The sequence below is a fragment of the Triturus cristatus genome, chromosome 7, assembly GCF_964204655.1.
Source record: "Triturus cristatus chromosome 7, aTriCri1.1, whole genome shotgun sequence".
NCBI lineage: Eukaryota > Metazoa > Chordata > Amphibia > Caudata > Salamandridae > Triturus > Triturus cristatus.
Genome location: NC_140590.1, coordinates 358,965,192 through 359,109,370, shown reverse-complemented (window position 1 = coordinate 359,109,370; position 144,179 = coordinate 358,965,192). Strand labels below are relative to the sequence as shown.

The 144,179-nt window shown below is 43.6% G+C and overlaps 1 protein-coding gene and 1 pseudogene across 1 annotated transcript; one reads left to right on the top strand and one right to left on the bottom strand.

Annotated features, from left to right (window-relative positions):
- Positions 1-32,320: 32,320 nt before the first annotated feature.
- LOC146809669 (large ribosomal subunit protein eL32 pseudogene) lies at positions 32,321-32,746 on the bottom strand (annotated as a pseudogene).
- Positions 32,747-79,535: 46,789 nt separating this feature from the next.
- RPL18 (ribosomal protein L18) lies at positions 79,536-130,658 on the top strand. The gene is made up of 7 exons (XM_085616524.1): positions 79,536-79,613; positions 103,902-103,988; positions 104,127-104,234; positions 121,533-121,631; positions 122,549-122,672; positions 129,619-129,688; positions 130,537-130,658. The coding sequence occupies exons 1-7, from the start codon at positions 79,611-79,613 to the stop codon at positions 130,610-130,612; spliced, it is 567 nt and encodes a 188-aa protein (XP_085472650.1). The 5' UTR covers positions 79,536-79,610; the 3' UTR covers positions 130,613-130,658.
- The last annotated feature ends 13,521 nt before the right edge of the window (positions 130,659-144,179 follow it).

Below are 144,179 nucleotides of genomic sequence, written 5' to 3'. Positions count from 1 at the left end.
ATTCTGGAGATCAATAAATACAATTAAAAAATGTTTTTAAAAAATCCTCCCAGTGGCACCTGGTGGCCATCCGAAAAAGGGCTCTCCTATTCTGACCGATCATGCCCGTACCTTGGCATCATCCTGGACTGCAAGCTCACAATGAAAAGCCAGGTCAGCGAGGTCTCCTCCCCATGCTTCCGCATTCTCTGCAAGATCTTCAAATGGCTCCCAATCAACCAAAGACAAACTGTCACTCAAGCCCTAGTCACCAGCCAGGTGGATTATGGCAACGCACTCTATGTAGGAGTCACCTCGCACAACCTGAAGAGACTGAAGACCATACAGAATTCAGTGGCCAGACTCATCCTCGACCTCCCAAATTACACCCACATCACCCCTCACCTCAAAAAGCTCCATTGGCTCCCTGATCAGAAGAGATGTCAATTTAAGATGCTGATCGACACCTACAAAGCCCTACACAACCATGGACCAGCATACATCAACCACCACCTAAACTTCCACCTACCCTCCAGACACCTGTTGTCACTGCCAGGGGTGTTCTGCCACGGAAAATCCTCAGGAGCGAAGATAAAATCCCACCTTCCCCTAGGATACTATAAGCCTCCCAACTTAGAGTAACAGCAAGCCTAAAGGTACCCCCAGGGAGTGGTGAGACGTCTCTGGATTTCCAGGACGAGGATGCAGGGATGGAGTGGATAATGGACGGAAACCCACAGGTATCTACTGGAAGAAAAAAGGACAGAATTAAGAAAAATACAATAAGGCATTTAGGGAACACTATCGGAAGTATTATTGTCTCTCAGGATACAGGGCTAGATTGTGTATGGTCTCACACTCACCTGTGTTATATAACAAGTTGACTGAATACGAATATCTCAGTTCAAACTGAAGAGGAGGATAATGTTCCTAAACGAGAAGTCCCTCGCTGTCAATCAAAGCGAATTGTGTTTTTCTTTTCAATGGTAGTTCACGCGTACAGTTTCCATCTGTTCAAGGCAACAATGTTTCTATTCAATGACATGAAGAAGTTTTGGTGAAGCCGTCGCTATGAATGCGCTTTTCTTTGATTACTGAAGAATGGACGCCAAGAGAATAAATGTTCTCTTTCAGAATCTCTCGTGCAAGCAGATTGTTATCGTCTGTTATTTGATTCCGTTTTGCTGCTGTACAAAAAATATCGTTCGGGCAGAAAGCGTGAAAGAACCCCAACTGAAAAACAAATATGTCCGCTGCACCCGTACCTGTTGGAAAGATTTATGAAGCAAGTAAATACATTGGAATCACCAAGGCGGGAGCTGATTTTATCTTTCCCAGGTGGGGTTTGGTCAGGGTGAGTTAACGAGTGATATCGCTTGAAATAGTCTTTTCAATGACTCACGTCGGTACTCGATGTGACCTCCAGAGCACTCGGTTCATGAAACAAAATGTCGGGGATATAGGAACTCGAGAATGAATCGTGGTGATGCAATCTTCCGAACAGGACACACGTTGCGGATTTAGTAGAGATCCGTGATGCAACACTAGAAATGATTCTCATGAAGACGCTGAAAATCCAACACGTATCGCCAAGGACAAGGAACACGATGAGTCGGCGTAGCAAATCCCAACGGAATGGAGAAGCCAAGCAATGCGGGTGATAGGCGGTTCTCTGTTTGAATGAAGGGTCAGCTGGTTCGACTTCAGGTCTCGCGAGACCACACACAATCACAACATCTGCCCCAATGCATTTTGGTATTGGTAGTGTTACAAAGGGATTTACGGCTAAACTATGAGCCGGCAACTGGACAAGTAACACCTGTTCTCCACCTCCTTCCCCCTCACTCACACCCCCAGCATCCACTGAATCAACAGTGGAGGGTGATTCTTCTCCTACCTCGCTGCAAAGTCCTGAAATGACCTCCCCTTCACTTCTGCACCTCATCCAATCTACTAGAATTTAAAAAAAGACTTGGCTTTTCAACTAAACCCTACCTAGCAGCAGGGCTCTCAGCACCTGAATAAACTCATTGGTGATTAGCCGCGCTATAATAGTCCTGAAGTGATTGATTTACCTCTTTGGTGTTATATGCACTTCTGGGGTTCCCCAGCGCTACATTAGGACCTTTTCTGGAGGCCATATTTATAGGGTTGTGGCCAGCTCTAGAGGCTACCTCAGGTGCATTGTTTAAGTTTTTAGAGACCACACCACCTCATCACATCCGGTTCCAAGGGTGTGCTCTCTATTATGGCCAGTTCTCAAGTCACATTTGAAGTGTTATGTCCTGTTTCCGAAGCTACTTCTGGTGTATTGCTTCAAATTCAAGAGACTAACTGCCATATTGTGTCAAGTTCTGTGATCTATCTTTTGCTCTGTTGTCAACTTTAAAGGACATATCATAGAGTGGTGTGGCCATTTCTACAGGCCACCTTCTGGAGTCTTGTGTTAATTTCTGGAGGACACTTCTGGAATGTTGTGTTCAGTTCTGAGGCGTCATCTGGAGAACTGTGTCAGAAGCTTAAAGTTCCATGTGACATACCATGTCCAGTTTATAACACCTCACCTGGAGTATTGCAACTGTCATTGCATGCCACGTCCAGCATATTTTGTTGAGGAGTCCACATCTGGAGCTTGTCCAGTTGTGGCTGTCTCATCTCAGGTATCTTATCCATTTTTTCGGGTCAGGCATGGGGCATTAGTTTCAGGTACAGAAGGCACATTGGCGTATTGTGTCCACTGCTCGGGTGCTGATGCTTTCATTTCGTCTCAGGCTCTCACTGGCTCATATCGTGTATAGCATGCGGCTCTGAAAGTTACATTGTTTGAAAGCATTTGTTTATTGATGGTGTGTTTATGTGTATGGATATATGTGCAAGTGTAAGAGTGAGCAGTGGTACATAATGTGCCATCCACAAGGCTGGCAAGAAAAACATAACTTTCTACCTCCATGTGTGTCATGATTCGGGGGCCGACGGCGCTGCTCCGAGGATAAGGACTCCAAATCCCAGCAGCCCCCGCGGCCACCCGCCGGAAGAAACGTCATCGCACCCCGGTCAAGTATAAGAGGCGCGGCAACCTGGTAGGCGGGGCCAATGATTCCCGTTCGAACTAGCGAATCCTAACGGCTACGACCAAACCCCCGCATCGTCCCGCAACTCCCTGTCTTCCATCCAGCCGGTGACCCGACGTGGATATCTCGACAATTGATCTCTCGACGACCCTGAGGAGGTAAGCAGGCTGCGGTTTTCCCGGCGCGCCTCTGCAGATCCTGAGGCACTATCTGCTCCTCCAGACTTCCTGGCGCTCCTCCGCCCCTGGATTTCCCGGGCGTGAGTGGCAGCGCCACCTACTTCTGCGGACCTCCCGGCGCTCCTCCGCCCCAGGACCTCGGGGCGTGAGTGGCAGCGCCACCCGCTCCCACTGACCTCCAGGCGCTCCTCCGCCTCCCGGATTCCCAGGCATGAGTGGCAGCGCCCCCGACACTTTCGACGCTAACCTAACAGCAGCGGCTCCTGCGCTCCTCCGCCCCCGGATTTCCTGGGCGTGAGTGGCAGCGCCTGAGTCCGCAGGTTGTCTCAAGCATTTCCTTGCGCCTCCCCGTGAAGGAACGAGGAGCGCGAGCGAGACCTTCTCTCTCCCTTAGTCCCATCCGTGAAGTAACGGAGAGGGACTCACAGAGAGCTGCCAAAGGGAAGGCAGAAACCCCAGGTAGGGGGAAGAACGAGTTGGGGGTGTGGGGGAGGTAGAGAGGAGCCTGTGGCTTAACCCGTCTTCTTGTTTCTTCCAGGTCTCTCCCCTGCTGTCCCTTCCCGACCTTCCCTCGCCCACCTGTCTCCTCGTCCGAGGGTATTTCACGTGCACCGGACAGGGGTCGGATGGGCGGGGGGCCCACACATAGCATCAACGCGATCCTGAGGAGAAGAAGCACTGGGACCACGACAATGTGTAACCTGACCGCTGCAGCTTTTAAATCTGAATGCAAACCTGCCAAAATAACCCTTTTTGAGGGGAAGGAACTCCACTTTTAATATTGTAGCCCACAAGGGAGAGTAACGAGTATTTGAAAGGGCACCATTCTACAGTGACTAGCCCCTAAAAGTTAATATTCGAACACTGCTTTTAATATTTATCGAATTCCAGTTCAATGGTAAGTTTGGATTTTTACTAAATATATAGGAAAAAGAAAAGTTAAATTTTGTCTGCTGAAGATCTGGTAGGTAGACGAATTAGCATTAGCCTGCCAGCAGCTGCTTCCCTGTCAGCGCTTTCTCCTTAACCCCTTGGGCTCTATTGATGTGACCTCCCCACCAAGAGTACCCACAGCCAGGCAGTATTGAATGGGCAGTAACTTCAAAGTACCGAAGGAAGAAAATCTCTCTGGTGTAGGCACAAAAGGGATTCCCTTTTGTGTTTTTCAGGACAGTCTTCCAAGTAAGAGCTGCACTAGCAACCTGAGGTGCGCTGGTTTTAAAATGGACCTGTTTTTATTGGAACACATTTGGGAATTCTGGGTGGTAGTAAATTTATGGATCCCAACAGACTCTGAAACTTTCTCTCACAGACATGGGAAAATGTGTTTTAGCCAAAATGTGTGGTTTGCAAGGGTCTTGGTATGAAAATGTTATCTGATGCATGCAAGTCACAACACCCAGGATTCCACTGGGTGTCTAATGTTCATAAATGGGTAGGTTTGGTAGGTTTAGCTGGATGATGGTGGAGCCCAGGCCCAAAACCCACAGCTACCCACCCTGCACAAAAATGGTCATTTTTGAGTGAAATAATCTGATATTTGTGGCGATTAGGGGCCTTTCTGTCATGGGTCAAGGCTGCCAAGAGGACCTCCTTCAAAGACCGCCTCGACAACAACGCACACGACAGCAAGGAGCTCCCTCAACATCGTGAAGGAACTCTCCAACCCCAGCATCAACACCAACGACATCCCGCCGTCGCAAGCCCTGTGTGACTCCCTCGCCACTTTCTTCCACCGCAAGATAGCAGACATCCACGACAGCTTCAACACCCAGACAGTAACACAACAGACTCTCCTAACATCATCGACCACGACCCCCTGCTAACCTGGGCTAGCGTGAGTATCGATGACACCATCAAGACCATGAGCACAATCCACTCCGGCTCTCCATCAGACCCATTCCCGCACCACGTCTTCAACAAAGCAAGCAGCTCCATTGCACCCCACCTGCGCAACGTCATCAACCTCTCCCTCGAGAACGCGACCCTCCCAGAGAGCTGGAAACACGCCGAGATCAACGCCCTACTCAAAAAACCAAAGGCAGACCCAAGAGACCTCAAGAACTTACGGCCCATTTCTCTGCTCCCGTTCCCGGCCAAGGTCATCAAGAAGATCATCAACAGACAGCTAACCCGATACCTCGAAGAAAACAGAATCCTGGACCCTTCCCAGTCAGGGTTCTACAGCAACCACAGCACCGAGACCGCCCTCATCGCCGCCACCGACGACATTAGGACCCTGCTGGACAACGGTGAGACTGCAGCACTCATCCTCCTAGACCTCTCCGCCGCCTTCGAAACCGTCTGCCACTGCACACTACGCGCACGCCTCCACACCGCAGGGATCCGCGACAAGGCTCTGGAATGGACCACATCCTTCCTCTCAGGCAGAACCCAGAGCGTCCGCCTCCCCCCATTTCGATCCGAAGCCTCAGAGATCATCTGCGGCGTACCCCAGGGATCCTCCCTCAGCCCGACACTGTTCAACATCTACATGACCCCGCTTGCACACGTCGCCCGACAGCACGACCTCAACATAATCTCCTATGCCGACGACACTCAACTCATCCTCTCCCTCACCAAGGACCCCATCACTGCCAAAGCCAACCTCCATGAAGGAATGAAGGCCGTCGCCAACTGGATGAAGATCAGCCGCCTGAAGCTGAACTCGGACAAGACGGAGGTCCTCATCCTCAGCTCCAACCCTTCAGCCTGGGACGACTCCTGGTGGGCGATGGCAATGGGGACAGCCCCGACACCCACAGACCACGCACGCAACCTGGGAATCATCCTAGACTCAACGCTCTCAATGACCAAGCAAGTCAACGCCGTCTCCTCCTCCTGCTTCAACACCCTCCGCATGCTCCGCAAGATCTACAAATGGATCCCAACAGATACAAGAAAGACAGTCACCCAGGCCCTCGTCAGCAGCAGACTCGACTACGGAAACACCCTCTACGCGGGAGCCCCGACCAAGCTCATCAAACGACTACCACGCATCCAAAACGCCTCGGCATGACTGATCCTCGACATACCACGCCACAGCCACATCACCCCCCACCTGATAAACCTGCACTGACTCCCCGTCAACAAGAGGATATCCTTCAAGCTCCTCATCCACGCACACAAGGCACTCCACAAGACGGGCAATGCCTACCTCAACAGACGTCTCTCCTTCTACATCCTCAACCGCCAGCTACTCTCCGCCAACCTCTCACTAGCCACCGTCCCGTGCATCCGAAGAACTACCATTGGCGGGAGATCCTTCTCCCACCTCTCTGCCAAAACATTGAACACCCTCCCACTGAGCATACGAAAGACCCAAGACCTGCTGACCTTCAGGAGAACACTCAAGACCTGGCTGTTCGATCAGTAGCAGCGCCTTGAGACCCTCGCGGGTATGTAGTGTGCTTTACAAATGACTGATTGATTGATTGATTGATAGATAGGTGCTGGGATCCCTCACACAAGTGGGGTAGCGTTTTTATCGGGGCAAGTGTAAGAACGCTAGTTGATAGTCAATTTTTCTATCCCCATATCTTCATAACCGTGAAGATATGGGCCTTTTGAAGATAAAATTAAGATTTTCAAAGCTTCTGTCTAAGAAAAACATTAAACCACCCTGTACTCCTTAAGTGTCTAGTTTTGAGAAATAGTTGGGTTGGTAGATGACCCTGGGTGGTGGCTGGGCTAGGGACATAATCCATTACTACCTTTATTGTAAAAAACAAGGCTCATAGAATGTAATGTTTTATCTTACGAAGGCCTAACTAATGCTGGGGGACCTGGACCAGGATTTATAGAGCAAATATTTTTCTTTTTGTAAAATTATATTAACTGTGTTCCACAGTTGTGCCTCGTTCTATATGACGTTGTCTTTACAGCCTTCAGCCCCCAGTTTGCTCTGTTTTTACATGTCATTCTTTGGTGTTAAAGGACAATGACCACAGTCCTTCTGGACAGAGTCTGCCCGGATGGTGGCCTCACCTCTGTAGGAGATGGGTGTAGAAGAACGGATATACCTAGGTGGGGATAAAATGAGATTTCGCTGCTTCGTTGTGACTCATTAGGGGATTTTACCCAGGAAGCTCTTCCTTAGTACACAAGCAACTCAATCCTTAGAGTGGACCTTTCATTAGAACCCCAAGGCTAGCATGATTTGTGATCTATGGTCAATGAAACGGCCTGTGTTAGGCCGGAACCATGGAATGAGTGGATACACGGGGGTGTACTTTACAGCAGGATATTGCATGTCCACTTAACTGTAGTACTGATGAACTCTCTGATGCAGGCAGTCCAGAACCAAACCATTCTGACCTTCCCCCGGAGCAGATTTCTGACCACGTATCTGTAGTTCATCTGCAACTTGGCGAGCCAAAAATTGGAAATGTTATGCCTTTGCAAAGCTGACCATGGCCTACGGACCGCTTATCACCCAGTGCTGTGTATCTGTCATCCACCTAGGTCTCCCTCCTTAGCATCAGACCCAATCACCAATTCCCAAACAGTGGGAAATTCGGCTTGGTGAGAGTTGGAGGTTCATGAATATGGAATTGTGTCCAAAAGGACATGTGAGCAAGTCTCAGATTACATTTTTTTAAATGAAAATGGAAAGCCACCGTCATGATGCATGCTTTGCAAATCTGTATATAGGATTGACTTTAAAGAGATTTGCCAGTTTTACTTCCGTATTTTCCTGCTATGTATGTGTATTCTCGGTATTTAGTGCACAATTAAGTTACACTCAATTTTATTTTTGTTTTCTACACGTTTTTGGAAACATTTGGCTAAACATTTTAGAAATATGTTTCAGACACGTAAAGTTTTACTCTGATATGGCATTAACAGTGTTTTGCAAACTATTAACCGTGCTGAGAAAAACAGCAGGTGACACAAATTGAGCAACAAAACTTTCCACCAAGTTCACAAATCAGTAGCTGTCTTTGGCACCGGATAATTAGAACTGAAATCTTTCTGCAGTTTCAGGAAAACACTAGAAGAAACTTTACAGAGGCGCATTCCAAAAGATTACCTTCACGAAGGTGGCGAGGAGCGCTCTCCACTCAAGCAAGCACTGCTCAAGTAAACAGAAATCCGAAGTACCGATGGCAGCTTCCGGGTTTGCTGCTTGTCTCAACGTTTCTTTCCCGCATGCAACCTGGTTTGTGCCAAAAATGCTCTGCCTCTGGTGCTGTACGGCTATGTAGCTCTGACGGCTTTAATGCTCCGTGTCCCAAGCAGCGGTCAAAGTGCATTAAAAACAGTATGGGGACGCGGAGGACCCAAATTTCGCAGGCACTTTAGTAACAAGCATTAGCATTGGAGAAGTGTGGCTCAATGGTTAGAGCGGCAGACCCTGATGCAGAGGTCTGGCCCTGGACCAGAGTTCAATTCCCCGCCCCGGCGGGTCTTGGGCTCAAAATTCCACGGACCTGATAATTCTCACCTCGGTGCCTATTCCAATCATGGAGTCCCACTCTGCAACTCTGGGCAATAGCTTCCATAATCTCCACAATGGCCCCCACAACGCTAAAGGATGCCTGGCCTCCACCTTGGGGGTGCCCAGGAGTGGATGCCTCACAGGGAAAGCCAGGATGGATTCCGCAGCGGTATTCGTACAAGCGCCTTGAGACCCTTGCGGGTGAGTCCGCTATACAAGTATCAATTTACATTTACCCAATTTACATTTACCCAATAGGTCTCGCCTTTGGGACCTTATAAGTGTTCAGCCATAGCTATTGGCTGTGCCAAAGTGTTTAAGCTATGTTGTAGAGCAGTGCGGCTGCTGTGCAGCATGTTGAAAAGTTATTAAAAAAAAGTGTAAGAGGCAATTTTGTTACCTTATATATAATCAAGAAGACATTTTGTATAACTGAATGACCCTATTAAAAAAAAAATTAACACAAAAATAGCTTGTCATTTTTTGTCCTTGGAACGCTGGCAACTTCTTCCTGCCTGTTCTTATGCTGGTTTGTTATAGTTTGTTTTTGATATGGGAAAGGGACATAAACAATGGGAGGGTGGAGGTTGGGAAATAGTACCTGAATGACAACACTAGCAGCAGATGGACACTAGGGGAGAATCAACAGATGCCAGATTCTGAAGGCCGACTGAGGTGATGCTGAGTGATGCTGCGGTAGTGGCGTGGTGGTGCGGAGGTGATGCTCAGGTGGTGCTGAATGATACTCAGGTGGTTCTGTGTGATTCTGAGGTGGTCGTGGTGTGCTGGTGTGGAGGAGATCCTGAATGATACCGAGGTGGTGCAGAACTGGTGCTCAGGAGGTCTGAGCAATGCTGAGATGATGTTGCGCTGATGCAGAAGTGGTGCTGCATTGATGCTGAACTGCTGCTGAAGTGGAGCTGCGCTGGTGATGGTGCACTAATGCAGAGGTGGTGCTGTGCTGATGCCGAGATGGTGCTGTGCTGATGCTGAGATGGTGATGTGCTCATGTTGAGGTGGTGCTGCAATAGAGCTAAGGGTGTCCTGCAATACTGCTGAGGGGGTGCTACACTGGTGGGGGTGCACTGATGAGGAGGTGGTGTTGTGTTGAATCTAAGATGGTGCTGTGCTGGGGTGGTGCTGTGCTGATGGTGAGGTGTGTTGAGTGATGCTGTTTTGGTGCTGAGTCAGGCTGATGGTGTGGTGCTGTGCTGGTGCTCAGGTGGTACCAAGTGATGCTGAGGTGGTGCCGAGTGATGTTGTGGTGGTGCGGGGTGATGCTGAAGTGGTGCTGGTGAGGTGGTGCTCAGGTTGTGCTGTGGCGAGGTGATGCTGTGCTGATGCAGAAGTGGTGCTGCATTGTGCTGAGTTGCTGATGAGGTGGAGCTGCGTTGGTGCTGAGGTGGGCTGCGCTGGTGGTGATGCAGTGATGTGGAGGTGGTGCTGTGCTGATGCTGAGATGGTGCTGTGCTGATGCTGTGATGGTGCAGTGCTGGTGTTGAGGTGGTGTAGCATTGGTGCTGAGGAGGTGCTGTGCACTAGTGTGCTGGTGCAGCAATGGTGTCAAGGTGGTACACTGATGAGGAGGTGGTGCTGTGTTGATGATGAGATGGTGATGAGCTGATGCTAGGATGGCGCTCTGGTGGTGGTGTCTGATGCTGAGGTGCTGCTGAGTGATGCTGAGGTGGTGGTGCTGCGCTGGTGGTCAAGTGGTGCTGAGTGATGATGAGTTGATGCTGTGCTGAGGTGATGTGCTGATGCAGAGGTTGTGCTGCACTGGTGGTGTTGCACTGATATGGAGGTGGTGCTTTGTTGATGCTGAGATGGTGCTGTGCTGATGCTGAGGTGGTGCTGTTCAGCTGATGCTGAGTGATACTGAGGTGTTGCTGAGTAATACTGAGGTGGTGCTGAGTGATCCTGAGGTGGTGCTGAGTGATGTTAAGTTGTGCTGAGTGATGCTGAGGTAGTGCTGAGGGAAGCTACGGTAGTGCTGAGGGATGCTGAGGTAGTGCTGGTAGTCAGGTGGTGCTGAGCTGGTGCTGCGCTGAGATGGTGCTGTGCTGATGCTGAAGTGGTGCTGTGTTAGGGATAAATTGCTGCTGAGGTGAAGTTGCGCTGGTGGAGGTGGTGCACTGATGCAGAGAAGGTGCTATGCTGAGGTGGTGCTGTGCTGATGTGGAGATGGTGCGGTGGTGGTGCTGCGCTGGCGCTGATTTGGTGCTGTACTTATGCTGAGATGGTGCTGAGTAATACTGAGGTGGTGGTGTGCTTGGGCAGAAGTAGTGCTCAGGTGGTGCTCAGTGATACTGAGGTTTTTCTGAGTGATACTAAGGTGGTGTTGAGTGATGCTTTGGTGGTGTTGAGTGATGCTTTGGTGGTGTTGAGTGATATTTTAATTGTGCTCAGGTGGCTCTGTCCTGGTGCTCAGGTGGTGCTGAGTGATGCAGAGTTGGTGCTGCGCTGGTGCTGAGGTGATGCTGCACTGGTGCAACAGTCCAAGGCGAAGCCTGAATAGGTAGAAAGTTGGAACCATTGGGACAGGGAGTGCAAACTGAGCAAGAAATGATAGAAAGAAAAATAGGAGGACAGAGGAAGCGTTAAAAAATAGAATGAAGGTCATAAAAGGAGAGAAGCAAGTTAGAACAAGAAATGAGTGAGGAAGAGTGACGGCAGAGACTGAAAGAGAAAGAATACAAATATATAGGAAGCAGAATGATGAGGAGAGAAAGGGAAAAGAAGAGAGAAAAAGCAACTCCCAATGTATTGCTACAACTGGCCTCTGTGTGACAGGATGATATAAGGTGTAAGAAATAAAGCAAAAAGGGATAGCTCACAGGGTTCCCTTTTTACTCAGAATTTAGAGTTCAGGCTAAAGATAGCAGCTGATATGTAACAAGCAACTCAGAGCTCATACATCAGAGCCAATGTGAGCCGTGCCATCACATAACTTCGGCAGACCTCACACCCAGAGACATTGCCTGTAGGGCAAGATCTGAGGCTACACAGACAAACAGGATCTGGCTTTAGGCAACAGTGTTTTCCCCAGGAGACACAGAAGTCACAAGATTAGGAAACACACATGAGAAGTACACATTGTGTTATACAGTACAAACATGCTTAAGCTTCAGACAGGACAGGGTAATTACCTGAGTTTAAGATTAATTCAAGCATTCCATTCATCACGTTTTGTAATTCTCGTGCTTTGGTTTTGGCTTTAGCTAACAATGCCAGTTCTCAAGCTAACAAGACTTACAGATGTTTTCTTTAGACTGCTGACCCATGAGGTTACACTGAACATGCAGGTTAAGGGATGAGATAGCAAAGCTATCCCTCAAGTCACCACCTAATGCAACAGTTTGGGGACTTAGACAGGAAGCTAATCCTTAACATTACACTTCTCCATTACATGACTGATCAATCATACCAGGATCACACCAAGCATCAGCAAGATGGGACCTCGTCTTTTTTAATGCATGCTCCTGCATTGCCTGCCCAATCTCCACTCCTGAGAGCTAAACTCAGGCGAGTCGGAATTCACAGACTTGTGAATCATACATAAGAGCTCTCCTACAGGCTACACAGATCCTATAAGCATACGGTTTGGAAAGCAGGACTATACCTCATAGGTGGCAGCTTTTAGACAGCAAAAGTATATATAGTTTCACAAACCCTACAGGCTCTAGCTTCAGCAGCAGTGCAATCCACCATTACCACATAACATATTTACTTTGGACAACAGAGCTATCACTCTAGTTACACAGACCTTACAAGGCTCAAGTCTCAGACAGTAAAGCTAAATCTCTGTCACGCAGATTTGACAATCATCCACACTATCTCATATTATTTTTAGTACATAACTAATCTGAAATATAGATCAACCATGTAAGGTATGATCACATTAACACGCTGATTAAGAGTTGACCGTATTCAGGCTGGTAAATCAGGTTCCATGCAGTTATTCCTCATTCTATTTGGTTTCATTTGTAATTACATGGTACTGGCGAGATTTTAAAGCAAGGTGCCAGAGTTTACAGGTGCAAAGTTTCCACTGCATCAGCACCATATGACTAGTAATTGGGCCCAAGGGTTAGCAAGGAGCTGGGCCGTAGTAACTTGGACCTCAGAACCTGTTTTGTTTTTCCAACATTGTGCCTGCCCATTCCCGGATTGACGCTACATCATGGAAGTTTTGCATTTGGTTTTGATTTCTTGCATTAGTTTCAGTTGCCCAGCAGGTCTGGCTACTGCATGGTATCTTAACAGGTTCATTTATGCCGTGTGGGGCATTAATGGGTTCAAAAGAAATACCCTCTCAAGGTATACTTCGTGAGGGATATGGGGGTATTTGTGCACACAAATAGAGGTTTTGTACAAAATAATGGGAGAGAGTATGTGCAAACTAGCTTTGCTCCCATTATGTGTGATTTGTGGTTTCTAGCCTATAGAAAGATAACCCTAAACATAAGAACCAAAAACTTCCTGCAGAACTTTTACATCCAGATTTATACAATGAAAGTTTAAATCTAGGGAGCAAAGAAATAGGTAAATTCAAGTAGGCATGCATGGGTTCGATCCTTGCTGTATAAAGACCGTCATAAGCCGATTGCCATACTAAAAATCAAATGTCCCACAAGACCCAAAGAGGGATAGGCGGAAAAAAAAGTTTGGGAGTAATGAGTAATGTTTTAGCATGGCCTAGCCAACATGGATGTTTGCCACTAGATTAAAAGGCAAGAAAGTAGATTTCCAAAGCACAGGAGTTGGCTAGACACTTCGTGGCCTACGCCCTGTGTACATGGTCGAAATTGTGTGTAGTTTACCACGTTGTGTGTTGGGTGCCTTATCCGGCTGCAGACAATGTCCTAAAGCTAATACCTGTTGCGCACAGCCAAAGAAACACAAACCTATTGCTGACTACACTGGAGGTTGGGAAGAGTGGAATGAGAAACTTGGGACTGGATGTAGTACAACCAACTACAAAAAACACACACACACACACTGAAAACAACTTTAAGAATATATTATTGTTTCCTTTGCTCATAAGACATTACATGTGTTGTTAATTAAAAAAAATACTCACATTCCCAGTAAAAACAGTTAAATGGTGTTGTGGTTACTAAACGAAACCTGAAAACCACTGAAACTGGATAGTTATGTTTAGCTTCACACACCGCACCCTGTTTTGCACAAAGTTCAATTATATAGGAGACTGAATAGGTCAATGTTCAAAAGTCTTCGGAATCAAATGTGCTTGGGTTTATATCTTAGATTCAGAAAGAGAATGCGAGTGAGATATATACGTACTTAATATTTATGTAGTGAAATCACTTGTCTGTTGCCACTCGCGGGAATTCCTACTTTTTAATCTATGATTGTAGAAAAAAGAAGCCATTTGGAATTTTAAACACCTCATTAAATGCCCTTATTTGAATATTCTACTTGACAAATATTTCGATGCTGTAGCTGATGCTTTAGCTCTTAGTTTTGGGCCTTATATTTTGTTCGGCTCTGTCTCAGCTCTCACTATGAATTTGGTTACGTTCCCACCTCTCTATCTCGCAATTTGTGACCTAAAACCCCTGAACAAATGTGCTGTGTGGGCCGTGTAGATGAGCATAAATTGTTGATAGCCTACACTCCCCCAGCTGGCACTGTTATGTCTCGTGCACAGACCGGACAGCCCCTGGATGAAACTGTAACACTCGTTTTGGATGGAGTACAAAGCATTGGCAGGCAAAGGATGTGATAATAATAATAATAATAAAGAAGTTTATATAGCGCTTGGTTATACTAACTAGTATGTCCCCGCGCTGCGGTGTAAATGGACAAATCCTCTCGAACAAATTAGTGATTCAGGCCAGAGAGAGAGAGACAGTCTACTCTATCCTAAACAGCCAATACAAGTGCGGTGCAGGTGCATGCTCAGAATTATAACCTATGTTGTTTGCAGGCGCTCTCATCTTTTAATTTAATCAGTCTTGGAAGGAAAATTGTGAACAGGAAATTGTGAAAGAAGAGGGCTGCAGGCAAGGGTTCGATGTCCAGGCAAATGCTCCGCAGACAGTACAGTGTCAGCCTCTTCACACACAGTACTTGCGAAGCTTACACCTTTTCCTGCTTCTTCAGTTCGAATATCACAGCTGTGTGTTCAGGCCTCACTTCTGATTCTCCTACATCTCGACCGAAACTAGCAGTGGTCAGGCGGTCTCATGTAGGACCACAGAAAGAGGACTATGGTGCCTCTTGCGCAATCAAGTAGCCAAGCGTCTACATTAAAACCTTGTTTAAGTTGCTTCCGCAAACAGCACAGATGTAGTTAATAAAGAAAACAATTGTAAAAAAAAGACCCAAAAGGGAAAACAGAATCTGTCGTTATTATAAGGCAACTAGGTCTGGTTAATACTGATGTCTGAATTACATCACTCAATGAACAAACATGTCCAGCAAATGAGAGTGTTGTGTCCGAACTCCAATAAAGGTGGCCATAAAAAGCATCAAGCTAGTGAGTTTGGGGAGGGGGGGGGGGAGTACCATCAAAAGAGAACACCCCTAAAACCCTGCAGATAAGAAGTGAGATTGGGAATCCGGTCACAACAGCTGGCGACCTTGTGTGGTTTAGGCAGTCCCATCTCGGGCACAAGCGTGCAGCGATATCAAGACAAGAGCCGGGGAGGTGGCAGTGTCCAGCGATCGGCATGGTACGCCCACTGTTAGAAACAAGATTACTTGGTCTTGCAAAAAGACCACTTTTTGCAGCCCCTTGCACAGGAAGGAATGCACTTTCACAGACCCTATAATTGGCTCCGGGGAGGGATATCTTCGCAGGGATAGAAGGCTCAATGGCCACGGGAAGAGGGGAAACAGTTACGGATCGAGATCTCCCTTGAGGGTGACCTTTACTCTCACAATTGCAACACTCACCTGACACTGCTCTTAAAGGGCGTTTTGCTCGTGCCCCGTCTGTCTCATTCTATGACTGCCACCGGGTACCAGCGCGCTCAGCACTCCTCCCCCACGGCCCACCCTCCAATGCCAACAAAGATAAAGAAAAAAGTACACGTACTGTGTAACACTCAAAGTAAAGGGGCCTGTAGCCATGGGAGGTTACAAAAGAAGACAAGGCCGTACTAAGGAGAGACTAACAAGCCTCATAATCAATCAGACGGCAGCATTTACGAAGGACAATGACACAATCCAATTAAAAACATGGGCAGAGAGTGGGCGGAGCTTCCACGGATCTTCCACTCCATACTTGATTACTGCATGCCTCGCAAAGCAAGCAGCGCATGAGCGCAGCCGCTATAGGCTCGACCTAAAAAGCGCTGACTTTTTACAAAAGTGCTGATTTCACGATTTTTGGGCAACTCACGAAATAGCGAAATACTGGAGGGTCTGATTAAAAAAAGGTATGGGGACGCGGTAAGCCCGGATTTCTCAGGCACATTTGTAAAAAGCACTGCCTTTTTTTACAAAAGTGCAGATTTCTTGAGTTTTTTTCAAATCACGAAATTTCGAAATCCTGGATGTCTGTTTACTCATTATACTCCAACATCCAGTAGATTTCAAGTTTTTAGGAAATTCAGAAAGATTCCTGTGAGTAGGCATCGTCATCTATGTGAGTCATAATTTATGCATACTCCTGCTTCCCTGCACTTATTCCTGCTGATTGCCAACCTAGAATACAATCAACCGGAGCAGGTTGAGAGAAATATAGCATAAAAATGCATCTACATCTTCTACTTTCTCATAAAGATTTTTTTTCCTTGGGTTATAATTTACAATTTGAAGTTAGAACAGTCTCAAATTATGACTTGATTCGGAGAAATAGTCTGACTTGCTTTGATAATAAACATATAATATACGCATTAGTTTAGGAGTCGGATGTTTCCGGTGTACCAATTAAAAACAAAAGTATGCCCTCTTTTGGTGAAAATTAACCCTGGGCGTAGTTCGCGAAGTAGCACTACGCAAAGCTACGCAAAGTGCACTTCACACTACGCGAGCTACGCGTAGCACTTCGCGAACTGCGTAGTACCCTGTTCGCATTGTGCAAGATGCCGTTTTCAATGATTGCACAGTGCCGGATGCTTGTCCGCACTGTGCAATCATTGAAAACGGCATCTTGCTCAGTGCGAGCTGTAGATTTTTACTCGAGCGTCCGTTTTCTCAACGCGGACTGGTAGTTTCTCATCACGAGCGGTCGCGAGCATACGCGACCACTCGCAATGAAAAACCTGACCTCCTCGCGTTGAGAATCTCGCCGGGATGTTTATTTTCCACGCTCGCGATCGGCAACTTGATGTTGCTGATCGCGAACAAGGAAAAAGTCTCGCCGGGATGTCATTTTGCTTGCTCGCGGTCGCCAAATTGATGTTGAGGACCGTGAGCAAGCAAAAAATGACCGCTGCACTACGCAATGCTACGCTACGCATGTTTGCACTGTGCTACGTGCAATTCGCGTAGTGCGAAGTAGCGCAAACTTCGCAAACTACGCGAGCGTAGCGTAGTGCTTTGCCCAGGCTTAGTGAAAATATGCCAACTACGCAAGGCCTAATGCTGGTCCCCTGACAAATATCACATGTAGTTATTTGTAGTTTACTTGTGGGTGACTGGGTTCGGTCATGCTTTTTATTATTTCTTGGCATGAACGAAAGCAAATTCTAACTACAGCCGGGTCTGGTGGCTCAGTGGACTAATACATCCACTGCAGGGCCCTGTGTGTGACCTCACGGTCACAGGTTCAAATCCCGGCGGTCCATTGAGTTGGGTAACAATATACATCTGTTATTCAGCGCCAAAATGCCCCGTTGCTGGGCTGAACGTGCGCTTTACAAATACACAAGTTATGTTATATGGTTCAGGTGTAGAGTGCTGTGATGATGCACGCTGTTTCTGTGGGCTGGGGATCGCATTGTGAGTACTGGGCTTCTAAATGTAAGAGTGATTCCTGCCGCACACAACTGGAGACTCTTTTTAAATTTAAAAGTGTAGGTATGTAAAGTAAATATTTGAATACTGGCGTCCAGTTTCTGTTCCAAGGTTTACTGTCTTGCAAACCCGCGAGAGGAATACCAATGAGCTGCAATAGTGCCACCAAGTGGCAGATTCAACATTGTAGAGCTGTCTCTGCCTCTTCCTTTTGAGCGAAGTACAAACATCATTGGGACTCCGCCGGCAGTCCCAGATTTTGCCAGCACTTTGTAAAAATGTGCTGATTTCGCAATTTGTTTTGCAAATCGCGAAATCAGTGGAGTCCAGCAGTCCAGCTTTGGTCATACAACAGATACAATTATAAAGACAAGGTAGAGCAGTTCATAGGCTAAACACATTTACAATTTGCAAAACACTCCACTGATTTCATCCCTATTATAGCTGCTCAGGAGGCGGCTACCACATCTTATCGTCTCTTGGAGTGCCTTATCCAGGTTGCCATGAGAAATTTTGCCACACCGAAGACATGGATTTACTGGTACTCAAAATTCTAAAAGCAAACTGTTATCTCTTAGTACAAATATTCTTGCACAGTGGGACGATCTACTTTGCTTGCAAACTACTGCACTGGGGGCAAAAGAACAATAAGTGTTCCAGTGATTTCCCCACCACATGCCAGACATTGGTTACCACCACCCTCATTCGCTGTCGACCGGTTAGAAATGAAGGGGCCGATTTACAAGCCCATTGTGCCACTTTTGCGTCACTTTTAGCATGGGAAAAGTGACGCAAAAGTGGCGCAAGCAGTCACAGCTGGCAAACCGGTCGGGTGGGTTGGCAGGGGGTGGGGTACTTAGGGGAGGATGTGGGACGGTAATAATATATATAAAATAAAAAAACGTACCTTACCTGCTTCCTCCGAGACCGCATCACACGGCGCCGCTGCTCAGCTCCTGCTCTGGAGTCCTGCCGCGTTTTAGGCAGCCTTCCTCCTCCTGCTCCCCTAAGCCAATCACAACTGGCAGCGTTGTGATTGGTAGGCGCAGCAGGAGACCGACTGTTTGGTCGGCTCCAGGGCCGACCAAACAGTCAGTACCCACAACAGTGGGCAAAGCTACTCCCCCCCTGCCCTCGAGCAGGACCGCCCGCCCACAACCAGGCTCTCCAGCTTTCTCGCAGAGCGAGAAACAGAAACATAAAATGGTAGTTTTACCATTTTATGTTTCTGCCTTCTGGTACTGCGAGAAAGTAGTGGGGCAATGCCCCCACGCCCCAATGGAGGAGCCACCACTGGGCGCAAGGGGCTTGTAAATCTGCCCCGAAGGATTTAACTGGAATGATACCATATCTAAACTGCAGATATAGTTTGTGTGCAAAAAGAAGGTTTGATTCAATAGATTGATACCTCAAAACTCATAAATGGTTTAAAATCAATAAAAGACAATGTGAGGCTGCCTGTGCTATTGGTCACTATATCCATAGCTGCTGCTTCCCAATAAAGATTTTTAATGTTTTCTCTAGATAGCTGGCACAATTGCTCCGGGAAAAGCCAGTAGACATCTAGAATCAACCTCTGTAATAGAGTTTTAATAGCATGAAACCATGGGATTTTAACTACACCCGGATGGGTCATCAGATCTCCGACACCTTCACGATAGGATTCAAAATATGCTATAGACCACAACCAATACCAAAACAATTGTATTCGACATTTAATTTAATGCAATAGGTTCCTCTGGGCACGGTCTAGTACAGGGGGACAAGAGACATACTCATTGGAAGTGAGAGGATAGACCTCATAAAACTATGCTCAGCCATAGCAAGGCTATTATGGTTTGATGAGCCCCATAATTCTGCACCGTACAACACAGACTCAATAACTTTGACATTATAGATCTTCAGGACAGGGGCCATCCCCCTGGAAGAAGTTCTGCGGTAAATCTTCACCAGATTTACAGACTGTTGGGTAAGCGTTGATTGGGCCTTTTTAATCTGAGGGGCCCAGCTCAGGTTGGGTGTCAACCGCACTCCTAAATAATCGAAGGAGTACACACGATCTGACCCTAGAGAAAAACATGCATTTTGTTTTGGTACCATTTAGCCCCTCTCAGCACAAAAGTAGTACAAATGGCCCAAGAACAGTTGTAGGCCCCGCACTGTCTTAGAGATTAATAAAGTATCATTTGAGAAAAGGAGACTTGGTGCATCACACCCCTCTTACCAAGATGGTCAATCACCCCATGAATATTCAAGGGTAGGGGCTAAAACACAGCCCTGTCTGACTCCTTGGACTAAAGAGATCAGTATGCTGTCCATCCGTACCCTATCAAACCTGAGCCTTATTTCCCACATGGAGTCTCACTAAAATGTTCAGCAGGGAAGGTTTTCCAGTACTCATCACTTGCTTTCCAGTGGAACCAGGTCGAATGCTGTGCGCGGCTCTACAAAAGTCACATACAGCTTTCCCCCGTGGAGTGACACCTCATGCCAATATAGACACAAGAACCTAAGGACCTGCTCCAGAGTACTGATACTTGTGTGAAAACGCGGATGAAAGATGTATAGAATACTCTCCTCAGCGATCCTGTTCTGCAGGTGAAACAGTACTTATTTTTAAAACATTTTTTGCAACGAGTCAATCACACTAATGGGGTGATAATTTGCCGGGTTTGCCCGAGCCCCCAGCGTGTAGGTGAGCAGGATCCCAGCAATCTTCCAAGAGGGTGGAATCACTTGACGAGACAGTTTAGCATTCGACAAAATATTTATATATTGTCCCCACACATCCGTGCTGGCTTTAAATAAATCATTTGGAATCCTGTCCAGAGCGAATGTATGACGTTACAATGCATATATTTACAATGCACGGCTTTACAGCGCAGTTTTTAAATCGCAACATCCTTTACAATGCATTCTTTTACATCGCATGCCATTACATCGCATTTTCAGAAACTACCTTTACAACGCATTCCATTACATCGCATTATACCTTTACAACGCATACCATTACAATGCATACCATTACATTGCATTTAAGGTAAGTGTTGGATAGTATAGGGGTAATAATTACTATTCTAACTCCAGTGAGTGCAACAGTAGGGTAAGTGTTGGATAGTGTCGGGGAAAATATTACTATTCTAACTCCAGTGAGTGCAACAGTAGGGTAAGTGTTGGATAGTGTAAGGGTACTATGCGTTGTAATGGTATGCATTGTAATGACTTGTGATGTAATGCCTGTGTTGTAGTGACATGCGTTGTAATGACATGCGTTGTAGTGACATGCGATGTAATGGCTGCATTGTAATGACATGCGATGTAAAGGATGTTGCGATGTAATGACTACTATGTAAAGGTAGTGCGATGTAATAACTGCGTTGTAAAGGTTGTTTCCCGTACAGAGCAGGGGCACGGCCGGGAAGACATGAATTGATGGCATTTAGTGTCTCTGATAAGGTTTCCCTCACACCCATTTTCATTCATTATATTTAACCATATTCATTGCTGTATGACCCGTACACAATAAAAATAAACATTAGCTCCAGCTCAGTTGTTGACTATGAGTAACTTGTGTTTTTGTAGAACCTAAAAACCCTATACATCTCAGCTACCAGAAAGATCTACTAGACATAACGATATATTGCTTTTGTATATCGGCCATGGCAATAAAAAAATTGTTGATGAAAACATTGTCACCAATGGCTATTTTTCCTACTCATTTTCAGTTTTTTTATTTCAACAATTATTTTCTTCGAAAAGCCTTGAGGGGTCATCTAATATATGACTCCTTACTAAATTCAGAATAGTGTCTACTTTTCAGAAATGTATAACTTTCCATGGGCACCCATACATTTCACATTGGTTTGTAGCACAAACTGCGAGTCGGTTGAAAACACAAAAATACAAAATTACCTCTTAAAAAAATAAAACAAATGTTGTAAAAAATGGTTCGTTTTTTAACTTCTTCAGTGCCCATGACGAGCTGGACTCGTCATGGGCCGCGGTAGCGCTGTGCCCATGACGAGTCCAGCTCGTCATAGACCCCGCCCGCTAATGCAACGGCCGGCACAGGGCGGGGAAAGGGGCGGGCACTGAAGGGGTTAAAGGTGGGAAGATAGTGAACTAAACACAGCAAACCTTTCATCAATCCAATTTTTAGACAAGAATACTCTTCCTTGCACAACATATTTTTCTATCTCTCCCCCACAAACTAAATTTACCTATACTTTGACAAATTTATGGGTTCCCTTCAGGGAACTTTGCAAAACCTGGGTATTTTTAGAATGCCTATTATATTGGGAAAAAAGGTTTGCCGATGTGGCATGGATACCTTTTGTAGAAAGACATTTTGGAGGTTTAAATACCAAGGGGGAGATTTACTAAGATTTTGCACCATGTTTGCATCACAAAGTGATGCAAATCGGTGCAAAATCTTTGTTTCCAATATACTTTCCAGTGCTAAATTTGGGCTGGAAATAACGGAAAAGTAAAGTGAAGCAGAGCATAGCGCTGCTTTGCATTACTTTGCAGCATGGGGGCGTACCAAGGATGGAGAATGGACATTCCCATGCAAACCACCCGAAGTTTCTCATGCTAAACCCAATATACTAATTAAAGTAGATTGGGTTTAGCGTGAGAAAACTGCGCCCTTTTCAAGGAGGCGCAAGGAAGGAGAAATGCTGTCATTTCTCCTTCCTTTTCTGACTTTGCATGGGTGCTGCACTGTGGTTTGAAGTGACACTCAGCATAGTATTTTGTACTGTAAGGGGACCCGTCCAGTACAAAACCTATGCTAGACTCATGGAGAGACTCTTGCACCATGGCGCAAAGGTGTCTCCGTGGCGCACGGCAGCTGATTTCAGTGCCGGCACTAGTGAGAGGGGAGGAGAGTGTCTTATTTTACTAAAAAAAGGTGCTCTCCTCCTTGCGCCTTTTCACATAGCACAGCATTTGTGGCTGCTGCAGTGCGCTACGTGAAAAGGAGGTAAATCTCCCCCCTTAGTACCACAAAGATTTAAAAAGAGGTTTGCACTGGGTTGTGGGGGCGAGATTTGGTTTGAAAAGCTTACCAGCTAATAGGTTAATGAGGCATGAAAACTGTCACCATAGTAGAAAGAACTGCTTAAGCCTTTTGGTATGTTGACCTGGGTGTGAAGTATGTGGCTCATCTCAGCTCAGGAAGGGCAGTTGTGGAGGGTTTAAGAACTTAATTAACTTGAAAACAACCAGGAAGAAGCCCGCCCATTCACAGTTAAGTGTAAAGGGAAGAGATGCCTTTGTTTCCAAGGCCGACTAAAGGAAGCCGGGCACCAGTCCAGGGGGAGGGGAAGCTAGTCCCATGACCAGTTTGGTGCGGTTGAGAAGGGGACTCCAAGCATTTCTGGTCTGCATTTCCCTTAGGATTGAAACGTCACACAGCAGAGATGTGAACACACTCTCAAATTGTGGAGGTGGACATTTTCAAATTGACTTTTTGATTCACTGTCACAGCAGACCAGATTGCTCATGTGTAGGAGTGACCAAGCGTATGGCGGGAAAGAGGGGGGATTGTGGAGTGTTCATTTATTTCCATTTCTAAGACACATCTCTGGCTGGGACACCAGCCACCTCTAAGGACAGAATGGTACTATGTAGAATTTTACTCAGAACAGTGCTCTATTGGATATTTTGCAATAATGCCACCTGGATGTGCTACAAGTGTTTTGAAGGTTTGACATTCTAAGCCTTTTTTCATTAGTGAGGGAGTGTCACCCCCACCCACTGGCTCACTAGCTTGTGAACCCTATGTTGTGAGGTTCAAAGGGCCAGTGCACAAACACTCCTATTTTCTATACTGTTCATGTTTTAAGTTGACATCTTTTCACACAGTGACTTTTAGCACATTTTGCTTGTGTGCTTGCATGCATAGTGTACTTAGAAAGGGTTTTGCTTGCAGATACATTTCATCGAGCATTGTGTCCAAGGACCAAGTACACTGCGTAAACTACCCTTGCATATTGTTGTCCAATCGGAGACAGCTCAGAATTAGTAGAATCAACAATGACAGCAGGATCTGAACTTAGACACACTGCAAATGGGTCTAGTTTTCATTATATAAACTGCTTCAAGACTTTGATTAGCAGAGGAGTATTTCTATGAATTGTCGTGGTCCCACCGTGACTGATTTCCAGCCTTGCTGAATCTCAACACTATCCTGAGAGGGACGGCGACCTCCTCTACATCAAACTGGCTCCCGGAGGAAACACGCACACAGGTAAATGTGGAGTTAGACCACTCTAAGGTATCTGGCAGAACCTCATTCACCATATGCTCTCTAAGTATGGGTAGAACTAGGTAGGAGTACAATTATATATATTCATATAATCAATGCACCAATTCCAATTGTTGAATTATTTATCTTTTTCACCATTGTTGTAATGCTGGATACAATGTTCAATTTGCTTCTACTAATCATTGGAGGACACATATTTTACACAAGAATTCAATTGCTTCAATAAATGTTTGAAATGGCAATTTGTGTATTTCTTGTATCTCCCTTTGAGCATGACTGAGATAATGAAAGGGTATGTAGGAAAGTAGGATCTGCTTTCATGTTTACCCCTACTTTTTGCCTGGTGCTATGCTGTTTCTGACTAGTCTGACTGCTAATCAGGACCCCAGTCTATTTGCTTTCTCTCCTAAATTGTTATGGTACGTACTTAGGTACATCCCAGATTGGATACTGGGGTACCCTTATATGTCCCCAGTATATGATACCAGGTTACCCAGGGCATAGGTATCCCAGGGGTCCCCCATTGGCCGAATCATGTATTATGCCACCCATGGGAGACCATTCAAACTGCCACTACAGGCCTGCCATTGCAGCTTGTGTAAGCTGGTGCTAAAACCACTTATGAAAGATATGGGTTTCCTATATCTAGGGTCACTGCACTTAAAACCTATAAGTCATCCCTACAGCAGGCTTTTCAATCCTGAAGGCAGGGTGCTCGATTCTAAGTGTGAGGGTGCCCCTGCATGAGCAGGACACGCCTACAGCCTTCGAAGCCCATTCTCCCGGGTTGTAAGTGAGACAGCCATATAACATATAGAGGGGCACCGCGTCATTACGCGATGACCATCTCGAAACTGGCTGTAACGACCCTGTCATGTTTAATATCAAACATGGTGGAATCATACCTCCACACCATAAACGGTGTGGAGGTATGATTCCAAGCACTATAAAGGCCCTCCGTTAGGCCCTCAGTGCTCTCGGTACTAGTCTTTAAGACCCGCAAAGCACAACATGGCTGCTGCCGACCGGAGACACGATTCTGCCCCCCTGCTGCTGAGCCAGGGTTGAGCGGGGGAAGGCAGAACAATAGGTATCCTGTCAGAGGTAGGTGTGACCACTGCCCAGACAGGGTTTAGGGTATTGGGGCCGGTTGGAGCGGTTGCCAGTGCCGCTCAGTCTACTTGAAGGGCACATTTGGTGTCCTCCTTGCATAGTCCAGTTCTAACCAGCTCAGCGAACCTTTGGCTCATGCTCTGGCGTGAAACTGGACAAAGGACATGGGAGTATCCTCCTCACTGTCCAACCCCTCTCCTGGAAAGGAACCCTGAATAGTCCCAACCCTTTCCTTAAGGTGCTTAAGGGCTTACCTTAGTGTGGGTCTGTAGATTTGTTGTGGGACACGATTAATTTCAGACACCACTTCGACCGTCTGGGCACTCTGGACTTCGCTGGACTTCACTCTGGGCATCAAGGCTGCAACCGGGAAGATGCCTGCTGCTCCTGATTTCTATGCCTTGCTCGTCTGCTTTAACGTCCGTGCCTGTGCTCCAGATAGGAAACGTTCCAAGTACCTGTGGGCATCCAAGGCACCTGAAGGAATCTCCCTTGAAGTGAAGGAGTCACTTCCCAGCATCTGCAGGCACCCCAACTAAGCTGACTGGTCTGCTGATCCTGGGCTCCCACGGACTCCGAAAGGCTCAGCAACACAGGTGGTGGTTCTTCACATCCCTCGAGGCCTGCCCTGTCCCCTCACCAAGTTTGAGGCCAGTAGCCACAGGAACCGAACCCTTGTGCACTGCATCAACTTGCCATTGCAAAGGCTTTTTGGATTCTTTCTACCAAGATCTTCAGGCTCCAAGTAGCCCCAACCTCAAACATCTCCAGTGACCAGAATCTTTGACCACACAGCATCGTTTGCACCGTGGGCCTGCTTCTTTGGTGAGCTGCTCGAGGTCCTCTTGTGACTCCAGTGCCTCCGGCCTGTGGGTCCTGTTGAGGGTCACCTTTGAATTCTTTTGGCTTCCCTGATTGCTCGGGCCTACCCTGACTCCCCTGCTTGTGTGGACTCACTTGGACCTTGCTGGTCCCGACACTGCACCTTCTTCGCTTTCCACGCTGTTTGCAGTTGCCAAGGCTTGATGGTGATCCCGACAGACTCCTACCCCTCAACTCTCGACTTCAGACGTGGGACAGCTCGTGAATGGCTCCTGGTCTTCCACAGCCTCGCCTGGTCCTCACAGCTACAGCTCCAAGGTCACCATGATCTTTTCTGCAACACCTGACATCGGTGGGCACTCGTCCTCCATACCACCTGGCCACCCCTGAGTGACCTAGACTCTGTCCCCTCTTTTTGCAGGTACTCTTCACCTCGAATCCACCTTTAGGTTCCACCGGACACTTTCAACTTCTCCAGCAGCCGCACCTTCCTGAAGTCGCCCAATGAGTTCGACAACGGTTTCCGTCGCCACATCACACCTATGCACCTGGCTTCCCTGTGCAGGTAACCTGGTTCCAAGGGTATTCACGGGTAGTGTGACTCTCCGACCTCTTGTCTTCCAGGGGGTTTCTTCAGGGTCTACTGGGAAGGATCATCTTTTTTTTAAATTGCAACAATGACTTACACGTTGATTTGTACGGAGAACACAATCGTGTTCCCACACTACACACGATCTCCGTGGGGCTCCTAGATACTCACCTTAGGTGTTTCCTTGGGTCCCCGACACTTCTACATCCTCTGGGTATAGTCTTGACTCGAGTTGCGATTCGCATACCACTATTTTAGTATATGGTTTAGTCTCCCCCGGGGACCACTGTATATTCTGTGGTACTTACCTGTTTCTATTGCAAAATATAGTGTGCATTGTGTATATCTCCGAGTAGGAGATAGCTGTATGTGTTAGTGAGTGTCTTGTAATAAATACATATTTTTAAGAATACACTGTTTGGTTCTTTTTCATTTAATCTATACCCATAAGATTGTATTCTGATAAAACAAGCTGTTTTACACTCCTTCTGGACTAAGCTTGAAAGCTGCTCTCCACAGCTACCATTAGAGAGATTTCCAAGGTTGTCTAAGACCACTTAAATCACCATAGGGTTGTCTGGGTTGGTTCAGGGTGCCCACTTGCATAAGTGTGCATCATATACCAAGCCAGCCTCTCACAGGGTAGATCTGTTTCCACGATTTCTTAGAGGGAATTAGGTTTGTCATGTTCTGAGGTTGCAGATACCATCCGGTACTCTGTTAGGTTTATAGGTCCAGATGGCACACAGTTAGAAAGCCAGGAATTAGACCAACATAAACTGATAGTATGAGTGGACTCAGTCCCCATAGTTTTGACCTTTCTGGTGTCCAAACACACAGCCTTACTGACATACAAAAGTGTCTCCTCAAGAGAATACTTTCCAGACCTGTCTTAGAACAGAAAAGAACTGGACCTGCAGTCTGTGTTCTATGTAGAGACCTGAGTAGTTGGACCTTATCCCTCTTGTATCCAGGATTGAAAGTGGACTGAAAGGTTCCGTTGGCTGATCTCCTGTGTAGCTACAAGAACACAACAAACTGCAAGTAGCCTTTTTCCTAGAGTGACTGGGTGTAACGGGGTCTGGACTGGCTGGTGGCCTCTGCTAAAGTGATTCTTGGCCCTTTGTGCTGGCCAAAAGATCCTAGGAGCTTTAGCATAGACCAAGAGGAACTGCTCCAGAAAATAAGAAAAGATGGGACTTGTAAAGTTGTTTTTAAAGGCCCGGGAGCTTCAGTGGATGTATCCGATTTTGAGATAAGACCCATTGGAAGATTTTGAACTTCAAAAAAGAGGCAAGATTTTGAGCGTGGTGGACGTTTTACTTTGTCACACTGTGACAGATATCCCATCCGTCTTATTACAAGTGACATAGCATATAATGCACTTGTAAAAAGCTGAAGAGCTATGAGTCACTTTGTGACAGAGTAACCCATCCAACAACCTCTAAACCAGGCCCTAAGCGTGAAGGTAGAAATCATGAATGGGTGAATGTGCAAAAAGTATCCACTCTGCGAAAGAACTTTGGTGGCTGCGAAATTTGAACTTTACCTCCCACAGATTTTCTTGCCATAACCAATTGCTTTAGTGGAACCTTGTCTAATGGCTATCTGACTCCAAAAGGACTTCACTGAATACAGCTTGCCCCACTGGGGGATTTTTACTTCCATTTCAGAGACTACATCAGAATTTAAAATCTTTGAGGCATTCTGTTTGGGGTATCTGATCTCGATGCCATTGCATCCTCCTGAAATTTTGCTAAGGTCCCAATAAATCACAAACATTGTCTTCTGATTGGCAATGTATTTTTTCTTGAAACGTTTTGCCTTAAAATGTTTTTTTTTTAATTGAGTACCTTTATTGAATTTCAGTCATTTTTGGTGTCACTTTTTCTAATGAAAAATGTCTCAGTTTTTAGAAATTGGTTGAGAATTGTTTTAATTATTTTGTGGTTTGAATTTTTTATTGTTTTATACTGATAAATATTTCAACATTTGTCTTGAGTTAGGCCTGAATGTTCTGTGCTATAAGTACCAGGGGCTGAGCTTGAGCGTTGGACCTGACAAGTCTTTGGGATTTTGAATTGGGGAGGACTCACATCCTCTCTACCTAATAACCCATTTTCTTACACATTGGGTTCATCAGTTTGAAAAGATACCCCAACTTCTTCATCAGGGGGTTGATTTATACTTAAGGATCATCCAAAAGGTCAAGATGTAGCGCAGTGCGGGATATAAGGTCCCAACACTTAACTCAGGCAGAGACCTTACCCCACACCTCTCAACTTACCTTCATTCGGAGGGTATCACCCTCTTTGGACTCATCTTCGCCCTACAAAAATGGAAAACCGCCCTCGCTCTTTATTGCTGTAAATGGAATCTGGGTCTAGAACCCCTCCGTTTCACACTAGTTGGAGACTACAAAGATTGCCTTCTGTTCTGCTCCACTTGAGAGGGAATTTAAGCAGGACTCAGGGCAAAGAATACCTTAGACAGAGGATGGAGAGTTATTACTGTTTTTTAAACACCAGATGAAAAACCCTTGAAATACCAACAACACCCTTGAGGACACAGTAACTCTATCAGCCCCCTCTCAGTTAAAGCAACATAGTCCCTGACGGATGGAAACTACTCTGTCGTTATCAATCAATCAATCAATCAATCATTTGTAAAACACACTACTCACCCGTGAGGGTCTCAAGGCGCTGAGGGGGGGGGGGGTGTAGCAGTTACTGCTCGAACAGCCAGGTCTTGAGGTGTCTCCTGAGGGGCATCAGGTTATGGGTCAGACGCAGATGGGTGGGGAGGGTGTTCCACGTCTTGGTGGCGAGGTAGGAGAAGGATCTGCCGCCGGTGGTGGTTCTGTGTATGCGTGGGACGGTGGCGAGGGCGAGGTCGGCGGAGCAAAGCTGGCGATTTGGGGTGTAGAAGGTGAGACACTTGTTGAGGTATGCTGGTCCGGCGTTGTGGAGTGCTTTGTATGCGTGGGTCAGGAGCTTGAAGGTGATCCTCTTGTTGACGGGGAGTCAGTGCAGGTCCTTCAGGTGGGCTGTGATATGGGAGTGGCGGGGGATGCCGAGGACGAGGCGTGCGGAGGTATTCTGTATGCGTTGCAGTCTTTTCTGGAGTTTGGCTGTGGTTCCAGTGTAGTGGGCGTTGCCATAGTCCAGTCTGCTGCTGACGAGGGCGTGGGTGACCGTCTTTCTGGTTCCAGTGGAGATCCATCTATAGATCTTGCGAAGCATGCGGAGGGTGTTGAAGCAGGAGGAGGAGACGGCGTTGACTTGTTGGGTCATTGAGAGTGATGAGTCCAGGATGAATCCCATGTTTTGTGCTTGGACGGTGGGCGTCCGTGCGGCTCCCAGCACGGCTGGCCACCAGGAGTTGTCCCAGGCGGATGGGGAGGAGCCGAGGATGAGGACCTCCGTCTTGTCCGAGTTCAGTTTCAGGCGACTGTTCTCCATCCAGTCGGCGATAGCCTTCAGTCCTTCGTGGAGGTTCGTTTTGGCAGTGGCGGGGTCCTTGGTGAGTGAGAGGATCAGTTGGGTGTCGTCGGTGTAGGAGATGATGTTGAGGTTGTGCGAGCGGACGATGTTGGCGAGTGGAGCCATGTAGATGTTGAAAAGAGTAGGGCTAAGGGAGGATCCTTGGGGCACGCCGCAGATGATCTTGATGGTTTCCGAGCGGAATGGGGGGAGCTGGACCCTCTGGGTTCTGTCGGTGAGGAAGGAGGTGATCCAGCCCAGGGCCTTGTCACTCATAAATTACACTGTTTTTAGATAGCACAATATCCAAAGTTTTCAGCAGCGCTTTACTCGTGTGACATGAGATGTGATGGAAGAGGGACAAGGTTCAATATGGTTCAAAACTCCCTACACAGTGATAGTACCCAAATAATACTGCAGTAGAAAACCCCCAAATGTCAAGTTCCCCTGTAAAGGGGTCTTCATTAGATCATTTACCTATCAAGGTGGGCCCATTGTTACTAGTTTGAAATGCATTTTCAGGTCAAGTAGTCCCATAGCTCCAGCCACTTCCGGCCAATATTAGCGGCACCGTGGGCATTAAGTTGAATAGTTGCTCACGTTTACACAATCTTTATTGGGGTAATAACACAAAGTCTCCTCTGTAAAGCCATTAATAAACCATATCAGTTAATGATCAAATGTGTTTAAATGCACCAATAACCTCAAAATGTTTCAAACATTTTCCTCTAAAGTTTCGGTTCTAACAATAGCTACTGCCCCAATGAGCTGTGAGATACAAAATCTCCCACAATTTACAACGAATCCTTGGGGAGACCCTCCATCTCAGACCTGCTGATGTTGTTCTCGCAAACACCACTCATTTGGGGTTTGAAAAGTTGACAGAAATGGCGCAGTTCTATTTTTTGAGCTTTTTGTATGTTTCTGCCTCCTTCTAGCGGCCCCGATCATCAGACACCGTACCTCACGCCTCACAATATCAACCAGAAGCTGCAGCTTTGATTGGTGCCTCGGTTCTCCTTCAGCCAACTTGGGGCCCAATTCCATGCCTCGGTTGTGATTGGATCTGGAACTTTGAGGTATGGAGTCGAGTCAAATCGTCTTAATATCTCTCTTCGGGCATGTTGGTATAGTGCGTACTTAATGTGTTCATTGCAGTGATGCTCTGTCCGTGCTTTCCACTAATGCCACTTCACTTTTGTATTACTTCGCAGTTTGACACTGCCCACACAGAGCCGCCATGTTGATTGTCACAAGGGATGGCAGAGGTGTACCGGCAGTACATTCCCGGAAGTCTTTGTCCCTTTCTTTGTTATTCTATTATTTTTACACGATGCCCAGGCTATGAATTATAACGTTTTTTAAACAACTCCTCTCGTACTTTGGATATTTTGTAGGTAAGCGTACTTGCATTTCGTATGTATACCATGCAGGCGCGCAACACCCATTGGACTCACAGGGCTTCAGCCCCCCCCCCCCCTCCCCCGTCGTGTGTGGCAGCCCGGGATGAGACAGCTTCCCGGCGCACACACAGCCGTACCCGAGCACTTCACAGGTCTTTAAAAGACCATTTGCATGTTAATGAGGCCTCGCTGTTGATTCACCCCTTCTAAGAGCCCCTGCAGCTCCACTCTGCCCATGGCTTAAAAGATTCACCCTCCCCCCCCCCCAGGAAATTTGGCTCTAGTTGCGCCTCTGATACCATGTACTGTAGTGCTGTGCACCATCGTGCTGACTCTAAGTGCCACAAAGAAGCACTGCCATTGCTCCAATGAAAGACATTCAATTTACTGACCTCGACAGAATGAATGGCTGAGTCGGCCCTTCCAGGATTCGTAGCTGCGATTGCCGGATTACTGCACATCTGGGCACCAAGTGTTCAACTTACTTGGTGACCTGGTCCACCCTCTACTGACCCTCCCCTCTGCTACTAGCTTTGCAGGTGTGGCTATTAGTTTTTTGGGGGTCTTTTAGTCTTCTCTCTATGTCAATCGAACAACAAAATTAATATGGCAACCGGTATCCCTGAAGGAATCTGTATACAGACAAACACAGAAAATGATGCTTTAGGATAATTCCACGGATAGCCACCTTATCTTCAGAAAACTACTCAAGAATTAGCTCTTCCCTACATAACCACAATACGCAAACAGACATACACAGCATATCCCTCTGTATTAACCATTTATTTGCATTATAGATATGTACCTATATATGTGTATTGCTTTGTTAAACGTGTAGAATAATTATATTTTTACAAAATATAGATATTCATTAGTTCTGCTCAACAAATGTACATATTACTGAGAGTTACATTATTCTATGTTTTTTAACATGTATGTAAGTGACTGCATAAATAAGTAAATCTTTTTTCATAACTACCTACAATTGCTTCACTATTGAATTACAAAAATATATAAATGCAGTTTTTATTTGCAAATAACAGCTACTCGTTCTCCTCGCTGCGCAGTCTGGCGTTTGGATGTGTGAGTTTGATGGCGAGCTGGGCGGCCCTCTCTACAATGGTCTTGCGGTTTTTAGATGAAACATTGTGTGCGACCTCAGCACAGAAGGACTTGTTACTCATCATTAGACCCTCCACCTCCTTCACGTTGTGTACCAGAAACGTTTGGAAGCCCGAGGGTAACATGTGCTTGGTCCTTTTATCACTACCATAACCAATGTTGGGCATCAGGATCTGGCCCTTAAACCTCCTGCGCACTCTGTTATCAATACCTCGTGGTTTGTGCCAGTTACGCTTAATCTTGACATAACAATCAGACTGGTCACAAATGAACTTCTTGGTTCTTTTCTTAAGAATCTTCGGTTTGACAGGAGGACTTAGGGCAGCCATGATTGCGGCTCAAAAATGTCGACCTGCTCCGCAGAGAGGCCAAAGGAAATAAATAAGTAAAATTAATTTAAAGTACAACAACACTTGAAAGCCAGAGTTTATTTAATGCATCTTTAATCTACATATACTACCTTCCTTTATGCATCTATATTCCTTCCATGTACTTATGGATCTATATATTTATTACTTTTCTTCTAACTCAGCATATCCAATGCACTACCCTATTTCTCACACAATACCCCTCTCAATATATCCTCTACCTCAACTCTCTGGCTCATATCAAACTCTCTTTTTAATGCACTACCCTATTTCGCACCCTATACCTCTATCAATATATCCTCTACAGCCACTCTTTAATTCATCCCAAACCCCATACCACTACTATGATCCTTAAAAATAATCCTCTCTAGACTATTCCCACCTCTACCCCTCCTTGCATCATCTCATACCTCTTTTACTATTTGAATCCCCCAAAACAAGCCTTTCTAAACCCTTCCCTCTGACTCTTGCCCCTCCACCTTCTTTTCACTCATCCCAAGCCTACTCCTACTGCAATGAGCTCCTAAACATCCCTCCACCATCCATTTTAATCGAAATAACAGACTAACATGTCCACCACTCAAATTTATTTCATATTTCACTATACTAATTCACCACTAATCCTTTATGGGTACCTGAGTAGTGATTAGACACCTCATCAGGGGTAGCAACCACTATATAAATGAAAACCTTTTTCCCTCTTCTATCCCTCCACTATCCTTGTCAATCCATATAACTGACTAACACATCCACCACTCAAATTACTTTTGTTTTTCACTATACTAATTCATCACTAATCCTTTATGGGTTCCGGAGTAGCGTGCTACTCACAAAAAAGTGCTCCAACACCTCATCAGGGGTAGCAAGCGCTACATAAATACAAACCTTTTTTCCTCTTCTATTCCTACGCTATCCTTCTCAATCCAATTATCTGACTAATATATCCATCACTCAAATGACTTTTGTTTTTCACTATACTAATATACCAATAATCATTTATGGGTTCCAGAGTAGCGTGCTACTCGCTGAAAAAGCACTTTAACACCTCGGCGGGTTAGTGAGCGCTGTATAAATGCAATTACAATACAGTACATCTAACAACAATCAGATCATCAAACAATACCCTGAAGAATCTTGTGTTGCAGTTCCTTTACCTAATTAGTGCTATTTGCGTGCCCTCTCTAATACTTCCTTATGTGCTTATTGTGCCTAGCTGCCAGTTTCTAAACACATGTTTTAGGGCAGTAGGTCTGTAGTTCATTCGTTCGTCTCCACCACCAGAGCTTTACCTCTGCTTAGTTCCTTAATAAAGGGACCACTTTGGGTAAGATACTAGAACAAAACGCTCAAAGAGCACTCCCACTCGACCTGTATTTCTTTGGTTTTGGCTAAACAAGCTCCTTAGGCAATCCCATATCAGTACATCTCAATACATCAAATTCAACACAGCTTGATGCATGTAATCTTTGTTATTTATTTATAAAATTCATTTTTTTCAGATTTTTTCATAGGATAAATTTTCATTTTCAAAGTATACATACATGTCTTTTTTGTTTTTTTTATACAAAGGAAAAAAATATTATTCTTATTTAACCGTGGTTCAATAATTCATAATACAGTACATAATATAACTTATTTATATGAAAAAAAACCTATACTACGATCCTTCTCACACTACAACTGGCTCATTAAACATCACAACCTTTCTTGCCACACTCTCGCATTCATACTTCACACTCGTTCTTCCCCCACTTTGGGTGAGATGCACTTATATACTGGTTGCAGAAAGAGGACGCAAATTGCACACTGACTTTCGAGGACCAGTAGTTTATTTAGTAAACCGACCTATGGACCAGTATGAAGGTTCTAAAATAAAGGGTTTCAGAATAACCTGCCTTATTAATATTCATTAGGCAGTTCCCAATTTACTACCCCCTGTGATTGACTGCATTGACAGGGATAATCAGCAGAAAACCATCTCTGTCATTGCATTTCAAAATTGATTTTTTTAAAGCACCCCGATTTCTTTAAAAGAAATGAGACTTCTTAAAAAAAATAAGTTGTCCATTTTGAAAAACATCGAAGAGCGTTTGTGGTGGTCCCCTAGGACAGTTCCTGGTCCCCCAGAAGTCTGCATCCCTTATTTCTTTTTTTTATGCAGTCTTTTTTTTTATTATTTATCAATTAACAGTGCAATACAAAGAGAGAAGCATAAAGAACCATCACAATGTGAAACATGCCCCCTGGGGTATACAGCCTGGTCACATTGAAGAGTTTGATAATAGTTTCATATCATGTTCTCCCAATGGTTTTCATGCAGGGAAGCACGGATAAGACATGTTCAGAAGGAGAGGGGGTATGATAGGCGGGTGAGGAAGCGGGGGTAGGATAAAGGAAACCACTGGGGGCTGCAAGAGGGGAGCGACCTCGATAGTGTGGTGGTACGCGGTTAGCAGTCGGGCCGAAAGCTGGGTCGGTCGCCTCAGTACAGAGAGGGATTTGCAGGAGCCATGTTGCAACTGTGGATATTATTGCCTTCAGTTTTAGGTACAAGGGGGCTGGTCGTCCTTTGGTTTTATCCGCTAGAGGCTATATTAGCCCAAGCAAAAAAGGGGCCCCCTACTTCCTGAAAAGTGTGTAACTTATTGAGTTGATAGCAGGTCCTTCTGTTATAGGCCACTGGGAGAAGCTCAAGCAGCCATTTGCTATATGTCACTAGTTGTCACCAGTGGTGGAGAATACACAGCTTGGCTGTCGCTAGGGGGCAGCCAGCCAGTGGCGTATATGTGTTGACACATCGGGTAAGTCTGAGACGTCGTGTAGTAGTTCCATTTGTGGATGGTCTGATGGCAGAGCCCAGGTCGGATTGGTAGGGCAGGCACTCCGGCAATGGGCGATGGGCCGGTATCTGAATTAGAGGTGTGGGCTGCTTTTTAGGCCAGCGTGGTGGATTATTTGTGCTGTGTTTTTATTGTGCAGATGCCGCCAGCTGCGCAGTGGGGGCCTAAGTGTCCTTTCCGAGGCAGGTGGGCTTCTATTAGCTCCCTTTTACCAACGGGCGGAGGCAGTGCTTAATTTGTAACAAATGTGCCAGGGCTCATGCCAGTAGGCTACTGCAGCTTTTATCACAAAGTTCCTTGCCAGCGCTGCCAACGACAATACCTATGCAACTATCATCCTTAACACTCCTACAAGTGTGATTATTCAGACTATTACAAGCCCCCAAAGCTATAACATTGGCTTGGGTGTCAGGAATGAATCGTTTTTAATGTATATTAAATTAATAAACAGCTATTGTTCTGCTCATCTCTAAATTACAGACAGTGCCACCATGTGGCAGACTGGTATAGTGCAGATGTTCACAATTAAGTGCCAGTGGCGAGCACCGTAAACCACTGGCTCAAATTAAGCACTGGCAGAGGTGCCATTCCCAGTCTCCCGCTGGGGCTGCCCAATAATGTATGGCAGGGATCCTGAGCAGAAGTAGCCTCACTTATATTCATTATGAACTAATCCTCGTACAATGAGTCTTGGCAATATTTGCATTTGTTATATCAGTGAAGTTAAGAAAACATGCCTCTTTTAGAGAAACCCAGCCCTTTCTTTTCATAATACTTAAAACACTGAAGCAGTATTTTCCGAAAAGGTGCAATCCGCAAATGTGGACCACTGTTTTTTAGAGTGCCGGGCCTAAATTTGATCCAAATCCAACCCTGATCGCATGTGGCTACAATGTCATAGGTGGTTCCATACTTGGGACCAACAAGAGGAAAGGGCCAGAGAGGTCCATAGGATGGGAAGGAGGTCACAGAGCTCAGTGCTGCACCTCCAACAAAGGGCATGGGGTAACAATTTGGCCCACCAGAGCTTCACTGGGGACCAGTACCAATCGTTCAGTGTCTTGAACAACTTCAATTTGGATTCCTGGAGGACTTTATGACAGGTTAACAGCATTGCTGTGGTTGCCAAGCAAGTCTAGTGATGGCCAGGGTGGGGATTGAGTTCTGAATTTTAATGAGGACACCATATATGCCAGACGCTACTCCCTGAATTGACTCAACATGTGTAGATACTGACGAATAAGTGACACTCTCAGTTCGATACGGGATGCTCTGCAGGCTGAACAGATGCATTGAGTCAGTTATCGGTGCTGCCAGTGGTCCGCGAATCAGAGCCTGAATTTGAACTGGAGGGCCATAAATGACTTCATGCTACCTCCATCCAGCAGTTGTTCTACCCGCCACAGGCCTTGCACGCTCCAGTGTGCCCAGTACACTAGCTGTCTGCTGATGCATTATGCTGCGTTATGACACAGCGAGGCCCTGTGGTGCAGTAGAGGGGGAATGCCAACAAGTAGGTGGGACTCGCGCCAGGCGTTGTGCTTCTCCCCAGTTGCTTTGGCCCTAGCTTCTCAGCCAGTGTGAATGTGCTGCGTGGAATGTTTGGGTGCCTGTGAAGTTAAGTGTGACAGTTGGGTTATGGGCAGAGCAGCAGGCAGGCTGCTCCTGGTGAGGCTGCTCTCTATGGATTTACATACCTGCATCTAAGACTGAATACATTTACAAACTACACCTCGGCTACTTGTCTTTCATTACCACATTTTGGCGATGATTCGGAGCTTGAATCTACAGAAACTACATGTGTAAAAAAACATTTGATGAATTACTCAGAAGAAACTAATAAAAGCTATAAGGGCCAAGAAACATGCTGTAAGACTGAAGCACTTCGCCTGGAATCCTTCACATCAGACGGTCCCAGCCAGGGCGTGCTTCTTTTATGCTACTGTGCTTGCCAATTTGTGTGAGAAACCGCTCACAGCAGGTCTGGTTGTGTCATAATTAGATACTGTGCTGAGCTTGTTTTTTTTCCTTGGTCATGTTTCATTTATGGTCCATTAATATTCTATTTGATGCCATAACTTCAGGACTTTAACACAAAATATTGTTTTCCGTAATTGTATCCACACTTTTCCATTTACGGCATGAGTACTACGTTCCTGTGCACTTTTGAGTTCTTAGTGTTGCGCGAGGTTTTGCAGTGTGTGTGTGTATCTTGACAGGGTTCCTGCTGTGTTGATTTATTTACATTCTAGGTTTCTTATCCTACTGAGCGCCTGTTTCTTTTATGTCGGTGTCGCTGCAGTTGGTGACACTTACTTCTCGTCTGGTAAATTTCCTTTTGGTGTGCAAGTTTTAGTGTGGTGGCACGTTTTGGTATTTTGCATTGCTGCATTTTCACATTGTACATTATGTTGATATTTTGATATTTTACATTACATCTTACGCTACATTGAACTTTACATATCCATTACATGTGGGATTGCTCTGTGGGTGGGATTTGCCCATTTCCTTAGTATAGCCTATTTGCTCTTACATGAGGGATGGCTAAGTAGGTGGTAGTCACACATTGCTATGCTAGATGTTAGACGTCCTTACATGAGGGATGTTAAAATGGTGTGCAAGTCCCATTTCTACAGTTTACGTTACAAACCCTTACATAAGGGATGTTGAAATGGGTGCATGTCCTGTTTCTACAGTTTACGTTTCATACCCTTACATGAGGGATGACTGGACAGTGTGTAAGTTACTCAGTGCTACACGTTTAGTTTGCTGCCCTTACTTGAGGAGTGATTGTATGCGTGGGATTCACCCATTTCTACATTGTTAGCTATGTTCCTTTACATAAGGGATGTTTGTTGGGGGTGAATTTTGTTATGTGTCACACTACTTGCCCTTGTTTGGGGGACGTTTGGTTGGGTGTACTTCACGCATTACTTCTATGTTTTGACGTGTCTTCGTTGAATTAGTATTCTTATTGCAGTTTATTAGTGTGTGTGTGAGTCGTGCCCACTGTTAGCTCCTCTCATGCTTGTTTGGCTGGTTGGTGTTGTTGGTGGTGATATAGGTGTGATTGTGTTGTTATCATGTATGCTGATGTGGAACTGATAGGGTTCTTCCTTTGTCTGCTGTCTCGCAATGTGTGGTATTAAAGAAAATGCTGTTTCTTCTGTTACATTTTATGAATTTTATAATGGGGGAGGATGTGTGACATCTTGTATTTTTATCTACTCATCTTCAAACTTTATTTTTCTAAATGCTTCATTGTGGTTCTTCAGGTTAATTATTGATTCCGTATGGCATTTGTGTATTTTGATGTCATTTCTCTTTTCATGTTTCTTTTTGTCACTACTTTATTCAATTTTGCATTTTTATCGTTTTTGTTATATAAAGGAGAAGGATATGTAGTATCTTGTATATGTATTTATGCTTCTCTCCTGTTGCTTTGGCCCTCCTGTGCTACTGTAATGTTGGAGTGGTGATGATGAATGGAATGTTTGGGTGCCTGTGAGGTGAAGTGTGACAGTTGGAGTATGGGCTGAGCAGCAGGTAGTCTGCTCCTGGTGGGGCTGTTCTACATAGATTTACCAACCCGCAATTAAGACTAAATAAAACATATTAAACTACACTTCGGCTACCCAAACTTCATTACCACTGAAATGTATATGGGTAGTATGACGTGTGAGTGTCCAAGGAGAGCATGCTCATGGGAGACCCAACACTGTACCTCGTGGCTGGGAGTCAGCTGCTGAGCCAGCTGAGAAAGATTGCAAGCCATTGGGGGGAGTCTCAGCTCCCGTTGGTGCGTCCACCCATAGCCTGGGTGCCAGATGCCTGGGCTTATACCCCCTCCAAATATAGGTTTTGAATGTCAGAGTAAATGCGCACCGTAAGTTGTTTAGGTATTCGGAGGGGTAGCATGCTAAAAAGATATTGGAAGGGGGGTCTTTACTGTTTGAACCTTCCCCCAGAGTGACAGATTGAGGTGAGACCATTTCAAGAAGCCTGGTTGGGAGCTTTATATTAGGGGGAGAAGTTTGTCCCCTACCATGCGGGACAGTCACCCTATTTATGCTGATTCCTTTGTATCTGGTGCCCTCTAGCACCCTGTCATATTGTAGCCCTAAATGTAGGCGATAGTGGTAGTCCTAGTCATGGGTAGCACCTCGCTCATTGACCATTCTATTTTTTATTCCGAGAGGGCTGAGAATTTGCATGTGATGGACATCACTGCGGCATTTGAGGATGAAGGGTGAGAAAGCGGAAAGCAAGATGTTGTCTGCATAGTGCAGGGCCTTGCGTTCCCTGACTTTTGTAGAGACCCACTCTATTTCCAGGGCTCTAAAAATGGCAGCAGTCAGGGCTTTGATTGCTATGAGGAACAGCAGTGAGGACAGAGAGCATCCCTGTCTGGTCTCCCAGCTGACCGGGATGGGGTCAAAAAGGAAGCCCCTGCTGTCGGGCGTTATGCAGTAATTGCTCCTAGTCAATAAAGTCACAACCCAAGCCCATGAGGGCATTACCTAGAAAAGGTATGGCCACTCTAACTTGTCAAACTCCTTTTAAATGTCCAATGACAGTGCCAGCATCTCTGAGGAATCGTTGCTTGGGTGCCAGAGAATGTAGGTGAGAATCCTAAGATGGTTGCAGGAGCTGCACCTCGGAATTAATCCCAACTGTGACTCATGTATGAGCTGCGGGATCACCACCCCCAAGCAGTTTGCTAGGATCTTGGCCAATATTTTAAGATCTACATTGAGGAAGGAAATCGAACAGTAACTGGTGCTTTCTTGGGGATCTTTAGCATCTTTAGGGAGGAGTGTAATGACAGCTTTGTTAGATATGGCTCCTAAAGAATGGTTATGTGCTGCGTCATTAAATGCTCAAGTTATAACTGCTGTGAGGAGGGGTTACCTTGTTTTGTAGAACTCCCTTGGAAACCTGTCTGCTCCTGGGGGTTTGCAAGTAGGGAGGGCATATATGGCATCCACTACTTCTTCCTGTGTGAAAGCCCCTGATAACAAATCCTGACCCTCCTCAGTAAGAGAAGAGAGTGTTTTGGGGTCCAGGAAGCTCTGTCTGTGATGTGGTAGCTGTAAGTTCTGAGGAGTACAGGGAGAAGTAGAATTGTGCAACTCTATTCACTATGTCTCTGGAGTGTGCCCGCCACTTTCTAAAAACAAGGAGTTTTGGAGGAGTTTTGCATGATCCAGATGATGGTGTATCACTGCCATGGGGGTCCAAGAATATTGTGCTGTTTGCGTACCCGCTTCTGCCTCTAGCAGCCTCAGCTCTGCCTGAGCCCTGTGGGTTGCCAGGGCCGAGTCCTGCATTATTCTCCCCTATAGCATCACTTTACCCACTGCTAATAGCACCCTCTGAATCCTCATTGTCAGAGAAATAAGATTGAATGTGGCCACATAACTGCTCCTTTCCCTCCAGGGTTTTCAATGTGAACGCCTTTATACACCATCTAATAGGGGGCAGGGGAGTAACCACCAGATGCAGGCCTAACCAGACTAGGCTATGATCAGAAATTCCTCCCTCTAGAATTTCACAATGTGGGATGTACAGAAGCAGGCTGCTCTGAATGAGGTAATCAATTTTGGATTGGGTTCCATGTGGGCAGAAGAGAAAGGTATACTCTCTGTCCAACGGATGGAGCTAGTGCCCCACATCAACTAGGGCATGGTCATCCCTTGGGTCACCGCCTCACTGATCTCTGAAAGGTAAGTGGTCCTTTGCACATCAGTTACCACCCTAACTTGGGAGTCAGTGACTGTTCAATGGATTGCGACCAGAGTTATAGTTTCAAACCCATGATGCATAGATTATCAAAACACACTTTGGAAGGGATGCTGCAGGAAGGTAGGATCCTTCTGCGTGTTTAAACCCACGTTTTGCATGGGGTTGTTATGGTGTCTGACTAGTCTGACTGGGATCCTGCTTATCAGGACCCCAGTCCTGGTGCGTTTGCCCCTAAATTGGCTATGGTAAGAACTTAGGTACCCCCCAGATTGGCCACTGATGTACACTTTTAAGTCCCAAGCATATGGTATCCAGCTACCTAGGCCAAAGGTACACAAGAGGTCTCCCGTGGGCTGAAGCATGTATTATCCCACTCATGAGAAACCACTGAAATTGTTGTTGCCAGGTCTGTGATTGCAGCCTGTGTAAGCTGGTGCTAACACCACTTACAACAGATATAGGTTTCCCCATATCTGAGGTCACTACACTTAAATCCTATAAGTCACCCCTAACGCAGGCCTTTCAATCTTGAAGGCAGGGTGCTCGGTTCTAAGTGCTCGGGTGCCCCTGCATGAGCAGTGCACCCCTACAACCTTCGGAGTCCATTTTCCTGGATTGTAGGTGCATCAGCCATTACGACATATAGAGTGGCCATGTGCATTACGCGATCACCATCTCTAAACTGGCTGGAAAGAACCCATGTCATGTTTAGTATCAAACATGTTGGAATCATACTCCCACACGAGGTATGATACCATGCACTTTAAAGATCCTCTGGGAGGCCCTCAGTGCTTCCGTTACCAGTCTTCCAGAATCAACCAGCAAGCTAGGGCTTCTGGCGACCAGAGACATGTTTCTGCCAAGCTCGAGTAGGGGAAGGCAGAACAATAGATATCCTGTCACAGGGAGTTGTGACCACCTCTCAGACAGGGTTTAGTGTATTGGGGCAGTGTGGGGGTGCTTGCCAGCACCACTGAGACTGCATGAAGGGCCCATTTGGTGATGTCCTTGCATACACCAGTTCAAACCAGTTTAGGGAGCCGTTGGCTCCTGCTCTGGCATGAACCTGGACAAAGGACATAGAAGTATCCTCCCCACTGTCCGGCCCCTCCTCTGGGAGGGATCCCTAAATCATCCCAGCACTTTCTTTAGGGTACTTAATGGCTTACCTGTGGGTGGGTCCCTAGATTCGTCGTGGGACAAGATTCAGATCAAGACACCACTTCATCTTCGACCGTCTGGGCACTCTGGACTTTGCTGGACTTTGCTCTGGGCACCGAGAATTCAACTGGGAAGATTTCTGCTGCTCCTGGTCTCGTCGTCCTGCTCGTCTGCTGCAACATCCAAGCCTGTGCTCTATACAGGATCCTTTCAAGGCCTGTGGACATTCAAGACACCTGAAGGACTCTCCCTTCGAGTGAAGGAGTCACTTCCCTGCATCTGCAGGTGCCAGAACCAAGATGACCAGTCTGCTGCTCCTGGGCTCCCATGGACTCCGAAAGACTCAGCAACACAGGTGGTGGTTCTGCAACTCCCCCAAGGCCTGCACTGTCTTCTCATTGAGTTTGAGGCCAGTTTCCTTTGTCTAAACTACAGGAACCAAACCCCTGTGCACTGCGTCAACTTGCCATTACCAAGGCTTGTTGGCTCTCTTCACCAGAGATCTTTGGGCTCCAAAAAGCTCCAGCCTCAAGCATCTCCTACAACCAAGATCTTTGTCCTTACAGCATCCCTTGCACCATGGGCCTGCATCTTTGGTGAGCTACTCGAGGTCTCTTGCGACTCCTGTACCTCCGTCCTGTGGGTCCTCTCAAGGGTCTTCTTTGAGTCCAGTGGGCTCCCCAGATTACTCGAGCCCCACTCTGACTCCCCTGCTTGTGGTGAGTCAATTGGACCTTGCTGGTCCTAACTCTACACCTTTTTTGCTTGCCATGCTTTTTGCGGTTGTCAAGGCTTGTTGGTGCTGACGATGGACATCGAGCCTTCAGATCTCGTCATCCGGCATGCGACAGCTCGTGAACAGCTCCTGGTCTTCCACAGCGTTGCCTCGTGCACACAGCTGCAGCTCCGAGGTCATCGTCAACTTTCCTGCATCACCCGACATTGGTGGGCATTCGTCTCCTGTGCCTCCTGGTCACTCCTGAGTGGCATAGACTATGTCCCCTCTGCTTGCAGGAACCTCTCAACTTGAATCCACCTTAGGGTTTCACAGGACACTTTCACCTTCTTCAAAAGTGGCATCTTCCTGAAGTTCTCCATTGAGTTTCACTGCGGTTTCCGACGCCACTTCACACCTATACACCCGGCTTACCTGGTGTAGGTATCCTGGTTCCTAGGGTAATCACGGGGGTAGCTCTCCATCCTTCTGTCTTTCACAGGGTTTCTTCAGGGTCTACTAGGAAGGGTCCTCCTTCTTTAGAAGTGCAACCGCAACTTACCCATTGACTTGAATCGAGTATGCGGTCGTGTTCCCACACTGCTTACGGCCTTCATGTGGTTCCTGGGTATTTACCTCGGGTGGTTCCTTGGGTCTCCAACACTTCTACTTCTTCTGGGTACAGTCTTGATGCGTATCCATCTATTTTAGTATATGGTTTGGTCTCCCCTGGGGTTACCACTGTGTATTCGTGCTACTTACCTTTTTTTTATTGCAAAGTATTACGTGCATTGTGATATATCTTTAGGTAGGAGATATATGGTGTGTTAGTGAGAGTCTTATGATAAATATCTATTTTTAAAAATACTCTGAGTGGTTATTTTTCACTTAACCTATACCAATAAGATTAAGATCTGGTAAAACAAGCTGCTTTACACTCCTTCTGGACGAACCCTGAAGGCTGCTTTCCACCTCCAGAGCTACCACTAAGAGAGCTTTCTAAGGTTATCTTAGATAACTAAACTCACCATAAGGGTTGTCTGGATTAAAGCAGCGTGCTACACTTACATAAGTGAGCACCATATACTAAGCCAGCCTCGTACATTGGTGTGCAGTGGTTGGGATTCAAGCTTGCATTATTTTACCAGCTAATCTTGGTGTGGATTAATTGAAAAACCATCACTAACATTAGGCACATATAATACAGTTTAAAATAAGTAATTTCTACTGAACGTGGGGTTGGTTATTTAAGGGGCTAGCACCACCCTTTCTCCAACCTTAGTGAGTTTAGTTTACACTAGGTTAGGTAGGTGCAATGCCACACTACACCTAGTGACCATGTCTTTAGTTTGGGATGCTAGTGCACCCCAGTCTTCTAGATACAGTGTTCTTAAGTTCCAGGAACTAAGGACCCTGGGTACTTCTAGGAAGTTAAAGACAGGTAGCAATCGAACCACTAAGCATATCTTAGAGCTGCTTATCCTAGATGATCTCCAGAACCCTGACAGGTTAGGGATCAGGACAACATGGGCGGGGATGCTTCAGAAGATGGGAAAGGAGTGGTAACTCACAGTGGCCCTAATTCTGACCATGATCAAGAGGAGTCTGAAGACTCCACCTTGATGAACTCTGATCAAGGGAATAGTGCAGATGGCACAGAGGGTGTCCCTAGAAGTAGGTTTCTCTTTATTCCTCCAGAAGGCACACACCCAGGACTGGGTAGATTTCATTGATGGTGCTATTAAGGCTCTGGAAGGCTGGCTTCATGGAACCAAGGTACATGACTATGAAGGTTTGTACAATTTGATAATGAGGGAGCACATCCTAATTAACTGTCAGAATCAACTTTTGCACCAGTACCTGGTGAACTCTGATCTGACCTCTCCCCAAGAACTGGGAAAGAAGGCAGACAAATGGGTCCGTACCAGGGTTAAGCAGAAACATCAGGGTGGTGGTGGTGACCAGAAGAAAGATTCTTCCAAAGCCAATGAGAAAGGTGGGGATAAATCTAAACAGAAGTCCTGTGAAGGTCCCCAAATGTCTTCCTCTGGGGGTGGGTTCCAAACTCCTATTTCCCCTAGAAAGAACCCTTATTGCTATGTCTCAAAGAGAAAGGCCACAAGAAATGGGACTCCAATTGCCCTAAGTCCAGCATAAGAATACTACTACTACTACTACAACACACTCTAGTGCCCCAAGTAGTATACCTCTCGGGTGGTAGTAGTGCACCCAAGAGTATGTCAGGTTCTCATGGGGTACTGAGGTGGATGTTGGCCTAGCCAGATCTCCCACACAGGCCACCTTAGTCTGTGATGATGGCATAGGTTCTTCTACTTTTACTGTAAGTCCTAATACCTTGGGCAAGTGTAGACAGGAGCCTCTGATTAATGGTCAGAAAGCTGTAGCATGTTGGGAGAAATGAGATAGTGTCACTATGGTGATGGGAAAAATGGTGTTGCCACTTCAGCTTTTACCTGAATTTCTCTCTACAAGGTGACCAGCATTGATGGTGTTAGGACATATCATCACATGGCCATAGTCAATCTCAGCTGGGGAGGGGCCACTGGCCGTAAAAGGGTTGCAGTGTTCCCAAACTTGCCTGTAGATTGCCTCTTGGGCAATGGTTTGGAAACTTCAGGCTGGGCTGAAGTAGAACTGAAGCCCATCTAGAAATGCTAGGCATCCCTGAGCAGGTTGGTGTGACCCTTAGGGCAGTCCAAGTGGTGCAGTTCAGAACACAAAATCTTCCCCTGCTTCCACGGACGGAATGATTCCACAGTCACATGCACATACACACATCACACGCTGGTGGGGCCCATAACACCAACATTCATTCTCATCAATCTATCCGTGCCTACAGAGAGATCTTCAAATTATTCCGAACTACAGTTCTATTCCTTGGATGGAGGAAACCATATCTATTAAATTTTACCCTAACAATTCCTCCATCCGGAGGTCAATCGGATCATTTAGTTGGTTTAGTAATTTGATGGTAATACTTCAATTCTTACATTAATCAATAAACATTTCAAGAAATAACCACCCGACACAGTTCTTCAAACAATAATTTTTATTTATCTAATTAAATTGCAGGTAAAAATCCTAACAAATGCAATAGTATCTTGTGTCATAATTACCTATTCTGGCTAATTGTCGTTCACTAAGTCAGAATCTGGTCCTCAGAAATTCATCAAAGATTCTACCGTCCCGTCCTCTGCTGTCAGCGTGGTGAATCGCATAGAGTAGCATCGATCAGGGTGCGTCTCGAGCTCATTGGGTGGTAACCTAATTTTCCTCCCTGGACTACTAATATTTATACTGAAATTTACATATAACAGATACATTTCATAATTTCTAGGCTTTTCATTGGCTGAATTCAGCCCCGTCCCAAGATTTTAAGAAACAATTTAAAAGTTCTCATACGGATGATGTATTAAACTAGGCGTATGAGAAAATCGTTCCCAGGTCAGGAAAGTATCAGTCTATTATGAATAGGTGGCTTTTGGTTCCTAGTTTGCAACATTTCTTCCGTGTTCAGGGACATTGGCATCTCGCCCAGAGTAGTCTTCATGGACCTGGTTCAGGGGTTCAAGGAGAGGTTGCTACGTAGTCAGTGCAGGCGCCTTCCTCCATTGTCAATTGCATCAAGTCATGTACTTTAGTGAGGATTCGGTCGGCGGCCATCTTTTAGCAGGCCGAAATAGTCAACTTAAGGTAAAGGAAACACAAAACGTAATTAATACATAGAAATGAATAAAACAATGTTATTCCCTCACTAATACCCTTATGTGTATGCATTTATCTAGCCATATGCGACATTTAAAGCCGTTAATGCTGATTTATTTAAGCGCAAAACACATGAACGTTGCTTAAGCTAAACATATAAATTTAATATGCGTACAAACTTAGTTCACTTATTATTTTAGCCATGCAAATGCATTCCCACGTATATTCTCTGGGTTGATAAGGTTGATTAATTCAATTACCACACATTATTATTCATTAGAATTTATTCTTTAGTCGTTTTAATAAAACTTATATAAATGGATTGGGTATATCAAAATATTTTTATTTTACCCGCTCCATCAATCCCCCCTTTGGTGATTTTATCACCACCAAAACAACCCACCAAATTTCAATTTATCTCCCCTTTTGCGGAAATTTTGAAATGCCTTTTTGCTTAATTAAAATTCTGTTTCCCTTTCATCTTCTCTCTGGGTTCTATCATACATACTCTCCTTCCACTCTTCCATTTCTATTTCATTGAGATCTTTTTCTGGTTTCTTTTCTCTCTTTTGGTAAATTTCTCTTTTAACCTTCTTTTTATTTCTTCTATATCTACAACACATATATCCTAATCTAAGTAGTAATAATACAAAAATCACACAGGTTAATGGAAATAATATTTTCCCTATTATAGTACTACCTAATTTACCTAAGAAAGTCTTTATAGCAGCCATCTTATTACTAATTCTAGTCCAGATACTTTCAACCTCCAGTGGTTTTATTTCATCATGCAATTCCGTAATATTTTTGATATAGACTTTTAGATCTCTGCTTTCGTCAGGAATGTAAGTGCAACAATGTTGAACTTTCAGCATTCCACAGACTCCACCCTCTTTTGCCAATAAAATATCAAGGGCAAGTCGATTTTGCATAATCATAGCACGCATGGCAACTAATTCAGTGTTTACCAATAGAAATCCTCCAGCTGTGCTTGTTGACAAACGATCCACAATGGTGGACAGCTTACGAATATTATTTGCATTCAAAGATATTCCCACTGCTGGTATCAAAGCTCCAAAAATATCACCTACAATTTCTAACCAAGTTTCTCTTCTGCTACGCATTAGTAGGTTATTTGGTCCACTATTTTCTACCCTATCCATGTGAAAGTTCTTTGGAAAGACCAGGCCTACATAACATGTGCCATACCAATGGTCAGGCAGCCTGTAATAAGCCTTATTCCCACAAATATAATACAATCCAGGAAAAACTGGGTCTTCTCCACCTCTAAATCCCCATCCTGATGCAATGAAGTATGTATCATGACACTCACTTGTCCCTATGTATATGTAATCATACTGGGATCTTTCTCTCATGATGCATAATTTGCCTTTCTGTGGTGAATCTATAGCTATTGTTGGTCTAACATCACCTTGCGTTTCCTTGTTCCCATCTATTGCCCAAATGTTTTCCCCTTCTTTATGTCCTTCTGCATTCTTGTGTATTTTCAATCTTCTCTCCTCAACCATATCCAAGAATGTTTTCTCTTCTGGTTTCAAAATACAAGTTAAATTGTTCTTAAAAATATACTCTAGAGTTAGTCCTTTAGTTTCTATAAAAATGCTCCTAATGTATTAGCTTCTTTATCTGGATTTAATTCTGTATTCATGGGCAATCGTCCAAGAATATTATCTATGTTAGACAAATTATATTCTAATTTTCCTACTTGATAAAATATACTAGTTAAGACGCTACATGTTATTCCATAAGTTGCTGGAAGGTGATGATAAGTCACCCCTTCTGAAACAGATGCAGGTAATTGCATGCAGACGTAGCAATCCCTTACTTCCATTGTTTTAACATATTCATACAATAATTTTGAAATCACATTACTAGAGAAATCATTTATTGACCTATCTTGATGCACATGCTCTGTGCTTGTTCTAACCGCTATTACTTTTTGTGAGCTCTTCACTATATTAGTCATATTCTCAGTATGTCCTGCTAATGTATCTAAAGTTACTTTGAAAGAGATCAAAAGAGCGAGTACGCTCCAAAGAAGCATTAATAGTCCTGTACAACAGCAACATGTCTTGCACCATCTTCTCATGAAGGTTCATCTACTCTTATTATCATCTATGTTAGCCATCTTGTTAGATCTAACCGTGTCTTTTGACTTAGCCTCTTCTACTCCGCCTCTTATAGCTTTTAAAGCTAAAACTTATCAGGTTGTCCAAATATTGCAATTTTCTTATTCAATCCTGTGTATTCCTACAAGGATCGCCCAAATTACTCAGCTTGGCCTTTCGTCGTTTTTCACTTCTTTCTCGTCATCCACATGCAGGATTTCCTGATCTTCCGCTTCTTCTCCAATGTCGGATAAGATAACTCTCAGGATTTTCCCAGTTTCTTCTTCTTTTATCAGTTTCAGCCAAGTCTCCTCTGGATTACCTTGACTATCTGCCTCTTCTCCTTGTTCAGGCAGTGCCACGTACGTCCATTCAGGTGACTTATATTTCTGATTTGGCTTTCTTGCTCGTTTGTTTTTTTCTGACACTTCTGTTTCTCCCTCTTTCTCTGGACGCTGACTAGTTACTTCATTCACCTGTTCAGCCTCTGAGGGTTTAGCTCGTATCAATCTGTATCTCAGTTTCTTAATTTTATTTGGCCAAATGTCTCCTTTGGCGTTTCTTCTTGTTTTGCCGTCTTTGCCGTTTCTTTCCTCGATCCAAGTTCTCTTTCTCAGAACTCGACCTTCTGGTATCTCTGTTTCACTGTCTTCAGATTCTGTTTCATTTGATTTTTCTTTTTCAGAAATCTCCTTTTCCACCTCTTGGGTTGGCCCTACTTCTGTCCCTCCTCGAGTCTCCGGCACGCTGACTAATTGTCCCTTCGCCTATCGGGGTGTTGCAGTTCCCTACACCTCCTCGGGGGTTTTCCGCAATCTGTCCCTCTCTTTCTGCAACTGTCCCTTCTTCTTCTTCTTCCAGTATTTTCTCAGGTGGAATTTCTTCTACTCTTTCATCTGGTGCAAAAGGTACTTCTGACTGGATGTTCTTTTCTTTCCTTTTCTTTTTTCTGTGTTCACCACTGGCATTTTGCTCATCTCCAGAATCTGAAGTATCTGAAATCTGCAATCTTTTTCTCAAACTTTTTTCTCTGGGGGTCTGAACTAGTCTTGGCTCATTCTCACCCCTTTCGGGATTTTCTTTTGTTTTTAGGTTCTCACTGCTTGACTCATTACTTGATTCTGATTCGTCAAAGTATTCTTTCCCAATGCCGTCTGCTGGATTTGGAACTCTCAATGTGTGACTAGCATGTATCCAGTTTTTCAGTCCTGCACACTTCACAGCAGTTGTTGTGGTCAAGATGACCTGTCTTGGCCTTCCCCACCTTGGAACCAGGCAATTTCTTCTTCTGTGTACTTTTATCCTTACCCAGTCCCCTGGGCTCAAATCATGGGCTGGTTTCTTTTCAAGTGTGGTGGCATCCGCTCCAACCTGGTGAAACACAGAATGAACTGCGTCAGCCAGGCCTTTACAGTAATCCAAAATCATGTCATCAGTTATAGTCATCAGCTTGTTGACTGGCACAAACACGTGTCTCATGGCACGTCTCATGATGATTTCATGTGGACTCAAACCTGTGGTTCTATCTGGAGTAGACCTAATGGTCATCAAAACCAGAGGCAAGACATCAGGCCATTTCAAACCTGTGGCCAAACACATTTTTCCAATTCTATTTTTGATGGTACCATTCATTTGCTCGACCACACCAGAAGCCTCTGGTCGGTAGGCACAATGCAGTTTCTGTTGTACACCCAATGCTTCACAAATTAGTTTCATGATCTCATTGTAGAAATGTCCTCCTCTGTCTGATTCAGTGGTTATTGGAAACCCGTACCTTGGGATGAATTCCCTCAACAATAGCTTGGCCACTGTGATTCCATCATTTCTTCTGGTCGGGTATGCCTCCACCCACCTAGAGAACAGACAAACTACCACCAAAACATACCTCAGTTTGTTGCAAGGGGGCATTTCAATGAAATCTACTTGCATTCTGGTGAAAGGTCCTCCCTCTCGACCTATGGTACCCAGACTCACCACTGTTTTTCTTCCTGGATTGTACTGTTGACAGGTCAAACATCTCTGACAGAGACTCTCTGCAATCAGCCTGAATTTTGGATCATACCAGGTCTGTTTAAAGGCCCTTATCATGGCATCCCTTCCCAGATGTCCTTGGCCATGATACATCCGTGCCATGGTTGACATCATGCTATCAGGCATTACTGGTCTTCCATCCCGATAGACCCACACATGATCCTTTTCCCTGGGTGCACATCCTGCTTTTACCCACTGCCTCATTTCTGAATGAAATGAAATGAAATGAAAAGGAAGGTTTATATAGCGCAACTGTCACTCCTGACGGAGCCTCCTGGCGCTTATAGGTAACGTTACTAGCTGATTACTGTACTGTCTAAATGAAGGCAAGGCAGGTGGTATCTGATAAACCAAAGATCCAAGTCTTCAGGGCCCGTCTAAACAGATCTTCCCGTTGGATTGCCCTCAGTTCCTTTGGCATATGATTCCAAGCTTTTGCTCCCAGTATCGTTGCCGACTTCCCTCCTTTTGATGATAGTTTAAACCTGCCTATGGTTAACAGATTGGCCGAGCTAGATCGTAATGTTCTAGACGCGATGTAAGGTTTAAATCTGGCGGAGAGATAGGCCGGGCCCACTCCTCGTACCGCTCTGAAGGTTGTCAATAGAAGTTTGAAAAGGATTCTTTTAGGAATTGAGAGCCAATGCAAAATCTTCAAAGCCCCCGAGGCCGAAGATTTGCGGGGGAGTCCCAAAGCCAGTCTAGCAGCTGCGTGTTCGACCACCTGAAGCCTTCTCAGGGAGGATTTGTTGGTCCCTACAAGAAGGCTGTTACAGTAGTCCAACCGTGACAGTATAAGGGCCACTATAACCGTTTTTCTTGCTGCTGAAGGAATAAGATTGAAGAATTTTTTCAGCGTACGAATGTAGCCAAAACAGGTCCCCGTTAGTTTTAGGACATGTGGCTTAAAAGAGAGTGAGGAGTCGAACAAAACTCCCAGATTTCTGGCAACCTCAACAGTTGATGGAGGGGCTGCGATATTCTCTGGCCACCAATCTTTGGGTTGAAATGTATTGTTTTTACCTATGGGAAGAATTTCTGTTTTGTCGGTGTTACAGCAGAGATGATTGTTAGACATCCATTTAATGATCGCTGAGAAGCAAGCTTTAAAATTCTCTTCAGCTGATGTTGAACCGTCCTCTAAAGACAGAATGAGTTGGGTATCGTCGGCATAGGATGTTGTCTCAATTCCAAAGGAAGAGATCAATGAGATCAGTGGTCCAATGCTCGGTTTGTGATGCCGCCTGATCTTAATCTGGCAATCAGGATGTCATGGGAGATGGTATCAAACGCGGCAGACAAATCCAAAAGAATCAGGACTGCCTTCCTGCCACTGTCCAAGATGAATTTCAGGGTGTCCAATATCTCAAGAAGGGCTGATTCTGTCGAGTGTTTGGGACGAAAACCCGACTGTCGAGGATGGAGGATAGCTGCGGATTCAGTAAAGCTGGCAAGTTGCTGACATACTATTTTCTCAGTGATCTTCCCCAAGATAGGGAGGAGAGAGATAGGCCTGTAGTTTGATAAGATTGAGGGCTCTACATTCTGGTTTTTTTTAACGGTTTGACAACGGCAAATTTCCAATCTCTGGGAACAATACCCAAGGCAAGGGAAGAGTTCACTATACCATTGATGATAGGGTTGACCACCTCGATTATGCGATGTAGAAATGTTGGGGGACATACATCCAAGGGTGAGCCTGATTTACAGGCTAAAATGGCCTCTTTTGTTTGAGCTAATGTGGCCATTTGGAATGATGAGAGAACTGGAGAATTTGGATTGGAGTTTGGTTCTCTTATATCAGTAGGATCTTCTGGTATAAAGGTCATCTACTGCTTCATCCTGCAATTGCCTCACTTCATCCCATGTTCCCACAACGTTAGTAAACATTATGGAGCAAAAAGACATTTCCTTTTCCTTCGACCGATTGATCGAATATTTGTTTCGGGCACAATACTGAGCCATGTCATTGGCAAACCGGTTTCCGGTAGTGATGTAATCACTACCTTGTCCATGAGCCGCACATTTTACCACAGCCAATTCTTTGGGCATTTGTATTGCCTCAAGCAATTTTCTAACCACTTCTGCATTCCTTATGGGAGTTCCACTTGAGGTCAGGGAACCTCTTTGCAGCCATAATTGGCCGAAATTGTGGACAACTCCAAAGCCATACTGGCTATCAGTCATCACAGTCACTCTTGCATTTCTCCCAATCTTGCATGCCTTGGTTAATGCCACTATTTCTGCTACTTGAGCGGATTTAACTCCTTTCAAGGGTGATGCCTCTATAACTGCTGAAACTGTGAATACTGCATAGGCTGCGCTCAACACTCCTTCATCCGTTCTCAAACAGGATCCATCCACAAAAAACACATGATCACTCTCTGGCAGTGGTAGATCTCTTATATCAGGACGAGGTTTTGTGCAGTAATCAAGCACATCCAGACAATCATGATCTGCTTCTTCTCTTATCTCCACTCTCTCTGCATCAGGCAAAAGTGTAGCTGGATTCACATTCACACATCTTTCCAGACTCACATTGTTTGCACCTAGAATGACCTTTTCATACTTAGTCAGCCGACTATGTGACATGAACTGTTCGCCACACTATGGGGTACAAACACTCTTACTGGATACCCCATCACAATTCCCTCACTCTGCTCTAGACTTCGGCATGTGGCCGCTACAGCTTTCAGACATCCTGGCAGACCTATTGCCACTGGATCTAGCATTGACGAGAAATAGGCTATTGGCCTCCTTTGTCTTCCATGTTTCTGTATCAACACTGAAAGTGCACACCCATTTCGCTCACTACAATATAGCTCAAACTCCTTTTCATAGTCTGGCATACCCAGTGTAGGGGCTTCACAAAGACTGTTTTTCAGCTGTTTGAATGCTGCCAACTCTTCTTTGTTCAGTTCAAGGGGGTCTTTTACTTCACTTTTTGTCAATTTCACCAATAGTTTGGCAATCAGGGAGAAATTACTTATCCACTGATGACAATAGCCAACCATTCCTAGGAACATTCTCACTTCTCTTTGGGTCATTGGAGCTCTCATTCCTCTAATGATTCGGATTCTGTCTATGGTTACTTTTCTCAGGCCTTTCTCAATATTATGATCCAAGTATGTCACTTCCTTCTTACAGGATTGCAATTTGGTTGGAGATACCTTAAGCCCTCCATCTGCCAAATGATTTTGCAAAGCTATGGTGTCTGTTTCACAAGTCTCACGTGTCTTTGATCCCACCAGTAGGTCGTCAATATACTGGACTAAAACTGAATTCTCAGGCATAGTGAGACTTTCCAGAGATTTCTTCAACAACTGATTGAAAATAGAGGGGCTTTCTGTGTACCCCTGTGGGATTCGGCACCATGCCAAAATACGGTTTACAAACCGAAATGCAAAAAGTGGCTGGCTGTCATGATGCAACGGAATGGAAAAGAAAGCATGACACAAATCAATTACTGTGTACCATTCTGCATCATGTGGGATCTGATATAAAATCACTGAGGGATTCGGAACAATTGGACAACAGGAAACAACAATCTTGTTAATCTTTATCAAATCTTGCACAATCCTGAATTTCCCACTTGGCTTTTTCAGTCCCATGATAGGCGAATTACATGGACTGCTCATTATTTCCCTCAGCACTCCTTGCTGGATCATCTTCTCAATCAAAGGGGTTACCCCTGCTATTATTTCTGGGGTCAATCTGTATTGTGGAATGTTGGGGTAAACAGCTCCCTCTTTTACAGCGATTCTCACTGGGTCTACATTTCTCATCAGACCTACATCTTCCCCAGTGAAGTCCCAGACCGCTGCTTTCACTGTCTGTTTCAATTCTGGGGGCAATTCATCTGGATTGAATACTGCATAGGTTCCAGCAACCTCACACTCTCGGTTAGCTATGGTCATTTTATACAGGACATCCTTGTCTGGTGTTTCAAAAGCTATTCCGTCTGGGGTACAGAATATGGTGCAATTCATCTTGCACAACAAATCCCTCCCTAATAGATTCACAGGACTGGTGTCACACACCACAAATCTATGCATGTCTGAAAATATCCCTATTCTGACCTTTACAGGATCAGTAAGGTACGTTTTAATCTGGGTGTTTGACACACCTACTACTCGGATTGTTTCATCCGAAAGAGGAAGATTTTTCACATCTGCTGATCTGACAGTGGATCGTGTAGCTCCAGTGTCTACTAAGAAAGTAATGTTTTCATCATTAACTTTCCCATCTACAAATGGTCCTGTCTGATCTATTTCTAGAGATGCGCCAAGTACGCACTCTGCTTCCTCTTTTCGGCACCGTCAATAGATTTCTTCTGGCTCACTTTCGTCATTGTGCATCCAATATTGTGACACCGCGCTCGCGCGTTCCGGTTTGTTTACCTGTTCTTCATTGTAGAATCCCGTTTCCTTGCTATATCTTTGTGTACTTCGGCTCTGTGGTAAGGGCAGTTTTGGCACCTGATTCTGTAGACCAACAGCCTTCTGCTGTTGCGGCGATGAGCCACTCCCCTCACACTGCACCTGTGGATTTAGTGACGGATTTTCATCATTAGCAAGAGGTGGATTTTTACACTCGGATTTCCAATGCCCTAACCTGCCACAGTTGTGACAGGGACATTTTTTCTGGGCTTCCTCAATGTTACCCTTTCCCTTTCCTGGACCAAACTTTGATTTTATGCCTGGATTATTTGCTTGTTCTATTAGCTGAGCTTCCTGTCTCTCTGCAACTTTTACTGGAGCCCACATTGCCTTCTCTTTTAGTTTCCGCTGTTTTGCCTCAATTTCATCACTAAAGTATATAGCTTGTCTCAGGATCTCATCTATTTTCTTGCTCTGCCAGTCCACGGTGTGCTGCTTGATCATGTCCCCAATCTCAGGACGCAGACCATACACAAATCTGTACAGAAAATGGCTCAGGTCCTTTTCTCCCAGACTGTCATCCCCACTAAACTGTTTGAAAGCCAGAATTAGCCTCTCATAGTATGCGTGGACTGACTCTTTCGCTTCCTTATGTGTTCGATCTATTTTAACCCAATCTGTTTCTTTTGGAGGCACTTTGTTCTTCAGGAAGGCCATGACCTGTTCATTGTTCTTCATGACCTCCGGGTCTGGAGCTCCTGTTTTGGGATCTCTCGGGTATTCTTTAGTGGGCCATTCTATGACTATCTTACATTCTAAAACCAAAGGAAATGATGGACGGAGTGTTGAACATTGCAAGCACTCACCCCCAGTCAACTGATCTGGGTTTAATCCATCACCGTTCTTTAGCCCACTCTGCCACCCCAGTTCAGACATGGCCATATGCAAATCAGTCTGACCCTGTGCCTTATGGGAACAGTCCAGCCCAAACTGCCAAGCCATGTCTTCCCTGGACCGGAAACAAGCTTCCTAGGACCGGTTTCTGGCATTTCAGCCGTCTTCAGCCAGGCTTGCTTGAATCCAGTGACAAAGTGAGCAAGGGACTCACGTCTGAGCATACCCTGCCAACTTATGGCGAACAAAGCAAAAACCAAAGGAAATGATGGACGGAGTGTTGAACATTGCAAGCACTCACCCCCAGTCAACTGATCTGGGTTTAATCCATCACCGTTCTTTAGCCCACTCTGCCACCCCAGTTCAGAATGGCCATATGCAAATCAGTCTGACCCTGTGCCTTATGGGAACCGTCCAGCCCATACTGCCAAGCCATGTCTTCCCTGGACCGGAAACAAGCTTCTTAGGACCGGTTTCTGGCATTTCAGCCGTCTTCAGCCAGGCTTGCTTGAATCCAGTGACAAAGTGAGCAAGGGACTCACGTCTGAGCATACCCTGCCAACTTATGGCGAACAAAGCAAAAACCAAAGGAAATGATGGACGGAGTGTTGAACATTGCAAGCACTCACCCCCAGTCAACTGATCTGGGTTTAATCCATCACCGTTCTTTAGCCCACTCTGCCACCCCAGTTCAGACATGGCCATATACAAATCAGTCTGACCCTGTGCCTTATGGGAACAGTCCAGCCCAAACTGCCAAGCCATGTCTTCCCTGGACCGGAAACAAGCTTCCTAGGACCGGTTTCTGGCATTTCAGCCGTCTTCAGCCAGGCTTGCTTGAATCCAGTGACAAAGTGAGCAAGGGACTCACGTCTGAGCATACCCTGCCAACTTATGGCGAACAAAGCAAAAACCAAAGGAAATGATGGACGGAGTGTTGAACATTGCAAGCACTCACCCCCAGTCAACTGATCTGGGTTTAATCTATCACCGTTCTTTCTCTCGGGTGAATGATAATACATTTCCCTGTCTTTTGTGAACTCTTTAGTCTTTTCTACCACTGTACGGTCTCTGATCCAATAGTAGCGCGACTCTTACTCACGCACCAATCCTGGCGCATCTACGTCACTGTCACAACCTCCAATCCTTGCGTGACTCACACTAACGCACCAATCCTAGAGCGTCTACGTCGTTGTCGCAACTTCCAATCCCTACGCGACTCACACTAACGAACCAATCCTGGAGCATCTACGTCACTGACTAGCTGTCCAATCCCAGCGCGGTCCTTCTGACGTCTACAGTCACTGCAGCAGCTTCTGCTCCTGACTCCTGTCCTCAGTCTACCCCTCCTTTACAAAACTACTCGGTAGACTTTGTTTTAAATTTACAATATTTGTTAGTTACAACGTACAAACATCTCCATTGTCTGCTCCGCTAACCACAGAATAGCAAAAGACCTTTCCCACGAGAATCCTGTTTTCCCAAGAGCAGCGCTTACCTCTGCCCTACTACAGAATTATTACGTCCGTTGGTAAAGTAGCGCATCCCTCTACTTCACCCTTCTATCAAGCATCAATTAATCGTTTTCTCCGGAATTAAAACACATAGTTGGAAACGCAATGCTCCTGAGAAATAAAACCAGAGTTCCGGCAATTAACCCGAATGCTATTTCATTCACACACACTTTCACACGAAGAAATACCGTTCATTCACACAGAATCCTGCTTTTCTGAGAACAGCGAACAGTCTGTCCTACTACAGAATTATAACATATGTTAACAAAGCAGCGCTTACCTCTACTTTGTCCTTCTAACAAGCTCAGAGTACACCTGCTACCTTTCCAGTAAAAAGCGTTATCGGCATACCAATTGGTTTCCTGGTACTTTAGACCAAAACTCTTTGCCATCATATACACTTCTCTCACACAGAAATTGTCCCTAATGGCAACACACAACGATGTCACCGAAACGAACCCAGACAATGCGACGCGCAACTTCAATTTTACACGTTTTCCCCGTGTACCTACGGGCAACCACAATCCCGTCTTTCCCGAGAACAGCGCTTACCTCTGTCCTACTACGGAACTGTCACCAATTTCCGACTTCCTACCTCCCGGAAGCCGTGCAGACAACATAAAACTCAATACGACGTCAACATATAGTGTTAGTACATATAGCAATACCAATCAATAATCGATAAGCTATATACATGCCAAATCATCAAACTAAAACAATAAAAACCATCTCTAGCTACCAAGAAAACTGGTGCAGTTCAGAACACAAAATCTTCCCCTGCTTCCACGGACGGAATGATTCCACAGTCACACGCACATACACACATCACACGCTGGTGGGGCCCATAACACCAACATTCATTCTCATCAATCTATCCGTGCCTACAGAGAGATCTTCAAATTATTCCGAACTACAGTTCTATTCCTTGGATGGAGGAAACCATATCTATTAAATTTTACCCTAACAATTCCTCCATCCGGAGCTCAATCGGATCATTTAGTTGGTTTAGTAATTTGACTGTAATACTTCAATTCTACATTAATCAATAAACATTTCAAGAAATAACCACCCGACACAGTTCTTCAAACAATAATTTTTCTTTATCTAATTAAATTGCAGGTTAAAATCCTAACAAATGCAATAGTATCTTGTGTCATAATTACCTATTCTGGCTAATTGTCGTTCACTAAGTCAGAATCTGGTCCTCAGAAATTCATCAAAGATTCTACCGTCCCGTCCTCTGCTGTCAGCGTGGTGAATCGCATAGAGTAGCATCGATCAGGGTGCGTCTCGAGCTCATTGGGTGGTAACCTAATTTTCCTCTCTGGACTACTACTATTTATACTGAAATTTACATATAACAGATACATTTCATAATTTCTAGGCTTTTCATTGGCTGAATTCAGCCCCGTCCCAAGATTTTAAGAAACAATTTAAAAGTTGTCATACGGATGATGTATTAAACTAGGCGTATGGGAAAATCGTTCCCAGGTCAGGAAAGTATCAGTCTATTGTGAATAGGTGGCTTTTGGTTCCTAGTTTGCAACATTTCTTCTGTGTTCAGGGACATTGGCATCTCGCCCAGAGTAGTCTTCATGGACCTGGTTCAGGGGTTCAAGGAGAGGTTGCTACGTAGTCAGTGCAGACGCCTTCCTCCATTGTCAATTGCATGAAGTCATGTACCTTAGTGAGGATTCGGTCGGCGGCCATCTTTTAGCAGGCCGAAATAGTCAACTTAAGGTAAAGGAAACACAAAACGTAATTAATACATAGAAATGAATAAAACAATGTTATTCCCTCACTAATACCTTTATGGGTATGCATTTATCTAGCCATATGCGACATTTAAAGCCGTTAATACTGATTTATTTAAACGCAAAACACATGAACGTTGCTTAAGCTAAACATATAAATTTAATATGCGTACAAACTTAGTTCACTTATTATTTAAGCCATGCAAATGCATTCCCATGTATATTCTCTTGGTTAATAAGGTTGATTAATTCAATTACCACACATTATTATTCATTAGAATGTATTCTTTCGTCGTTTTAATAAAACTTATATAAATGGATTGGGTATATCAAAATATTTTTATTTTACCCGCTCCATCACAAGCACAGGGAAATTCAGGATAAGTGGATCCTGGAAGAATGGCCCACCCTGCTCCAACAGAGCACACAAGGGAGGAAGAAAAGTCTTTCTCTACCCAGACTTAGGTAAGAGACAGCCTCCTCAAGGAACTGATCCTACCTCTTGTGTAGAAACTGCCCCAGAGGAGGTCAGGCCTGTCCTGCCAGTGCAACTGAGGGCATGTTAACCTTCCAAGGAGGTACCCAGTCTGGAGCAGGTATCCTGCCCCTCTTAGCCAGGTCTAAGTCAGCCTTGGGCTGCAGATGCTAGGGATGTCAGTGGACCCCACAGGGCCCACTGCCAAGAGGAATACTGTTGAAGAATACTCTTAAGACTTCAAGTAGATGTATGGGAGTAGTTTAATTGACGAGCACAGCAAAGAACAACTCAACGTCTGCTGACCAAACTCCCAACTGACATCTCTAGAACATCAGTATGGAACAGAGAATACACACAAGTATTCTGGAAGGTTGGAGGAAGGAACATAGGGAATGGCATGTGCATGCACAACGAAAGTGTTTTAAGAGAAACCATTTACAACACATCTTCCTCCTTTGGGGAAGAAACATTCCAAAAGGAAACTTAAAAGAATACAAAAGATAGAACAAATTAGTTTAGATACTCATTGAGGTAAGCAGGTGGTCTATGATACCTTGCAATTCTGATATTAGCAGACAAGGATGCATTCTGAGCACTGAAAATATCAGTGGTGTTATTGCTAGAATGGCAAGCACTGCTTGAATCAAAGGCATCACCTCCACCAGCACACCTTCTACCAGCTGGAGAAGAAACCAGATTAGTGCCTTCCATGGCAGACAACATGTAACCACTATTCCCATTGTTGCAAGAGGAATAAAGAGACTCATGTGAAACATCATCCTTACAGACGGAGGATTTCTTCTGGTATAAAGCAACTCTTCGAAGGTTCAATTTTTCACCATTGGTTAGAACAATATAATGAGGCAATACTTCACTGACACAAAAAGGACCTTTGATTTTAGATAGGCCTTTAGAAATTCTACCAGGTTTTACCTTAACATAGTCCCCTTTTGAAATGTGCGATGCAAAATCAATTTTGGTACGAGTGACAGGTAGGGAGTCTAAGTCACCACCATTGGAGACCCAATCTTTGATCACCGAAGGGGTGAGTTTTGTGCTGGGAAATCTGCCAAGCATAAGTTCAAAAGGTGACTTTCGTTAGAGCCATGTATTGTAGTACGATAAGCACTGACCATATCCTGGACCAAGTCATGGGCAAAATCACCACTCAAACAAACCATCTGAATTGTACCTTTGACAAGTCTGTTAACTCTCTCACATAGAACATTACCCTGTGGGTTACATAGAGATGTACGATGATGTGTGATACCACAACTAGATAGAAAAGAACACATCTCATGGGAAACAAGTTGTGTGCCATTGTCTGTGATAAGAACATTAGGATAGCCTTCTTCTTGAAAAATCGTTTTTAGAAATGTTATGGTGCTTTCAGGAGTGATGTCTTTTACAAAAGCAACAGTGAGCCATCTAGAGAAAACATCAATGGAAACAATGGCAAACCGTTGATACAAGGTTAGTTATCCCATGGGTCCAATGAAATTGAGACAAATACTGTGCCAGGGACTATTGGGGTAGTCAAATGACCCATGGAGGAACCCACTGCGAATTTGAGTCTTTTCTCCCCCTCCTTACATGTTGAACACTTTTCAATCCATGAAGACACCTGAGAGTCCATACCCAGCCACCAGAAGTTAGCTTTAGGTCTGTGCTGAGTCAAAGTTTGTCCCAGGTGACCTTCATGGACAATGTTGAGTAATTTTGGTCTCAAATCAGAAGGGGGAATGAACTTGTCACCACGCATGAGAATATTGACACCACAAGTTGATAATTCATCAAGCACCTTAAGATATGGATGAGCAGAGATATGTACACAACTTTCTTGTCTGGAACCCATTATAACCAGACGGCTAACCTCTTGAAGTACGTGATCGTTGACCATGGCTTTACACCACTCATCATGTGTTAAAGTGCCGTCACAGACTGCCAAAACATCATGGACCCACGCAACAGCTTCATTATCATTTTCTAAATTGAGGGAAACATCATCAATATCTTCACATTTGATTGATTATCTAGATAGACAATCTGCTTGAAAATTGCGCCAACCTTGGACATGGGAGACCTCATATTGATACTCTTGAAGTTTGGCTGCTAACCTGGGGGAACCCTTGCCCGCACCACCTGCAGACAAAATGCGAACTAAGGGTTTGTGGTCTGTTTTGAGAAGAAATTTGGTGCCCCACAAATATGTGCGGAAATACTGAATGCCCCAAGCAGCTGCCAGTGCTTCTTTTTCAATAACAGAATAGTTCTGTTCATCAGAAGTGAGGGTGCGAGAGGCGAAGGCAATTGCTCGCTCACCCTCATGTATTTTTGCAGAAAAATAGCACCTAGTCCAGTAGCACTGGCGTCGACCATTATGATCGAGGTATGTTTAGTGTCAAATGGAGCTAGGACATTGGCTTCACAAATTTCTTTTTTTGATCTGATTAAAACATGAATTTTGATCATTGCCCCACACAAATTTTACCCTTTTCTTGAGTAAAAGCCTTAGTTGTACAGTCTTATCTGAAAAGTTTTTTGAGTAGTACTCTATCAAACCCATGAATGACCTAAATTGATCTTTCTCAGTGGGATATGGAGCAGAACGAATAGCTTCCAAGAGATTTTTCTTGGGCTTGACTTCTAATGCTGATATTTCATAACCAAGATACTCTATTTGTTGCACAAGAAAAGAACACTTCTCCTTACGCAGAGTAAGTCCGGCATCCATAATTCTGTGCAGAACATCTTTGAGCACCAGATTATGATCAGCTATAGAGCCGCCAAACAAAAGGATGTCGTCCTGCAAAAATACTACTTTCTGCAAGCCTTTAAAAATTTCTGTGACCATACGTTGGAACACACTGGCTGCTGAAATTAAGCCAAAAGAAAGGCGTGTGAACTGAAAAATGCCCTCTGTAGTTATGAATGTGGTGAGGTGTTTAGAGTCATCATGAAGTCTGATTTGAAGGTAGGCGCTCTTTAGATCTAATTTAGAAAAGAACTTGGCACGCTGCAGGGTGGATACTAATTCTCCAATGTTTGGCAAAAGAAAAGTATCAGCAACTACACATTTGTTGAGTGATCTTAAATCAACACAGAATCTCAATTTTCCGTCCGATTTCTTCGGGATAACAACCAGAGATACCCATGAGGATGCCTCCACTGGCTCTATCACCCCACTCTGCAACATTTCATTTAACAATGATTTTACATCATGTCTAACTGAGAGAGGGATTCTTCCTAGTTTATGTTGGATAGGTAAGCTGGTTTTTTTAACTGAATAAAATGTGAATATCCTCTCAGTTCACCTAATTCATCTTTAAAGACAGTGCTAGATTCACGTAGTATATAGTCTAAAGAGTGGTCTTCAATAACCATGACCTGAGTGGGTGCTCGTGGATTGATGATGATATGAAGATCATATTGATGAACCCATCCTAGTATAGGAGGTCCATCAACAGAAACATATACCTTACCAAAAGTGGATCCGTTTTTAAAAAGAATATTCAATTCAAAATAACCCAAAATGTCAATGGTTTCACCCTGAAAACCTCTTGGAGAGATGTCACTTTTGCATAAGATCTTACTACTCCATTGTCCATCCATCAAAGATTGAGGAATGATGGTGTATCTGGAGCCTGTGTCAACCACGAGGGACACTTCACGACCGTCAATTATTAAAAGTGCTTTAGGTCTGTTTTGCCTCTTGTCATCTTCTCCAACTAAATCAATGTCGTCAATTGCTAGTAGTCTGACTTTCTCTTGTTTAGTGTCTTCCATAGAATCATGAACCACTGATATTTTTTGACGATTTTTCGTTTTGCACATTTTTGAGAAGTGTCCCAGTCGACCACATTTGAGTCATTCTTTGTTAGAAGCGAAACAGAATCTGGCTTCTGGTGTGTGACCACTGCTACCACAACGCAAACAAAACTTGTTTGGAAGGGGATTCTTTCTGTTGGTAGGTCTGATTTTACTCTTTACAACAGCAACAGATTCCTCATTTGGTAGCTCACTTTCGCCACCAGAACATTTCTCAGAGACTTCCGAAACATCTTGCTGAGAGTTGTTTTTCTTCTGTGTCTCTATTACTTTCATACAACTTTCAGATACGTCTATTGCTTTGGCTAGATCAATGGCTACTTTCAAAGAGGGATTCTTTGCGGCCCATAACCTTTCCTGAATCTTTTTGTTGTTACATTGTACTATTAGTTGGTCTCTAATGAGTTCGTTGTTCATGGCTCCGAATCTACACTAGACAGATAGTTCTCTAAGATGAGCAACAAAATCAGCTATTGATTCATCGCTCCTTTGGCGGTGAGTATAACATTTGTATGTATTCATTACTAGATTTTCTTCTTATGAAAATCGCACCTCTAGTCTGCAAGTGGCTTCTTTGTATTCATCGGGCATAGGCTGACAATTAGCTTGTAAAGCTTGAGAAAGAAATCTGAACACTCGTTGTCCTTCTTTCCCTAGGGTGCTAAGTAAAATAGCTTTTTTCCGTTTCCCTGAAAATTCTTGACCGTCCATAGCCTCTAAATAGTTGTCGAACATGATGAACCAATCTTCCCATGGTATTGAGGGATTACCTGGTTCAGCTAAAAATGGTGGTGGAAGGGTGACATTCACTTGTTGTGCCATGGCTGTATAATGTTTATTATGTAGGTGATAAGATTAGGCACTGCTAAGCTATTAAATGCTGTAATGTTGAAGTGCACGTTAATACTAAAGCACTACGAGTACGAACAATAAATGAACAAGAATGTCACATAAATTAGAAAGATGTGTGTATCATCGTAGGATAAGCACTTGTAAATACCTGATACGCGCTGAGGAAGGGTGCTTCAATGGAAAGTTGTCAGGTTTATTAGATGGGTGTGCGTATCCCCGCTGTTTTATTGGTAAGCTGTCAAGTTTATTAGACAGGTGTGCGTATCACCGCGTTCGCGCTGTGTGATACGCTGGGGGAAAATGATAATGAGAGCTCTTTCTTTCTTCCGACGTTATGAATGTTGTTGTTTTTTTTTTTAAATGGCCGCCCGCGTCTTTGCGTAGTTAAAGTGAGGCTTGGAGCACAGGGTAGAAACGCAGTGTTGAGATGCTGCGCACTGTCACTGGACGTGGAGAATTGTGGGGGTAACCATGCAACCTGAGGTGACGCTGCAGATAGTGATGACGAAGCGTTGCTAGGTGACGCTACAGTAACCAAAGAAACATGTATAGAAATAGTGACACGTAAGGGGTTACACGCGCTGTAGCTTTAGACTCACGGTTGATGACGACAGCTTTTCCACGTAGATTTTAATCGGATTTCTTCCGAAAGTCTTACTCCTCCGCGGATTGCAGGAGGGAGATTGCCATCGGCAGATGTGGATTCGTTTTGCGAAGAGCTGTTCTTGAAGCTGTGGCTGAAAACGGAGTGAAGAGAAGTCAGCACTCTCAGGAATCAGCATTCTCTGCGGTCTTAGTCAGCTGGTATCCCACGATCGTCGCCAAATTGTTGAAGAATACTCTGGAGACTTCAAGTAGATGTATGGGAGTAGATTAATTGAAGAGCACAGCAAAGAACAACTCAACGCCTGCTGACCAAACTCCCAACTGACATCTATAGAACATCAGTATGGAACAGAGAATACACACAGGTATTCTGGAAGGTGGGAGGGAGGAACATAGGAAATGGCATGTGCATGCACAATGAAAGTGTTTTAAGAGAAACCAATTACCACAAATCCCCTCATCCACAGATTAGGGATCCTCAGCCTAGTAGTACTAGCAAGGTGGATAATCCTCAGCAATCTGAGGGATCCCTCTTACATTTATCAAGTGACCTCCCCCAAATGGACTCTGTTGGGCAAAGTAAAACCCGGGACAAAGCTGTCCCAAACCTTTCCTAGTCCTCCATTTTTCGAACCAAACAGAATCAACCAAAAGCTGTAAGCAACCAAAGGTTGACCCCTAGGGATAAGTACAGGTCAGTCATAGAGACAAAGGCCTCTGTTTTGGCCAGTGCTTTGAGGAAGTTGAGACCAAACCTGTTAGGGCCTCACTTCCCTAATCAGACACTCCACAAGCCTCTCTCTTGGCTCAAACAGCTGACAGGTAAACATCCCAAACGTTTGAGAGAATCCGAGCCCATACAGGGGAGGACTTTCTCAGTGGACCATAAGATAGGGAGTATCCATACCAGTGCAGGACCTTCCTTATATAGCCACTTAGCAAATAAAGACTCAACTGGGCAAGGTTAGTCTTATCTCCTTTCGTTTGAGGGGGGGGTTATGTTGGAAGGTAGGATCCTTCTGCATGGTTACCCCTACTTTTTGCCTGGTGTTGTTATGGTTTCTGACTAGTCTGACTGGGATCCTACTAATCAGGACCTTAGTCTCTGTGTTTTCTCCCATGCATTCCTATGAGAAACCAAAATGGCTGTTTTGTCACTACAAAGACATGTTACACAGTTAAGGCACATGTCCTACCTTTTACCTACAATGCACCCTGCCCATAGGGCTAGCTAGAGTCGACCTTAGGGGTGACTGATATGAAGTAAAAGGGGAGTCACAGACGTGGCACCCACTTTATGGGCCACGTCACAGCGGCAGTAAACTGCGAGTATAGGCCTTGCAATGGCAGAGGCCTAAGACAGGTTTGAAGGTGGCGCAAACAGAGCTGCAAGCCCACCAGTAGTATTTAATTTACTAGCCCTGGGTATCTGAGATACCACTTTACAAGGGACTGATAGGTAAATTAAATACGCCAAACAGGTGTAGACCAATCTTACCATGTTTTACCGTAGAGAGCACATGCACTTTACTCTGGACAGCAGTGATAAAGTGCCCAGAGTCCTAAAACCACCAACACCATGTCAGAAAATACCAGGCGGAAGGCCATCTTCCAGGGATGACCATGGAAAAGGGCAGGTCCAACAGTCACCCCTAAATCAGGCCTTTCAATTCTGATGGCTTGGTGCTAAGTGTGAGGGTGCTCCTGTATGAGCAGGGCCCCATACAACATTCAGAGTCCATTCTCCCGGATTTTAAGTGCATCAGCCATTACAACATATAGAGTGGCCATGCGTCATTACGCGATGACCATCTCTAAACTGGCTGGAACTAACCCTGTCATGTTTGATATCAAACATGTTGAAATCATACCCCAACACTGAGGTATGATTCCATGCTCTGTAAAGCTCTGCTGGGAGGCCCTCATTGCTCCAGTTACCAGTCTTCCAGAAACAGACAGCGAGCTAGGGTTGCTGCCGACCAGAGACATGTTTCTGCCCTCCTGCTGCTGAGCCAAGTTTGAGCAGGGGAACGCAGAACAATAGATATCCTGTCACAGGGAGGTGTGACCACCTCCCAGACAGAGTTTAGTGTATCAGTACAGGATGTGGGGTGCTTGCCAGCACCACTGAGATTGCTTGAATGGCACATTTGGTGCCCTACTTGCATACTCCAGTTTTAACCAGTTCAGGGAGCCGTTGACTCCTGCTCTGGTGAGAAACTGGACAAAGGACATGAGAGTATCCTCCCCACTGTCCGGCCCTCCTCTGGGAGGGACCCCTGAATATTCCCAGCCCTTTCATTAGGGTACTTAAGGGCTTACCTGTGGGTGGGACCCTAGATTCAACGTGGGACAAGATTCAGATCAAGACACCACTTCATCTTCGATCATCTGGGCACTCTGGACTTCGCTGAACTTTGCTCTGGACACCAAGACTGCAACTGGGAAGATTCCTGCTGCTCCTGGTCTCGTCGTCCTGCTCGTATGCTGCAACATCCGTGCCTGTGCTCCATGCACGATCCTTCCAAGGCCTGTGGACATCCAATTCACCTTAAGGAATCTCCCAAGGAGTGAAGGAGTCACTTCTCTGCATCTGCAGACACTGCACCCAAGCTGACAAGTCTGCTGCTCCTGGGCTCTCATGGATCCCGAAATGCTAAGCAACACAGGTGATGGTTCTGCAACTGCCTCGAGGACTGCACTGTCATCTCACCGAGTTTGAGGTCAGTATCCCTCGTCGGAACCGCAGGATCCAAACCCCTGTGCGTCGACTTGCCATTGCCAAGCCTGGTTGGCTCTCTTCACCAGAGATCTTTGGGCTCCATGAAGCTCCAGCCTCAAATATTTCCTTTGACCAAGATCTTCGTCTTCACTGCATCTCTTGCACCGTGGGCCTGCATCTTTAGTGAGCTGCTCGAGGTCCTCTTGCGACTCATTGCCTTCGACCTGCGGGTCCTCTCGATGGTCTTCTTTGACTCCAGTGGGCTCTCCTGAATGCTTGGGGCCTACTCCGACTCCCCAGATTGTGGTGAGTCACTTGGACTTTGCTGGTCCTAACTCTGCACCTTTTTCGCTTGCAACGTTGTTTGCGATTGCCAAGGTTTGTTTGTGCTCCTGATGGACATCGACCCTTCAGCTCTCGTCATCCGGCGTGTGACAACTCGTGAACGGCTCCTGGTCTTCCACAGCGTCTCCTGGTGCACACAGCTGCAGCTCCAGGGTCATCTTCAACTTTTCTGCATCACCCAACATTAGTGGGCATTTGTCTGCCGTGCCTCCTGATCACTCCTGAGTGGTATAGACTCTGACCCCTCTGCTTGCAGATACTTCTCAACTGGAATCCACCTTAGGGTTTCATCGGACACTCTCACCTTCTTCAACAGCTGCATCTTCCTGAAGTCCTCCATTGAGTTTGACGGTGGTTTCTGAACCACTTCTCACCTATGCACCCGGCTTTCCGTGTGGTTTATTTTTCCAATTAATACCCATCACCTTAGTTTTGCTCAGGTTTATTCGTAGTCCATTGCTGTTGGAGAAGTTGCTCGTGGTATTTAACAGGTGTTGTAAACCAGTTGGGGTATAGCTAATCAGAACCAGGTTGTCTGCGTAAAGTAAGTTCGATAGAGGGAAGCCTCCGAAGTTCGGGGCATGATGGTTACACTTATCCAGTTCTGACGAGTAAGGTCTATGTATGACAAGAAAGCTGGCTCAAGCAATATCTGAGATGAAGCACTACAACCTAGACATCCTTGGGGGCCAGTAAAAGTTGATGGACCACATCTGGCAGAACTAAAGCCACCACAGGAGAGTCTGTGCTATACTTAGGAAGGGGTGATGGCTAACATCATAAAGAAGTAGCCTTTATCCTGAGCAAGGAAACAGAGAAATGTGTAACTGAGTGGAAGCCGGTGAACATAAGCTCATGACAGCCAAGTTAAAAGGTAGAAACATTAACGCCACAATCATTCAGTGCTATGGTCCAACAGATGATGCAGAGTAAACAGTCAAGAACATATTCTACCAACAGATTCAAGGTGAGCTTGAAGCCATGCTGAACCAGGACTTGAAGATTGTGATCTCTTGAGAACGGAAAGGCTCCTGGCCAAGACAACCTGAATGCAGAAATGTTCAGTGAGACCCTGACACCGCAGCCAAGATCCTCCAAACACTGTTTAAATCAGCGGCAGTTCCTCCAAACAGTCGGAGGAGCATTGCCCCGCCTTCTGCGAGCACAGTGCGCATGTCGGTGGGAGGACCTGGCCGGGCAGTTCGGGCTGGACTGTTCCTATAGGGAGCAGGGTCAAGACTGATTTGCATATGGCTGGGTTCAAACTGGAAATCTGGAATGGCATGGGGAGCAAAGCAACAATAAATTTAGGCTCAGATCTCTGTACTGGGGTGAATGTATGTAATTGTTCTGCATTCTGTCCATCAATTGTTCTTTTTGCATTTGTCACCCCGAGTGGGACGGATATGCCCAGATATGGGTCCTGTGCTCTCCATGCCACTGGAGTAAAACTAGCCTGGCTGATGAAGGGTGTAACCCTGAAACCGGTCCCAGAATGCTTGCTTCCAGCCCAGGGAGGACTTGGCCTGGCAGTTCGGGCTGGTCTGTTCCTATAGGGAGCAGGGTCAAGACTGATTTGCATATGGCTGGGTTCAAACTGGAATGGCATGGGGAGCAAAATAACGATGGATTTAGGCCCAGATCTCTGTACTGGGGTGAATGTATGACATTGTTCTGCAGTCTGTCCCTCAATTGTTCTTTTTGAATTTGTCACCACGACCGGGACAGGTATGCCCAGACATGGGTCCATGCTCTCCATGCCACTGGAGTCAAGCTAGCCTTGCTGATGAGGGGTGTTACCCCGAAACAGGTACCAGGATGGTTGTTTCCAGTCCAGGGAGGACCTGGCCTGGCAGTCCGGACTGGACTGTTCCTATAGGGAGCAGGGTCAAGACAGATTTGCATATGGCTGGGTTCAAACTGGAATGAGGAGCAAAATAACGATGGATTTAGGCCCGGATCTCTGTTCTGAGGTGAATGTATGACGTTGTTCTACATTCTGTCCATCAATTGTTCTTTTTGCATTCTCATTCTTGAGAGTTAGGCATGTTGCAGATGTCCACTAACGCAAATGGTCACTGCTCAGAAGTCTGGTGTGCACCAATCCCATTGAAATAAGCATGATGCAAAGCAGAATTTCAGTCTACTAATTGCCTGTCTTCTTGTCCCTCTGACGGTGCTAATATGCACACTGAGATACAAAAGCTGGTATATTACTTATGAATACATTTTATAGACATATACACACATATTGCTGTTTTTATTGTGCAAAATACAGTAATATAAAACCCATATTGAACAAGGAACTGTGAAATATGGAAAATATTTTTTGTACCGTGTGAAATATGGATATTATTATCAAAATCATAGTCTCCCCAACCACTCTGCAGAGCTTTACCATTGTCAAGACTCAGAGGACTACGTGGCATGGAGGACAACATTATGTAGCTAGGTTATCTAAAATATGCAAAAAAATACTCAAATTATGGAGCACATTTTCTGGCAGTATTATTTTTATCCATTTGAGCTACAAATTTGTGAAATCTGAAAATTATGGAAAATTAATTCCAAATTATGTGGTAAATCCAGATTTATGTGGTGAAAGCTATGGTCACATAATTACATAACCTTTGTCCATTGTATTATCAATCACATATTTATGGGAAGATGAACAGAACCTAAACATTAGATTTCCAAGCAGTGCCTATTAATAGCTGCAGTTAGAAGAAAGCAGCTAACACCCCCAAAATTGTGATGCCTCGCTAAGTAAGAACCACAAATCATCACAGACCCAGTCGAATGTGGACTGGAACTGGGGATATACACAGAACCCGCACAGTTACTTTGAACAGCAGGACCGTGGATCCTGCCTGCATGCCTACTAGAAACACTGGTAGGAAACCCAAAAGTTTGAGCTACACTCTTACTGAGTGACCTGCTAGTGACACTCCTACTTCTTGTTTCTTTGAAAAATGGAAATAGGGAAAGAAAGGAAGTTTACAACTGGTGTCTTTATAATGTCTGAGGCAACTAGTGGTTAGAGGACAAAACAACATGATTCTAAGCAACAGGAAGTATAGTGATATTCTATGTGTCTTGCAAATACAAGATGGTCGTCAAGGATGATGAGTTGGAGGAGGACCTTGTAAACTGGGTGGCCCTCATGGGGAACATGTACCGGAGTGTGGAAGAAGAGGGACACAAACCGGTGCAAACAGGAGCGAGGCACACAGGATGTGTAGGAGCACGACCGCTGACAGGTACTGCTGATAGCAATGTGAACATGATTTTAATAAAAGCGTTGTGGGTCCGAACTTACATGGAGTGGATATGACGCTGGGGTCAAGCTGAAAGTGTCTGGCATTGGAGGGCCATAATCGAAACTACATGATAATGCTGTATTAGTTGTTGGTTTATAGTCTGCCTTTTTTGCAAATATGGGGTGCAAGCCGTTACAGAAAGAATATGGTATACTTGTATGTATAATGAATGCACCAGTGTTTCGTTCTTGTTGAAAGGCGCTGTATGGTATAATAACTAATAAAAAGAATATATAAAAAGAAAAATTCAAGATGGTGGTGTATTCTATTTCTTGGTTCATGGCAAGCGGTGTTTGCACTAGTTTACTATATATTGGCGTGAAGTCTGATTCTCCATGCTTCCTAATGTTTGAGGATCTGTCTTCATCACGTGCTTTGCCAACTTCACCTCATTCCCTTGTTTTTATATTTTAGTTATCCGTGTACTAGTCAGAATTCTTGTGGTAGGCTTTTGCTTGTCTTTTCTTCTTAAATATAGTTCAAGTTCTTGTTTTAGGATATTTTTCTTTTTATTTCTGTTTATTGATTGTACGTTATTTTCTTCAAATTTGTTTGCCTTTATTTCTCTTAGTTACCACCACGTCAATTCTGCCATCTTGCGCAACTTTCTTGATGCCTTGCTTGGTATTTCTTCATTTCCCTCTCAGTGAATTTTGAGGAGGTTGGTGAAACTTCTGAGGGAGGTCGCTCTTGCTTATCCTCGCTCATGAAGCAGGAGAAGGTAAAGGAAATGTGACCCGCCAGTAACAAGAATAAATATGTAATATAAAAATACATACTGGGTAACATGTAACGTGGTCCTTTATTGCTTTTTGGTGTTCTTGTGATACAAACCACAAGATCAGTGGTTCATGCTGTAGGCGTGTTCAAAATCCCTAAGGGCATTAACATGGGAAACACTCTTGCCCCTACCCTCCTACCCCTCCCCCCCTTTTTCTCACTCCCTACTTGACAGGTCACCCCAAAACTTTCCATGCATAACTAGAATTACCGGCACACGTTTTGGTGAAAATTTGACAGGTCACCCCAAAATTTGTCAGGTCACCCCAAAACTTTCAATGCACAACTAGAATCACCGGCACACGTTTTGGTGAAAATCTCGTGAAGATTCGTCAAACTGCACCAAAGATATAGCCAAGTCAAAAAAACACTTTTCGTATGGAAACTAGGCCCTGCCTATAAATAACTATTGGTGAGGCCAGTAGGTACTAAAAAAAAGAAGCTGGGAAATCTGGGTAGTTCCCAAGTTTAGGTGGAGAGCAGCTCCTATATAGAGCACCCTACAATACCAGTTACACTCTAAATCTGCTTACCTCAACCAACCTGTCCTTTTTCGGCATAATTTATGCAGCACTCTAAGCCTGAAAGATTATTGTTTTGCTTTCAAACTCATCCTGAAGGAATTGCAAAATAACAGGGATCCCACATGCCATAGCAGAGAAAGACTTCAAAGAACACCAGTGCTTGAAATGTTTCCTTTTTATTTTTTTTTTTTTTAAAGTGTTATGCATATGGTTTATAGGTGTCTATTTTTACACACACTTTTAACAAACGTCTAGATATTGTACATATGTAAAATTATATGATGAGCACATAGGCACACCTGGACACGTGTTAACTCGCGCAGCATTGCGCGCTCTCCGTAGCGTGCATGCATCCTTTACGCCTACGAGTGTTCGCATTAAATTTACAAATCCTAGTACACACCAGTTCTGTGCATATGTATACATACTTGAAATGTTTCCAATGCTTAAAATTACATTTCAGAGAATAAGGGCGACATGCATTTTGAATAATTTTTGCCAGATGTGTCTCTCTCTACAATAAAGTCCTATCCTTTTGATTTCCAGACCAAAAGGGTTAAACAAGAAGGGGATGACACTCCGTGCTCTTAGGCGTTAAGGTGTTCAAGGAATTTTCCAGCCAGGTTTCAGTGCAATCAGCTTCATCCAAGGAAACCAAGGCAATGTGTGGCCAATATAGTATCAGCCCTATAACTTCTGCTTTCTCTTTCTTTATTTTCAGCAGAGACAGTGGGATTAGTGGGATTGGAAAAAAAGCAAAGAGGCGTTTTTAGGTCAAGAAATACATAGAACATCTACTCCCAATGACTCATAGAGCTGGAAATTGAGAAAAGTTGGACACTTATTTGTTCTGTAGGGTTGCAAATGTTGAGTCCCAAACTTCTGGAAAATCTGAGTAAAAGTCATTGCAGTGAGCGATATGTCCTGGGAAGAAAGGAGCACCCTGCTTAGATGATCTGCTGCCACATTGTCCTATCCCTTTGTATAAACAGCTTTTAAAGACAGAAGATGGTTCTCTGCCTAGTCACAAATACTCATGGCTCTTAAATTCAAGGTTGCAAATCCTGTTCCGTCCTGCCTGTTAACATATGCCATGGCCACCATGTCCTCTGTTCTTAATTGTTGTCAGAATTGGACTTTTCCTATTCTGAGATGAACATCTTTCTGTACCTCAACAGAAAGAGAAATGTTCCCGGCATAAACAAGATCGATATAGTCTCTGGGAGGACTATTAATACTGACTGGATTTTCTGGAGATCTGTTTAAACTGAGATTTCCAAGAGGATCGAAAAGGAATGGAGGAAGCTGAGAGCTGCTTAAAACTGGAAGAATTATTATTTTCTTTAAAGAGCCGGTGTAATTTATCTTCTAGTTCCATGTTGAAAAGGCATACTCCTTTAAAAGGTAAACGGAGAGCAGCTGACTTCTTAGAAGTCTATTTGTCAGTCCTCAAGAAAGAGATGCTTGTTGCTGCCACGTTAGTGCCCTTGGACAAAGCTGATTAGATGAAGCACGGTCAACATCAAGGGCGATATCTGGATTAAATTCCACCTGCTTTTCAATTGCCCGGGGTAGAAAGAAACACTCAGTTTCTTTTTGAACAGCATTGAATAATTATTTAATGTTGCAAATGATGGACTGCCTGGTATTGGCTGCATAGTTCCCAGCCCTCATGGCGAGATGGGCGTCTGCAAAGCGCCTCTTGCAGGTAGAATCGATTTTCATTGTTGGTTTAATCTTTTAGGATGCTTACCTCAGTGATGCATGTATGACTCACAAAACTGACTACAACTGAATCGATAATCAATGTTTCAGGGAAGATCTTCTCCATATCTTCCAGGTGGCAAAGTCTGGACATGAATTTTGGGACAGAAATTTCATCCTGATCCTTCCATACTCTCAGTAAAACGTCCATACCATGCTGGTGAATAGGATGGGCAGGAGATGGTGATTTAAGAGCCTAGCGCAACACCATATAAGAAGTAGATGTTTCTTCCACAGGAAACACCACAATCTGTCTGATGTGGCAAGAATATCAGGTATGATCTCATTGGCAATATATTTCTTCTGTTTAGCAATAGGTCTTCCCAGATCTTTGAAAGGCGGCTTATTTTTTCTTCAACGTCCACTTCCTTCACTTTGCTGGTCGTTTGTTGTTGCTTGTGGGAATTTGGAAGAATCAGAGGTGGCACTCTCCTCCACATAATGTCTCTTTATAGCTGTGTTTCCCCATGCAGGAGTTCCCTTTCTGGTTATGGAATAAAGATACATGCATTTTTCTGTATGGTGGGGGCTGGTATGGCATTGCTGCCATGTTTTCAGATTGCTTATGTGTGAAATTTTTTTGGATTCAATGTAGTTATGAGTAACATTGAACTGTCTTAGATTGACACTTTCTTGCGAGTAAAACTAAGCAATAAAGTGCATTGTAAGGGCTTAATATCAGAAATTACAACCTTTTGAGCAATAAGAAGCTCTTAAAAATACCTTGAAACAAATACAAAACTCCTGAAATGGAAAGTCACTGACCTACAGACTCTTTCTAAGATGACAGTACGGTAAAACAACTACAGCACCATCATTTGTCGCAATTAAGACACACCATGAGGAAGTTCGCAGGGAGCCTGTGGAGCCATCTCCTTAGCATGATAAGACATCAATCATGAATTGACACTATTCGGCACTTAGTAAGTTGCAGAGACTCGTGTGTCTCAAAATATAGTGAAGTTAAGAATAACTAGCCTCTGGTTTTCAGTACCATACAACTAAAACTGGTAGGGTAGCAGAGTAGGTTAATGCACATGCTGCAGAAATAAATGAAATTCAGTGCAGAGAGAGTGTATGACTCACCTGACTAGACTGTGCCTCCAGAAGTGCTTAGAAAGTATGTCTACCAGAATTAGTGCTTGCTAAGAGGGTCTTCCAAGGGCCATGCTGGGCAGAGGGGCATCAGGCAGTGCTGATTTATGTACGCAGAAGAGCTGTGAACACTCCAGCACTGATTTGTCACAAAGTTCACCTGTGTCTACCAGCCAGAGCAGAGAGGACAGATTCCCCTAAGCATACCAGACACAACAGTATGATAAAAGGGCAAAAAATCAGCCCACACTCTGTCTTGTCACACCAGCTCTTCAGGGACAATGCTGGTGGCGTGCGGGCAAAGAAAACGAAAGCTCTTAGCTGGTCTTCCACTTCACATGCTGTAGGTGTATAGCCTACAAACAGCCAAAATAAATTTGCCCATACTCACCTTCACAGTTACCCCTCTGGATTGTACTTCAAATGCGGCTGGCACGCCAATAAAAAATGAAAGCTTCCGCCTACCATATCATAAGCACTATAGATGTTTTACAAGCTACAAGAGATATCCACTGTGCATTTAAGCTTGCTGTGACAATGTTTGTGTAACAGAGAAATCTGCAGTAAAACACGATGCATCAGACCGTACATGCCCACAAACAGCCAAAACAAATCAGCTCACACTCAGCCCTGTCACACCTGGAAGACTTCGGAAACATTATAGGCAGTGGGCGAGGCAAGGAAAATAGAAAGCTGCCTCCTGACACTTTACAAGGTACAGGTGTTTTGCAGTAATCACTCCGTGTGTTTAAGTTTCCTTCAAGGAAGAACCACTTTGTTGTACTATCAGGGAAATCACGAGACTCATCCTGGACATCCCTCGCCACAACCACATCTCCGGACACCTGAGAAAACTCCACTGGCTCCCCATCAACAAGAGGATTACCTTCCGACTCCTGACCCACGCACACAAAGCCCTCCACAACCTCGGACCCAAACTGATCAACAGCCGCGTCTCCTTCTACACCCCTCCGCGCACTCTACGTTCCGCCGGTCAGGCCCTGGCAGCAGTACCCCGCATCCGCAAAGCCACCGCCGGAGGAAGATCCTTCTCCTTCTTGGCAGCGAAGACCTGGAACTCGCTGCCCAGCCACCTCCGCGCCATACCTGACCACCTCTCCTTCAGAATGCAGCTCAAGACCTGGCTCTTCGAGCAATGACCCCCCCCCCCCCCCCCACCAGCGCCTTGAGACCCTTTATGGGTGAGTAGCGCGCTTTATAAATGCGAATGATTGATTGATTGTAAAAGACTCATTAGACCTACAACCTGCCAAGATAAACCATCCCACACTGACCTCGAGCTACCCAGGGACATCTTAAGAATTTTAGGGGCCCTGGGCCAAACGTATTTGGGGGGTACCCTGTTGGTAACAGCTTTGAATTTATGTTTCCAGTTCAGTTCTTTCATGCCCCCTTTGGCTAAGACTGTGTTTGCATCTAATATTAATGGGTAGTAATGTGTGTTTTCAATATTGCACCACTGCAGCAGCTCAGTAATATTACTGCAAATATTCTTTGGACCATCCCATTTCACAGATGTGGGATCCTATTGTGATCTAAAGTAAACTTTTTTATGGATGTTGCATGACACATAAACACAACATTCCTCTGCAAAATGTCTGGAAAAGACTTTCACACATCACCCACATTAAAAATAAATTAAAGGATAACGGTATTTAAAACAATTTGTTTAATAATTATTCAAGGCCATCAGGGCTAGACTCTGCAAAACAGAGCTGACTCTAACAGGGGCCCTGAAAGTCTGGGGCCCTAAGCCAGAGCCCACTTTGCCCATGCCTTAAAACGTCTCTGTAGCTACCCTCTTGGTACAGGATATTAAGCACAGGCAGCAGGAGAGGCAATGAAAAAGGAAGTTGTCACCCACCGCCTTAATGTCAGGGACTATCAAGACTCTGTATTGTCACAGCTATGTTTGTTTATACCATGGACGGCACTGATAGGCCACGTGCTACGATGGAGCGAGAGACCAGCATGGCTTGATTAAACGCAAGGGTTCTCAGTGCATTGGCTGGTCCGACTGTTAAGGGCACAGTGTATCTCAGAAAACACAGAGTGCACTCACTAGCACCACGCTAGGCACTTAAATAAAGTTCCTGGTTGAATGCACCTCATGTTCAGGGTGATCAGTGCGATATATATGCATGACTAAGGGAAGAGGTGTGGTGCCACGGCCAGGGCGACTGACTCTGAAATATGGGGATCATGGTTCTATCCCTGGCGCCGGCGGCAGATTAGCCCAGCATCTGGGCAATAGCTTGCTTAATCTTCCCGACAGCCCCCAGTGCCAAGAGATCTTAATGGGCGATTGTTTGCGCTTTACATATGTGGATTATTATTATTACTAATGCATGTTAGTGTGGTAATGTGGACACCACACTAAAATGCATTAGCCTTACACCAGATGCTGATACTTGGTAAGGCTGTTTTAGTTTATTTCTTCTTTTTTAGGTCGAGCCTGGGCAACGCATGTGCTGCTCTGCAAGCCATGCTGTATTCAGGTAGGGACTTGAAGCTCAGCCCACTCTCCGCTCATTTTTCATTGGTTTGTGTCATTGTTAACCATGTTAACCATAAACTGTGGCTGTTCATTGGACAATAGGCTTAGTAGGCCGTGTGTTGTTACTCAATAGGCTTTAATTACAGCCTCTGAGCACTATTTTCTCAAATAGCTTTGTTCTGCATTATGTTGCAGGAAAGACACGCTGTCCCCTAACGCTTCTTTATTTATTTTTTTAGCACGGGCGCCGAAAACTTCCTTGCATAATGTCAGCTCTGAATTTGTGAAAGTCGAGTAGAATCATAATGAAAACAGTTATTCTTGTACCAGACTTTAAAAGTTTATCCAACTGCGTATTTTGTTTTTTAACCTTAGCGTTCTTATAATTTTGCTTTATGTTTATACATTTAGTAGGACTTCTACGAGTAGCATTGTCCCTACGGTCTCATCCAAGTCCTTACAAGCCTTCCACAAGCGAAGAAAATAAGCATTTGCAATGTAATAGAGCTCGCATTTGCGAACGTTTATGCTATTTTGGCATTGTGAACTACAATGCATTTTATTTATCTGTTTTTAAAACAACACAAATAAAATGAAGTAATTTACAATGCCATTAGCTCAAACTCTTGTAAGTGTATAAATATAAAGGAAAATTAGAAGACGCTAAAAATACGTGGTTGGATAAACTTTTAAAGTCTGGTACAAGAATAAACAGTTTTCATTACGATCCTTCTCGACTTTCACAAATTCAGAGCTGACATATGCAAGGAAGTTTTCCTTATTTTCACCACATCGTAGATCATCAATAGTTTAGTTACCAAAACACCTAAGCGTAGAAACCCACAATAAATCACATGGCACTAACGGTGACTAATACGCCAACCAACACAATAAAAACCAATTTCAAAAGTAACGTTTAAAAAAAAAAAAACAATAAGTACGGTCAGGTTAAATACCAATAGCAAAATGGCCACCGCATTTACACTGTTTTCCTGTCCGCTTTCTACTTTTACTGCCGCGCGAATGCTTTACTTCCGGTTTGCGTGGCCTCCCATCTTCCCTTGCGCGGCCGCCCTCTCTTTCCTTTCCTGCTTTAGGAGCAGAATCACCAACAGCTGCCATCATGGTGAGAGCGGGCCTGGTGCCACGATCTGCCTTCATCCGTTCTTTTGCCGCCCATGTGTTTCTTTGCAGCATGGCAGCTGGTGTTCTGTGTCGGTTCCTTCTCCGTTGTTTGAAGTAGTGGAGCACGACACTTGCTGCCAGTGTTCTTTCGTGGGTCAATTCTCATGGCCCCCTTTCTCCGTTCTTACCAGGGGACTGGAGTTAGGGGGTGATGACAATACCCAGATGATATTTGCCGCCTTCCCATGATATTTGCGCTTTAATGCCTTGTCCCGCTTTCTTGTCCATGTACCTCTTTCACCTGGGTCACCCTGTATTGAAGTTTGGCTTTGTAACGAATCTTTCTAATTGTGAAATATGGTACGAACGAACACGTTTGTGTAAGAAGGCTCCATTTAGCTACTTCCAGCAAGTTAGTCGTTATGTTTTTCAGTTGCAGCATTTAACGAAGGCTTCACTTTCAAGAACTGTGCTGGCCCATTTCTGGAACGGGTTGTAATTCGTTTGATATGATCGTGTGGGTAAAACCAGAGTTCCGGCAATTAACCCGAATGCTATTTCATTCACACACACTTTCACACGAAGAAATACCGTTCATTCACACAGAATCCTGCTTTTCTGAGAACAGCGAACAGTCTGTCCTACTACAGAATTATAACATATGTTAACAAAGCAGCGCTTACCTCTACTTTGTCCTTCTAACAAGCTCAGAGTACACCTGCTACCTTTCCAGTAAAAAGCGTTATCGGCATACCAATTGGTTTCCTGGTACTTTAGACCAAAACTCTTTGCCATCATATACACTTCTCTCACACAGAAATTGTCCCTAATGGCAACACACAACGATGTCACCGAAACGAACCCAGACAATGCGACGCGCAACTTCAATTTTACACGTTTTCCCCGTGTACCTACGGGCAACCACAATCCCGTCTTTCCCGAGAACAGCGCTTACCTCTGTCCTACTACGGAACTGTCACCAATTTCCGACTTCCTACCTCCCGGAAGCCGTGCAGACAACATAAAACTCAATACGACGTCAACATATAGTGTTAGTACATATAGCAATACCAATCAATAATCGATAAGCTATATACATGCCAAATCATCAAACTAAAACAATAAAAACCATCTCTAGCTACCAAGAAAACTGGTGCAGTTCAGAACACAAAATCTTCCCCTGCTTCCACGGACGGAATGATTCCACAGTCACACGCACATACACACATCACACGCTGGTGGGGCCCATAACACCAACATTCATTCTCATCAATCTATCCGTGCCTACAGAGAGATCTTCAAATTATTCCGAACTACAGTTCTATTCCTTGGATGGAGGAAACCATATCTATTAAATTTTACCCTAACAATTCCTCCATCCGGAGCTCAATCGGATCATTTAGTTGGTTTAGTAATTTGACTGTAATACTTCAATTCTACATTAATCAATAAACATTTCAAGAAATAACCACCCGACACAGTTCTTCAAACAATAATTTTTCTTTATCTAATTAAATTGCAGGTTAAAATCCTAACAAATGCAATAGTATCTTGTGTCATAATTACCTATTCTGGCTAATTGTCGTTCACTAAGTCAGAATCTGGTCCTCAGAAATTCATCAAAGATTCTACCGTCCCGTCCTCTGCTGTCAGCGTGGTGAATCGCATAGAGTAGCATCGATCAGGGTGCGTCTCGAGCTCATTGGGTGGTAACCTAATTTTCCTCTCTGGACTACTACTATTTATACTGAAATTTACATATAACAGATACATTTCATAATTTCTAGGCTTTTCATTGGCTGAATTCAGCCCCGTCCCAAGATTTTAAGAAACAATTTAAAAGTTGTCATACGGATGATGTATTAAACTAGGCGTATGGGAAAATCGTTCCCAGGTCAGGAAAGTATCAGTCTATTGTGAATAGGTGGCTTTTGGTTCCTAGTTTGCAACATTTCTTCTGTGTTCAGGGACATTGGCATCTCGCCCAGAGTAGTCTTCATGGACCTGGTTCAGGGGTTCAAGGAGAGGTTGCTACGTAGTCAGTGCAGACGCCTTCCTCCATTGTCAATTGCATGAAGTCATGTACCTTAGTGAGGATTCGGTCGGCGGCCATCTTTTAGCAGGCCGAAATAGTCAACTTAAGGTAAAGGAAACACAAAACGTAATTAATACATAGAAATGAATAAAACAATGTTATTCCCTCACTAATACCTTTATGGGTATGCATTTATCTAGCCATATGCAACATTTAAAGCCGTTAATGCTGATTTATTTAAACGCAAAACACATGAACGTTGCTTAAGCTAAACATATAAATTTAATATGCGTACAAACTTAGTTCACTTATTATTTAAGCCATGCAAATGCATTCCCATGTATATTCTCTTGGTTAATAAGGTTGATTAATTCAATTACCACACATTATTATTCATTAGAATGTATTCTTTCGTCGTTTTAATAAAACTTATATAAATGGATTGGGTATATCAAAATATTTTTATTTTACCCGCTCCATCACAAGCACAGGGAAATTCAGGATAAGTGGATCCTGGAAGAATGGCCCACCCTGCTCCAACAGAGCACACAAGGGAGGAAGAAAAGTCTTTCTCTACCCAGACTTAGGTAAGAGACAGCCTCCTCAAGGAACTGATCCTACCTCTTGTGTAGAAACTGCCCCAGAGGAGGTCAGGCCTGTCCTGCCAGTGCAACTGAGGGCATGTTAACCTTCCAAGGAGGTACCCAGTCTGGAGCAGGTATCCTGCCCCTCTTAGCCAGGTCTAAGTCAGCCTTGGGCTGCAGATGCTAGGGATGTCAGTGGACCCCACAGGGCCCACTGCCAAGAGGAATACTGTTGAAGAATACTCTTAAGACTTCAAGTAGATGTATGGGAGTAGTTTAATTGACGAGCACAGCAAAGAACAACTCAACGTCTGCTGACCAAACTCCCAACTGACATCTCTAGAACATCAGTATGGAACAGAGAATACACACAAGTATTCTGGAAGGTTGGAGGAAGGAACATAGGGAATGGCATGTGCATGCACAACGAAAGTGTTTTAAGAGAAACCATTTACAACACATCTTCCTCCTTTGGGGAAGAAACATTCCAAAAGGAAACTTAAAAGAATACAAAAGATAGAACAAATTAGTTTAGATACTCATTGAGGTAAGCAGGTGGTCTATGATACCTTGCAATTCTGATATTAGCAGACAAGGATGCATTCTGAGCACTGAAAATATCAGTGGTGTTATTGCTAGAATGGCAAGCACTGCTTGAATCAAAGGCATCACCTCCACCAGCACACCTTCTACCAGCTGGAGAAGAAACCAGATTAGTGCCTTCCATGGCAGACAACATGTAACCACTATTCCCATTGTTGCAAGAGGAATAAAGAGACTCATGTGAAACATCATCCTTACAGACGGAGGATTTCTTCTGGTATAAAGCAACTCTTCGAAGGTTCAATTTTTCACCATTGGTTAGAACAATATAATGAGGCAATACTTCACTGACACAAAAAGGACCTTTGATTTTAGATAGGCCTTTAGAAATTCTACCAGGTTTTACCTTAACATAGTCCCCTTTTGAAATGTGCGATGCAAAATCAATTTTGGTACGAGTGACAGGTAGGGAGTCTAAGTCACCACCATTGGAGACCCAATCTTTGATCACCGAAGGGGTGAGTTTTGTGCTGGGAAATCTGCCAAGCATAAGTTCAAAAGGTGACTTTCGTTAGAGCCATGTATTGTAGTACGATAAGCACTGACCATATCCTGGACCAAGTCATGGGCAAAATCACCACTCAAACAAACCATCTGAATTGTACCTTTGACAAGTCTGTTAACTCTCTCACATAGAACATTACCCTGTGGGTTACATAGAGATGTACGATGATGTGTGATACCACAACTAGATAGAAAAGAACACATCTCATGGGAAACAAGTTGTGTGCCATTGTCTGTGATAAGAACATTAGGATAGCCTTCTTCTTGAAAAATCGTTTTTAGAAATGTTATGGTGCTTTCAGGAGTGATGTCTTTTACAAAAGCAACAGTGAGCCATCTAGAGAAAACATCAATGGAAACAATGGCAAACCGTTGATACAAGGTTAGTTATCCCATGGGTCCAATGAAATTGAGACAAATACTGTGCCAGGGACTATTGGGGTAGTCAAATGACCCATGGAGGAACCCACTGCGAATTTGAGTCTTTTCTCCCCCTCCTTACATGTTGAACACTTTTCAATCCATGAAGACACCTGAGAGTCCATACCCAGCCACCAGAAGTTAGCTTTAGGTCTGTGCTGAGTCAAAGTTTGTCCCAGGTGACCTTCATGGACAATGTTGAGTAATTTTGGTCTCAAATCAGAAGGGGGAATGAACTTGTCACCACGCATGAGAATATTGACACCACAAGTTGATAATTCATCAAGCACCTTAAGATATGGATGAGCAGAGATATGTACACAACTTTCTTGTCTGGAACCCATTATAACCAGACGGCTAACCTCTTGAAGTACGTGATCGTTGACCATGGCTTTACACCACTCATCATGTGTTAAAGTGCCGTCACAGACTGCCAAAACATCATGGACCCACGCAACAGCTTCATTATCATTTTCTAAATTGAGGGAAACATCATCAATATCTTCACATTTGATTGATTATCTAGATAGACAATCTGCTTGAAAATTGCGCCAACCTTGGACATGGGAGACCTCATATTGATACTCTTGAAGTTTGGCTGCTAACCTGGGGGAACCCTTGCCCGCACCACCTGCAGACAAAATGCGAACTAAGGGTTTGTGGTCTGTTTTGAGAAGAAATTTGGTGCCCCACAAATATGTGCGGAAATACTGAATGCCCCAAGCAGCTGCCAGTGCTTCTTTTTCAATAACAGAATAGTTCTGTTCATCAGAAGTGAGGGTGCGAGAGGCGAAGGCAATTGCTCGCTCACCCTCATGTATTTTTGCAGAAAAATAGCACCTAGTCCAGTAGCACTGGCGTCGACCATTATGATCGAGGTATGTTTAGTGTCAAATGGAGCTAGGACATTGGCTTCACAAATTTCTTTTTTTGATCTGATTAAAACATGAATTTTGATCATTGCCCCACACAAATTTTACCCTTTTCTTGAGTAAAAGCCTTAGTTGTACAGTCTTATCTGAAAAGTTTTTTGAGTAGTACTCTATCAAACCCATGAATGACCTAATTTGATCTTTCTCAGTGGGATATGGAGCAGAACGAATAGCTTCCAAGAGATTTTTCTTGGGCTTGACTTCTAATGCTGATATTTCATAACCAAGATACTCTATTTGTTGCACAAGAAAAGAACACTTCTCCTTACGCAGAGTAAGTCCGGCATCCATAATTCTGTGCAGAACATCTTTGAGCACCAGATTATGATCAGCTATAGAGCCGCCAAACAAAAGGATGTCGTCCTGCAAAAATACTACTTTCTGCAAGCCTTTAAAAATTTCTGTGACCATACGTTGGAACACACTGGCTGCTGAAATTAAGCCAAAAGAAAGGCGTGTGAACTGAAAAATGCCCTCTGTAGTTATGAATGTGGTGAGGTGTTTAGAGTCATCATGAAGTCTGATTTGAAGGTAGGCGCTCTTTAGATCTAATTTAGAAAAGAACTTGGCACGCTGCAGGGTGGATACTAATTCTCCAATGTTTGGCAAAGGAAAAGTATCAGCAACTACACATTTGTTGAGTGATCTTAAATCAACACAGAATCTCAATTTTCCGTCCGATTTCTTCGGGATAACAACCAGAGATACCCATGAGGATGCCTCCACTGGCTCTATCACCCCACTCTGCAACATTTCATTTAACAATGATTTTACATCATGTCTAACTGAGAGAGGGATTCTTCCTAGTTTATGTTGGATAGGTAAGCTGGTTTTTTTAACTGAATAAAATGTGAATATCCTCTCAGTTCACCTAATTCATCTTTAAAGACAGTGCTAGATTCACGTAGTATATAGTCTAAAGAGTGGTCTTCAATAACCATGACCTGAGTGGGTGCTCGTGGATTGATGATGATATGAAGATCATATTGATGAACCCATCCTAGTATAGGAGGTCCATCAACAGAAACATATACCTTACCAAAAGTGGATCCGTTTTTAAAAAGAATATTCAATTCAAAATAACCCAAAATGTCAATGGTTTCACCCTGAAAACCTCTTGGAGAGATGTCACTTTTGCATAAGATCTTACTACTCCATTGTCCATCCATCAAAGATTGAGGAATGATGGTGTATCTGGAGCCTGTGTCAACCACGAGGGACACTTCACGACCGTCAATTATTAAAAGTGCTTTAGGTCTGTTTTGCCTCTTGTCATCTTCTCCAACTAAATCAATGTCGTCAATTGCTAGTAGTCTGACTTTCTCTTGTTTAGTGTCTTCCATAGAATCATGAACCACTGATATTTTTTGACGATTTTTCGTTTTGCACATTTTTGAGAAGTGTCCCAGTCGACCACATTTGAGTCATTCTTTGTTAGAAGCGAAACAGAATCTGGCTTCTGGTGTGTGACCACTGCTACCACAACGCAAACAAAACTTGTTTGGAAGGGGATTCTTTTTGTTGGTAGGTCTGATTTTACTCTTTACAACAGCAACAGATTCCTCATTTGGTAGCTCACTTTCGCCACCAGAACATTTCTCAGAGACTTCCGAAACATCTTGCTGAGAGTTGTTTTTCTTCTGTGTCTCTATTACTTTCATACAACTTTCAGATACGTCTATTGCTTTGGCTAGATCAATGGCTACTTTCAAAGAGGGATTCTTTGCAGCCCATAACCTTTCCTGAATCTTTTTGTTGTTACATTGTACTATTAGTTGGTCTCTAATGAGTTCGTTGTTCATGGCTCCGAATCTACACTAGACAGATAGTTCTCTAAGATGAGCAACAAAATCAGCTATTGATTCATCGCTCCTTTGGCGGTGAGTATAACATTTGTATGTATTCATTACTAGATTTTCTTCTTATGAAAATCGCACCTCTAGTCTGCAAGTGGCTTCTTTGTATTCATCGGGCATAGGCTGACAATTAGCTTGTAAAGCTTGAGAAAGAAATCTGAACACTCGTTGTCCTTCTTTCCCTAGGGTGCTAAGTAAAATAGCTTTTTTCCGTTTCCCTGAAAATTCTTGACCGTCCATAGCCTCTAAATAGTTGTCGAACATGATGAACCAATCTTCCCATGGTATTGAGGGATTACCTGGTTCAGCTAAAAATGGTGGTGGAAGGGTGACATTCACTTGTTGTGCCATGGCTGTATAATGTTTATTATGTAGGTGATAAGATTAGGCACTGCTAAGCTATTAAATGCTGTAATGTTGAAGTGCACGTTAATACTAAAGCACTACGAGTACGAACAATAAATGAACAAGAATGTCACATAAATTAGAAAGATGTGTGTATCATCGTAGGATAAGCACTTGTAAATACCTGATACGCGCTGAGGAAGGGTGCTTCAATGGAAAGTTGTCAGGTTTATTAGATGGGTGTGCGTATCCCCGCTGTTTTATTGGTAAGCTGTCAAGTTTATTAGACAGGTGTGCGTATCACCGCGTTCGCGCTGTGTGATACGCTGGGGGAAAATGATAATGAGAGCTCTTTCTTTCTTCCGACGTTATGAATGTTGTTGTTTTTTTTTTTAAATGGCCGCCCGCGTCTTTGCGTAGTTAAAGTGAGGCTTGGAGCACAGGGTAGAAACGCAGTGTTGAGATGCTGCGCACTGTCACTGGACGTGGAGAATTGTGGGGGTAACCATGCAACCTGAGGTGACGCTGCAGATAGTGATGACGAAGCGTTGCTAGGTGACGCTACAGTAACCAAAGAAACATGTATAGAAATAGTGACACGTAAGGGGTTACACGCGCTGTAGCTTTAGACTCACGGTTGATGACGACAGCTTTTCCACGTAGATTTTAATCGGATTTCTTCCGAAAGTCTTACTCCTCCGCGGATTGCAGGAGGGAGATTGCCATCGGCAGATGTGGATTCGTTTTGCGAAGAGCTGTTCTTGAAGCTGTGGCTGAAAACGGAGTGAAGAGAAGTCAGCACTCTCAGGAATCAGCATTCTCTGCGGTCTTAGTCAGCTGGTATCCCACGATCGTCGCCAAATTGTTGAAGAATACTCTGGAGACTTCAAGTAGATGTATGGGAGTAGATTAATTGAAGAGCACAGCAAAGAACAACTCAACGCCTGCTGACCAAACTCCCAACTGACATCTATAGAACATCAGTATGGAACAGAGAATACACACAGGTATTCTGGAAGGTGGGAGGGAGGAACATAGGAAATGGCATGTGCATGCACAATGAAAGTGTTTTAAGAGAAACCAATTACCACAAATCCCCTCATCCACAGATTAGGGATCCTCAGCCTAGTAGTACTAGCAAGGTGGATAATCCTCAGCAATCTGAGGGATCCCTCTTACATTTATCAAGTGACCTCCCCCAAATGGACTCTGTTGGGCAAAGTAAAACCCGGGACAAAGCTGTCCCAAACCTTTCCTAGTCCTCCATTTTTCGAACCAAACAGAATCAACCAAAAGCTGTAAGCAACCAAAGGTTGACCCCTAGGGATAAGTACAGGTCAGTCATAGAGACAAAGGCCTCTGTTTTGGCCAGTGCTTTGAGGAAGTTGAGACCAAACCTGTTAGGGCCTCACTTCCCTAATCAGACACTCCACAAGCCTCTCTCTTGGCTCAAACAGCTGACAGGTAAACATCCCAAACGTTTGAGAGAATCCGAGCCCATACAGGGGAGGACTTTCTCAGTGGACCATAAGATAGGGAGTATCCATACCAGTGCAGGACCTTCCTTATATAGCCACTTAGCAAATAAAGACTCAACTGGGCAAGGTTAGTCTTATCTCCTTTCGTTTGAGGGGGGGGTTATGTTGGAAGGTAGGATCCTTCTGCATGGTTACCCCTACTTTTTGCCTGGTGTTGTTATGGTTTCTGACTAGTCTGACTGGGATCCTACTAATCAGGACCTTAGTCTCTGTGTTTTCTCCCATGCATTCCTATGAGAAACCAAAATGGCTGTTTTGTCACTTCAAAGACATGTTACACAGTTAAGGCACATGTCCTACCTTTTACCTACAATGCACCCTGCCCATAGGGCTAGCTAGAGTCGACCTTAGGGGTGACTGATATGAAGTAAAAGGGGAGTCACAGACGTGGCACCCACTTTATGGGCCACGTCACAGCGGCAGTAAACTGCGAGTATAGGCCTTGCAATGGCAGAGGCCTAAGACAGGTTTGAAGGTGGCGCAAACAGAGCTGCAAGCCCACCAGTAGTATTTAATTTACTAGCCCTGGGTATCTGAGATACCACTTTACAAGGGACTGATAGGTAAATTAAATACGCCAAACAGGTGTAGACCAATCTTACCATGTTTTACCGTAGAGAGCACATGCACTTTACTCTGGACAGCAGTGATAAAGTGCCCAGAGTCCTAAAACCACCAACACCATGTCAGAAAATACCAGGCGGAAGGCCATCTTCCAGGGATGACCATGGAAAAGGGCAGGTCCAACAGTCACCCCTAAATCAGGCCTTTCAATTCTGATGGCTTGGTGCTAAGTGTGAGGGTGCTCCTGTATGAGCAGGGCCCCATACAACATTCAGAGTCCATTCTCCCGGATTTTAAGTGCATCAGCCATTACAACATATAGAGTGGCCATGCGTCATTACGCGATGACCATCTCTAAACTGGCTGGAACTAACCCTGTCATGTTTGATATCAAACATGTTGAAATCATACCCCAACACTGAGGTATGATTCCATGCTCTGTAAAGCTCTGCTGGGAGGCCCTCATTGCTCCAGTTACCAGTCTTCCAGAAACAGACAGCGAGCTAGGGTTGCTGCCGACCAGAGACATGTTTCTGCCCTCCTGCTGCTGAGCCAAGTTTGAGCAGGGGAACGCAGAACAATAGATATCCTGTCACAGGGAGGTGTGACCACCTCCCAGACAGAGTTTAGTGTATCAGTACAGGATGTGGGGTGCTTGCCAGCACCACTGAGATTGCTTGAATGGCACATTTGGTGCCCTACTTGCATACTCCAGTTTTAACCAGTTCAGGGAGCCGTTGACTCCTGCTCTGGTGAGAAACTGGACAAAGGACATGAGAGTATCCTCCCCACTGTCCGGCCCTCCTCTGGGAGGGACCCCTGAATATTCCCAGCCCTTTCATTAGGGTACTTAAGGGCTTACCTGTGGGTGGGACCCTAGATTCAACGTGGGACAAGATTCAGATCAAGACACCACTTCATCTTCGATCATCTGGGCACTCTGGACTTCGCTGAACTTTGCTCTGGACACCAAGACTGCAACTGGGAAGATTCCTGCTGCTCCTGGTCTCGTCGTCCTGCTCGTATGCTGCAACATCCGTGCCTGTGCTCCATGCACGATCCTTCCAAGGCCTGTGGACATCCAATTCACCTTAAGGAATCTCCCAAGGAGTGAAGGAGTCACTTCTCTGCATCTGCAGACACTGCACCCAAGCTGACAAGTCTGCTGCTCCTGGGCTCTCATGGATCCCGAAATGCTAAGCAACACAGGTGATGGTTCTGCAACTGCCTCGAGGACTGCACTGTCATCTCACCGAGTTTGAGGTCAGTATCCCTCGTCGGAACCGCAGGATCCAAACCCCTGTGCGTCGACTTGCCATTGCCAAGCCTGGTTGGCTCTCTTCACCAGAGATCTTTGGGCTCCATGAAGCTCCAGCCTCAAATATTTCCTTTGACCAAGATCTTCGTCTTCACTGCATCTCTTGCACCGTGTACCTGCATCTTTAGTGAGCTGCTCGAGGTCCTCTTGCGACTCATTGCCTTCGACCTGCGGGTCCTCTCGATGGTCTTCTTTGACTCCAGTGGGCTCTCCTGAATGCTTGGGGCCTACTCCGACTCCCCAGATTGTGGTGAGTCACTTGGACTTTGCTGGTCCTAACTCTGCACCTTTTTCGCTTGCAACGTTGTTTGCGATTGCCAAGGTTTGTTTGTGCTCCTGATGGACATCGACCCTTCAGCTCTCGTCATCCGGCGTGTGACAACTCGTGAACGGCTCCTGGTCTTCCACAGCGTCTCCTGGTGCACACAGCTGCAGCTCCAGGGTCATCTTCAACTTTTCTGCATCACCCAACATTAGTGGGCATTTGTCTGCCGTGCCTCCTGATCACTCCTGAGTGGTATAGACTCTGACCCCTCTGCTTGCAGATACTTCTCAACTGGAATCCACCTTAGGGTTTCATCGGACACTCTCACCTTCTTCAACAGCTGCATCTTCCTGAAGTCCTCCATTGAGTTTGACGGTGGTTTCTGAACCACTTCTCACCTATGCACCCGGCTTTCCGTGTGGTTTATTTTTCCAATTAATACCCATCACCTTAGTTTTGCTCAGGTTTATTCGTAGTCCATTGCTGTTGGAGAAGTTGCTCGTGGTATTTAACAGGTGTTGTAAACCAGTTGGGGTATAGCTAATCAGAACCAGGTTGTCTGCGTAAAGTAAGTTCGATAGAGGGAAGCCTCCGAAGTTCGGGGCATGATGGTTACACTTATCCAGTTCTGACGAGTAAGGTCTATGTATGACAAGAAAGCTGGCTCAAGCAATATCTGAGATGAAGCACTACAACCTAGACATCCTTGGGGGCCAGTAAAAGTTGATGGACCACATCTGGCAGAACTAAAGCCACCACAGGAGAGTCTGTGCTATACTTAGGAAGGGGTGATGGCTAACATCATAAAGAAGTAGCCTTTATCCTGAGCAAGGAAACAGAGAAATGTGTAACTGAGTGGAAGCCGGTGAACATAAGCTCATGACAGCCAAGTTAAAAGGTAGAAACATTAACGCCACAATCATTCAGTGCTATGGTCCAACAGATGATGCAGAGTAAACAGTCAAGAACATATTCTACCAACAGATTCAAGGTGAGCTTGAAGCCATGCTGAACCAGGACTTGAAGATTGTGATCTCTTGAGAACGGAAAGGCTCCTGGCCAAGACAACCTGAATGCAGAAATGTTCAGTGAGACCCTGACACCGCAGCCAAGATCCTCCAAACACTGTTTAAATCAGCGGCAGTTCCTCCAAACAGTCGGAGGAGCATTGCCCCGCCTTCTGCGAGCACAGTGCGCATGTCGGTGGGAGGACCTGGCCGGGCAGTTCGGGCTGGACTGTTCCTATAGGGAGCAGGGTCAAGACTGATTTGCATATGGCTGGGTTCAAACTGGAAATCTGGAATGGCATGGGGAGCAAAGCAACAATAAATTTAGGCTCAGATCTCTGTACTGGGGTGAATGTATGTAATTGTTCTGCATTCTGTCCATCAATTGTTCTTTTTGCATTTGTCACCCCGAGTGGGACGGATATGCCCAGATATGGGTCCTGTGCTCTCCATGCCACTGGAGTAAAACTAGCCTGGCTGATGAAGGGTGTAACCCTGAAACCGGTCCCAGAATGCTTGCTTCCAGCCCAGGGAGGACTTGGCCTGGCAGTTCGGGCTGGTCTGTTCCTATAGGGAGCAGGGTCAAGACTGATTTGCATATGGCTGGGTTCAAACTGGAATGGCATGGGGAGCAAAATAACGATGGATTTAGGCCCAGATCTCTGTACTGGGGTGAATGTATGACATTGTTCTGCAGTCTGTCCCTCAATTGTTCTTTTTGAATTTGTCACCACGACCGGGACAGGTATGCCCAGACATGGGTCCATGCTCTCCATGCCACTGGAGTCAAGCTAGCCTTGCTGATGAGGGGTGTTACCCCGAAACAGGTACCAGGATGGTTGTTTCCAGTCCAGGGAGGACCTGGCCTGGCAGTCCGGACTGGACTGTTCCTATAGGGAGCAGGGTCAAGACAGATTTGCATATGGCTGGGTTCAAACTGGAATGAGGAGCAAAATAACGATGGATTTAGGCCCGGATCTCTGTTCTGAGGTGAATGTATGACGTTGTTCTACATTCTGTCCATCAATTGTTCTTTTTGCATTCTCATTCTTGAGAGTTAGGCATGTTGCAGATGTCCACTAACGCAAATGGTCACTGCTCAGAAGTCTGGTGTGCACCAATCCCATTGAAATAAGCATGATGCAAAGCAGAATTTCAGTCTACTAATTGCCTGTCTTCTTGTCCCTCTGACGGTGCTAATATGCACACTGAGATACAAAAGCTGGTATATTACTTATGAATACATTTTATAGACATATACACACATATTGCTGTTTTTATTGTGCAAAATACAGTAATATAAAACCCATATTGAACAAGGAACTGTGAAATATGGAAAATATTTTTTGTACCGTGTGAAATATGGATATTATTATCAAAATCATAGTCTCCCCAACCACTCTGCAGAGCTTTACCATTGTCAAGACTCAGAGGACTACGTGGCATGGAGGACAACATTATGTAGCTAGGTTATCTAAAATATGCAAAAAAATACTCAAATTATGGAGCACATTTTCTGGCAGTATTATTTTTATCCATTTGAGCTACAAATTTGTGAAATCTGAAAATTATGGAAAATTAATTCCAAATTATGTGGTAAATCCAGATTTATGTGGTGAAAGCTATGGTCACATAATTACATAACCTTTGTCCATTGTATTATCAATCACATATTTATGGGAAGATGAACAGAACCTAAACATTAGATTTCCAAGCAGTGCCTATTAATAGCTGCAGTTAGAAGAAAGCAGCTAACACCCCCAAAATTGTGATGCCTCGCTAAGTAAGAACCACAAATCATCACAGACCCAGTCGAATGTGGACTGGAACTGGGGATATACACAGAACCCGCACAGTTACTTTGAACAGCAGGACCGTGGATCCTGCCTGCATGCCTACTAGAAACACTGGTAGGAAACCCAAAAGTTTGAGCTACACTCTTACTGAGTGACCTGCTAGTGACACTCCTACTTCTTGTTTCTTTGAAAAATGGAAATAGGGAAAGAAAGGAAGTTTACAACTGGTGTCTTTATAATGTCTGAGGCAACTAGTGGTTAGAGGACAAAACAACATGATTCTAAGCAACAGGAAGTATAGTGATATTCTATGTGTCTTGCAAATACAAGATGGTCGTCAAGGATGATGAGTTGGAGGAGGACCTTGTAAACTGGGTGGCCCTCATGGGGAACATGTACCGGAGTGTGGAAGAAGAGGGACACAAACCGGTGCAAACAGGAGCGAGGCACACAGGATGTGTAGGAGCACGACCGCTGACAGGTACTGCTGATAGCAATGTGAACATGATTTTAATAAAAGCGTTGTGGGTCCGAACTTACATGGAGTGGATATGACGCTGGGGTCAAGCTGAAAGTGTCTGGCATTGGAGGGCCATAATCGAAACTACATGATAATGCTGTATTAGTTGTTGGTTTATAGTCTGCCTTTTTTGCAAATATGGGGTGCAAGCCGTTACAGAAAGAATATGGTATACTTGTATGTATAATGAATGCACCAGTGTTTCGTTCTTGTTGAAAGGCGCTGTATGGTATAATAACTAATAAAAAGAATATATAAAAAGAAAAATTCAAGATGGTGGTGTATTCTATTTCTTGGTTCATGGCAAGCGGTGTTTGCACTAGTTTACTATATATTGGCGTGAAGTCTGATTCTCCATGCTTCCTAATGTTTGAGGATCTGTCTTCATCACGTGCTTTGCCAACTTCACCTCATTCCCTTGTTTTTATATTTTAGTTATCCGTGTACTAGTCAGAATTCTTGTGGTAGGCTTTTGCTTGTCTTTTCTTCTTAAATATAGTTCAAGTTCTTGTTTTAGGATATTTTTCTTTTTATTTCTGTTTATTGATTGTACGTTATTTTCTTCAAATTTGTTTGCCTTTATTTCTCTTAGTTACCACCACGTCAATTCTGCCATCTTGCGCAACTTTCTTGATGCCTTGCTTGGTATTTCTTCATTTCCCTCTCAGTGAATTTTGAGGAGGTTGGTGAAACTTCTGAGGGAGGTCGCTCTTGCTTATCCTCGCTCATGAAGCAGGAGAAGGTAAAGGAAATGTGACCCGCCAGTAACAAGAATAAATATGTAATATAAAAATACATACTGGGTAACATGTAACGTGGTCCTTTATTGCTTTTTGGTGTTCTTGTGATACAAACCACAAGATCAGTGGTTCATGCTGTAGGCGTGTTCAAAATCCCTAAGGGCATTAACATGGGAAACACTCTTGCCCCTACCCTCCTACCCCTCCCCCCCTTTTTCTCACTCCCTACTTGACAGGTCACCCCAAAACTTTCCATGCATAACTAGAATTACCGGCACACGTTTTGGTGAAAATTTGACAGGTCACCCCAAAATTTGTCAGGTCACCCCAAAACTTTCAATGCACAACTAGAATCACCGGCACACGTTTTGGTGAAAATCTCGTGAAGATTCGTCAAACTGCACCAAAGATATAGCCAAGTCAAAAAAACACTTTTCGTATGGAAACTAGGCCCTGCCTATAAATAACTATTGGTGAGGCCAGTAGGTACTAAAAAAAAGAAGCTGGGAAATCTGGGTAGTTCCCAAGTTTAGGTGGAGAGCAGCTCCTATATAGAGCACCCTACAATACCAGTTACACTCTAAATCTGCTTACCTCAACCAACCTGTCCTTTTTCGGCATAATTTATGCAGCACTCTAAGCCTGAAAGATTATTGTTTTGCTTTCAAACTCATCCTGAAGGAATTGCAAAATAACAGGGATCCCACATGCCATAGCAGAGAAAGACTTCAAAGAACACCAGTGCTTGAAATGTTTCCTTTTTATTTATTTTTTTTTTAAAGTGTTATGCATATGGTTTATAGGTGTCTATTTTTACACACACTTTTAACAAACGTCTAGATATTGTACATATGTAAAATTATATGATGAGCACATAGGCACACCTGGACACGTGTTAACTCGCGCAGCATTGCGCGCTCTCCGTAGCGTGCATGCATCCTTTACGCCTACGAGTGTTCGCATTAAATTTACAAATCCTAGTACACACCAGTTCTGTGCATATGTATACATACTTGAAATGTTTCCAATGCTTAAAATTACATTTCAGAGAATAAGGGCGACATGCATTTTGAATAATTTTTGCCAGATGTGTCTCTCTCTACAATAAAGTCCTATCCTTTTGATTTCCAGACCAAAAGGGTTAAACAAGAAGGGGATGACACTCCGTGCTCTTAGGCGTTAAGGTGTTCAAGGAATTTTCCAGCCAGGTTTCAGTGCAATCAGCTTCATCCAAGGAAACCAAGGCAATGTGTGGCCAATATAGTATCAGCCCCATAACTTCTGCTTTCTCTTTCTTTATTTTCAGCAGAGACAGTGGGATTAGTGGGATTGGAAAAAAAGCAAAGAGGCGTTTTTAGGTCAAGAAATACATAGAACATCTACTCCCAATGACTCATAGAGCTGGAAATTGAGAAAAGTTGGACACTTATTTGTTCTGTAGGGTTGCAAATGTTGAGTCCCAAACTTCTGGAAAATCTGAGTAAAAGTCATTGCAGTGAGCGATATGTCCTCGGAAGAAAGGAGCACCCTGCTTAGATGATCTGCTGCCACATTGTCCTATCCCTTTGTATAAACAGCTTTTAAAGACAGAAGATGGTTCTCTGCCTAGTCACAAATACTCATGGCTCTTAAATTCAAGGTTGCAAATCCTGTTCCGTCCTGCCTGTTAACATATGCCATGGCCACCATGTCCTCTGTTCTTAATTGTTGTCAGAATTGGACTTTTCCTATTCTGAGATGAACATCTTTCTGTACCTCAACAGAAAGAGAAATGTTCCCGGCATAAACAAGATCGATATAGTCTCTGGGAGGACTATTAATACTGACTGGATTTTCTGGAGATCTGTTTAAACTGAGATTTCCAAGAGGATCGAAAAGGAATGGAGGAAGCTGAGAGCTGCTTAAAACTGGAAGAATTATTATTTTCTTTAAAGAGCCGGTGTAATTTATCTTCTAGTTCCATGTTGAAAAGGCATACTCCTTTAAAAGGTAAACGGAGAGCAGCTGACTTCTTAGAAGTCTATTTGTCAGTCCTCAAGAAAGAGATGCTTGTTGCTGCCACGTTAGTGCCCTTGGACAAAGCTGATTAGATGAAGCACGGTCAACATCAAGGGCGATATCTGGATTAAATTCCACCTGCTTTTCAATTGCCCGGGGTAGAAAGAAACACTCAGTTTCTTTTTGAACAGCATTGAATAATTATTTAATGTTGCAAATGATGGACTGCCTGGTATTGGCTGCATAGTTCCCAGCCCTCATGGCGAGATGGGCGTCTGCAAAGCGCCTCTTGCAGGTAGAATCGATTTTCATTGTTGGTTTAATCTTTTAGGATGCTTACCTCAGTGATGCATGTATGACTCACAAAACTGACTACAACTGAATCGATAATCAATGTTTCAGGGAAGATCTTCTCCATATCTTCCAGGTGGCAAAGTCTGGACATGAATTTTGGGACAGAAATTTCATCCTGATCCTTCCATACTCTCAGTAAAACGTCCATACCATGCTGGTGAATAGGATGGGCAGGAGATGGTGATTTAAGAGCCTAGCGCAACACCATATAAGAAGTAGATGTTTCTTCCACAGGAAACACCACAATCTGTCTGATGTGGCAAGAATATCAGGTATGATCTCATTGGCAATATATTTCTTCTGTTTAGCAATAGGTCTTCCCAGATCTTTGAAAGGCGGCTTATTTTTTCTTCAACGTCCACTTCCTTCACTTTGCTGGTCGTTTGTTGTTGCTTGTGGGAATTTGGAAGAATCAGAGGTGGCACTCTCCTCCACATAATGTCTCTTTATAGCTGTGTTTCCCCATGCAGGAGTTCCCTTTCTGGTTATGGAATAAAGATACATGCATTTTTCTGTATGGTGGGGGCTGGTATGGCATTGCTGCCATGTTTTCAGATTGCTTATGTGTGAAATTTTTTTGGATTCAATGTAGTTATGAGTAACATTGAACTGTCTTAGATTGACACTTTCTTGCGAGTAAAACTAAGCAATAAAGTGCATTGTAAGGGCTTAATATCAGAAATTACAACCTTTTGAGCAATAAGAAGCTCTTAAAAATACCTTGAAACAAATACAAAACTCCTGAAATGGAAAGTCACTGACCTACAGACTCTTTCTAAGATGACAGTACGGTAAAACAACTACAGCACCATCATTTGTCGCAATTAAGACACACCATGAGGAAGTTCGCAGGGAGCCTGTGGAGCCATCTCCTTAGCATGATAAGACATCAATCATGAATTGACACTATTCGGCACTTAGTAAGTTGCAGAGACTCGTGTGTCTCAAAATATAGTGAAGTTAAGAATAACTAGCCTCTGGTTTTCAGTACCATACAACTAAAACTGGTAGGGTAGCAGAGTAGGTTAATGCACATGCTGCAGAAATAAATGAAATTCAGTGCAGAGAGAGTGTATGACTCACCTGACTAGACTGTGCCTCCAGAAGTGCTTAGAAAGTATGTCTACCAGAATTAGTGCTTGCTAAGAGGGTCTTCCAAGGGCCATGCTGGGCAGAGGGGCATCAGGCAGTGCTGATTTATGTACGCAGAAGAGCTGTGAACACTCCAGCACTGATTTGTCACAAAGTTCACCTGTGTCTACCAGCCAGAGCAGAGAGGACAGATTCCCCTAAGCATACCAGACACAACAGTATGATAAAAGGGCAAAAAATCAGCCCACACTCTGTCTTGTCACACCAGCTCTTCAGGGACAATGCTGGTGGCGTGCGGGCAAAGAAAACGAAAGCTCTTAGCTGGTCTTCCACTTCACATGCTGTAGGTGTATAGCCTACAAACAGCCAAAATAAATTTGCCCATACTCACCTTCACAGTTACCCCTCTGGATTGTACTTCAAATGCGGCTGGCACGCCAATAAAAAATGAAAGCTTCCGCCTACCATATCATAAGCACTATAGATGTTTTACAAGCTACAAGAGATATCCACTGTGCATTTAAGCTTGCTGTGACAATGTTTGTGTAACAGAGAAATCTGCAGTAAAACACGATGCATCAGACCGTACATGCCCACAAACAGCCAAAACAAATCAGCTCACACTCAGCCCTGTCACACCTGGAAGACTTCGGAAACATTATAGGCAGTGGGCGAGGCAAGGAAAATAGAAAGCTGCCTCCTGACACTTTACAAGGTACAGGTGTTTTGCAGTAATCACTCCGTGTGTTTAAGTTTCCTTCAAGGAAGAACCACTTTGTTGTACTATCAGGGAAATCACGAGACTCATCCTGGACATCCCTCGCCACAACCACATCTCCGGACACCTGAGAAAACTCCACTGGCTCCCCATCAACAAGAGGATTACCTTCCGACTCCTGACCCACGCACACAAAGCCCTCCACAACCTCGGACCCAAACTGATCAACAGCCGCGTCTCCTTCTACACCCCTCCGCGCACTCTACGTTCCGCCGGTCAGGCCCTGGCAGCAGTACCCCGCATCCGCAAAGCCACCGCCGGAGGAAGATCCTTCTCCTTCTTGGCAGCGAAGACCTGGAACTCGCTGCCCAGCCACCTCCGCGCCATACCTGACCACCTCTCCTTCAGAAGGCAGCTCAAGACCTGGCTCTTCGAGCAATGACCCCCCCCCCCCCCCCCACCAGCGCCTTGAGACCCTTTATGGGTGAGTAGCGCGCTTTATAAATGCGAATGATTGATTGATTGTAAAAGACTCATTAGACCTACAAACTGCCAAGATAAACCATCCCACACTGACCTCGAGCTACCCAGGGACATCTTAAGAATTTTAGGGGCCCTGGGCCAAACGTATTTGGGGGGTACCCTGTTGGTAACAGCTTTGAATTTATGTTTCCAGTTCAGTTCTTTCATGCCCCCTTTGGCTAAGACTGTGTTTGCATCTAATATTAATGGGTAGTAATGTGTGTTTTCAATATTGCACCACTGCAGCAGCTCAGTAATATTACTGCAAATATTCTTTGGACCATCCCATTTCACAGATGTGGGATCCTATTGTGATCTAAAGTAAACTTTTTTATGGATGTTGCATGACACATAAACACAACATTCCTCTGCAAAATGTCTGGAAAAGACTGTCACACATCACCCACATTAAAAATAAATTAAAGGATAACGGTATTTAAAACAATTTGTTTAATAATTATTCAAGGCCATCAGGGCTAGACTCTGCAAAACAGAGCTGACTCTAACAGGGGCCCTGAAAGTCTGGGGCCCTAAGCCAGAGCCCACTTTGCCCATGCCTTAAAACGTCTCTGTAGCTACCCTCTTGGTACAGGATATTAAGCACAGGCAGCAGGAGAGGCAATGAAAAAGGAAGTTGTCACCCACCGCCTTAATGTCAGGGACTATCAAGACTCTGTATTGTCACAGCTATGTTTGTTTATACCATGGACGGCACTGATAGGCCACGTGCTACGATGGAGCGAGAGACCAGCATGGCTTGATTAAACGCAAGGGTTCTCAGTGCATTGGCTGGTCCGACTGTTAAGGGCACAGTGTATCTCAGAAAACACAGAGTGCACTCACTAGCACCACGCTAGGCACTTAAATAAAGTTCCTGGTTGAATGCACCTCATGTTCAGGGTGATCAGTGCGATATATATGCATGACTAAGGGAAGAGGTGTGGTGCCACGGCCAGGGCGACTGACTCTGAAATATGGGGATCATGGTTCTATCCCTGGCGCCGGCGGCAGATTAGCCCAGCATCTGGGCAATAGCTTGCTTAATCTTCCCGACAGCCCCCAGTGCCAAGAGATCTTAATGGGCGATTGTTTGCGCTTTACATATGTGGATTATTATTATTACTAATGCATGTTAGTGTGGTAATGTGGACACCACACTAAAATGCATTAGCCTTACACCAGATGCTGATACTTGGTAAGGCTGTTTTAGTTTATTTCTTCTTTTTTAGGTCGAGCCTGGGCAACGCATGTGCTGTCTGCAAGCCATGCTGTATTCAGGTAGGGACTTGAAGCTCAGCCCACTCTCCGCTCATTTTTCATTGGTTTGTGTCATTGTTAACCATGTTAACCATAAACTGTGGCTGTTCATTGGACAATAGGCTTAGTAGGCCGTGTGTTGTTACTCAATAGGCTTTAATTACAGCCTCTGAGCACTATTTTCTCAAATAGCTTTGTTCTGCATTATGTTGCAGGAAAGACACGCTGTCCCCTAACGCTTCTTTATTTATTTTTTTAGCACGGGCGCCGAAAACTTCCTTGCATAATGTCAGCTCTGAATTTGTGAAAGTCGAGTAGAATCATAATGAAAACAGTTATTCTTGTACCAGACTTTAAAAGTTTATCCAACTGCGTATTTTGTTTTTTAACCTTAGCGTTCTTATAATTTTGCTTTATGTTTATACATTTAGTAGGACTTCTACGAGTAGCATTGTCCCTACGGTCTCATCCAAGTCCTTACAAGCCTTCCACAAGCGAAGAAAATAAGCATTTGCAATGTAATAGAGCTCGCATTTGCGAACGTTTATGCTATTTTGGCATTGTGAACTACAATGCATTTTATTTATCTGTTTTTAAAACAACACAAATAAAATGAAGTAATTTACAATGCCATTAGCTCAAACTCTTGTAAGTGTATAAATATAAAGGAAAATTAGAAGACGCTAAAAATACGTGGTTGGATAAACTTTTAAAGTCTGGTACAAGAATAAACAGTTTTCATTATGATCCTTCTCGACTTTCACAAATTCAGAGCTGACATATGCAAGGAAGTTTTCCTTATTTTCACCACATCGTAGATCATCAATAGTTTAGTTACCAAAACACCTAAGCGTAGAAACCCACAATAAATCACATGGCACTAACGGTGACTAATACGCCAACCAACACAATAAAAACCAATTTCAAAAGTAACGTTTAAAAAAAAAAAACAATAAGTACGGTCAGGTTAAATACCAATAGCAAAATGGCCACCGCATTTACACTGTTTTCCTGTCCGCTTTCTACTTTTACTGCCGCGCGAATGCTTTACTTCCGGTTTGCGTGGCCTCCCATCTTCCCTTGCGCGGCCGCCCTCTCTTTCCTTTCCTGCTTTAGGAGCAGAATCACCAACAGCTGCCATCATGGTGAGAGCGGGCCTGGTGCCACGATCTGCCTTCATCCGTTCTTTTGCCGCCCATGTGTTTCTTTGCAGCATGGCAGCTGGTGTTCTGTGTCGGTTCCTTCTCCGTTGTTTGAAGTAGTGGAGCACGACACTTGCTGCCAGTGTTCTTTCGTGGGTCAATTCTCATGGCCCCCTTTCTCCGTTCTTACCAGGGGACTGGAGTTAGGGGGTGATGACAATACCCAGATGATATTTGCCGCCTTCCCATGATATTTGCGCTTTAATGCCTTGTCCCGCTTTCTTGTCCATGTACCTCTTTCACCTGGGTCACCCTGTATTGAAGTTTGGCTTTGTAACGAATCTTTCTAATTGTGAAATATGGTACGAACGAACACGTTTGTGTAAGAAGGCTCCATTTAGCTACTTCCAGCAAGTTAGTCGTTATGTTTTTCAGTTGCAGCATTTAACGAAGGCTTCACTTTCAAGAACTGTGCTGGCCCATTTCTGGAACGGGTTGTAATTCGTTTGATATGATCGTGTGGGTATCTTCCGGTCACTATTTACAGTTCATGTTGAAACCTCACTGAGCCACTTGTTTTGCTTGCAATAGCATGCAACAATTCTAGTTTCGCCTTACCACATTCATTCTTAGTTGTTTCTAGTCTCAGCACAGCCAGGCTTTTCACCATCGCTACCTCTGATAACCGCATGTCCCTGTTTCTGGTATGGCATCACCTTCCTGAGTGTTGTCACAATTTTTTGATAAATCATCCACCTGCCAAGTATTACCTGCCTCCTTAAAGTTATTGTGTTGATATCGTCAACCTCAACAAGTATGCTTTGCAGTGTTCTCTCGCGTCTGTGTTCTCGGATGACAGGTCACTGTTCCAACACCAGTCCTTAATTTACAGTTATATCACTGGTTATTTTTCTCTAACTACTCTGGCATCATTAGCCAACAACTAGCAAGTATTTCCTGACTTTTGGGGCATCTTTTATTCTGTGGTCGGCCCAGGTTATAGGTACCTCTGTTTTGCCTGCTGCTGCTTTTATGTATTGCTGTTATCTGATTGTTGTGTGTGGGTTTAAAAAAAAATAAATTATATTCAATACTTTGTTTTAAAAGTTTCAATGTGCTGAGCTACTTTAGAAAAGCAAACTCTTTGTTTGAAAGGTCATTCTTTGCCAGCGTTGCCATAGTGTGTTTGGGTTATGGTTTGCAAAACATTTATACCGTGGTCTATCGTAAGGTGATATGTTGCTTCGAGGCGTAATAGACCAGTGCTCAGTGCAAAATAAGTTTATAACTTTGACGTTTTGGAAACTGCTGTCATAAAAAATGATGCATTGGTAAGTGTGAGTAGGTCAGGCAGATTGTTCGAAAACCTGTTAATTCACTGAAGTATATAGTTAAACTTAAAAGGCCTTTGCTCGTCTGTGAAAACACACCAGAAAGCAGCACACTGGGGTGTTCCAGGTTTCTTTACTTTGTTCACTATAACTTCTATGCATCAGTGTAACTATGCTGGTATTCGTTTTCGCATTGACCCCCGAAAATGTTTAGATCTCGAGACCTATTTTGACAAGTTATTCGCGTATACATTTGTCATCTGCAAACAACTTGGCACACGGATGGGATGCCCCTGTCCATTGGATTGAGTCTTTTCTCTTGCCAGCCTGTTGTATAACGTAACTTCTCCACCCTAAAAACCAACACATCCCTCAGTAGGAACACCTTTCAAAACCAATGTTTCTGAACGATTTCAGTATATAAACCATTACTTTTTTTTTAACTTGTCTGATTTGCGACGTTTAAGTAGCTTAACTGTTAAGTCACTGATAATAAAGGGCAACATATGAGTTGAGATGGATGCTTACTTGCGAAATAAACGCTGTGATGAGTTGCGCGGCTTAGCGTTGTGGGGGGCAATTCAAGTTAAGGTAAACATGTCCATTCTAAGTGTTGGAAGGTTGACAGCCAGTTTGTCAGTTCCATGTGGACATAATGCGCCTCAGTTTCATGTTGGCATTTGTCTTTAATGGAAAATTAATTACAACTGAAACTTCACTTTGTGAGTTACCATTATCCGCCTAGAACCCCCCCCCCCCCCCCCAACCTTTACATTGAGAGAAACATTCACATGTTGATATTTCATAGTATTCCCTCAGACTTGTCCTCTGATTATTCTGCTGTGCAGGGAGTGGATATCCGCCACAACAAGGATCGCAAGGTGCGAAGAAAGGAGCCCAAAAGTCAGGATATCTACCTAAGGCTCTTGGTTAAGGTAACTACACATCGATTTTTAACATTGATGCATTTGCAGGCTTCAATGTAATATTTGCTATTTGAATGTCTTACATTTTTAGTTTGTTTGTGTGCTGAAACCATAGGTTTCATGTGTGCCCACTGTTCTTGTTTACAGCTGTACCGGTTCTTGGCCCGTCGTACAAACTCCAACTTCAACAAGGTGGTTTTGAGGCGCCTTTTTATGAGCCGTGCTAACAGGCCCCCTCTTGCGGTCTCTCGTCTGGTAAGTGCCCCTCTGACCAATATAAATCTTCTATGAAGCAGTATCAAAATTAATGTAACCAGCAAAGCACAGACTGTTAAAAGGAGTGCAAACCTGTTTGGCTATACAGTACTAGGTATCGATGAAATCCTGACCCTCTTGTGTTCTTACCATATTTTAATTCTTACAATTTATTAGCCTGGTGAATGAGGTTACTTAGTTAGCTCTTGGTACCTTACTAGCCAGGCAGACATGATGAGCTGGAATACTATTTCTTGGCTATTGAGGCTTTTGCAGGCACCTGAGGCTTAATAGTGGCGTGTACTAATAACTGGATGGGAGATGTACCTCTCATCATAGAGAATTATTGGCAGATTTCTTAAAGGCCTCCAGGTTAGGAAGGACCTTCAGTTAAGGATCCCTCACAATTACATTATGCCTTTTCCTCTTTCTTTGGTTAGCCATGTGCTGCCGTAAATTTGTGGTTACCGCCATGGTTGTCTTGGGATACCAGTTTGCTAGCATGTGGACCTCTGTCCTCGAAAGCTTTGTACAAAAAATAGCAACATGCACATTTGTGTATTGTGTGGATGTTTTAATGTTTGAGTTTTTTTTTCTATCACACCTGTATTGATGGGTCTGTCATGGATTGGTCCTGATGTAACACGCAGCACGGCTATGGATGAACTTGTCAGTAGAAGGCAAATGAGTGTAATTAAAAGTGCCTTTTTTTTTTTTAAAGGCAGTGAGATAAATTTAGGCAGGCTATTATGCAAAACAAGTTTGTTTAATCCTGTAAAAAGGGTTAAACTTATGTCGGCCGTTAGAGTAGCATCAAGTTGGAACAGTAATTTGGGCCTCAGTCTTCACAGTAGTTGGGACAAGAGTATGTGGAATGCCATTAAGACTCCAATATATCAAGCAAGAGGCTACAAATTAACTTCTGCAGTGTTAAGCTATGTTACGGTATATCGTTGAGTCAATCCCAGCAAACGTGTGGGTTAAGGTCAGGGCCACTGTAATTATGCAATTGTGAGACTGCAGCAATTTTCGCCTAATTTTAGATTTGACACAATCTGTCATCTGTTGCATAATCTGCAGATTGGAACAAAAAATGTTTCTTGGTCTAACTGAATCAACCATAATGAGTATGTTGTAAGCTTTTTTTTAAATTTTTTCATTTGGCTGCACTGAAGTTAACGCTAGCGGGCATACAAGAGCTGATGGTGAAGGCAGTTGGTGCTCTTACTTGAAGAGCAATAGTATGGATTGCAAAACTAAAATATACTGGATACGTTTATACAGATGTTAAGGTTCAAATGCTGTTGTATCCGCAATGGTGGCAAGTTGGGCAGTGTTTTGGGGGTAACTTGGCGTTTGTGGGACAGTTTGATCAGAAACCTATTTGTTGGTAAGCTTATTTTGAGTTGAGATTATGAACGTGAACGGAGTCCCAGTGGCTTAATGGAAACGTTACTAGAATGTCGTAGCGAATGTTATGCCATGTATTAACGGCAATGACAATTGTGAGCTCAGATCTTGAAAGCAATACCGGACTGCTTCTAAAATGCTCATAGGATATTGACATGATTGGCGTTGTTAGTCCGAAGATTTGTTAAGGTTGAAAGAAAGGGGGAAGTGGAGCGTTGGGGTATTGATCAACAAGTAACATGGGCCAAGGGTAAAAGGAGCTAGGCTGGTCATACAAGTGCCACACAAAGTAAAGTCGACGGTTGGAAATCTCTGTTGGTGCTAAATGTGTAAATAGTGCTACAAAAGGATACCACACTATCCGTTTTTCTTTTCGAGTTTCTAACTTAAACTTTATTTAGTCTTGTGGACTGTAAAGCAGTGGTTCCCACACTTTTGACTTCTGGGGACCCCCACTTAACCATTACTTGAACCTGGGGACCCCCAACTGAATCATTATTAGAATCAGGGGACACCCCACAAGTCGTCATTGGAAGCCGGGGAGCCCGGCCTAAGCCATGTCGATTATTTAAAACCTAAAATACAGAAAAAGCATTCATCGAACAAATACACAAATGACACATTTTATTTAATTAGTAAACACATATAAATAAAATAAGAAATCAAAATGTAATTTTAATAGGAGGGTTGGAGCTTTTCTAAATTCAATTTAGGCCACGCCTCCTCCATACTGTATTCAGTTTGATGCATCTGCACTGCTCCCACGAATCTATCTAAGGATACTAATTACATTTCTAGCCTAGTTTCAAATTCCTTCGCATTTACAGTGTTTTAAAATGTTCAATTGTACATTTAGCGTCTATATTTATATACACTTTATTAATCTGTTAATATTATTTGATTTTCAAAGTAAACACGGACCCCCTGAGGAAGCTTCGGGTACCCCCAGGGGTTTGTAGTCCCCAGTTTAAGAACCACTGCTGTAAAGCAATCATTTTTGCAAACTTTTAGAAATAGTTAATACATGCCAGTGTTTCAATTTTTAGGTCTTGCCTAGCGTTGCGTACATGTGAAGCTCTGCAAGATTTATTGCTAACAAGGACTTTCAGAGGAGGGCTTTAAGCCCCGCCCCTCATTTCCATTGGCTGGCGTCACCGTTTATGCTTAACGGTGGCCTGCCATTGGAAATTAGGGTTTTTGTTTGCCTGCCTTCCTTTTGATCTGGCCCGTCTGAACTGGATCGCCTGCTTACCGGCTGTCGTGAAGCAGTTTCTTATCTCAAGGAGGCATTTTGTTTAAACAAACCCTGAGATCCAGTCCAGATGGGCCATCTCAGAAGGAGCCCGGGCGCCGCTTGTTTATTTTTGCATCGCACTTTAACTTTAAACTGCGATGCAAAAATAAACAGCGATGCCTTCCTGCAATGGCAAGCGCTTGTAGTCCCTTCCGATTCACTGGCACCGGCTGCAGAAACCAGCTGCTCCCACGTTGGACCTACACAGACAGCGTCCCTCTTTTGAATTACGTGATAAAAAGGAAGCCATCTTTGAATGGTGCATATATTTCATTGTGTTTTAAAATGTTAATAAAAATAGGATTTAGAGAACTGCTCAAAAGCTAATTTTGATAGGTTTGCATAGTACTTTAAATATATGCACAAAAAATCCATGTAAAAGGGTGATTACATCCTAGATACAGAATTTGATCTAAATGTCCACGAAAACGTAGGATTTCCTTCGCCGTCAACTAAGCAGCAGTTAAGAATTGGGGTCCACGAAGTAGTTTAATCTAATAAGTTTATTGGAACAAAAGACACCGACAGAGCACACCACCATCAGTCCTTCTCCCTGGCCAACCGTATACAAGAATCACGGTTACCAGGACGAACAACTGACAGATGGAATGTAGTTTTTCAAAAGTAAACCAAGTGAACATTTCTCGTGCTATGCGCGAGGTACAAAATTATACATAACCGTTTAAAGAAACACAACACATCTTCCTCCTTAATAAAAATAACAAAAAAAGATACAATGCAAGTAATAATGAATTAAAGTATACAAAAAAATACAAATAAATTGCTCAATGTCAATTTGATCATTGCATATAAAATCATCCAACCATTTAGGTTTGTTACGTGTGCGAGCAGAACGTTCACTGACATCAGTACAGTCTTCAGTGGTAACTGCATTAGAACATTCATCAGCATCACCAATAACATTCTTAGTGATGATAGCTGTCGCACTGTTGCTTTCATCAGCAATTATAGTTAGATCATTCAAAACATCTGTTGCCTTGTCAAGTTTATCATGTGTACATGTGTCTGCTGAAACACCATCTCCTGGTACCGTGCCATGGGCCCCTGGACTAACACTAGTATCAACCATGTTGTCTGCCTCAAAAGAAGTTTAAACAGCAGAGGATACACCAGTGTCATCAACAGGGCACTCTACAGCAACCTGACCATCAAAAGTGGTATCCCCAAAACACAGGGATAAGAAATATTTGCACTGCTAGATTCATTGTCAATAAAGTCATCAATAAAAAAATATTGAGACGCTTTTCTTGACAAGGCTGGATCCTCAGTACTCTTGTACAATTGAATTTCACTTTTAAGAACTGCAATAAGCCTTAAATTCCACACCTTCCAATCATGCAATTGCACAGCATTGCGAAAAATGTTAACTTTCATTGGTTCAGAAAATTGGCTTTCTCCTTTCTTTACTTAACCCATGTACCTACTCTGATATAGCAAGTTTTTACATTATGTCTGAGATCAAATACCTCTTTGCGTTTTAAGTGCTTGTTCTCTATTTTAGACCTCATGACTTCCATAGACACACATGGTTTGTAAGCATCAAACATCCATTCTGGATTACATTTGGTTCGAACAGTTCTTCCTCTCAGAACCTCAAAAGGTGACACCCTTGAAACTTCATGGGAAGAGGTACGATACATCCAAATGGTTTTGAACAATTGTAATTCCCAGTCATCATTGCTACTAACTGCAGATTGTATAGCATTTTTTAATACCCTGTTAAAACGCTCAATCATTCAGTTTCCACTTGGATTGTACAAAGATGTAGTGCAATGTCTTATTCCTACTTTATCAACGTAGCTTTTAGCTATTTTTGAAGTAAATTGAACACCATTGTCACTAATCAAAAGAGCAGGCAGTCCTTCACCAACAAAGACGCAGTCCAGGAAATTTATAACTTCGGAGTTAACCCTGTCAACAATTTTCAAAACAGGCCATCTTGAAAATAGATCAATTACGGCCAACACATACTTGTTTTGAGAACCAATGGGTCCCATTATATCCACAGCAACAGTATGCCAAGGTGCTTTTGGAATTATGGGATCAGCCATAGGCGGTCTAAGAGTGACCAGTGTTTTATCAGAGTTTGCACACCATACACAATTTCTGATGATCCTCTCAATGGCCAAATCCATGTCTGGCCACCAATACCATTGCTTAATCCTTTGTTTAGTTTTGACAATACAACCATGTCCTTCATGACACATTTTAATGTCTTCTCTGATTAGTGAAGGAGGAATGACCCTGTCCCCTCTCTTAATGTTCTCATGTGATATTAAAAGTTCATCACGAACCTCCCAGAACTGTTTAAATTCCTCTGATAATCTATTCTTGGATGGCCATCCATTCGTAATAAACTCAGATAATTTTCCTAATACATTGTCCTTTTCATAAAGCCTTCTCCATTCACATTTATCAATGTTGGGTAAACCCTGATCATGGACTAATGCAACTTGAATATTTTCCCATTCATGGTCTGAACTGTCCAACATGTTTGTGGGCATTCGTGACAAAAAATCTGCCACTACGTTTTCCTTACCAGGCACATAAATGATTTTATAAATATAATCTTGTAATCTTAAAGACATCCTAGCGATTCTAGGAGAAGCGTTGAATAATCCTTCAGTGGTCAAGAGTTTTACCAAGGGTTTATGGTCTGTGCGAAGGATGCATGGTTTACCCCACACAAATGCTCTAAAATGTTCCAAGGACCAAATGCAAGCTAAAGTCTCTTTTTCAATTACTGAGAACTTTTCCTCAGTAGGTGAAAGAGCATGGGAAGCATAAGCAATAATTAATTCCTTTCCTTCTGTATTAACTTGGGAAAGAAGACCCCCAAGCCTTTGTTGTTTGCGTCCACAGTAATAACGTTTTTGAGATCTGGATCGAAAGCACTTAAAGCTGGAGCATCAGAAATTAATCTCTTGATTCCTTCAAATTCTGTCACAATCAATAGACCAATTAAACTTATTCTTGTTTTTTAGTAATTGGCGTATGTTAAAAATCTTACTTGAGAAATTTTGGACAAATTTGGAGTAAAATTCCACTAATCCAATAAATGAACGTACTTCATCCTTGTTTTTTGGGTGTGGGGCGTTCATTATAGAATCTACCAAAGACGGTGTAGTGGATATACCCTCGCCACTAATTACATGTCCTAAGTAAGTGATGGATTTTACAGCAAATTTACATTTTGTATGTTCAACAGTTAAACCCTTTTGTTCCGGTGTATTTAATACCTCTTTGAGCATAGAATCATGTTCCTTCCTGTCTTTTCCAAAAACTAGAACATCATCTTGAAAACACCGTACTCTTTTAAATTTGCCAAAAAGTTGGTGCATCAATCTTTGAAAGATTGCCTCAACTGAGGCAAGCCCAATAGGCAAACGTTTATACTGGAAACAACCTGAAGGGGTAATGAAAGCAGTTAGTTGGTTACTGTCATTAGTGAGAGGAATCTGATGATATGCAGCAGACAAATCTATTGTGGAAAACCAGTTAGCATCCTTAATTAGAGTAAGCATCTCAGAAATCTTTGGCAGAGGAAACTTGTCAACCACTATATTATTGTTCAGATGTCTCAAATCAATACAAAGTGTCAATTTTCCATTACTGCGTCGTGCAACGACAATCGGAGAAATCCATTGCGAGGATTCAATAGGTTCAATTATGTCTGCTTTAACTACTTTTTCACGCTCTAGGTCCACTTCTTTTCCTAATAAAATGGGTATGTTCCTTACTTTATGAATCTTTGGACAAGCATCTGGTTTTAAAATTATTCTATGCTCAAAATCACTAATTTGACCTATTTCCTTGCTGAACACTTTTGGAAATGAACTTAAAATGTCTTTGCACAAATCTGTGTATCTAATAGCATTATAGGGTCATCACTATTAGGGTTGAGTATAATTCCTAAGTTCCCTTGATCTTTCCAACCAAGTACTGAAGGACCCTTTCTCTACATACAGTTTCCCAAATGCTTCTCTTCCTTTGAATCTAAATAAAAGGGAACGGTAACCAACCATATCGATTTTTCCACCAGAAAAACCTTCAGGTTGGATATCGGGTGGAAGTAATTCCTTCCCTAATTAATATACAAATTTGTTTTGCCAAACATCCTCATTCACAATGGTATATGGAGAACCCGAATCAGCATATACATGCACATTTATACCACCAAACGAAATTAAACATAACTTTCTTTTTGTTATCTGACTTCTTATCAATAATATTTAGCAGATATAACTCTCTGCCCTCATAACCACCATTGGACTTGGCGCTTGTAATTATGTGGGAAGAGTCTTTTGACTAATTGTTCATCAGAAATATTTTCATTATCATCAACACATTTCACTTTTTGAAAAAAATTCTGTGGCAGACTTTGGCAAAATGTCCCATAATGTTGCAATTAGAACATCTGTTTCAATTTGGGACAAAATTTACTAGAAGCCAAATGTGAGCTACTATCACAGCAGTAACACTTAAAATTTTCATTCTTATTGGAGGACTCATACTTTGATCGTATTTGGCGATGCAGCGTGCACAAAAAAATTCGTTTTTATTAATTGTTTTCGAAAATTGTACTCGGCCGTATGCCTAATTTTGCAACCCTGCCCCTTCTCTGCGCCACGTCACCGCCCCGGTAAAACGCCCTACACGGGCCGTCACTGCTGAAGAGTAGTAGCCGTGTTGACTTGGTCGACTGCACTGCCGCGTCCACTTAAGTGCTCACCCTCCATGAGTGCTCAGTCTCACTCTCCCGACAGTCTGTGTTCTTCGTTAGTGTTTATCCACCCCCACTAAAGTTCCCCCAGCTGCCCTTCTCACCCGAAGTATTTTTTTCTGCACTATCCTCAGCAGTGGTTTGTGCTCAATCTATTCCCTATCATTGGTTCCTATTTCCTGCCTCTGACTTTTCCTTTTATCAGCTCCAGTGTCACTGGCCTCACCCTTTCTGCAACAGATGTGCCCGCCATTATCTAGCTCCCCGTTCCCAAGTGACGCTCTGTCACGTAAGCGTAGCAGTTTGGTTTATTTGGAAGGCTTGTTTTTGCAGAAAGCATTGGTTTTGAGTAGTGCTTGTGCACGTTGTAAAAGGGGCACAGAATCATTTGTTTTTTCTCAGTGATTCATGGTTTGTAACTTTCACAACTACGCACACATAGCGATTTGGCACTGTGCTTACTGGCTGTTCTGTATTTAAAGTACATCTCAGTTAAGGACCTTGTTTGCTGTCATGCCATGTTTGTTTCACCACAGCAAAATATACAGAAAGAAGTAGTCCATCTAACAGAACTATTTTGTGCCATAATGTGTTTTTTCACTGTTTAAAATGTTTTTTTTTTGGTTCTCACTGTTTTATCAAACTATTTTCTAGAAAAAGCAACATTTTATCTTCGTGTATCTAAACATCGTGCTTGATGTGAATTTATACTAATACAGTAGCAGAGTTCCGAACCGGTGACTAATTTTGCTTTGCATTGTAAATCTTATTTGCATTCAATGTGCTAATATTATGAGAATATAAATTTTATTTTACAATTTAATTTAGAACCGCGGTGAACCACTAGAATTGTTGCAAAATGTTTAAGATGCAATTGTCAGATATTCCTTTTTAGGACTGGCACATGCTGATGAGCTTTGCGGGGATCAACAGGGGGTAAAAGACATTGTCATTTACGCCATTACTTGATTAATGCTTCACAAGGGGGGGGGGGACATTTTCAATGCCAATAGCTCAAAACAATGTCATTGCGAGACCTATTGCTTTGTAAATACTTGTTTAACCTGTTGTCCAGGGACACTTTAGGAATTGGTCAAAGCCCAATCAGTGAGTCTCTGACTAGAAAACTAAATAGAGTAATCAAGTATATAGAAAAGAAGTAAAATTTACAATTTAAAGCGCACTGTAAATGTGAAGGAATCCGAAATTGGAGGTTCAAAATGAGGTCTGCGTTATAAGATAGTATCATGGGAACAGTGCAAGAGCTTCAAACTGAAAATAGTGTGGACGAAGAGTGACCTCTATTGAATTTATAAAAACTCCAACCTTTCCATTCATTGTGTATGAGAGAAATAAAGTTGTTTCATCCATCTTTAAATGTTTGTCTTTTATTTGTGTATTTTGTGGTTCAAATGATCAAAAATGCTAAGGTTAGGGTTTTCCCAGCTTCCATTAACTGCTCAGTGGGGCCTCCTGCTATCAATGATTCAGTAGTGGACCCCGGTTTCCAGTAATTAAGTGGGTGTCAACTGATGTCAAAAGGTCAAGAACCATTGATAAGACTTTTGAAAAAGTTTTATATAGCGCAAACTAGACCAGAGACATCGGGTATCAGAGCGCTTTACATGAGTACCAGTTTTGTTACAGAAGTACACATTCATTTTTGTTAGGCACGGGGAGATTAAGTGTTTTGCCCAGAATCACAGGATGTTGAGCGTCGTTGCCGAGACTCGAACCCGGTTCCCCATGTCCGAGGTTGACTGCGCTAGCTGCAAGGCTACATCCTCTCAGACTTCAATGAGAGATTAAACAAAATAGGTTCAGGCTATCGAGGTGTCCGGAATTTCACCACCACAATGTTTTGGATTGTGGCAGTAATCTAATTTGTATTATTAATATGCTTAGTAACGTTTGAAAACGGAGTTTCGTCTCGTCACACTAAACTGTGGCTCCTTAAAGGATGTTGAGGTGACATTTTGATTGATCTTAGCAGGCTCTGAAAGAGGCATGAGGACTGTATTCTAGTTGAAAGTGGGTGTCATACACTGTATTATGATGTATATTGGAAGCGCCAACATTTTCACAATATGAATTAGACCAGCTCTTAACATTCTCTGACCTGTTCTCCATGTCGGGTGTAACCACTAGTTGGGGTTCCATTACATAGTAGACCTGTTTTATCTTGTGATGTTTTTAATAAGGAAGCACAGCTCTGTATTACTTATTCACATCAGTATAACAGCATTTTTAGGTCTAGCCTGCGGGAGGTTGCTCTATTGCCTGTAAGACTTGTGTCTAGTAATGAACCTGGACCCTGTCCATTGCTTACTGTTAGTTTGCACCATTGTCCCTCTTTTTTGCTACCTTCTAAATTGGCAGCAGTTGTAATTCGTCACTTTTCTGTGTGGCCTGTGGATCGAGCGCAGATTAATCTGCTTAATTAGTGTCCCTCTGCTAGTCATCGGCTAGTTGCATTGTGACTAAGTGATATTCTTGGTTAATTTTTTTTCTCCACTAGATGGCAACCAGGTGTTGGCTACAGACAAATGACGAGCACACTCGTCCTGTATCCAAAACCAGATTTTGAGGGGTAGGTTGGTGAAGGAGAGTTGAGTTTTTTCTTGCTTTTTTTTTTTCTTTTCTTTGTGAATATCACAAATAGACTGCTTATCAAGTTATGAAAAGGGTTCCAAACCTCCCACCCCCAACGGGCTGATCATCGAGGGCCAATTAGATACGACTAGGTGGCCCGTCACACTAGTTGAGGCATGCTTAATCGTCAGCGACGTCATCCCACCCTTATAAGGCGTTACTACTAAGCCTGATGCTCCCTCATTCAGAGGGCGGTCTTGATTAAAGCTAACTGAACTAGACAGGATCCAGATAAACTAAAAATACCTTCAGGTTAACACAGGATAATGCCTTTTTAATAGTGGGTACCTTAGGTGCAGCTAAAACCAACAAGCAGGCTGGCAGATATGTACAATGACCCATCCATCCGTGTTAAGCTAACATTTTTCTGCCCACAATCATGCCAATACTGGGCTGGGGCTTTCAACAGGACTAAAGGCGATCCCTATCAAAACTCCTTACACTAAGTAAATAAGTCTGACGTTGAGTTGTCTGAACATGAATACTACAATAGCAACCCAGGAAATCAGTGTTTCTAAAATAAGAGTAATATGCAACAGCAATATTCTATTCAGCTTCATGAATCAGTACATGTATGGCATTCAAGTGTCCATTCGCAAGCAATGTGATAATATACACTTATATATACTTCTGAGGTACTGCAAGCTAAGTGTTGGGTGGACACATGCTTGAGCCGAATTGTTAATCTGCTTACCATTATTCTGGGTGGCTGTTGTATCTGTTTCTACACAGATCTAACCCTCAGAGAATTTTAATATCTGCAAGTTTTCTATGCTAGCCTGAATGGTTGAGAATCCATCTTGTGGGGTGCGGTTTACTGATCCAAGTTCTCAATACCCCGGTCGTTATCTTATTATAAATTATAATAAGATAACGACCAGGCCTATAATGAGTAAAAGGTGACATAGTAAATATATCAGGAGAAGCTTGCCATCTGTCAAACAAAAAATAAGGTATAAAAGCATACACTAAACTGAAAAGATGCCCTGAACCCCAACTGAAAAGCTGCCCTGAACCCATTTGTAGCAGCTCGAGCAATAATAGTCTGGACTCTTCAGTGGGGGCTTTTCAGGACTTTCCCGTAATCAACTCGGTAGGGACCCAAATTGGTCTTGTGCTCTTGACCATCGCACTTTGTGCTTACATTGTGGAGGGTGCACAGTGGCGTACCTCCACGTCCATTACCAGTTACATGAGTTATCTGGATCAGTTATCCAGGTAACTTTTCTCTTGAATGGTCCATAGACCAGAAATTAGTGTTAAGCTATGAGCAGCATTGCTTTAATTTTTTCATTTTGCAAATCAAGCAAAATGTACAGTATTTGTGTTTCAGTGACTCCACGTTTTCTGCCATTTTTGGGGACATCTTCTAACAATAGAATTACATTACCATTTCATAATGCATTCTATGGAAACGTCAAGGATCCTGAATAAACATCTCCATGTTCCCTCCCAGTAACGTTTTGGGTGTGGATGGAGCCAAAATATGTTGACAGACAAATCAATTTGGCCACATCCTCTAAGGCATATCTGCATTTTGTCCTACCTACTGTAGCAATTTGAATCATTAAAAAGTAAATCCTACGTAGTATTTTCAATTTAGCCCATCCCTTATGGATACTTCCCTCTGAAACTGAAGTGCTTCTTCCATTCTCCACACTCAACATATCCAAGTCTGCTGTCAAACTTGTCAAACGAATGAATATTTTCTTTGTGTTGCATGTATAAAGTCCTAGCTATTTGTGATGAGGCGTTGAAGCACTTTACCCGAGGCAGCTCTCTGCTGTAGGAACCCAAGGTTAGTCCACTGTTCTTTAGTTATTGTGCATATTGGTACTAAACCTGTGCTCCCAAGGAAACCTTTCCAAGCATTCACATGTTTCTTCATGGTGGATTAAGTTACTAGGAGTTGGCTGTGATGGTAGTTAATGCAAATGGATTGTGGTATTATCCAAGCTAAATGGGATGCGTTACAATGGATTCATGATCTTTGAAATGAGGTATGGGCAATTTTCAGAATTGTAATAATGGTGATTACGGCCAACATAACAGGATGTGTTTACAGAGGAGGCATTCAGGGATGGGGAAAAAAGGTATTCAAAGGAAGAAAGGGGAGGCGACAAATTGAAGTGAACTTATTTAGCGCCTAGACGCCTCTGGGTATTAGTTGCGCTACATTAATATATAAATGCATGATAGCAATATAGCTGGCTCTTTGAGAGCGCATGCAATCTGAAGACGCAGCAGTGAAGAAAGCAGCATAATTTGTGATCTAGTGCTCTTACATATTTTGGTGGGTACTAGCTTCAGAGAAAGTCTGTCTATCCACTGCCCAACTACCAATAGGCAACCTCTTCAGCATCGACATCCTTATCAGCTCAGGAGTTAAGTGTTGAGTAATTTCTGGATAAATATATTGGAAATTATAATAGATTCAGGCAGTCCTTGAAGGAAGCAATTAGCTCTTGATCATAGCTACATGAGAGTATGCACGGTAAATGATGCAAGCATTTAAAAATACATACTGGAAACGCTGTAGCTCAAGTCTTCTGCTGTTTACGCATAGTTTTCTCATATTTCATAAGCAAAATGGACCTGTTGGGTGACTTTGGTTTTGCATGGCACAAGATCGGGGAGAGAAGGGCCTCCTAGTCAGTGGATATGTATTGCCTTTTTTCCCCTGTGGTTGAATAGTGGCGATCCAGACTGAAGTGAGAGGAATTGGGACAGGACTACATTTGAAGACAGCTGGTTAGTTTTTTTTTTTCGAGCTCTGATTGTAGGGGTGCTGGGTGGGACTTAAGTTTCTGATGAAGGTGAGAACGTTTCTTGTCTATTCCTTGTTGAGGTCAGATGTTTTGGAGATCAAAGCTTTCACAATTCTTTTGTTCATGTGGTGGGTGCAACCAAAATGTGTGTGGTTGGAAATACTTTACAGTTTCACAAACGCTGATACTAACTTGCAAATATGGTTTACAGTTATCTAGAAAGACACTAGTTTTGATTCGAAGTTGGTTGTAAAGACATCTGAGAAGCAAATTAAAATAACTTGTTGGGAAGTTACCTGACTTGTGGGTGCATTTGATGCTTGTAACTGAAAGAGTACTGTTAGAAGTACAAATCTTCTCAAGCCACCATTGTTCTGTAGGACACAGGCAAGTAAAGCAGTCTCAAGCGCAAGTTACTGAAGGTCCAAATTTGCACATTGCTTTGGAGGCTGTGAAAGTGCGCATGCCAGTGCCCTGATTTTTGCTGCATTTACTGCAGGTAAAGTGTCTGGGTTGGGTTGAGCAGAGCCCCATGGCTGCCATCTTTAGACTCAGCTTGGCATACAGAGGGAGAATAAACGGACACTTCTGGCATTAGAGATGCACTAGGCCCCCTCCCTCTGTGGCAGGAGAGGCGGAATGATTGTACAAAAAAAATATATTGGAAAAAGTCTGCATATAGGATGGATTGCAGCAGGGGCAACGATTCCTGGCTTGTTTGGGTATGGCAAATGCAAAGACATGGTGACTGGTGGAATGCTTAAATTCATCTCGGCCACTGGCAATCGCTTGAGCACATTTCAATCCTTTGTTTTTCACCCACCGTGCCACCCCAGTTCATACCCAGCTATATGCAAATCAGTCTTGACCCTGCTCCTCAGGGGATCGGGTCAGCCCAAACTGCCAAGCCACCCATGAACCAGAACACAAGCAATCTAGCATCGGTAAAGCTTTACAATTTGAGCTGGGCCGTTTCTGTGAGGAGCATGCTCAAGACTGATTTGCTTATGGCAGAGTCCAAATGGAGGTGGCATGGTGATCAAAAAAAATATTGGAATGCTACCCTGTGCAACTGCAAGTGGTTAGACTTATTGCAATCAGCCTTCCATCCCCTTTTGTATGGTTCTTGTTGAGACATGGAACAGATCAGATGGGCTCCCAATACTGAGATCAATGTAAAAATACCAGATGAACGGGGATCTGGTGAGATGCCCCTTTTACGGCGGGTGGTGTAGAGATCTGTATTGGGTACTATGATGGGATCGAGAGATGTTCAAATTGGAGAAAGAGGAGGGCTCCCGGGGGGTGTCGGGTGCCACGGGAATGTGGCAGGGTAAAGGGTACTTGAGGAATTGGAGGAAGATTAAATGGAGAAATGTATGTTATAGGTAGAGCCCTGTAGGAGCTTTAGCAACCTGTGTGAGGTAGTGGGGCGTACAAGGGTGTGCAAGTTACCAGTGAGGGGAGTCGGGTACCAGTGGAAGGTAATGGGTTTTAGAGTGTATTTGAAATATCAATGGAAGGCATGATAGTGGTAACGCCCCAGAGGGGCATCTGGTGCCAGTGGATGGGTATATGCATCAGTAGGAGGTGGACTAGAGCGAGCGATCCGGAGGGGTTGCAAGGTTAAGTTTGTGTGAAGAGTATCGGGGAGAGCAAGTCGAGTGATGTGGTACAGGATCATGTATGGCAGAAATAGTGCTCAGGGATATGATTTGGTAGGTCAAGATGTTGGTGTATTAGAGAGGTATAGGGGGGTACTTTTTTTTTTTTTTACAGAGGGACGAAGTAATTTTCCCATAATCACACAAAATTGAGCTATAGAAGGCATCGGACAATACAGGGGGGAGGCCCTACAATGTGTGTGATGCAGGATAAGGAAGTGTTGGATTGAGGGAGGGCTCCAGAGGAGTATTTAGTATCATTGAAACTGGGAGGTTTCATGATCATGTGTAATATCAGTGACAGATTGGCGAGTGTTGTGTCCATTCTATAAAAGACCCTGTTCTCTCGTGGGAGAAAATTGGGTAGAGAACAGTGTGATGGATCAGTTGGAGGTGGGTTAGATAGGTGTCTGGTAAATGAAAAGCCCTGAAGAAGTCTCTGGTACCAGTAAAAGGCTATATGGAAAGGTGTTTGGTGTATCACAGGATGGCCTGATATGGTGTCTAGGAGAGGGGTTGCTAGGAAGCGTGTGTCTAGTACTAGTAGGAAGTCCTAATATTTAAAAGTATCACAACAATGGGACTGGAATGTGCATCTTAGAGGGGGCTTCCAGATTAGCTTTGGTTATAAGTGGAAAGTGATGACTGTACAGAGGCGTCTGTAGGATCAGAGGGAGGCATAATTGTCATTGGGAGCACTGAGAGGAGCATCTGCTATTGGCAAAAAAACACTGGCATTTCTGCTCTACAGATGTGCATGGGAGATGTGATGGAGCAGTGTCAGGAGAGGGGCATGTCGCCTACCAGTAGAAGACATGGGTTACAGAGGGGTTGTGGAGAGGTTCCTAAATGGCAGGATTCAGGAAGGCAATGGGATAGAAGACATGCAAGGTGTCGGTTGGGGTAAAATGTGTCAGGTAGAGGAGCAGTGAACACCAGTGTATGATGATTATGGTGAGGGTAGTGGTATAGAGCGCTGTGTGGTAAGCAAGGGATACTGGATAGAAATGTCTGTTAGAGTCAGAGGTGAGCCGTATAGTAGAAAACAGTGGGGCACAAATTAGTATTGTGAGGTATCTGGGAGGAGTGAAGGACTTGAATTAGGGAGTTATATAGTATTAGAAAGTGATGTATAGGGAGCATATAAGTGAGTAGGTGGTCATTTTATAGGGATGGGGAAACAAAGATTGAGGCACACTTGACACACATCTCTAAGGGTGTCTAGTGTCCAAAGGTAATATGTGCAGTATAAGGAGTACTGTCCTGTCTGTAGTTTTAAGTTGTGTTTCTGACACTGCTCGGCCTGTGCCGTGTCGCTGCCAATGACTGATTCAGACCTTCAATCTGTGCAATATGCCCAGATGTGGGTCCCATGCTCACTACGCCACTGGAGTCAAGCTATCCTGGCTGATGACGGCTGATAGCCAGAAACCGGTCCTTGGATGCTTGATTCCGGTCCAGGGAAGACATGGCTTGGCAGTTTGGGCTGGACTGTTCTCATGAGGCACAGGGGCAAGACTGATTTGCATATGGCCATGTCTGAACTGGGGTGGCGTGGTGAGCAAAATAACGATGGATTAAACCCAGATCTGTGACTGGGGTTGAATCTTTTGCCAATGTGCAACATTTCGTCCCTCTTGTGTTCTGCTGAAATTAGTTTATAAACAAAGCTACTGAAATTATTTGATATGTTTTCCACATAATATACATATGCCACATTTGCTACAACCACTGTATAATACGCATATTTGAACAAAAAAAGTTTCCGACTCAAACTGATCAAAAGCAGTGGTGATTCACCTCTCGCTTATTGCTGTTTTTGAGTGTTAAGATGGCACTAAGGAACCTTTGCACTGGCAGTATTAAGATGTGCCAAAATGACACGGTAGTAAAGTAATACGATCTCAAATGAGATGAATTACCCCACATCATTTTCCGTTTCTTGCTGCATAATATAGTTAATCCTGCCGCATAATTTGGCTCCCTGTTGGGCCAAATTAGCCCATGTTACATATCACTTGAAGTGAATATGTCTGCAGAGTTCAGTTGTGCAGGAAACTAGTTTCACAGGAAGGAAATCAAAATGTCATAATGAAGTTGTAGTACAAGCCAGTTTCCTTGTGGTTTTCAGGGTTGGTATATGACTATTGGCTCTGGTACTCCGGTTTGGGGGTCTTAATAATGCATTGTGTAAAGCATTTGGGTGCCAAAGCCATAGTAACGAATGTAATCAAATTTTTGCCTTCTGAATGGGTGAGAGAATACAAGTTACCCAGTTAAAGGGTTGGGTAAAAAGCTTATGATCTAGGGCAGAGGCAAACCCGAGAAAAGGAAGGAAAAAATAGAATAAAATCGAGGAAATGAGATTGCCACAAAGGACAATAAATAATCAGTGTACTTACCCAAGCCCACTTGTACATTGATATTGTACATCATTGTGTTTTCCTCCAACAACCTTGTCTGTTGGAGAGTCCTAAAATTGGTTAAAAGGAAGTGGGCCACTTGTGGTATTATCGACATGGATGCAAACTATAAACCTGCCCTTTATTTAACCATGCTTCTAATCTGTCGCTGGAGCATGTATAATTGATTGGTTTTACACGCCTATTTCCCAGAGATTACAATGTATGCTGAAACTAGATGCAGGCAGATACATTGCCTGGTAAACAGTAATCTTTAATTCTCCTTGGAACTCCGGTGGTATGCTTTCTTGTTGAACCCACGCCTCTTAATCTTCATTAGTTTTCATATCTGCCTCCTTCACAGATCCGCAAGATGAAACTGCAGGGGCGAGACAACAAGACTGCAGTGGTAGTGGGATGCATCACAGATGACGTTCGCATTCAGGACATCCCCAAACTCAAGGTACTTTTGCAGATTACTGAAGAAACAGGCCAGTTTTCGATGTATTTTTTTTGTTTTTAGTGATACTTTGACCAGGATGTGACAAACAAGGGTGTATATCGGTTCTGGTTCGCAACCTGTGGTCCAGGGATACCAGGGGGGCTTTCTCAGAGTGGTATGCAACTAATTTGAAAATTAAATATTAACATTAATAAAGTGTATATAAACAAAGAAGCTAAGTGTACAATTTTAAAAACATGTATATATGAAGGAATTTAAAATTGGAGACTAAAAACTAAAAAATTATCCTCTGGTTGATTTGTGGGAGCAGTGCAAGTGAATCAGACGGAATATAGTATTGATGAGTAGCCTTAATCGAGTTTAGAAAAGTTCCAACATTCATATTAAAATAAAGCTTGATTTTTTTTTTTTGTGTGTGTGTATTTGCAAATTAAATGTCATGATTTGTTTTTTCTGTTTTGTATATTGTTCAAATCATCCACAATGCGAAGGCTCGTGCCCTCGAGTAGCAGTTTTGACTCAGTGAGGCGTCCCCAGATTCTATATTCAGGGGGAGGGGGTTTGCCTGTGTTCAATTAATGGTTTCATTGGTAGTCCCCAGAAGTCACAGTTGAGAACCAATGACAAACCTATTCATTCACACTTGGATAGCCCTATGTTGGATAATGGAAGCTAGATATATTAACATACTATTGTAGCGAGCACAGTGCTAGAAATGTATTCGCCAACACAACACTGTATATGTCCTTGTCCCAGCATATCAACAGATTGATATGAACAAAGAATGCATAGGCCTATAGAGGCTCCTAACGCCCAGAGAGAATGATTATTGATTTTTTTTTGGGGGGGGGGGGCGGCTACACTTATTTGTATTTAGATCACCATTTTAATCGCCCTCTTTCATTCAACATTGTCAGGTCTGTGCCCTAAAAGTCACTGATGGTGCCCGCGACCGCATCCTGAAGGCTGGAGGCCAAATTATGACATTTGATCAGCTGGCCATGCAGTCACCCAAGGGGGAGAACACTGTGCTACTCTCAGGTGAGATATGGTTCCTTTTCCCGTCATCTGACCATCCTCACACAACCCCACACACCACTATGTACCATTGTGAATTTCTCTGGTAGCTAAAAAGAAGGGTTAAGTGTTTGAGACAGTTGTTGGAATGACTGCAAAAATCCTCAAATTTTTCAACAAATTGATATTGCAGCACTTCTTTGAAATGTCACTTTTACAGAACATCTCCTTTTTTGGTGTAAATTGTTGTTTTTCTATGATCTTTTTCTATAGTACAAAACCAGCTACATATTTGTAGCTTCTGTTTGAAGTTTAATTTTATATTTGGTACAAAATTTTAGCTTTCGAATAAGTCAAACTCTAGTGTTTTCTCCCCCCTTTCCCAAACAGCGCGCGCGCACATTTCCTCCCAGACACCCATTCAGCCCCCACCCTTCAGTCACTTGGGCCATGTTCCACTTTTTCTGTGACCAAGTGAGCTGAATGTCTGGTTACACTGTCTTTAGGGAGAAAACTGAAGTGGTCAGTGTTCAAAGTCCCCTAACTAGATACCATTTGTAAAGAAAATGAAAAAATTATATTTATAAAGTGCTCTTTTCCCTGTAGGTGTCCAGGCGCTAATGCTTCTAGAGGAAAACGGAGCAGATATAGACCGATAAGGCTTCGTCGAAAGAGGGCAAATTTGGTTTACGTTTCAGCTCAGCTGGCATCGAGTTTCAAAGTTTTGTGGTGCAGTTTATTTAAAAAAAAAAAAACTTTTGTAATCAACGCATCCACAGAGCATTTTATTTTTGTTATATTTACTTGGGCTCTTTGTGGCGGTTTCCTGATTGCCAGTAAGAACCGGAAGTCAGAGATTTAATGATTCTTAGGGTGGCTATTTAGCCCGCCTCTCTTTTTGCTTCTCCATTGGCTGGCTTCCTAAACTGAGGCCAGCCATAGGAGGAGAGAGCCGTCCCTCCAAATAGGCTCAGTCTTTTTCAGATTCGGGGGCGTGTTCCGTGCTCTTCTTTCCACTTTTTAGCCACGCCCTTTTTTAGGTGTGTTTTTCTCTCCTCCAGCCAATGGCAAGAGGAGAGAAAAAAAAACTCCCCCGAATCCGAAAACGCCACTGCGTTTCTCCGAGGCATTTCTGCTTTGCCTCGGAGAAAGGCAGTGGTTTTAATGGCGTCCTCTCCCCCTGCTCTCGGCTCCCGTGTTCGGCACATACCTTGTGTATACTTGGAAGGCATTTAATTACAGATTGTTGTGCCTTCTTATGTACGTATGATTGCATTTTGCCTGCCCAGGCATGTTTTTATGCCTAGGCGCCTTTTGTGTGATTTTCTATATTTGTATGTATGATGGTCTGTGCTCACTCCCTTTTCCGCTCCGTATCAACGGATTTCCTTTTAAATCCATGGTTAATGTTGTCTTCTGCACAAACTTCCCTCCCCAATAATACTCGTCCGTCAATCTTCCACATCCCATGCATCTAATCAGCAGTCTTTTTCCTCTGTCCCCCTTGAACCTATCCCTAGCCCACCAACCCAACACCCCCCGTCTCACCCCACCCTGGAAAGCAGTGCACAGCGTCAGTTTACCGGGCTGGGAGCGAGGTGCCCTCCCCTATCCACATCCCTCTACTGCAGTAGCCTAATCTCTCCTGTCCGTCACAGTGCTAGAACAGGCGTGTCCTGTGACGTAGTTTCCGGCTACCCAAATCCTTGCTAGCTGCTGCGGCTTCAGCACAGTAAAGGCTTAGACTCTGCAGAGAGAAGATATGCGCATCATGGGGTCCGTTCCTGTCGCCCTCTGTCTCCTTTTGAGCGCTGGATACATCGAGGTAAACGAAACATCTCAAACCAATTTTGGCCGGAATCCGAGACGCGCTCTTGAACGGTTTTTGCCACCAGTCCGGATTTGGTGCACCGAAGACTGTGCACAGCATGGGAGTGCGCCACTTTGGTCGGCGGGTGGGAGGAGTACACTAGTTACCTGCTGTGAATACCCTCCGTTTCTAGAATGGTATCGCCTCCCTTTGTGTGCTCTGCGAGTCAGGGCTGGCTCAGCTGGAGAACAGTGGTGTTGCTATTAGCACACCTTTAATTTCGCAGCTAAAGCAGTATAGAGGCAGTTGTTTGCTAATGCCCCTTTTCCAGTTGACACCCCTTTTCTTTTGCGTTCCTTTTAATTGTTGCAGGGTAGACTGAAGGGCAAATAAAGGCGTAGCCCCAGTAGACCAGGTGTACGGGGGAGTTACCCCTTCAGTCTTAAAGTAACACTACTATTTGCTAGCGTCGTCTGTTCACGTGAGCAGTGTGAAACATACATCAAGAAATTATAAAATTGTATATAGTGAATAGCATTTGTTGGATTCGTTTCCAAAATAGTTTCTTTAACCTTCACACTCACTTCTATTGAGCTAACCCCGACGTGGGAAACTAATAATTTATTTTCAATCAACATCAGAACTCGGAAACTACTACTTAGAATATTTACAAAACACATTAAATGAGCTAGTAATGCTCAAGTCCTTAACTACATCTCAAAGTTATGTCCAAGCCAAAATGATTTACAGTTGTAACCCACTTGCATGATTCTTACAAATGACCACAGATTAAACTAATTATCATGCTCGAGTGTCGTTATCCCTGCGAATACCCATACCCTGGGGTCGATCCTGGGAACTCACCACTAGAGGCCCTGTCTGAACACAATTTCTCTTTTTGCCCCAAAGTGCCTCCCACGTAGGAGTAGTAAAAAGAATGGGCTCCCATCCGGTGTCCAAAAACTGCCAACTCCCTCTGTGGACCAAACTAGAAAAAAAAATGTTCATGCAAGGCCTTAATGTGTTAAAATGTGAGATGCAAAATTCCCTGGCAAATTCACTCTTTCTGACTCAGTAATTGACTCGATCTCACTACCTCACTCTCTCTCTCTCAAATACACTAAGTCACTTACACTCACTCTTTCACTACATCACTCTATCTCACTACTTCACTCTGTTTCTATCTTAATACCTCACAACATCCCTCACTACCTCACTCTCTCTTTCACTACCTCAATCTTTCGCTATCTCACAACATCACTCACTGTTTCTATCTCACTACGTCAGAAAATACCTCACTCACTCTTTCACTACCTCACTCTATCTACCTCACTCTCTCACTACCTCACTCTCTTTCACTACCTCACTCTATCTCACTACCTCACTCTCTCTCTGCTAATGCAATAGGTATCACATATGCAAAAAAAAACTAATGCCAATAGAAATGACAATGCCATTTATTTAGGGATACAAAAATGATAAAACAAAATTAGCAATACCAATAGCTCTACCTATAATATTGCCGAGACCATTGCATTGTAAATGCTTGTTTTGTTTTGTTGCTCTGTCGTACCCTGTGGTGGTTGGGGTTTAAATACTCTGATCTTTCTTGCCCCACTCTTTGCCCCTCTTTGCGTTTCTTCACGCACACTGTCTCCCATGCATACTATTTTAAAATGTGGAAGAAAGCAGCTTTACAACATTGTGATTTGTGATCGTGGTTGATATATGGTGGTTATTTTGTCAAACTTGTTTTTATTACATTTTTCAAGAGTTATCATAGAACATGGTAATACCTTCAATCGTTCTACCCGTATACAGCTGTTAGCAATCTATTTTCTTGTGCAGTTTTTCTCGGTTGATCAGTCTTATCTTTAAAATGTCTGATTTGGTAGTACCTTGAAATAAACATTACATTTCAAAATCTTTCTTTAAACTAAACCCTCCCTAAGCCTCCCACTTCCCATAAACCGTTCCCCATGAGAGATCACTGTAGCACTGCCTCCACTTGTGAGCGGAAGACAGACCAGTGCGAGAAAGGAAAACTTCGAACTATATTTCAAAAAAAGGTGAAAAACATCGGGGTAAGCTCTGGTGTGGGCAAAGGCACTTATTCAAATTGGAACAGGTGCAGCGCTCTCCACCTCGTAGGACAGGTCAGCTACCTATCTAGCAGAAGGCTGCTAGATAGGTAGCTGACTAGGGGGCCCCAGGCATGTTCTAAGTTATTGAACGCATCCCTATAGATATCGCCCATACACTCCATGGTGAGTGCTTGCCACAGACGTCCCTGCCCTTATGTTATGGCTGGAGCTTCTGTCTTTCAGGAAGCGGCCAATGCTTTTTTGGCCGCCCCCAGACAAAGCCACATTATGGCCTGGTCGGCTGTCGTTTGGTATTTCAGTCCCGGTTCTCAAAGACCCAGCAGCGCAAAGTCTATGGTGGTTATTTTGTAAGGTGTAAGGATTTTTGTGGTCAATCCCTACCTAAACTTCTGCTGGTCATTACATGTCGTATTCATCAAAGGTTTTTTCAGCGTAAGTAGCATGATCCGCTGAATTAATCCCCTGCATTTGCACTTGGCCAGTGTCATTACAACTTTTAACACTTTATTTTTCATAAATGACAGAAGTATACAGTATCATCCTCAGGAGACAAGCATTTGTTGAGCAAGCCAAAGCACATTATAACCTTTTTAGCTGGTTTCTGGGAAGGCTTTATCTCATTCTAAATAGCTGAATCTTAGTCCTCCGTTACTCCCTTCTTTTCTGTGGCAGAACCCTGGATCATTGCTTTGAATGCATCCCAATAAACGTTTAAGGAAGGTGTCGGAATGGTTATTTTTCCTGATCTAGTTCTGACCCATTTTCACTCGGTTACTGGGTCTATAAATAACTGGGTACCTTTTTCCAACCCCCAGTGGCAAGGTTGCCATCCCCTCCCAGCACCACCATTCCCCTCCACATGTGCTCTGTAGACGCAGCCTCATGGAGAGGGAGAGGTAATAATTTCTTGTAATGTCCTGTGGACACATGAGTAGGAATACTTATTCCTTGAGTCTGTCATATCCTGGTCAGCAAATTCTCCCTTCAGTTTTTCTGACACTTTTTTAGTATTAGTAGATTTGTGCACATCCATCTGTATTGTGAATACCATGCTATATTAAAGTCCCCTAGATATATTGTCCCAAGCTGCTCCTTCGTGTTCTTGTATGACCATCTAAGAATATGTTGGAAGCATACAAGTAGAATGAGTTGTTTCCCCTATAGTTGTGTGCATCTGCCCTCAGCGTCGCAGGTGACTCCATGATGTTTTTTACAAATTGTTTGTAAAGAATGCCTACCCCGGCTTTGACTTGGCTGGAGCACAAAACTGTCCGGCATTGCTTGAATTTCATTTTGAATGAGTTGGTCTTCAACATTGCAATAGTCTATGAACTCTTAACTTATCGCTAGGGATTTCCGAAAATATCATTCAAGGACTTAGCAGTATTCTATTGAATTTATCTAAAATATACAGAAAAGTTATAAGACTTGTCTGTAAGCCAGCATGCATCCTTCCTGTGGTCTCCACTGATTGATCAGTTAACAGGATTAGCCAGGCTGTGTTGAAGTGATAAGTGACACCCAGGGAGATGCTATATCTTGTAGTAGGATTCTGCTCTACAGGAATGCCAGAGCAGGGGGAGGAGTCATAAGCTATGGATTTTCAAAGGGCGTTAGGACAGGCAGGGAATGCCAGGTCCAGCTACCCCTCTAACCGTCTGAACCCTGCCAGATGGCAGACTTAAGGAAAGAATTTGCAGATGTCCTGGGAGGTGATTTATGGAGATGACCCATACTGTATGTTATAACTAGTTGTTGCTCCTTTGCTGAGACTTAAGCCATATTGAATTTTGGAGAAATGGTGCTTTCTGGGAGACCATTATGCCACACTTTGGAGGAAGTTGTCATGCTATGGGGTCTTGCCTTGCACCTCATTGGACAGGAGTGCCCCCCCTGCTTGACCTCAGAATACTGAATAAGTATCTGAGAGGGACAGAGACTTTCAGATCTGCTTTAAACATGTTGGGACCCCCAGAGGAACATCAGGATGAAGTACCAGAGGTTTGGAGCAACTTAGGAAAAAAGTTCCTTAAGCGGACACTCATCACGGAGAGCCTCAACTTTTTAACATGAAATTGCCCACAAGTCACTCTGTCCTTGCTTTTGTAACAAATATTCTTATTCTAATACTATTTTAGGGCGTTCACTGTCACCTCATAACACTTTCTTTCAATGCAGGATGCTTCTTGATTATTTAGCCGATTATGGGTGTCTAGCAGTAATTTCACTTCTCCTGTAAAGTCCCCTGGTGTCTGGGTTTAGATGCATCATGTCCATTTACACTTTGGGTCTCACTGGTATTGTTCCAATAGTAGTAGGAAGCCCACTGGTCTGGTGTACTTCTAGTTGCTGTTCTCTTCCTACGCACTCCGTTCTCACTGTCAGCCATTGTGCCTCCTCCATCGGAAGTTAGCTCTCCTGGAAGACATTACAGGGCTGTTGTCAGTTGGTTAAAGTTAGACCATTTATCAATGAGTATCACTTCTGTCCAAAGGGTTATGTTCATATTTCCCTATTCAAAAGTAATGTCTTCAGTTCATCTAAAATGGACTATATTTGACATTTAATAACCATTTCTGGGCAGATACGGTAGGGGCACAGTGTTTTGCCTTTTTACAACTTTCCCTGTCTAGCCAAGAAAATGAAGGGGTAGCCATATGAAATGGTTTGTTTTGTAAATAACATGCCTCTTGGGGTTTTGTATTAGCTGTGTAGAAAGCTGGGCACATTCCTTGCACCCTACATCTTAGTTAACGAACAAAGCAGTTTTAATTTCATTAGCAAAACTGTGTGTATTTGTCTGCGCCAAGGGTTGTACATATACATTGGGATTGCTCATTTAATGCAGAGATTCTGTAAATGTAAGCTTCCTTTATACATAGTTTACATTTGCATGACGACGCCTTGTACGTCCTGCGGTTCAGTCAATTTCTGTACTACATATATAGAAGCCAGACTGACTTGAATAGTTCTGTGGTTTTTATATTGAAACTTTTTTTTTATTATTGCAGTTAGAAATCTTTGTCGTAACCTTGATTCCCTCCTTTTCTTGTAGGTCCTCGCAAGGGCCGTGAGGTTTACAGGCACTTTGGCAGAGCTCCGGGTACACCGCACAGCCGCACCAAGTGAGTACCAATACTTTGAATGGGGGAAATTACTGGGCCGGGACTGGCTTAACATTAATAAACACTTGACGTAGTACATAATTAAACATATACAACGTGATGGCCTGGTATTAAGAGCAGTGTTCGGGGCCTACACACTTGTTTATAACCAGTCTTGATTGTTCGTGGGTCATCAGTGGTGGTCTAGTCTGCAGCTGTCTGTGTGTACCTACAACAGACCAAGATATCCTCTACACTCCAGGACGTTAAGGACCGTGTCACCAGTCCTGCTCTTTTCACCTATAAATCATTTGTTTCACGTTAGTCGAATTTAGTTCAGTGGAAGCAAAACCAGAGCACACATTCACAAGTTTTGTACTTAAAACTGTCTCTGACCGCAGGCCATCGCTCATCTTTTCTAGCATTGTCTTCTCTTGTAATTTTAATCCTGTATTTAGGTCATTCTTTAACCTTACTACTTCTGTGTACCAAACTCAAAATATAGTATGTCCAAAAATGATAAATTTTTTGAATTCTTGAACATTAGTTTCATATTGTATTTGGCCAATATGTCCAAGGTAACCTTTAGCTCGAGATGACTGTTGCAAAGGATGCAGTGCTCCAGGCCTGGCCACCCCTGTAACTGAAGATAATCAGGACTACAACTACAAGAGCACATTATTAGTATATTATTTAGAAACCCAGGTTATGAGCACTGCATTTTTAGGTGGAATTAAATAAAATGGGGGAATTGATGTAATGCCAGATTACAGATGTGTTTTTATCCCACTTTATCAAAACTTGCTTGAAATTAAAGCTTCCGCCCCCCTTCCTCCATTGTTAATGCTTGGTTTTTCTTTCTTTTTTAGGCCTTATATCCAGTCTAAGGGCAGGAAGTTTGAACGTGCCCGAGGTCGCAGAGCCAGCAGAGGCTACAAGAACTAAAGACCCAGTTTCCACTTTGTGTATAATAAAAAGAACTTTCAGTTTCCCTCATTGTCTGCTGTTTTGCTTATATTATTTGATAAATTGGCTTCATTCTTTGCCATCCAAGCCATGTGAAAACTATAGGTTTGATAGCATGTGTGACTGTAGATAACATGCTCTGCATACTCCTGCCATCCAGTGTTGGGTTCAAAGTTGTACAACTTGTTTTTCTTCGAAGAAGTCTTTCAAGTGACTCCTCCTCTCAGTGATATTGCTTTCTCTCCGCTGTCCGGTTCAGATATGTCTGCCTCTCCTCCGTGTTGAACTCCATTCGGTACAGATGTCAAACTATCATCGGTTTGGGCATCAACTGATTGCCTGTCGGGGGACCGACCGTCTTTGGCCTACACTTTCACATGCGTCATTGGTGCTGAGGATGTGTTCCTAGTGGAATGCTCAGGAAAGGTATGACGCGCGCTGTGCACATCACCTAAGAGTTGCACAGCCTTTTATACATTTGTGCTCAACATTATACACTTACTCAGAAGTATTCAAAAGTTCATCCAATTTATTCATTTCTCAATAGTAGTCTACCACGTCAAAGGTACGAGGTTCCATAATTTCATGCATTGTTTGCTCTGGAATTGCCCATCCGGGCCTAATCACAGGCACGTTTAAGAAACTCGAATCCTCCATTTACAATTCAGTTCACCCAATGCATTTCGATCATAATTGATCTTAGTCAGGGGTATCTGCAATAGTTAATAAATAAATATCAGCCCAACAAAAATAGTTCATTATATGGCAGCAATAAATTAACTCACCCTTCTATTAAAACTTTTTGCCTTCAAACAAAACATTTCAGTGTCGCCAAAAATTCCCTTCTGTTTGTGTTTTGTACCAGTCACCTTCTACCCTTCATTTATCAACCACCACCCATTCACCAATGTCCCATAACCAAAAATATAAATGTAAAGTGCAACATTACCATCATTACACTAATACAACAAGATATAAATCATGAATCACAAATGCTACCTCTAAATATCCTCCCCAATTTACAAATAATCAGATTTACGAAGGTTTTTGTCCCCAGTTATCACCTGCAGTAATCCTGCCAAAATGTAACTTCCTCCTTTCTCTAGTGGAATGGACATCTTTTTTTTTTTTTTTTTTGCCTGCAGTGTCATGCCAAACTTCCACATATCAAACAATGCCAAATGTACAACCTTTGAATGTCTCACGATCACCGCAAGGCCAACTGTGACGCCTGCTAGCCTTTCAGATTAGAAAAAAAAAACTTGGTGATCGAAGAGTGTGTCGACTGGTGATATATACTCCCAATGTTTCCTGTGGGAAGCATTCCTAGGAGGAGCCTGCTGCTGAGGTGTAAGACGAGGCATTCTCTGCAGATTTCCGGCTCTGATGTGGAGGATGAATTATAGTACACCCTGGCACTCAGGCAGCACACTAGTACTGTTGCCCCTGCCTCAATGCCCGAAAACATTAACCCCCTCACCTTTTGGAGATCACCTCGCTACGGAAACGCTTATGTACCGGTCTATAAAATAAATAAAATACTTTGAAATAAAAAAAAAATCACCAGACTGCCACTGCTATCCGTCCATGGTCTGATCTGAAGAGCTACTTAGGATACCCTGCTTTTGGACCTGGCACTGAAAACCTCCAACAGTAAGTCCTCTGGTTCAAGAGCATAACTGTCTCCACTAAGCGTTTGGGACTGACGAGGCAACCAGCTCCATCTCTTTTGGTGCTGGACCAAAAATCTTACATTATCTTTAATATGAAAGCGACCGAGCCAAAACCTTAGAAGAGATCCTCGATTTCCATGTCCCCGGTCAAGCCTATACTTCAAGAAATGGACATTAGACATAGAAATCCACATTCCAGAAGGTACAGGACGAATTATAGCCTCTTCTCCACCGAAGAGACCTGTAACTTTTGAGGAGCAATTGGACGTTCTGTACCTCTCAGAGGAACATGGACAGGGCTGCCAGCCCTACACATCCTCCACCACTACTACATCCACCTCCACCACCACTACATCCCCCAACACCTTTTCCAGCATCACCACCATCCCCTCCACATCATGAGCCTCTTGGATAATACACCTCCAGGTTCACCTAATTCTCACACGGGTATAGGGGACCTTGATCCTAGGGACATTTAGATACAGACCTCATGACTCCCAGTGACCCAGATCTTTACCCAGCTAGTTGCTCCCCTCCTGAAGATGCTAGTGCTTACCAGCAAGTAATTGCTAGGACATCTACTTATCATGGAGTAAAACTATCATTAGAACAAGACTTCCTCTTTGATGCTGTCCAACTCGAAGACAGCTTCTGCCCCTGGTACCTGCATGTGGCGTCATGCTGATGAAAATGAAAGCAGCCAGTGCATGCCCGTGTGACAACCCCACGGGTAGATAAATATAAAGCGCATCCCTCCCACCCCCTTTTCATATGTAGTCTGGTACCACCAGACTCCGTCATTGCTGCCAGCGCTCGTAGATGAGCCAATGGTTAGGCAACTGGTGATACTCTACCTCCTCAAAAGGAGAGTAAACATTGATGCTGCAGGAAAACTAGTTGCAGCTAAAGCGGCTAATCACTGCTACAGCATCTCCCAGGGAACATATAAAAAGGGGTCAACAAACAGTTTGAGTAAGGCCATCAGTAACTATTAGACATGCCTTGTATGCGGCCATTAGGGGCATCCATGCTAGCATACTTCTCGGGAGATATACTTGACTAGGATGTTCTGGCTTCAAACCGGAGTTTCAACGAGCCGTTTTAAACTTGCTTTTTCGGCGAAGAACGTCTATATGGCTAAACTTGTAGTTTTCTGCAATGGTGGAACACCAACAATTTGTTGAAACGGCAGCCTTTATTTGGACCCTGTGCCTCAAATCACTCTTAACAGACACTACGGATAGTGGTTGAGGTGCACACCTACAAGAACTTGACAATATAAGCTATGTGGCATTCCAGCCTCCTCTCTCACAAGGTTGACCTAATCTGCATGGACAGTGAAAGCCATGTACTATTGAGAAACACGGGGGCGCAGTCTTCAGTTGACAAACCTCAGACCATATGGAACTGGGCTCTTCATCACTTTCACTTGGCAGAATATCTGCCGGGGATGGACAACTATCTTGTAGACCTGCTCAGTAGGACGCACCGACACTCACAGATGGAAACCAAGCCCACAAGTGCTCTCTCCCCTACTATCAAAAGTGGGGGTTTCCTCAGACTTGTTTGCCACAGACAAACGCAAAATGCCTAGACTCCGAATCCAGGTTCGAACACCTATTATCCAAGGGCAAAGCACTTTGCATGAATTGGTCCGGGATATTTGCCTACACTCTTCAGCCCATCCCTCATTCCTTTTCTGGTTCGGAAACTCAGGCAAACATCTCACCATTATCCTTGTAACTCCCACTTGGGCAAGTCCGACATGGTTCACAACACTTCTAGATCCCTCTGCAGTCCCACATGAGAAGTTCCCCAACAGACAGGATTTTCTCACTCTGAATTGTGGACAAATAACACACAAGGACACCCAAAATGCTCAACCTAGCGATTTGCTCCTGAGGTCTTGAGTTTAGTTATTTATATTTACCATCAGAATGTATGGATATTCTTAAGCATGCAGACCCACAACTACAACCTGTTGTGCTGCAAAATGGATACGTTTTGTCTGCTACTGCCAACCTAAAAAATTAATCCTATCGCAGCCACTATGTAAGACATTTGTTACTTGCTTCATTTGCAAACATCCAATTTAGCGTACACTTCCGTTAGGTTGCAACTTGCTGCAATAGCTGCCTATCTTCAAAATGGACAGCATCTTTCACTCTTAAAAATCTGTCATTGAAGCATTCATGGCAGGACTCCAATGAGCCACCTGGTGTACCTCCTACACTCTCTGGGAACAAACAGTGTGCTTACTAGGCTCCTAGGTCCTCCTTTTGAGCCTCTGCGTTTGTGCAACCTTCTATTTCTATCATGGAAGGTGGCATTTTTGGTTGCCATTGCTTCAGTCGAGCAAGTTAGTGATTTCCAGGTGCCCTTAAAAGGGCAATTCTTTCAAATACATAGACCAACTGGTTCCCCGAAATAATCCTAAAGTAGCTTAGAGTTCTTCATACCATAGACTAAAAAAGAGCACTAGTGTTCTATATGGGTAGAACTAAATCCATCAGAAAAGCAAAGCAACTTTCTCCACCGCATAAAGGCAATCCTAGATCCAATTTGGGCATAGCCAGTTGGATAGTAAAATGCATTCAAACTTGCTATATTAAAGCCAAACGACCTTTACCTGTAACTCCCCTAAAAACTATGGCTTTTTTTTTTAAGGAAATATCTCCATTGTTGACATTTGTAAAGCAGCTGCATGGTCCCCCCTCTCATACATTTACTGAACTCTACTGTGTAGATATGTTAGCATGCCAACAAGCCAATGTAGGTCAGGTAGTGCTAGGTACCCTTTTTCAAGCTTCTGCAATTCCCACACGCTAACCACCGCTTCTAAGGAGGGACTGCTTTACAGTCTTTGCAGAGCATGTGTATCTACAGCCTCGCATGCCATCAAATTGATTACCCTATAAACGCCAGTTTGTGGCATCTAGTGCTGTAGATTCATATGCGCCCTCACTCCCCGTACTGTGGCCATTGCAGTTAAATTTTTACACTTATTCTCGAATGCATCCACATTTAGTATGGACATCTTTGTGCTGACATTTTTTATTGGACTCCTTTCTCCTCCCTCCTGTAGGCAAACAATCTAACAAAGGAATCTATGCCTATGTGCAATATCACTCGAGAGAAGTCCCTCTACCTCGTGACTCGAAGACTTCTTGGAAGAAAAACAAGTTGTACAACTCCAAACCCAACTCGAGGTGACGGGAGCCTGCAGAGTAGGTGCTTCTACAGCACTACATGCCACAAATGGATAGTTACAGGGTAATTAACAATCCTTATGCTACTTCCTAGCCAACAACTGGCCTTCTTGCACCTGCCAGATGGTGCTTTTCTTCAGCTTTACGTTGCTTGCCGGAAACTTGTTATGGTTTCCTGTTGCAAGTGTGATCTTAATGGGTCCTGCAAATCTCACCTGGCTTTATAGCCCCTGTTGGCAAATTGCCCACATGACAAGGGGCCTTTTGTCAGCTGCGATTGATTTACAGTTACTTGAAAATTTTAACTTGTGATCACCGTTGGACAATTGTGTACAACAGGCTTATCAAATGCAAAACTTTCTCCATATCTGAATATGGAGGAGCAATGAAGGGTGCATAATGAGATCTCCCACCATACTATCTTCAGCAGGTTTATTTTTGGGATGTTTATACTTTTAATCTATAGCGTAATAAAATAGCTTCAGTTTTATTGGTAGACTAAGCTTACTGGTTTACACGTTTTCCTACTTTGTGTATTTTTTCACAAGACCATGTGAGATGGGCCTTTTTCTAAACTTTATATTTGAGTGCCGCCTGGGGTGAAAGTTATGTTGGGTAAAGGTTTAACCATTTACATGTGTGCAGAGTATACACCAATGTATATTAAGAACTAGCTGAAAGAATAAGGTTTGATATTAATTCAGGAAAGAATCCAATGGAGAAGCAGTTAACCAAGAACATTTTGAGTTTAACATGTGGAGTGATTACTGTGTGTGCCTCTCTTGGTACGTTTTGTCATTATGGTGCATTTTATTAATGGAAGCCTTGTCATTAATTTTCTTTTTAAAGTAAGGGAAAAACTTGCACTGTTTGTTCTTTTTCTCCTTCTTTGAATTAATCCTTTGCCCTGTCCCTCCCCCACCCTTTTATTCATAATCATGTATTACAAGAATTTCATAGGGACCGTGGGATTCTATTACACAGCTTGGAAGTTTTCCAAATGTTTTCTTAATAGTAAAGTGCATTAGTGCTGTGTATAGGAGTTCATTAATAATCTAGAATGACCACACCCAAAATGAACACTAAACTCTAATTACATATGTAAACCATTTAGCTAAAGAGTCCCCTCCTATTTCATTTAATACTTTAACAGCAGATTCATAGTGCTGGTAATACAATAACTGGTACCATCGTATTTCACGATCATACTTCAATCTACTTTTTTAACAGTATGTGTAGCATCATAGACAGTCCACAAAGTGCAAGTACATCCAACCTTTTAGCAGGCTTAATATCTGCTAACAGTCTATGTATCTGCCACAATGCTGGTGTGGCTATCCCTCCTTTTTCCAACTTCCACTTATGGAGCACCAAAATATTCATATGGTGCAAATGCAGTTTAGACGTCCCGGTAGTCCACCCAGTTGGCAAGACCTCTCCAGATTTGAATCCCTTTCTTTCTAGCCCAAAGTCCCTTTCACATATATATAGCCTTCTCTAGGTTATAGGTCACCAATAATTGAGCTAACCATTTTGAAATGGGGAGGGGTAGGGTCTAACCAAGCTGAAGCAATACACAATCTAAACTCTGCCAGTGCTATGCTGACAAAAGTGCCTCCATCCTTTACTTCCAAAGTTGTTACACCCAATATTAACGGAGGGGTTACATCGACCTGCAAGCATTTCTTCCTAAACAATTCATTGATCTCTTTAAGTGAGTTAAGCTCTTCACAAATGTCGAACGTATGAACTAAATCTACTTTATACAGTGCACAATGTGGGCAATGCACACCTTTCACCTCACTTATTTAACAATCCGATCAGGAGTGTAATATAGCTCCAAGTTTGAAAAACTGTTTTTGAAGGTTGACCTGCATTAGGAATGTTAAGCTATTTGAGAAGGCCCTTTGAAAAGCAGTGTCTGTAATGTCTAAAATCCCTTGCCACTTCATGGAGCTCTTATCCAGATCATCTTTCATACATTGATTAAGAAGTTTATATAGAGTCCCGATGTGGGGAGGGGCAGATTGTATTTTATCCATAAACTCGCACTTGACAAATCTTTCCGCATCCCCTCCTTCCTCCAAACAGTCTGTAATCTGTAGGTATTTAAAAAAACTCTCTATTAGTAAGACCAAATTTTGCTCAATTCATCATATGCTATTATGCCACAAGGAGTATAAAAACAGCCTAGGCGCATCATTCCTGACTCTATCCAATTATTAAAATAAAGGTAGTTAAAAATACCAGGTAAGTTCTTATTTGCCAAAGGGGAGTATAATGATTCAAACTCCCTAGCCCTAATAGGCGGAGTACAGAAGTCCACACCTTAAAGGCCGTGAGCAGCATCTTAAAGCTCACCCTTATCTAATTGCCATAATCTAGTTGTCACCAAAGACCGCCCCTAGCTTCGGGCCAATCAGTAATTCAAAGGAGGCGGGATATTTTGACTTCTCGCAATTATTGTCTGCCCTTAGAAGTGTGTATTGCACCAATGAAGCTGCACACCAATATAACTTAAGATTCGGAAGAGCAACTCCACCACGTTCCCCAGGTAATGTTAGGTATTTAGTCTATCTTTTTGGTCTAGAGCATGCCCAGATAAATTGTGCAAATATACTAGAAAACTAGGGAAATTGCTCTTAAATATAGTATTCTGGGAAACAGCCATTTTGATTAAATTGTTTCTTGCGACTTTTGGTCTCTTATGCACACGGCCCCAAATTTTCTTTTACCATTATATCCAAATCTTACGGTAACGTAACCCTGCTGCTTTTTAGGTCTCGCGTGGTGTTTCAGCGCAAAGCGCTGCTCTGCAAGAGATTTTGTAAGAGGACTTTCAGAAGAGGGCTTTAAGCCACGCCCCTCATTTCCATTGGCTGGCGTCACCGTTTATTCTAAACGGTGGCCTGCCATTGGAAATGAGGGTTTTCTGTTCACGCTCTTTGTCTCCGAGCCGGACTGGCTCGCCTGCTTTGCTGCTGTCGCAAAGCAGTAATTTATCTTTATGGGGCCAAACAGATGGCCCCTTAAAGATAAGAGAGCCCCATGCTCCGGCAAAGGATTCACAGGCTTCGACGTCACTGCAAACATGCAACGCCCACTCTTGTTGTCCTGCTTGTGCCTTGAATCTACGTATTCCAAATCTCAGCAAGGAGAAGACGCTGCAGAAATTGTTGCTTCAGGCGGACAGGCATTCATTACCGTCCTGGTTGTTCGTTCTGAAAATCTGGTCACCCTATTTATTGCTGCACGAGAAATAAAGCTAGCTGATGCTACAATTGCGTGGATTCTTCTTTTCATCACACTATAGATCGAGTGTTTCTGTGACTCCTTTTAAAACGTGAAACTCACCTTTGTAGGCGGTGGCTAGTCTCCTGTGATGCTCCGGCCCGACCCCTGAATGTGGTCGTTGGGGTCAAAAATACAACGGCGAAGGAACTGGTTTAAAACCTTGGAGCTTCCGAATCTGACTATATTTTTGACGGAACAATACACGTCTCCGCCAGTCATGCTAAGAATTTTACATTAGCTACCGTGATTTGTAGTCCCCTCCATTAAACCACTTGACTGGAAACACAGAAAAAACTACAAATCCCATATGTCTATGGGTGGAATACTACGGGTATTTAAAGAACATTGCTGGGATCACCATGCCAGTGCTGTGAGGGGTGCGGCAGCTGTCAGTGAAGTTGGGGCAGAGGATATAGGCGTGTCTTGATACTGCTGCAACATGTCCGTGAGCGATTAACTAAACACGCCTCACTCACCCACACAGTCTTTACTTATCTCTCTGTTGTATAGGAAAGTGGAGTGTGATAACCGTTCATGCAGTATAGATGGGCTCTCAGACTTTTATACCTATCTAAGCAGGGCCCACGTGAGTTCCGCTGCAACCCTGACGCAAGGAGAGGAAGACCCACAGGCTATTACACAAACTACGACAACAGCTAAACGTGCTTTGAAAAGGCGTTTTAGCACACGGATAGATGATAAACTAGGAATATCCTTATCCCCTTTGTCCCTCCTGCCAGCGTCAAGAATTCATGAAATGCTGAACTCCTCTGTGTTCCTTGCACGGCCCACTGTCCCCTTTTGCAGGACGATCGCATTACTCTGCCTCATGACTGGGTGAGATCCCACGCCTTGCGCAGAACCCCCGGAACCTTTGTCGCTAGGGTTTGTTTCTGGTCTGTATGGGAATCTTTAAAATCCAAACGTGGAAGTTGCGCGCTGCAGTAGATAGCTGCGCTGACCGACGCTTTTCTACTGCTACCCTGTTGATCCACAAAGCTGAGACCACCGGGTCACAAATGCCTGGTCTGGAGCTGGAGGTGGCAGACGGCTGTTCCTATATCTCTGGACCGCTGGGGAGACGGTGCTAGGCAGAGGGCCCTTTCTGGGAGTAAGTACTGCACTTTGATGCAAACCTGCTAGGTATAGACGTATAGTATTTCACCCAATAATCGTCCACAATTAACTTGTGCAAACCTGCTAGGTATAGACGTATAGTATTTCACCCTATAATCGTCCACAATTAACTTGTGAATAACCACAATATATACACGTATAACTTAATGAAATTTGGTACCAGAGTTGCTTGCAGTTTGTAATTCTGCGCTACGTCCACTCGGGCGATTTTGACAGTCAACACCAGATAATATTTATATTTTTGAGGATAGGATTCGCTTTGACCAGAATACGCCATGAATGGTAACCACTTGTTACATATTTAATAAGTTACATATTTGATAATTTGATATTACATACATGCCGCTGTACATTTTTTGGCATATGATCACTTTGCACTGCATCACTTTTCTTTTGCAGTATTATGCACTTTACTTACGATTGCATTGAATCATGGCTTCATATATTGTGTAAAGAAATGTTGCTAAGAATCCATGATTTCTATGTGACTTGGTCATTGGAGGCTTATGATAAATATCCATATACTAGTGGATTAATGGTTTGTTTTGTTCTATTTGCATACAATAAGAAATATAGAGGTGGGATTTTTTTATCATGGATTTTTAAACATTTGCGAAGAATGAGAAATTTCCTAGCTAACGATAAGGAAAGTTTTAGTTATATTAAAGACAAGTAGGTGTGGAATATGCATTACTTTCTAAACTTTATTAAATCAGCAGCCTTTAAAGAATATATTAAAGAAACACGCATTTGCAATGCAATAGGTCTCATTTGCGAGAGTTTGAACTATTGGCATTGTAAATGACAATGCCTTTTATTTGTTTACAAAACCTGCAAGCAGTGTCTAAACACCCACTTTGTACTTCTAGTCGGTGCTTACGGGAAGCAAGGCAGGCAGTAAAAGAGATGCAGTTACTGCCAGCCTTGCTTCTCAGTAACCCCTATAATTACACATAAATAAAAAGCACTGTCATTTACAATGCCAATAGTTCAAACGTTCGCAAATGCGAGACCTATTGCATTGCAAATGCTTGTTTAACCCTGTGATCGGTGAAAGACAAAAATTCATTAATTATCTGTGTTTTATCCCTATTCAGGGCATATCTTGACAGTGCACCAAATTTCTGAGCTTCATCTTTAATCTCCTTTATAGCCTGCTCAGGATGAGAAGTAACTAGTGCTATACAAACATAAGTCAACAACTTACTTTCCTGCTGATACATAATCAAGGGGGGGAATAACTGCTGCCAGTTCCAACTGCTTCAAAAAAGATCGATGTATATCGCAAAAAGGAGCAGTGAACAAGGGCACCCTTGTCCCGTTCCTCATTATTTTAAAGGCCTCTGGCAATTCCCAATTTATATATGCTTTTAGCCTCCGGATCTTTATACAAGGTTTTCACTGCACTAATAACATTTTCCTATCCCCTTTTTACACATTGAAGTCCAAAGAAACTGACAGGAGACCCGAAGAAATGCATTTTCAGCATTTAACTGAATAGTGGCCAAAAGGTCTCCTGACACCTGTCTAGCATCAAACAAAGTGTTAATCGCTGTTTTACCGAATATATTGGTGTTTAGTTTGACTGCTTGTTACTTTGTACCGAAACTGTTAATTGATGAAACTTGGGTGGCTTTTTAAAAAAAAAGTTTGTAACTGCACGCTGCACTTTAGCATTTTTAATTGCAGGAGCTGGGTTAAAGATCCGGGCCGCATTTTAAGTTTTGCAAGGTATTTTTAGGTCAGCAGTAGTGTTTCGACGCTGACACCAACGCGCACGCGCAGCTACAAAAAGGGCTGATGACGCGACTGCGCTGAGGCGCTGTTTTACTGAATAGTATTGGTGTTTAGTTCAAGACTGCTTGTTACTTCATACCGAAATTGAAACTGTTAATGGATGAAACTTGGGGAGCTTTTTAAAAAAAAAGTTTAACTGCACACTGCACTTTAGCATTTTTAATTGCAGGAGCTGGGTTAAAGCTCCGGGGCCGCATTTTAATTTTTGCAAGGTATTTTGAGGTCAGCAGTCTAGTGTTTCGACACGGACGCCAACGTGCATGCCCAGCTACAAAAGGGGCTGATGACGCGACCGTGCCACTGGCGTGCCTAAGGCAAGCCTGCCTGCGCCCATCCGGTCCCAGAACCCCTGCCGGTTGCGCGCGGGTGCCGATCATTTATACCTTTGAACAGCTCCAGCAGTACAGAGGGACAGTAAGGAGTAGTTGTATCCATCGTATGTGCCCTGATGGGCAGACCATTCAATGCATGCACTGCCTATTTCATTTCTGGCCCGCCCTCAATGAGCACACAACCTTGACTCCAGCTACTGTTTTTAATATGCTCTTGCTTAATTGTCGCTCATTGCCTAGACATGCCATTGAAATTAGATTATTGTTAGACGATGAGAGTCCAGATGTTCTGTTTTTAACAGAAACCTGGCTAACTAGTGAATCAGACCTGATTTACGCAAGCTCTCCCCTCCGGGTATACTATTCAAAGACATGATAGAGAACATAACAGAGGAGGTGGCATAGCCATTGTTTTTAAAACTGGATTCAACTGACGTATTTCGGGGAACCCCATACCCGACTGCGAGAGTCTGCTCTTTTCCATCGGTTTCTCCCACACTTGCACTTTCTCTGGGATTTTAATTTATCGCCCCCGGGGACTTTGAGCACATTTTGCAATTACCTCCCCGAGATCACAGCTAACTTAGCTAGCCCCTTGTCCAATTTTTCCCTGCTGAGAGATTTTAACTTGCATTTTGATGATTACTCTTTACCAGCCACACGTGACTTAGTGGATAGTATGGAAGCCCTCCAATTTTTTCAGAAAGTGAGAGGCCACACCCACTCCCAGGGTCATTTACTCGACCCTATTTTTACTAATGCCACTGATCTTTAGGTTGGAAATTCTATCTCGCTGCCTTGGACAGATCATTGCCTTATTCCTTTTTCTTGGACCCATCAAGCCAGTAGTAGACCAGCAATAACATCTTCCAAAGTGTTTCGCGTATGGTCACAACTCCCAGTAGATCGCTGGGTATCAATACTCAATGGCAACAGACCAGCACCAGAGTCCAATTCGATTAATGCAAGTCACAACTTTGAAAATTGGCTGATTTCATCTTTAGACATGGTGCTCCCAAAGAAACAAATTAAGGATAAAAGTGGTGCAAATCGAACAGCTTGGTATACCCCAAAACTGCGTAAACTTAAGCAGGCTTGTAAATGATCTGAAAGAAAATGGAGAAAAGATTACTCCATTATTAATAAAATGATTTATAGGGAAGACATTAAAAGGTATAAGGAAGAAATTAAGTGTGCACAGTCCTTTTATTATGAAAACCAAATACTGTTGGCCCCCAATTCTTCTCGCGAAATATTTTGCATAGTGAAATCTCTTATTAAACCCCCTCCCTACTCCGTGCGATGATGTCCTCTCTGTAACCAGATAGCCACTTTTTTCTTCAATAAAGTTCAAGATATTTATACCTCTTTTCACCGAGCCACAGTCTTAATCAATGTTCCCTTAACTAACAACAAAGGAGGCATTGATAACTATCCTAGCTGAATTTCCTCTCCTGGATCAACCCACTTTGCAAGGTATTCTTGGCCAGCTGAAGTCAGGCTCCCCCAAAGATAGTCCCCCCCTCATTTTAAATCGAATCTTTGATACAGCTGTCACTGTTATTAGATATGATTAATGCGTCATTCCGGACAGTCATAGTCCCTCCTCTTTGGAAGCAAGCAATGGTTAAAGCTTTGCTGAAAAAAATCAAACCTGGACTCTGAGGTGTTAGGAAACTATCGTCCCATCTCATTATTGCCAGGGATCAGCACAATTCCTGAAAAACATGTGAATAGTGCTCTGTCTGTGTTTTTGGAAAGCAACAACTGTCTTCACCCGTCTCAAACTGGATTCAGACCCCAACAGGGCACAGAAACTGCCCTTTTGGCCGTGGTTGAGGCTACTAGGAAAATCTTGGACAACGGGGGCTGCGCTGCCATGGTTCTTTTAGATCTTAGCGCAGCCTTCGATACAGTCAACCATCAGCTGCTTATCCAGAGGCTTAAAGATGTAGGAGTGACTGATTTGGCCCTTAAATGGATCCACTCATTTCTGGATGACCGGTCATTTCAAGTGTTTCATGAAGACTGCATCTCTGACCCTTTGCCACTCCGATGTGGGGTTCCTCAGGGATCTTCTGTCTCCCACGCTTGTTAATGTGTA

Excerpts from the sequence above, each read along its gene's own strand:
- RPL18 (XM_085616524.1), top strand. Across the intron at positions 103,989-104,126 it reads ACCTAAGGCTCTTGGTTAAG|CTGTACCGGTTCTTGGCCCG; the intron begins GTAACTACACAT and ends TCTTGTTTACAG. Across the intron at positions 104,235-121,532 it reads CTCTTGCGGTCTCTCGTCTG|ATCCGCAAGATGAAACTGCA; the intron begins GTAAGTGCCCCT and ends CCTCCTTCACAG.